We start from the raw sequence: 144,179 nt of genomic DNA on the forward strand, positions 1-144,179 counted from the left end.
AAGATGGGCACGGATGTTAACCCAGGGCCAATCTTCCTCAAGGAAAAAAGGGGAGGATTGGCATCAGATGTTAGCTCAGGGCTACTCCTCCTCACACCAAAAAAAAAAAAGAAAACTATTTTTCAGTGGAAATGGCCAGTCTTAGGAAGCTAAACAATCTTTAAGGTACCTTTCAACTGTTTTAATCTCAATAATTTAGTCAACAAATCTTTCCACAATACCTGCTATATGCCAGGCACTGAACTAAGCACTGAAGATATGGAAGTAAATAAAAGAGAAATGGCTTCTGCATTCAGAGAGCTTATAGTCTATTGGGTAGGTGCAAATGCAATACTCAGGTCATTAATTAAGCCTCTTCTCTAGGCACTTAGCCCCCAAAGTAAGCATTATTATATTCATTTCATAGATGCAGAAACTGAGACTCAGAGAGTTTAAATAAACTTCTCAAGCTTATGTGGTTTGAAGTGGCAAAGTAAGAATACAAATGCAGTTCTGTTGAATTCTGACCACCATGCTCTGTACTGCAAGTGGTGAAATCACACATTCTTGCCTTGTCTCCAAACTCAGCAGAAAACAAGTCAGTCTCTCTTCATTAAGCAGGATGTCAGCTGAAGGTTTTCTGTAGGTACTCTTTATCAATCTGAGGGAGTTCCCTACTATTTATAGTTTACTGAAAATTTATACCAAGCGATGTTGAATTTTGCCAAATGCTTCTTCATCATCTATTAAAATGATCATATGGTTTTTCTAGTGTATTCCGTTAATATGGTGATTTACGTTGATTCATTTCAAATATTAAACTGATCTTACATTCCTAGGATAAATTCTAATTGGCCATGATGTATCTTCCTTTTTATACATTGTTGGATTGCATTTGCTAATATTTTTTATTGATGTATAATTGACATATAACATTAAATTAGTTTCAGGTTTACAATATAATGATTCAATATTTTTATATATTGTGAAACAATCACCACAATAAGTCTAGTTATCATCACCGTATGTAGTTACAAATTTTTTTTCTCGTGATGAGGACTTTTAAGATCTACTCTCTTAGCAACTTTCAAATATGCAATACAGTATTATTAACCAAAGTCACCAGGCTGTACATTACATCTCATGACTTATTTATTTTATAACTGGAATTTTCTCTTTTTTGACCCCCTTCACCCATTTGTTAATATTTTGTTAATGATTTTTATGTCTATAATTGTGAGGGATATTGATCTGTAGTTTTCTTGTAATGTCTTTGAATGTTTTGATATCAAGGTAATGCAGTCATCTTAGAAGAAGTTGGACAATGATCTATTTCTATTTTGTGAAAAAATTTTGTGTAAGGTAAGTATTTTTTCTTCGTTAAATTTTTCATAGACTTTGCCATTGAGACCATTGGGACCTAGAGTTTTCTCAGTGGGATAGTTTTTGATAATGAATTTAATTTCCTTAATAAATAAAATAGGACTATTCAGATTGTTTGGTTTTTCTTAGGTCAATTTTGGTAAGTTGTATCTTCCAAGAAATTTGACCATTTTGTCTAAGTTTTTGAATGTGTTGGCAAAAAAAAAATTGTTCAAGTATTTTCTTATTATCCTTTTAATTTTGGAAGGACCTGTGGTTGATAACCCCTCCTTCCTTCCTGATATTGATGATTTGTGTTCTCTACCTTTGTTTCTTCATCAGTCTAGCTGGAAGTTTGTCAATTTTGTTGATCTCTTCAAAGAACCAGCTTTTCGCTTTGTTAATTTTCTCTATCGTCGGTTCTCTTTCAATGATTTATTCTCTTCTCTAAATGATTTTCTTCCTTCTACATACTTTGTGTTTACTTTGCTCTTCTTTTCCTAATTTCTTAATGTAGGATCTTGGTCCTTGATTTTAAATCTTTCCTCTTTTCTGATATAAGCGTATAAGACTATAGATCCCTCTAAGGATTGCTTTCTGTGCATCCTATAAACTTTGATATACTGCATCCATTGTCATTCAGTTCAAAATATTTTCTAATCTCTTTTGTGATTTTGTCTTTGGCCCATGAGTCATTTAGAAACGTGCTATTTAATTTCCAAGTATTCATGGTTTTCCTAAATATCTTATTATTATTCATTTCTAATTTAATTCTATTATGGTCAGAGAATACACTCTGTATGATTTAAATCCTGTTAAATTTATTGAGACTTGTTTTATGGCCCAGCGTGTGACCTATCTTGGTAAATATACTGTGTGCATTTGTAAAGAATACATATTCTACAGTTGCTGGATGGAATGTTCTTTAAATATCAATTATATCAAAGTGGTCAACAGTGTTGTTCATATATCATGTGGCTTTACTGAAACTGTTTTTTGTCTAATTGTTCTATCAATTGCTAGAAGAGGAGTATTATATGTACAAAAATATAATTGTGGAATTATTTTTTCCTTTCATTCTATCCATTTTTGCTACTTGTATTTTGAACTTCTGTTATTAAAGGCATACATATGTATAATTATGTCTTTCTGTTTAACTGTGCCTTTTATCCTTATGAAATATCTTTATTTCTGGTAATATTGTTGTCTTGAAGTCTATTCTATGTAATATTTAATTCTTCCTATGATTACAACTTGCGTGGTATGTCTTTTTTCCATCCATTTACATTTAATCTTTCTGTGTCGTTATAATTCAAAGTGTGTCTCTTTAGGCAGAATGAACCAGTGTCTTGATTTTTTATCCACTCTATTGATAACTATCTTTTAACTGGAGTGATATTACCATTAACATTTAATGTCATTATTAATATGTTTGGATTTAGTCTACCATTATAGTATTAGTCTTTCTTGGCCTTCTCTATTTTTTTTACACTGCTCCCACTTTCTTGCCTTCTCTTTGATTATCTGAATATATTTAGTATTTTATTTTAATTCTGCTAGCGGCTTTTGGCTGTATTTCTTTTTCTAAGCAGTCACTCAAGGGATTACAAGATACAGACCTAGACTGGGCTCTGAAATCCTCCCCATACTATCTGGCTCACAGGGTCTACTTTTTGTGGTTCTTGGCCAGAAAGACAGGGTTATTATCAGAGATTAAGCCACTAGGGCTGCAGTAGCCATCTTGCCTTTCCATGACGAAGGGTCTGCCCTGAAACCAAACCTAAAGAGAGGAACCCAAAAAGGAAGAGAAATACAAATATGACACTATGTGGTCACTTCTACAAGCTTCAACTCCCCTTAAAACCTGATTCTTTTTGTTTACCTTTCAGATCTCAAGGAGTTGTCTTTTGTATTTTTTCCAGATTATTACATTGTAATCAGTGAGAGCAATGGGGTATAGGAGGTTTATACCACCAGAGCAGCACCAGAATTCTTTCTTTGGTTTTCTATTCTTTCGGTTAACTAAAATACATAATTGATAAATTTTCTTAAGAAAGGTAGAGTAATTATTACTTGTCCGAATTCTTACCTATCTCAGGACGTTTTTGACTTTTGAACACCCATAACGTTTGACAAAGTATAGAATTTTGGGGTAATTTTCCTCCCCCCTTAAAACATTGTCGATATTCTCCATCGTCCTCTGGTGTTAAATATTGTGGGGGAACAATCTGAGGCCTCCCGAATATTTTCATTTTCACAGGTAACTTTCCTTCTCAACTTGGATTCTTACAAAATTTTTGTCTTCCTCTTTTTTTTTTTTTAATTGATGTTTTAATAGTTTTTAACATTGTGAAATTTTGGGTTGTACATTTTGTTTGTCCATCACCATATACACGTCTCCTTTCACCCCTTGTGCCCACCCCCCACCCCCATTGCACCTGGTAACCACAATACAGTTTTCTCTGTCCATGTGTTGGTTTATATTCCACATATAAGTGAGATCATACAGTGTTTGTCTTTCTCTTTTTTGCTTACTTCACTTAATATAATACCCTCCAGGTCCATCCATGTTGTTGCAATGGGATGATTTTGTCTTTTTTCATGGCTGAGTAGTATTCCATTGTATATATATACCACATTTTCTTGATCCAATTGTCAGTCAAGGGACACTTAGGCTGCTTCCACTTCTTGGCTATGGTGAATAATGCTGCAATGAACCTAGGGGTGCATAAGCCTCTTTGGATTGTTGATATCAGGTGCGTTGGATAGATTCCCAGTAGTGGGATGGCTGGATCATAGGGCATCTCTATTTTTAATTCTTTGAGGAATCTCCATACTATTTTCCATAGAGGCTGCACCAGTTTGCATTCCCACCAGCAGTGAATGAGGGTTCCTGTTTCTCCACATCCTCTCCAACACTTGTTGTTTTTTGTCTTGGTGATTATAGCCATTCTAACGGGCGTGAGGTGATATCTTAGTGTTGTTTTGATTTGCATTTCCCTGATGATTAGTGATGTTGAACATCTTTTCAGGTGCCTATTGGCCATCTGTATATCTTCTTTGGAGGAGTGTCTGTTCATTTCCTTTGCCCATTTTTTGATTGGGTTTTTGTTGTTGTTGTTGTTGTTGTTCAGTTGTGTGAGTTCTTTATATATTATGGAAATCAACCCCTTGTCAGATGTATGTTTTGCAAATATTCTCTCCCAGCTGGTGGGTTGTCTGTTTATCTTGATTCTGGTTTCGTTTGTCTTGTAGAAGCTCTTTAATCTGATAAAATCCCACTTGTTTATTTTTTCTTTAGTTTCCCTAGTCTGGGTAGGCATGTCATCCGAAAAGATTCCTTTATGACCAATGTCCAATAGTGCATTGCCTAATTTTCTTCTATGAGTTTTATAGTTTCAGGTCTCACCTTCAGGTCTTTGATCCATTTTGAGTTAATTTTTGTGAATGGTGATAGCAGATGTCCACTTTCATTCTTTTGCATGTGGCTGTCCAGTTTTCCCAACACCATTTATTGAAGAGACTTTCCTTTCTCCATTGTATGTTCTTAGCTCCTTTGTCGAAAATTAGCTGTCCATATATGTGTGGTTTTATTTCTGGGTTTTCAATTCTGTTCCATTGATCTGTGTGTCTGTCTTTGTACCAGTACCATGCTGTTTTGATTACTATTGCTTTGTAGTATGTTTTGAAGTCATGGATTGTGATGCCTCCTGCTTTGTTCTTTTTTCTTAGGATTGCTTAGGTTATTCGTGGTCTTTTGTTGCCCCATATGAATTTTAGTATTCTTTTTTCTATTTCCGTGAAGAATGTCATTGGAATTCTGATTGGGATTGCATTGAATCTGTAGATTGCTTTAGGTAATATAGACATTTTAACTATGTTTATTCTTCCAATCCACATGCATGGGATATTTTTCCATTTCTTTATATCATCATAGATTTCTTTCAATAATGTCTTGTAGTTCTCATTGTATAGGTCTTTCACCTCCTTGGTAAGATTTATTCCTAGGTATTTTATTCTTTTTAATGCAATTGTAAATGGTATTATCTTTTTGAGCTCTCTTTCTGTTAGTTCATTATTAGCATACAGAAATGCAACTGATTTTTGTAGATTGATTTTGTACCCTGCAACTTTGCTGTAGTTGTTGATTATTTCTAATAGTTTCACAACAGATTCTTTAGGGTTTTCTGTATATAAAATCATGTCATCTGCAAATAGTGAGAGTTTAACTTCTTTCTTACCTATTTGGATTCCTTTTATTCCTTTTTCTTGCCTAATTGCTCTGGCCAAAACCTCCAGTACTATGTTGAACAGGAGTGGTGAGAGTGGGCAGCCCTGCCTCATTCCTGTTCTCAGAGAAATGGCTTTCAGTCTTTCCCCGTTGAGTATGATGTTGGCTGTGGGTTTGTCATAAATAGCCTTTATTATGTTCAGGTACTTTCCTTCTATTCCCATTTTGTTGGGAGTTTTTATCATAAATGGATGTTGCATCTTGTCAAATGTCTTCTCTGCGTCTATTGAGATGACCGTGTGGTTTTTATTCTTTGTTTTGTTGATGTGATGTATCACGTTGATTGATTTGTGGATGTTGAACCATCCCTGCGTCCCTGGTATAAATCCCATCTGATCATGGTGTATGATCTTTTTAATGTATTGCTGTTTCGGTTTGCCAATATTTTGTTGAGGACTTTTGCATCTATGTTCATCAGCGTTATTGGCCTGTAATTTTCTTTCTTTGTATTGTCTTTGTCTGGCTTTGGTATCAGGGTGCTGTTGGCCTTGTAGAATGATTTATGTCTTCCTCTTTTGATGTTAAAAATTTTTCCAGGGGGCCAGCTCGTGGCGTAGTGGTTAAGTTCGCATGATCCGCTACAGCGGCCCGTTCACAAGTTCGGATCTCTGGCATGAACCTACACACCGCTCATCAAGCCTGCTGTGATGGTGTCCCATATACAAAGTAGAGGAAGATTGGCACAGATGTTAGCTCAGGGACAAGCTGTCTCACAAAAAAAAAGAAAAAAATTTTTCTAGGATATTCCCAGGTGTTGTCTATCTTGTTAATTTTTCCCAGGACAGAACAGAGCCTTTTCAAATGTTAAACTGAAGCTTTTATTTAGCTCTGGGTTGTTTTTTCCTCACTGTCGGCCAATGCCACGCCCTTATTTTTCTCATTTAATTTAAGACAAAATCTCTAATATTTCTTGCTTTTCTCTCTCATCTTCCTGATCATTTTCTTCTCTTCATCTTTCCCCTCTGTATTCTGGAAGTGTTCCACATTTTTTCTCTATATCATGACAGAATTTCTGCCTTTGACTGTCACACTATAGTAAAACTTGACCGTATTTTGGGTTTCCTTGCATTATTTCCATGTATAAGCCAGCATACTCTGCATTTCTGCCTTCACCTTAACGTCTTTCCTCGTGTACTCACCTTTGTGCTGTGCAAGTTTTACCTTGTTCATCTTTTAGGAGGATAACCAACAACTGCCTTCTACAATGTTGTTCTGGGTTTTTGTGTGAAAAAATCATATTTAGATATTTGCTCTTCTCAGAGTCTTCAGGAAAACCATTCCTTCCCGCCATGTGGCATTATCTTTGCAGAGTATCCATGGAGTTTTTCTGTTTCCTTACTTTGAATATAGAGAGATCTACCTGGAATTTGGCAACAAGATGGAATGCTCTTAGCTCCTTCCACTGTCCTCTCAGGTGCTGGCAGCCTCTTCATCTCAGACCTAGACATGAATGTCAAGTAAACCTGGACACCTGCTAGTTTAATTAGTGAAGTCTAACAGCATTCCTTGAGCATGAGTCTGCTGGCCTGAGACTGGATGTTCTCTGGATCTGACAGCTGGAGATCTCTAATTCTAAGTCAGATGTGTACAGCTTTTGTTTCAGTGAAATACATTACCTGGAGCATTAAACCCTACATGAGCCCTGCTCCCAGAACTCTTCCTGTTTCTGCAACTGCTTGGTGAGTTTCTTCAACGACAAAGAATCCCAGGACGCAATGAACCTCTGCCCATCTTCTACTCCTGCCATGTTTGTTGCTAGGAGTATTAATCTCCCAGTGAATATAGAAAGAAAGATGTTAATGGGGCGAGGGGAGGACAGTAGTCTGGGTTTTGGAGCGAAGTTCACTGTTTTTCAATCAGTGAACCCCTGTGCCCCAGATTTAGGAATGCATCGGTCAAAGCCTTCCTCAATTCTTTGAGGGGCTCTGAACTGTCTATTTATGAAAGGTGGACAAAGAGGTGAATAACCTAAGATGATGCTCCTCGATCGTCCTAAAATGATGCATTCAGAAGAAATTCCACTCCAACTCTGACATCTCTTATCTTCATTTTCCAGGGTGCTTGCTAGTTTTTATCTTTTTCTGCTTTTTAAAGGCTATTTTAATAAGAAATTTGAAGGAAATATATCAGGTCTGGCTGGCTGGTCTGTCACCATAGCAACCCAGAGCCCTCTGTAATTGTCTTCTGAACACACTGCTTATTTGGTAGATTATGTCGATGACTATCTGTGTCATTGGTAAAAATAAAGCTATCAGCGTGACAATTTTCCTAACTCAAAGAGTCTTCCACCCTGGGGCTGGATAAAAGCTCTGATTCTCTGGGAGAGCTGACACTCAGGGCAGAGTGTTTTCTGTGTGCATGTTGTCACTCATGAAGAGCTCCTGTCTCTAGGATTTCCACTTTTCTCTTCCCTTGTAGCTCTATTGACTTTCCCCGGAAAGAGATGTAGACAAATGTATTAGTTCCTTTGGATTTGGATCATATTTGAGACAGAACACTGAAAAATAACACTTAGCAGGAAGCTAAGTTTATCTCTAACACACTATGTTTCCTTTATTCTTCGTTAGTTCCCCACTAACACTGCTTCAGTTGATTAAATACACAAATTTAGTGTACATTTGCTGAGCTTTGATAAGCATACACCTGTGTAACCCATCACTATCCCCACTCTTGACAATCACCACCCTCCAGTTTCTCCCCTACAATTCTCAGGGTGACAGCTATGTAGCAAACAGCAACCAGTCCCAACCAGAGCAGAAGTGCAGAGGGCTCCAAGAGAGAGATAAAGAGACAAAAGTGATAGAATAACTAACGTGTTCGAATAGATTAGAGGAGAGCTACTCTTCTCACAGCATTTGGCAATGAAATAGTGATGCATATATAAGTGACTACCAAACAAAACAAAAAATAGAAGTGACTATTGCTCTCAAAGAAAACAATAACTTGCATGAAATGTACAAGACATAGCTCTGCTAGGAATAATATTTACATACTCATAGTAATATAAACACTGAATATTGATCTCACTTAAATAGATACATTTATTTGGAGGATGAGGAGAAGGGAAATGGATATGTGATTAAGAAAGCCTGTACTAGAAATTCAATAGAGAATATCTAAAACTGAAAAATCAAGAAAGACTTATTTAGAATATTATACAGAAAAGAAAAAGTTGAACGTGATTGTCTTTGGAGAGCTTGAGTTGAGGAGGTAAGAGGCAAGGAAATTCTGTCCTTTGTAGTTTAGTACCTCAATAGAACTTAGTAGAACCAATTGACTTTTTAATCCATGTACCTATAAAATATCATTAAAAATTAAAGTGAAATTTTGGGGGCTGGCCTGGTGGCATAGTGGTTAAGTTCGCACGCTCCACTTTGGTGGCCTAAGGTTCACAGGTTCGGATCCTGAGCACAGACTTACACACTGCTTGTCAAGCCATGCTGTGGCAGGCATCCCACATGTAATGTGGAAGAAGATGGGCACGGATGTTAGCCCAGGGCCAATCTTCCTCAGCCAAAAGAGGAGGATTGGCAACAGGTGGTAGCTCAGGGCTAATCTTCCTCACCAAAAAAAAAAAAAATTAAAGTTTAATTTTAAGCAGCAGAAGAAATAAATACTGTGTGGCAGATTTCCAATTCCATTAATATTATGTGCTAGGTATATGGTGGGGCAGGGAGGACCTCTCACTAAAAAGCAACTAGAAATATTGGTGAAATATACTAACCTTTAAATTCTATACCTGAGTTTAAAGAAAGTAAGAGGAATCCCCCAGGCAAAACCAAAAAGAAACTGAAAAGTAGAAGGTATCTTTGCTCTGGCATCATTTGCCAATTGCAGAAACCAAAGAGCTTAAAATTTAGTGACCCCACACTGACAGGAGACAAGGTGTTGGGACTATACAGGAGTTGGAATGAAACTCCCACATAAAACCAAGACTATCAAAGAGATACTCTCTTGGTGAAAGAGAGTATTAGAAAAGAACAAATCTTTCCAGAAAAGAAAGAGATGACAAGGAACTTACCTGCCTTGGCCTGGGCCCTGAGTGGGAAGAAGAAATGTCTCATCTGAGAATTACAGGCAAAGGCCTACTCTCATACGAGAGAGCGTTCAAATGTACTATGCATTATCTTGGATGTCCAAGTCAAGAAATTATCATAAAAAGTGCTCTTAGATTAAAAACAGCCGTGGGATTCCTGGCAAAAGCCAACCCAAATCTTCTTTGGAGAGACACATACTTAACCCTGGGCTCACGGATTCTGACAGATAAGATTCTGCCTAATATAAACTCAAACATAAAATTAGAAAATAAATTAAAAAGCAACAGGAAAACTCAAACAAATACCAAGCTACCATGAACAAGATCTTCAGAAACAACATATATCAGAATTAGAGCCTCAAAACTTCAGATAATGGAATTACTAGATATAAACAAAATATGAAGTATACTTGAAATTATTAGTTAAAAGAAAGAATGACAAACATGAGATAGGAACAAGGTACTATCACAAATGATAAGGCAAATTTGAAGAATACATGTATAGTACATCTAGATGTCAATGAAATTAAAAACTCAGTGAAGGAGTTCTGTTTTCAATAATAGTGATTTAGATCATCACTCCTACCTGGATTGAAAGAATTATTTTCTGGAATTTAACAATTATTAAAATTGTCTCAAGAAGAGAGAGAAAAAAACAAATGAATTATATTCATGAAGGAAGTTAAAGAAGTTTCCAAAGAACTCTTCTCTTTACGCTCTCCCTAAACAAAGAAACGAAACAACAAAAGTTTCATATATTTTAAATTAGTCAATTTTTCAATAGAAATAGAATAGAAAGAGTGGATATTATTTAAATTTCTTCAGCCCCAGATACAGAAAATACGATTCCAAATTATTTTTTAAGAAGCCAAGATAGTTCTTTCCTCAAATCTTGACAAAGATGCAAAGGAAAAAAGAAAACCATAATCTGATATTATTCAAAATTAATAATAATACTTAAAAATTGTAAATAGATTACAGCATTTGATTTAAAGAACACACCACAACCAAATGCAATTTTCAAGAATTATTCAATAATAGAAAATTGAATGAAATAACTCATTTAAAAGGTCAAAGAAGAAAATCCATTTAATTATTGCAATAAAAATTAAAAGCTTCTGAAATTCAGAGCCCTTTGTAAAGAACAGATGCTCAAATGTAAAGACAAGAAGCATCTTGGAGAGTTTTTTTTTAATTAGAAAAAAATTATATACAACAGAAAAGAAATTAAGATATATGTTAATGTATATTTTGTGATCTGAAGCTGAGTTATAAAGTGTGGAAGGAGATTAAGAGTATTCCTGTGAAAGCAAAGCTGTGACAGACTACAAGAATTTTTATACCCAGTTATAGAAGTTTGTACTGTGTCAGTTTGGTTAAAACTACGTTTCCCAGAATTCTCTTTGCTATATGATTACAGGTTAGATTTGGATAGAAGAGGGATTTGCATGAGGTTTAGAAGTTCGAAAGAGAAGGTCTCTGAAGGCTGTCATTATTGAATGTAGTGACGGGGGAGGGAGGTGGATAACACAGCTTATCCTTGCTCTCTCTGCTCTATCTCTAGCTCTGTTTAACTGATGTCTCTTTTGATCAAGAGCAACCACAGGCTGAACACCAGCTGCTCGATGGAAGACTGGCAGAGGTGGTAGCCACACAGGGGCATAGCTTCCCATGGGCCTCCCCACGGGCTTCCTCTTTGCAATCTCGCTGCAGTGGCTGGGTAGCTTGACATCTCAAATTGGTGACTTCTGAGATTGGTGACAACTTCCTCCTGGACCTTCGCTTCCCAGATCCTCCACAACTGCATAAAGCTTAATTCCTATGCTGAATCCTATATCCCAAACTCACAGTGGTTCCACTTCCTCAATTGAACTCCAAATGACTCAACAGCCAACTGTCATCTGTACATTAAAACAACTAAAAGTTTTTCTCAGACACATAAGAATTCAAAATATAAAGCAGTTATAAGCCTTTACGAAGATGGAGTCTTTGAAAACTGATTAAACGAACAAGATGACTAAGAGAAGAAATTAAAAAGAACTCATGATAAAGAAGTCATGAGCTGAAAGGATAAATGGAGGCTACTGATGTTTTTAAAATGTAAAATTAATACTAGGCAAATGTAGGAAATAAAGATGTAGAACAGAATGCCAATATCATAAAACTCGATCTTGGATTAATAATGCAAATAAATGGAGGCAATTTTGAAGATGGTAAGAGGGAAAATTTCTAGGTGTGCTAATTTCTTCATAGTAAGGAGTTAGTAAATACCATATGAATGGAAAATTTTTTAAAAATGAGGTTTAAGTTTTAAGGATTGTCAAAGTTATGAAGATACCCATGTGGATCACTAAAAACAGACTACAAAACATCCAAATTAATAGAGAAAGAAAAAATTTTCAAAGCAAAACAAAAAAAATGTAGTTCATAAATCAAAAGAAAAAAATGCTTTCAAAAAGAGAAAACAATATTAAATAAAAGCAAAAATAAGAGGGAGAAGATTTATCAATAAAACCAGAGTATGATTCTTTAAAAATAATAATAAAATTGACAAAATTTTTGCCATTCTGATAATAACAACAAAAAAAGGACCATATAGATAAAATTTGAGTTGAAAGAGCAGAGCTACACATAGGAATGGGGTTAGAAATCAGAGATTACTATGAACAGCTTTATTCAATAAGTATTAACATTAGCCAAAATGGTTGATTATACAGGCACATATAAATTCCCAAAATAATCATAAGTAGGAGAAAAAGTTGAATAAATAATATTAAACTACATAGCTTCTCAAAGATGTACCCCTAAAATAACCACTTCACCTGGATGGTGCTATAAATGAGTTGAATCAATCTTTAGAAAAGTCCTATATTATGTCAATTGTTCAAGAGCATAAAAAATTATAGAACTATCTAATCTGTTCTACAACACTAACATAAAATGCTTATTAAAAAAGAAACAGAGAAAGTTGAGAGGAATGAAGGAAGGAAGGAAGGGAGAGAGGGAGAGGGAAAGAGAAGAGGAGATAGAAAGGGAAGGGAAAAGAGAAGAAGAGAACAGAAAGAAGAGAGGAGAAGAGAGGAGAGGAGAGAAGAAGAGAAGAGAAGAGAAGAGAAGAGAAGAGAAGAGAAGAGAAAATGAAACAAAACACCTATAGGTTATCTTCATTTATAAATGCTGAGTTTTGTTGTATAAGGCAGTTAGTTTACTGACAGGTCAGATTTCTTCCTCTGGACAGCTAGGGTAAGTCTAGAGCAGCCTGCACTAGGGCTTATGTAGCTCTGCTCTTAAGTTATGGCCTTTCTGAGATCTCAACTGAATGCCTCCTCTGTTTAGTGAGTCTCCTCCACCCTGGCTGGTTAGAACTCCAATGTTTCCTAGCACTTTGTGATTTCAGAAAACTCCATTTAGCTCACAAACCCATAGTAGCCATTCTCCATCCGTCCTCGTGGGCTCTGTAGACTCGGGTTAATATTCAGCCAAAGGTTCAAGAGATGGCTGAAGATTTCTGAAGAGATCCTTCTCTGTACAACTTCCTTCTCCGTTTCTCTGGTACACAAACTCCAGCCACCTCAGCAGCTCCCTGGTCTCTGGGATCCAGTTTCCTCTGCTACAGGTTGGAAAATTCTCCAATGTAGAAAGTTGGAGTGAATGTGGAATTCACCTCCTGTTTTTCCCTTCTGTTGAGATTACAGCCCTACAGCGCCTACTATTCAATGCTTGGAAATAGTTGCTTCATATATTTTGATCAGTTGCATAGTTGTTTACAGCAGGAGGGTAGTACAATATCTGTTACTGTATCATGGTCAGAAACAGAAGTCCATGCGCCATTTTTTAATTTAAAAAAGTCTTAAACCTTGAATGTAACATAAGAATAGGAAACTGAGAGTGAATAAAAGCAAAGAAATTGCTGAATGTCAAGGCAGATGTTTCTTTATCACAAAAAGTATTCCCTAAAATATTCTCCTAATTTAAAAAAATAAGTAGTCATAAAAAGCTTTACAAGATTGTGGTAGTGGGTTCTTTTTCTTTTTAACTACTTGTTAAAATTTTATACAGCTCCAATCAACATCCTGCTACGAGTGATGAGGACTTTGGACTCGAACAATTTTCCCCACCACTCCTATTCCCAATTGATACATAAGGTATCATTTTAAAGGTTTATGATTTGCCTTCTGTTTGTCTCGCTTTCCTTTTTTTTTTTTCTTTTTGGTGAGGAAGATTAGCCCTGAGCTAACATCTGTTGCCAATCCTCCTCTTTTTACTGAGGAAGATCGGTCCTGGGCTAAAATCCGTGCCCATCTTCCTCTACTTTTTTTTTTTTTATATGTAGGACACTTGCCACAGCATGGCTTGATAAGCGGTGCACAGGTCCACATCCGGGATACAAACCTGCAAACCCCGGGCCGTCAAAGCAGAGCACGAAAATTTAAGCACTACACCACCAAGCCAGCCCCCTCTTTCCAATTCTTATACCCTATGATTTCCTCTTTTTGTCTTGTTTCATTGGTAATGTTACCCTAGCCCCCTGGCCCCATAGACATTAACCACAACCCTTCTCAGAACAAGCCTAACACGTTCTCTTTAGCTTACAGGAAGCCACAAAGAGAGGAAGGAGGAGATGTCTGAGACATATAGTCGAAACCAGGTAAAACCAGTAGAAAGCAACATGGCAGTCTGACTTGACCTGACATAGACCCCACAGCTCATTATACACTCAGTGTAATGCATTATCATATTATGGAACACACTCACCAGTGCCATGACAGTTTACAACTGCCATAGCAATGGCAGGATATAACTACATAAGGAAAGAAAAGAGGTGGCACCCTTGTTCCCCCTGAAAAGCCTGCCCCGTTCCCTGAATACCTATAAATATTCCTCTCCTTCGTTACCTTGACCCCTTAGAACAGCTGCTTAATTGCCCCAACAGCTGAGAAGTTGATTTGTGAACTTAGTTCCCACTTCTCCATTCTTTGGTCATTGAATAAAGCTTGCACTGTTGAACACTCACCTTCAGTTTTGTTTCAAATCCACGACATCAAACAGGAAAGAACCCTCCAAAGAAGGGATGGATTGTGGGCACAAGGTCCACCTATGGGCCCCTCCTGGGAGATCCTCCAAGTATGGGTTGGAGTCTCACCAGAGTGAGGTAAAATTGGTAACAGTAAGACTCTCTAGTAAAATGAGGAAAAGAGGCAGTGATAGTGAGCATCAATATTTTGTTCCTTACTTAGAAATATTTCAAAATTTCATCAAGTATAATGTTTGCTATGGTTATTGATAGTTCCTCCTCATGGGTTAAGAAAGTAGGAATTTTTTTAAATCATAAATGAGTGTTGCATTTCATCAAATGCTTTTCTGCAATTTAGAGATGCTTATACAATTTTTAATATGTTGATATCTTACCTTGATGGATTTCATTGACATCATCCTTGTATTCCAAGGATAAATCCTATTTGAACATGTCATGTCTTTTCATATACAACAAAAGTCAATTTGTTAATAATTTATTTAAGATTTTTGCAATAATTTTATTATATTGTATAGTTCCATTTGTCTTTTTTGTTTTGTTTTGTTTTGTCTTTTGTGAGGAAGATCAGCCCTGAGCTAACATCCATGCTAATCCTCCTCTTTTTGCTGAGGAAGACTGGCTCTGAGCTAACATCTATTGTCAATCCTCCTCCTTTTTTTTTCCCCCAAAGTCCTAGTAGATAGTTGTATGTCATAGTTGCACATCCTTCTAGTTGCTGTATGTGGGACATGGCCTCAGCATGGCCGGAGAAGTAGTGCGTCGGTGTGTGCCTGGGATCCGAACCCGGGCCGCCAGTAGCGGAGCGCGCGCACTTAACCGCTAAGCCACGGGGCCAGCCCCCATTTGTCTTTGATACAAAGTAGCCCTATGAAATAGTTGAGTAATGTTTTTTTTCCCTATCCTCAGAATTAGTTTGGGTAAGATAGGGATTATCTATTCCTTAAAAGTTTGATACAACTTATCTACAAGATTCTGATTGAGTGTCTTTTGAAGAGAACAACTTGATTTCAGATTCAATTTATTTAATGGTTACTGATTCACTCCATTTTTCCTATTTCTTTTTAAGTCAGTTTCACTAAGTGATACTCTAGAAAACTATCTTCATCTAAATTTTCAAATTTAATGACGTTGCATTTTAGTATTTTCTTAGGTTCCTTAGACTTCTATTTTATCTATAGTTATTTCTCATATTTTATTTTTGTGACAGATTGTTTTCCAAAACTGGCCACAGCAATATATTCAGTCTCAAATGCTCTTCCAGAATCTTACTGCTCTCATCAAGTGGTAGAGTGTATTTCCCTTCTCTTTGAACCTGGACAGGACTCTGTGACTGCCTTGATAAAGAGAATATAGTGGAAGTGATGCTACATGGCTTCCAAGGCTGGAGCAAAACATCTTCCAGCAGAGGCCGGAGACACTGTGGAGTAGAGCCAAGCTCTCCCAACTGTGCCCAGTGCATAGTCATGATCCACAGAATCTGTGAGCATGATAAACAGAAAACCCTATGAACTGCAGTGGAGCACTATCGGATAGAGCCCCAGAAGGTGAGAGGAGGGAGCAGAAAGACCGGCAAGTTCCGCTCTGCTGTCCACAGGGTCACTAGGAGCCGGAATCACCTCAACAGCACTAACGACAACAAAAAGGCTATCATTACATGATGGCTTTAGTCTCCCCTTTAATTTTTTTCCCTGAGCTCTTCCAGCTCATTTTTTCTCTCTTTTTAGCAGTTTTTCCTATCTTCTTTGGACCCTTGCTTCTCTAAGCTCCTGGTGCAAAAAGGCCATATTTCCTTTAATTCATCTTCTTTATTTGATTTCAAAGAAAGTATTTGCTCAACATTTTCTTCTGCTTTGTAAAATCACTATTCTGTTATTCCTATTATAGGGAGTTTCTCCATTTTTATCTTTCAATATTTTTATCACAGTTCCCAGCTAGTTTCTTTAAGATTATTGCTCGTCTTCTCGTGGGAGCCAGTCTTTCTTGGACAGGTACTTGCTAAAGAATAGTGTACGGTAACAGACATCAGACTGGGTGAGCTGGTCCAGCGGGCAACTCGGGTTTAGATCTGTCATCTTGAAACATTCTCCCACCAACTCTCTGCTCTGGGGCTTTTCTCCTTTGTCTCAGCTATCAGGAGTCGTACATGGCTCTCAGTGAGACCAATATCACAGATTCTTCACGTGGTGATTTTGTGCTTCCTTCTCTTTAAATGAACTTGCCCTCCAACATTTCTCCTCTACACTGCCACTTAACAGTTGGCTTCTCGTGAGATGGCATGTCTGCTATTCTTCTTTAAGCCTGAAATTTCTTACTACTACTTAGCATCAAAGGGGGCTCGAGGAAATTCTGGCACCATCTACTCCAAGATCAGGGCTTGAAAGTTGGTAATCTTATTATACCACGTATTCGTGGAGAATTCTGTGTACTTCTAGGATCTGCAGAAGCATCTTCATTCATTCAACAAATATTTATTTAGTGGTCACCATTTCCAGGCACTATTATAAGTCTTTGAAATACATCAGCGAACAAAGGAAGCAAAAATCCCTGCCCTTGTAGAATTCATATTATTAAGGGAAAGGAGGAAGGAGCAGCAGACAGTAAACCATAAATGTTATAATTTGGTATAAATTATATAGTATGATAAAAGCTGACAAATGCGTGGAAGGTAGAAAGTGGCAGTCAAGAGTGGTAGGGGATAAACAGGGTGCCATTTAAAATAGAATTATCTAGATCTCATTGCATTTGGCAGCTACTCTTTATAGATTGTGGTTTGGGATTTTCCTCTCCTATAGTCTCTTTGCTGTTTTTCTGTTCTTTCAGAGAGAAAAATAAAGTTGGTTTATCTTGATTCTGCTAATCTTAACTGGAAGTCTTCCACCATCTTCTTTTGCATCAATCTACTGATTTCAGGAATTATGAGTAATTTGTAGTGACACATGCCTTTCTGTTTTTCTACTTTAGCCTCATTCTATGCATATCAGCAGTGGAGACATTCTTAAAATCCAACTGCTCTTTCGTTATCCTGAATCCGGAAACCACATTGTGACTCACATAACGTTGACCAGTCCCCTTGAGCCTCAGTTAATTTATGGCAAATGGTTTGAGTTTTATTGTATGGTTTTCCTTAGAAAAGTACATTCTTACATAATTTGGAGCGAGGGTGGCGGAAGACCCATAAAAAAATGATATGCTTTTCTCCTCTCCTCCTACTTAAGTGTGTAGTAACAATTATAGGGATGCTTATTTTATTAAGATATGCTGACAATATTTCAAGATAAAAGCTACCCTCTTATACGTGTCAGCTGGAGAGTAGATGTCTTTCTCACAGGAAATCCAGACGAGGAGGGGTACTAAGGCAGCATGCATGGGAGACTATAATTTTGATTAATCAGAGTCAGAGTGTCAAAGTAGAGGTTTTCTAGCAGTAGAGTTTGGATGACACCCACCAGGTGAAGGGAACCTGAGAGTGAGGATGTCTCCAGTGCTCTGTGCCAATATCACAAAACAGGAAGAGGATCTTTATTTTCTGGTGGTTTAGCTAGGAAGGTGTGACCAAGGAACTGTTGGGATGATGGTTCAAGATTCCTAGAGAGAACTGGTCTGAAAAACTGGAACTGACCCACAGAGAGAAATAGAATTAAAGATAGAAATATGGAGTTTAGTCAGTGTTTGGGTCTCTGGTTCAGGAACCCAACTGTATCCACTCCTTCAAAGGGATACATGAGCCAATGAATTCTTCTTACTGCCTTAACTAATTGTTTTGAGTTTTGCTTCTGTCACTTATATCTGTGAATCTTGAGAGAGATGAGGGACTTGTCTACACTCGAACTAGAAATTGAAAGGAGGAGCTCTGAAGGCCTATGTATCAGTTAGGATACTGTTTTGTTGCTGGTTTCAGAAAGCCTGATAAACGATAGCTCAAACAAACCAGGAATTTGTCTCACATGACAGGACGTCCAGGATAGGCAGTCCAGGGCAGGTAGGTCTAAGGTCTATACCATCAAGTATCCAGACTTCTTCCAGTTTTCTACCAACCTTAGCAAAGGCTTCTGCATCTCCAGCCTCATGTCCACATTCTAGGTGAAAAGAATGAGGAAGCTGGAAAGGCAGCACCAGCAGGCTCCCATGTACTTCTCATTAGCCGTAACTGAGTCACACAGTCTCCCTGGTGACAAGAGAGTCTGGGAAATTGAGCTTTCAGCTTTCCAGACTGCCTAGTAGAGTAGGGTTGGAAAGGTTGAAACCCAAAGAGATCATGTGGTGGTGGCAGTGAGAAAAAGAGGCAGTAAGAAAGGGAGTCAAAACTCAAGGGACACAGTTTGTTCTCTTTGTCAGTTGTCCTCTCAGCTGAGAGATTCTCTTCTCACCGCCAGCTTTGGAGAATCAGGTACAGATGGGGGGAGCTCTTGCTAAGGGAAGTGATGGTTGCAAATATCATTCATATAATTTTGTTTTTTATTTTTAAAATACAGGAGAAAAGACCCCAAAAAAATAACAAAAAGAGAAGCCACAAAGGAAATGATTGGTAAATTGACTACGTAAAATTTGAGTATATATTTGTATATACATACACATATATATATGCATACACATATATATGTATATAGTTTGTTGTTAGTATATAAAATACAATTGATTTTTGTATGTTGGCTTTGTATCCTGCAACTTCACTGAATTTGCTCATTAGTCCTAACAGTTTTTGGGTGGAGTCTTTAGGGTTTTCTGTATATAAGATCATGACATCTGCAAACAGAGATAATTTTACTTCTTCCTTTCTGATTTGGATACTTTTTACTTCCTTTTTTGTCTAATTTCTCTAGCTAGGACTTCCAGTATTATGTTGACTAGAGTGAGGAGAGTGGGCACCCTTGTCTTCTTCCTAGTCTTCGAGGAGAAGCTCTCAACTTTCACCATTGAGTACGATGTTAGCTGTGGGCTTGTCATGTATGGCCTTTATTACGTTGAGGTTCATTCCTTCTATACCCAATTTGATGAGAGTTTTTATCATGAAAGAAGGTTGCATTTTGTCAAATGATTTTTTTTTGCATCTATTGAGATGACATATGATTTTTTCCTTCATTCTCTTAATGTGTTGTATCACACTTATTGATTTGTACATGTTGAGCTATCCTTGCATCCCAGGGATGAATCCCACTTGATCACAGTATATGATCTTTTTTGCTTTTTGATTGATGTCTTAATAGTTTATAACATTGTGAAATTTTGGTTGTACATTATTGTTTGTCAGTCACCATATAAATGCCTCCCTTCACCCCTTGTGCCCACTCCCCAACCCCCTTGCCCTTGGTAACCACCATACAGTTTTCTCTGTCCGTGTGTTGGTTTATATTCCACATATGAGTGAAATCATGTGGTGTTTGTCTTTATCTTTCTGGCTTATTTTACTTAACATAACACCCTCCAGGTTCATCCATGTTGTTGCAAACGGGATGATTTTGTCTTTTTTATGGCTGAGTAGTATTCCATTGCATATATATACAACATCTTCTTGATCCAATCATCAGTTGAGGGACACTTGGGTTGCTTCCAATTATTGGCTGTGGTGAATAATGCTGCAATGAACATAGGGGTGCATAAGCTTCTTTGGATTCTTGATTTCAGGTTCATTGGATAGATTCCCAGTAGTGGGATAGCTGGCTCATAGGGTATTTCTATTTTTAGTTTTTTGAGGAATCTCCATACTGTTTTCCATAGAAGCTGCACCAGTTTTCACTCCCACCAGCAGTGAATGAGGGATCTCATTTCTCCACAACCTCTCCAATATTTGTTGTTTTTTGTCTCAGTGATTATAGTCATTCTGATGGGAGTAAGGTGATATCTCAGTGTATGATCCTTTTAAGGTGCTGTTGAATTTAGTTTGCTAGCATTTTGTTGAGGATTTTTACATCTATATTCATCAGGGATATTGGCCTGTAGTTCTCTTTTCTTTAGTGTCTTTATCTGGCTACCCTGGTAACAGGGTAATGCTGGGCTTGTAAAATGAGTTTGGAAGTATTTCCTCCTCGTCAGTTTTTTGGAAGAGTTTGAGAAGGATCTTGTTAATTCTTTAAATGTTTGGTAGCATTCATTATTGAAGCCATCTGGTTCTGGGCTGTTGTGTAACTCCCTGACATTAGCACTTTTCATATAACATAAGTGCCTGACATTAAGCTTTTGACTGCTGAGGCATCCACTTCAAAGACATCCATCTCAAATGAACACATTACCAGCTACACACCTAGATAAAGAGCCAGGCTCCTCACCCACAAAGTTCCCCTTTTAGAAAGCCCTAGCTGATCTAGATAACTGACTATTGAGTGACCCCTCGTTTCCCTTCCTGTACTTTAATTCCCACTCTTATATTTTAAATTCCCCAATAAAGACCCAACCTGTGAAACCCTAGGCATCTCACTTTCAACCCCAATGGCAGAACCCTAGGTCCACCCCTCTACCCACGACCTCATGGTTTGGTCCCAGACATACTGTGTGCCCTCCAGGACTTGTGAGTAATAAACTTTGGGGTTTTTTCAAAGTTTCCTAATGTTGCTGAGGTGCGTCTTGCAATCATAATAAGAACCACAAGTGCCAGTCCAGCCACAACGTTGGTTCCGGTCAGGGAAATGTTTATGGGGGCTTGCCAGAAGTAGTATTCACCCAGGTAAGTGCCCCCACTTTCTAGCCAACAGCGTCACTATCAATAGGCTGAGCCTGACACAAAACGTGAACTTTTCTTTGTTGAGACATTTTTGATTACTGATTCAATCTTCTTACTTGTTATTGGTGTGTTCAGATTTTCTATTTCTTCATGCTTCAGTCTTCGTAACTTGTATGTTTCTAGGAATTTATTCATTTCTTCTAGGTTATCCAATTTGTTGTGGTATAATTATTCATAATAATCTCTTATGATCTATTGTATTTCTGTGGTATCAGTTATAAAGTCTTCTTTCATTTCTGATTTGACTCATTTGAATTTCCTCTTTTTTTCTTAGCCTAGGTAAAGGTTTGACAATTTTGTTTATCTTTTTAGAAAACCACTTCCATTGATCTTTTCAATTGTCTTTCTAGTCTCTATTTCATTGATTTCTGCTCTAATCTTTGCTATTTACTTCCTTCTGCTAACTTTGGCCTTAGTTTGTTCTTCTTTTTCTAGTTCCTTGAGGTGCCAAGTTAGGTTGTTTATTTGAGATTTCTTTTTTCTTACTGTATACATTTATCACTATAAACTTCCCTCTTAGAATTGCTTTTACCACATCCCATAAGCTTTGGTATGTTATAATTCCATTTTCATTTGTCTCAAGTTTTTTTTTATTTCCCTTTTGATGTCTTCTTTGATATTTTAATTGTTTTTGAGTGTGTTGCTTAATTTCTACATATTTGTGAATTTTCCAACTTTCCTCCTGTTATTGATTTCTAGTGTCATACCATTGTGTTCAGAAAAGATGCTTGAACACTTCAGCACTTTCAATCTTCTTAAATTTGTTAAGACTTGTTTTGTGACGTAAAATATTATTTATCCTGGAGAATGTTCTGTATGTGCTTGAGAAGAATGTGTATTCTACTACCATTGGATGGAATTTTCGATATATGTCCATTACGTTTGTTTGGTCTAAGGTATAGTTCAATATTTCTGTCTTGATTTTCTATCTGGATGATCAATCCATTGATGAAAGTGGGGTATTGAAGTCCCCTACTATTATTGTATCGCTGGCTATTTCTGCCTTCAGATGTGTTAGTATTTGCTTAATATATTTGGGTGCTCCAATGTTGGGTGCATATATATTTATAATTGTTATATTCTCTTGATGAACTGATCCCCTTATTGTTATATAATGATCTTCTTTGTCTCTTGTTACAGTTTTTTACTTAAAGACAATTTTGTCTGATATAAGTATAGCTATTCCTACTCTCTTTTGGTTTCCCTTTCAACAGAATATCTTTTTCCAACCCTTCACTTTCAGCTTCTGTGTGTCCTTAAAGCTGAAGTGAGTCTCTTATAGGCAGCATATAGTTGGGTCTTGTTTTTTATTTAATCCATTAAGCCACTAGATATCTTTTGATTGGACAATTTAATCCATTTACATTTAAAATAATGACCAACAAGTAATAAGTTACTATTGCCATCTTGTTCATCGTTTTCTGGCTCTTTTGTAGTTTTTTTGTTCTTTTCTTCCTCTCTTGCTGTCTTGCTTTGTGAACTGATGATTTTCTGTAGTGATATGCTTTGATTTCTTTCTCTTTATCTTTTGTGTATCTACTATTGGTTTTTGCTTTATGGTTACCATGAGGTTTACATAAAAGATCTTATACTTACACCAGTCTGTTTCGAGCTGATAACTTAACATCAAACACATTCAAAAACTCTACTCTTTTACTCCCCCCGACACTTAATATTTTAATGTCACAATTTACATATTTTTATATTGTATATCCACTAACAAATTATTGTAACTATAGTTATTTTTAATACTTCTGTATTTTAACCTTCACACTAGAGTTAAGTGATTTACACACACCATTACAGTATTAGAATGTTCTGAGTTTGACTATATACTTACCGTTAACATGAGTTTTATACTTTCATATGTTTTCCTGTTACTAATTAGCATCCTTTCATTTCAGCTTGAAGAACTCCCTTTAGCATTTCTTGTAAGATGGATCTAATGGTGATGAACTCCCTCAGCTTTTGTTGGTCTGGGAAAAGTCTTTATCTCTCCTCTGATTCTGAAGGACAGCTTTGTCCAGTAAAGTATTATTGGTTGGCAGTTTTTCTCTTCAGCACTTTGAATACACCATCCGACTACCTCCTGGCCTGCAAAGTTTCTGCTGAGAAATCTGCTTATAGCCTTATGAGGGTTATTTTTTTGCTGCTTTCAAAATTCTCTTTGATTTTTGACAGTTTTATTATAATGTGTCTCAATGAATTCCTCTTTGGGTTGAATCTGTTGGGGGATTTATGAGCTTTATGTACCTGGATGCCCATATCTCTCCCCAGATTTAAGGAGTCTTAGCCATTATTTCTTTAAATAATCTTTCTGCCCCTTTCTTGCTCCTCCTTCTGAAACTCCCAAAATGTAAATATCGTTTTTCTTATTGGTATCCCATAATTCACATACGCTTGCTTCACTCTTTTTTATTCTTTTTTCTTTTTTCTCATCTGCCTGAATAATTTCAAATGACCTGTCTTCAAGATCACAGATTCTTACTTCTTCTTGATCAAGTCTGCTGTTGATGTTCTCTCTTGCACTGTTTTATTTCATTGATTGTATTATTCAGCTCTAAAATTTCTGTTTGTTCCTTTTTATGAGTTCTATCTCTCTATTGAACTTTTCCTTTTGTTTATGTATTGTTTTCCTGATTTCATTGAGTTGTCTATCTGTATTCTCTTGTCACTTGCTGAGCTCCCTTAATACAATTTTCTTGAATTCTTTTCATGAAATTCATAGATCTCCATTTCTTTGGTGTCAGTTAATGGAAAATTATTGTGTTCCTTTGGTTGTGTCATGTTTCCTTGATTTTTCTTGTTTCTTGCAGCCTTGGTTGATGTCTGCACATTTGTTGACGCAGTCATCTCTTCCAGATATACAAACTCTCTCACCTGCAGGTGGGTGCTAGGGCACCAGCTGAGTGGGGTGTGGTGGTTTCAGATCTTGGGAAAGCCCAATGGCATAGTCTCTGTGCAGCTCTGTCAGCTGAGGTAAGTGTCAGTGAAGATTGCAGGGGTCCTCAACCAAGGCTGCAGGTTCTGTAGCAGCAGTAAAGGCTGCTGGGATCTTCAATGGTGAAGTGCTAAGGACCACTCGATCTCTTTTTCTCCCATGAGGTATGTCATGCCCAAGGGGATTCCTCTTGGTTCTGGGTCCAGCTTGTGGGTGCCCTTGCAGTGGTGGTGGCACTGGGGTCTGATGCATGTGTACTTATGGAGCAATCACAGAGCTGGGGTCTGGAGCACTGGTGCCTACAGAGTGACAGCAGCTCCAGGGTGTGGAGCACTGTTTAGCTTGCAGTGGTGGTGGCTCTAGCACCTCAGGGGTGGGTGCCTGTGGAGCCGGTATCTGGTGCACGGGTGCTCACAGAGTGACAGTGGCTTTGGGGTCCAGGGGGCTGGCTCGCCCACAGCATAGTGACTTGGGTGCTTGAGATGCAGGCAAGCACTAAGCAGCCATGCAGTCAGTTTCTGAATGCAGGTATGCACTAAGAGACAGCAGCTCTAGGGTCTGGGGTGCTGGTTAGCCTGCAGCAGCAGTGGCTCCAGTGCCTGAGACATAGGTGTGCACACAGCAACTGTGAAGCCAGAGTCTGGAGTGTGGGCACATGTAGAGCAGCCGCAGCTCTGGGATCTGAGGTGTGCATGGGATTAGGGGGGTCTGGCAGTCCTAGTCCCAGGCAGCATGACAGCAGCTCCTTCTTGGGGGTGCACTGCAGCTTCTCCCTTTTGGGGGTCCATGGCAGCTATCACTGTTGGTACCTCAGTGGCAAAAGCCGTTGGTGACCTCTGTGGAGCAGACTGCTGGAGTCCATGCCAACAAACATTACAAGGTCCTTTGTTATGAAAGCTGTGGGGAATCTGCAGCTGTCACTGAGGCTGTGAAGTCCTCACTGGCAAAAGCTGCCAGGGTCCTCCGCAGAGCAGGCCACCAGTGAGATGGCAGCAGATGGCACCGCTGCGTGGCTGATCCTGATAGCCTCTGACCTCCGTGTTTGTCTCCAGTTGTCTCCAGATGCCTCAGCTAAGGCAATCTCCCCAGTGATATCTTCTGTGTAGTTATTCTCCATTTTTTGTGTTACTGGAGGTTCTTAACTAAATTCTTCAGCCCTCTTAGGGTTATTTTTGTTCATGGATGGCTGTCTTAACTGTTGGGTTTTTGTGAGGAGACAAAGGCTGATAGGTATCTCCTACTTTGCCATCTTACTAACTGGCAATGATTTTTTGAATATGACACAAAAAGCTCAGGCAACAAAAGCAAAAATAAACAAATGGGACCACATCAAACTAAAAAGCTTCTGCAGAGCAAAATAAATCATCAACAAAATGAAAAGGCAGCCTACAGAATGGGAGGAAATATTTGCAAATCACATATCTGATAAGGGGTTAATATCCAAAATATATAAGGAACTCATACAGCTCAGTAGCAAAAAAAACAAACAAGCAGATTGAAAAATGAGCAAAGGACCTCAATAGGTATTTTTCCGAAGAAGACATAGAGATGGCCAACAAGTACATGAAGAGGTACTGATCATCAAGGAAATGCAAATCAAAACTGCAATGAGATATCACCTCCCAGCTGTTAGGATGGCTGTTATCAAAAAGACAAAGATAAATGTTGGTGAGGATATGGAGAAAAGGGAAGCCTTGTACACAGTTGGAGGGAATGTAAATTGGTATAGCCATTACAGAAAATAGTATGAAGGTTCCTCAAAAAATTAAAAATAGAACTACCATATGGTCCAGCAATCCCACTTCTGGGTGTATCTCCAAAGGAACTGAAATCAATACCTTGAAGAGATATCTGTGCTCTCATGTTCACAGCAGCATTAGTCACAATAGCCAAGATGTGGAAACAACTTAAGCGTCCACTGACAAATGAATGGATAAAGAAATTATGGTATGTATATACAGTGGAATATTATTAAGTCTTAAAAAGGACGGATATCCTGCCATTTGCAACAACATGGATGAACCTGGAGGACATCACACTAGGGAAATAACCCAGACACAGAAACAAAAATACTGCACGATTTCACCTATACGTGGAATCTAAAAAAGCCAAATACTTGGAAACAGAGAGTAGAACAGTGGTTATCAGGGTGAGGGATGTGGGAGAAATGCAGAGATGTTGGTCAAAGGGTACGAAGTTGCAATCATGTAGGATGAATAAGCCTAGAGAGATAATGTGCAGCATGATGACTATAGCTATTAATACTATTTTGTACACTGGAAATTTGCTAAGAAGGTAGATTTCAGATGCTCTCACCACGCACCAGAAAACAGTTAACTATGTGAGCATATGAGAGCAAGGATGTTTTTCTTTATTCTTCACTGACATATCCCAAGCTAAAAGAAGAGTTCTTAGCATATAAGAACTCAATAAGCGCTTAGTAAACATTTTTTTTGAATGAATAGATATTACTTCTGACATCTACCCTTATAAGTTTCTCTCTAAGCCCCTGTCCAGTTCTAAGAGTCAAAACGAAGGTATTTCTAAAGGACCCTGAGATTAAAATGGGACTGAACATTCTGACATCACTCTTTAGTTTCCCCTGAGGAAAGCGATTAATAAATCAAGACCAGGACCTAGTCTGAGTTTTTCTCTTCCTAACAGAAGGAATTCTGATGCAATTGCTGTCTTCTGATGAATAAAAAAATTATGCTTTTAAAATGTGTCTACTCATAAGTGCATAATGAAGAGTCCACTGCCACTTCCAAAGAAGGAGATCAACTTAGGCCAACAGAGAACGTGTTTTTACTTTCCTGAATCCAGGATTGTGTGACGATAACATCAGCTCACATGTCCTGGATTTATGTTTCTAAGAAATTTCTGGATTACTGTGATGCATAAATCATAAACCAACTGCATAAAACATAAATTTACACTTTAATGAATGCATATAAAGTAAATACCTGTGAAAAAACAAGTCCGGTAGATGAATAGAACATTATTAGCACCCATGTTCTGCTTTCCAGTTCCCGGCACCTCCCTCTGCAAAGGCATACGGGGGACCCCAGGAAGCAGTCTCTGAAACAGAGATTAGCACGCAGGATATTTATCAGGGAGTGCCCCTGAGGCCAAAACTTGTGGAAGGGAAGGGAAGAAAGTCGAATTAGGCAGAGAGAGAAGTTGGGCTGTGCTATAGTCTCAACGAAGGCCACAGCCAATCCTACAAGCAGCTCTGATCTGGGGTGGCCCTTTAACAGTTGTCCTAAGTTGTGGCGCTGGGCTTTTGTAACTTGATATTGATCAGTCACTGGATATCTCTGTCTATAGAAGGATGTGAATTTTTCAACTGAGGGAATCAGGTGCTGATTTCAGGTGCCCCAGTTTTGGTATTTACCATAACACCATAATCCCAACAGTGAATCCTTAGCTGTATTAAAAATATACCTTTGGGATTATTCAAAAATTAAAGGAATAATCCACCATGAGATCACAAGATAGCAAAAATTAAACAGAGGAGAAACACTGGGAAAGTGCCCAGTCACTATGAGCTCCACTCAGGAGAGCTGAGGAAAAATCCTTGGATTCATTTGTACACTTTGATAGATGGCTGGGAACCAAGTTCTGAGCCTAGCAATCCTAAGTCCTCCTATTTTCTAAGATCAACAAAATCCCTTATATGGTTAAACTCAAGTTACACAATGGTTAAAACCCTTAAACTTTGCAGATCATGAGATCTGATGTCATGCAAGTCGTGAGATTTGATGTCACTGGACCTTTCGGTGTCTTAATTCCTTCATCAGAATAATTAATATCCTCAAAGCAGTGCCTGGTGATAATTGATGAGCTAACATATCTAAGGGAGAAATTAAAAACACATAAACTTTTTCCACTTAGCTGATGGGGCACTGATGTCCTGGTGTCTGAAACAAATGCAGAACATCTACAAAGCAAAGAGTTTTTCTAGAGCAAGAGATAGGGAAGGAAAGAAAGTGTCAAGCATTGTTGGGGAGACATTTCTAATAGTCTTTGAAAGGAAGCAGAGAGCTAAAAAATCAGAACCAAAAGGAAATGTATCAGACTCTGTGCAGGGCAGGCAATTCCAAGGTGAAAAGGCTCATAGTCTAAGGAGACTAGTGGGCAAATGGCATAAATATAACGGCAAAAGGGCAAAAAGAGAAGTGTGTACAAGGCAGCCTACAGTAGATAAGGATTAATTCTTTCTTGAAAGGGGATAATGAGAGAAGTTTTCACAGAAGCAATGAGAGCTGAGCTGGATTTTGACATAGATAATGGATCTGGTACATAGTAGATGCCTATTAAATATTTCTCAAACAAATGAATTAAAGGTATTACCCACAGAAGTATCACCAAGAGCAAAAGCATGGATGGACAGAATATGTAATTTCCAAGAAACTACAAGTGATTTATTTAGTATTGTTCAAGTGAAAAGTTGGAGGGTCAGAACAACTGCCACCATTAGTGAGGCTAGAGATGGATGCGAAGATCAGATCTCTGAGGCCCTGCATGCCATACTAATGCTTTTGAGTGTGACCTGTTGGATTAAGGAAGCTATAGAAATTTGGAAACAGAATGCAAAAGGACATTCCAAGTAGAAACACAGTGATGGACATGGAGATGCGCCACCCAGGTCCCCGTTCAATGAAGGACTTGTTGCCCCAGCTGCTAGGAGCACTGTTGGTGGATGGCCTTCAGCTATGCCCTTTTGGGGTCTGCCACAGCTGCAGAGCTGCCTCACCCATGGGCATGCCCTTTCCCGGGCAACCCACATCCAGTGGCCAATGGAGGAAGGGGATATAGGCCCAGCCATTTCAGCCCACCCTGGGGCAACTTGGACAAGCCCTTTTAGCTCCAGAGCTCCCTGTGGGCTTGGCCAAGGCTGTCATCAGGATTGCTCTGCATCACAGTTCAACTTCTCTTTCAGTCCATTCCTGCTTCTTCCTCTCCTACACCTAGGACCAGACCAGAACCTCCAGGAGTGAGAGGGGAGCATCCAAGGCAGACAGTAAGGTCAAGCTTATGTCAAGCAGGAAATTCCTTTCTTGTGTCTCAGCCCATCCTCCTTCCCTTGTGGCTCTGACCTTCAGAATTCTCTGGTGGCAGCTAACGTTTTGGAAGGAATGGAATAGAACAAAAGCAGCCGGAGTGTTGGGATCAAAAGGAGTTCAAGGCCAGTTTCTGTTATGTGTCAAGGTCAAGCCACTTCACTTCTCTGAGAATGGGAAGAACAATAGGAAAAGCTGGGAAGAACAATGGCAACATCCGAGATTTAGTGGGGGAGTGGGCAAATACATGAGATAATGTGGGAAAGCGCTTTATAAACCGTGTATACATGAGTGGGGATGAATACCATCTAAAACAATAGGTAATTGTTTGTGTGTCTCGGTCAGATCGTCTCTGTACCTCATGGTTTTTCAAGTAAACTTTCTGCTAGGGTCAGAGGAACTTCACGGAAGGGTTTTATCACCGCCTTATAAATGCAGAGAGAACTGCAGGTGGACCTCATAAGCATTCCAAGGATGGGAACAACCAACACACTTGAACATCACACCTCCCAAAGGTCCTCTTATTACTGAATCTTTGCCTTTGTTCTCAACTCCTAGACATGGGAAGGGCAGGGTGGGAATAAGTGGAAAATAGACAGATCACAGCTCAAATCACATACATCCTCAGGATAGTTAAGCTTGGCCCCTTTACGCCCAGGAAGCTGAGGTTATCCCTAAAAGAGAGAAATGCACGATGAGCAGCTGTGCCAAGCAAGACGGAACATCTGCCATTTCATTCCCAACATGAAAATGCTTTAGCCAAAATCAGTTACAATGTAGTGTGTTAAGGAAGAAAGAAAAAAAGATAGTATTCTGGGCATTAGAAAAAACCTGGATTATGCCAAAATGGTTACCTTTGGGAGAAAAGATTATACATGATCTTTATTTCTTCCATGTGCACTTCTGTGTTTTACAAATTTGCCACCATGAACACATAGTTATCCTTTTGTGATCAAATAAAAATAATTGTCATAAAAATGGAATGGAATTTTAGTGTTTCTATGATCATTTTGTATAAAGCTGGTTCCCATCCCATCTCCAGTGTCATTGGGCTGAGAGGAGGAACAAAAAGGATTCTAGAAATCACACCAGAAACTTACCAGAGAGCAAACGCCCCTCTGGGTCCCTGGGGGGCAACCGCTAGCTGCTTGTGATATGTTATGGACTGAATGTTTGTGTCCCCCCCCACATTCATATGTTGAAGCCCTGATTCCCAACGTGACTGTATTTGGAGATAGAGCCTTTAGGAGGTAATTTACGGTTAATTGAGGCCATAAGGCTGGGGCCCTGATCCAGTGACATTAGTGTCCTCATAAGTAGAGACACAGAGAGCCCGCTAGTGCTTGCACTTCCTCACTTTCTCTCTCCCTCTCCACAGAGGAAAGCCTGTATTAGGACACAGGGAGAAAGCAGCTATCTGCAAGCCAGGAAGAGAGCTCTCACCAGGAATCAAATCGGCCAGCACTTTGATCTTGGACTTCCAGTCTCCAGAACTGTGAGAAACAAATTTCTGTTGGTTAAGCCACCAGTCTGCGGTATTTTGTTATGGCAGCCCAGGCAGACTAATACGGGATCCTCCAGAGGCCCCACGCCAGGCACCCTCGATATCGGCAGCTCTAGAAATCCACACAATGCCCAGTTCTGCCCTGAAGCTGGGCCCAAGTTCAAAGACCTGGAGAACCGAGCTGTGAACCAGAGGAAGATCTCACAAAATCACAAGGATCTTCACTGTCTAAATTGCAAAATGTTTCATCCAAGATGGACCTAGACCCTTCGTTTCATATTTGCATTGACAACATCGGCCTTAATTGTTTAGTCACCAAGTTTTGAAGGACAAGAGTCACTGTAATTGATGACAAAGGATCAGTCCCACAGCAAAGCCGCTGCTGTTTCCTCTCCATCGAGTGCTAGGTCACAAAGGATGGCAGTGAGCAGGTATCACATGTGATCTTACACCAACGAATTCATCAACAATGCCTTTATTTTGACACAAGGTAGTGAGGATGAAATCTCACATTAGATGCCCCTTTTTCCAGACCTCCACTTTGACTAATACTTTCGGGTTCTCTAGTGTTAAAAAAGAAATCAAGTTTCAACTCATTTCCAAAATAGTTTTTACTCACTGCTTACATTGATTTTTCTTTTGTTACACAGCCAAAAAAATTCTGAAGTAATGTTATAGGTCAGGTTCAAGTTTCTTTTTCATTCAGTTCTAAATTATTTAAATAATTTTCAGGAAAGTTTTGGCTACTTTTTTTAACTACTAGAATGCAGTCCTTCTCAAATCAGAAATCATCTGGCCCAAGCCCTCGCGGGCAGGAAAAAATTCAGGGGGTTAGGAGTCCGACCTCTGAGATTGGAGAGTGGGCATCATCCCTCACGAGCTGTGTGGTGCTGTCTCAGGAAAGGTAATCTCGGTTTCATCAGCTATTACAACAGAGGCAGCAATAAGGAGGCTCTGCCTGACTCTATAGGGGTGTTGGGACACAGCGAGCCTCACATTCTTCCTTGGTATCAAACTGGTTGGCATTGCCCCCACAGCTGCCATACCAGAACTGTTGGCAAGCCCGCTCTTCCTTGTTATAGTACCATTTCAGGATGTAATCCTGGCACTCGCCTTCCATTGGATCCACAGAACAAGGACCTGGAAAAAAACATATGCAGAGAGAACTGAATTTCCTGCCCAAGCATGACAGGAAAGGAGCAATGGTTTGGAGCTACAGATCTGGGAATGAATCCCAGCCTCACCACTAACTAGCTGTGTGACCTTGAGCAAGTAACTTAACCTCTCTGAGCCTCAATTTCCTCAACCATAAAAGCAATATTTTTTTAAAAACCTACATCACAAGTTTGTTGTATGGTGTCACATAACATATGTGAAAGGTGGAATACAGTTCTAGCTATATTTTGCACAGTACCTGGCATATGGCGGATATACCACACAATGTATAAATGAGTGAGTAAATGAATGTGACTATAGCTTTCTAATACTGAGAACACTTCACTTGCTTATTATGCTTATTTCCCTCTTTTTTCAAACATCTCAATCCCTTGCCCAACCTCAAACCCATCCAGCCTTCTAAAAGCCTAAGCAAATCCAGCTTGTTTATTATTTACTGTAACCTGACATTGCCCAAGAAGTTAAGATATCCATTAAAAGAAAAACATCTTGTTCCTGGAAAATGAAAAATAGCATTGAGAATCAACAAGTTACAACAGAGCAAGATCTGGGATGCCTTGAATTTTAAATCAGACATTAATTTTCCCAGGTAGGTAACCTCTGATTTCTAGGGAGAACAGATTTCTTCGGGTACACTTTATGTCATAGAAAATATTCTTGTCTCAGGTCAGCCCGACAGCACAGAATAACATTATCCTCCAGGTAGTTTCCCCCGGGCCTTCCAAGCACCCACAAATAAAGAGGACAATGTCTCCAGAAAGCAAGAGTTAAAATTCATGGTCTGTTCCTAGGAAGCTGCCTACTAACCTCTCATTAGTATAATTAGCACAGACTAGTTTGGACCCAAGAGAATGAGATACACTCTTAGCAGGGTGAAGAGTTATCATGGAAATTGTCCTATGCCTTGAACAGGCACATTGAAATTGGCCTGCTGCATGACTGACTCTGGAAGGTGTAAGATAGCAAACGCCCAAGAGATGAAACCACAGCAAATGCTTCTTTCAAAAATGTGTCAGAGTCAACAGAAAAACATTCCAATGGTGAATTTTTGACTGTACTTTGTAGGTTCAACAAGTTGATTTGGGCCTCAGAAATCAGCTGGCACCAACCTCTACCATTACAAACTGATTCCAAACCGACAAGCCAAGGACTTGTTTACTCAGATCATTCAGTTTCCAAGTGACACTTTGTGACTTTTACCTTAAGAAGCTCCCCCCTTGCCTCTAGTCTGGGAGACAATCAGGGGCTGCTTCTCTAGATTATACTTCTAGAGCAGCACTGTCCAGAACTTTCTGCGATGAGGGAAATGTTCCATATCTGCACTGTTCAATACAGTAGCCACTGCCTATGTGGCTTCTGGGAATTTGAAATGTGGCTTTTGCAACCAGGGAACTGAATTTTTAGTTTTATTTAATTTCAAATTATTTAAATTTAAATAGCCAATGTAGATAGTGGTTGGTCAGCACGGCTATAGGTGGGTAAATTCTCAACGCCTTAAAATAATTATCTCCAAGGTATTCTTTGTAACCTAACTCTCAGGAAGCCTCAGAGTCTTAATTTTTCTCTTATCAGTATGATATGGCATTGGGGGGGCCAATAAGTTTTCACCCAAGCAATTATTGCTAGCCCCCAGTTTTATATTTGCATTATTTTTTACCATGAGAATTGACTTTTGCTTTCTTGGAAGAATCCTGCAGCAGCAATCAGTTTTACCAAGCAAGTCCATGGAATCCAGGAATGAAGGAAAGAAAAGGGAGAGAGAAAGAAGAGAGTTGGATAGGAACGAAGGGCAGCTTCAATGAAACTGCAATTTTGCCTAGGCTGGTTCTGTCTCCTGGTATATATGTCTTAAAATGTAGCCCTACTTGGAGGAGAAAATCAAAAAATAGATCTGTGTGCTTTGGAGATAACACTGAAATTGAAAATATACCAAGATCAGCCTGGCTTCTGTGAAGAGAGATGACACTCATTGAATTCTGCACAAGTAGGTGCAATAAAAGGTTGCAGATGCTATGGCAGAATTCGGCTTAAGATACAGGGGGACAAAGGATACCATGAAAATTTAATACCACCCGGGGCCAGAAAGGACCCTAAGGAGAAGTGAAACTTGACCTGAGTAGTAAAAGATGAGTAGATGCCGTCCAGGTGGACACTGTGGAGAGAGAGGATGTAGACGGGCAGGTGAGGGTGAGCAATGGCATAGAGACTTGGAATAAATAACAGGGCATAAGGGGTGACTGCAAATAGCACATACGGTCTACGTAGGGAAGTGGCAGCCCGTAAGGCCCCAGAGGACCACTGCAGGGGTCTAATCACAGAGGCCTGTGTGCCCTACCCCTGCACCTGGACGTCATCTTATAAACAATGCGGAACTATAGAAGAAGAGAAATGACATGACCAGATTTGCATTTTAGAAAAAATTAATTTGGTATTCAGAATGGAATTGGAAGGAGGACAAACTGGAAGAAATGAGAGCATAGAAAGCTCCGCAACTACATTCACATGAAAGCCAAGGTGTTAAGAGGGAAGATGTGGGGAAAGGGGATGGATCTGAGAGATGCTGAGGAGGAAGTCATGCCCAGATCTGGTCCCCAGTGGGAGGTGGGGGTGAGGAGAGGAGAATAACTAGAGTGATGTTTGGGATTTGGCTTTCCATTCCAAAGTGGCATCCAGAGTGGCCTCAGAATGCCCTGGGAGAGGGACTGGCCAGAGCCGAGTTACAGAGTGGGTGGGGAACTTCGGGAACCTTTAGGCCTCGGGTTTTTGTCTGTAAATAGGATTGAATTAGATGACCAGCAAGCTCTCCTCCGTCTCTTTACCTTAACTTTGTGGGAAAAGATGCCTTAGAGCAGTGGTTCTCACTCTCGGCTGCTCATTGGAATCACTGGGTTTAAGTCCTACACCCAGAGATTCTGATTGAATGGGTCTGGGGTGAGGTCTGGGCACAGAGAATTTTTAAAGATTCCCAGGTGATTCTAATTTACAGCCAAGACTGAAAATCCCTGCCTTAGTAAGATTACCTGAGGATACTATATACTGAAAATATGATCATCAACAAGAGAAGTTCTCCTATGCTTAATTTTTAGCCAAAGGAGGTGAAATGTTACTGTCCCTGCTGGAATTGCCTATTCCCATGTCTGCCAGGTTATGTTTTTCCTTTGGACATGCATTTCCTAAGAGGCAGGACATAACACCAGCATCATAACAGCTAAGTTGTATGCTTACTATGTGGGAAACACATGAATTATCAAGTTTTATTCTCGGAACAACACTATGAGGTAGGTATTTGCATTATCCCCACTTTACAGATCAGAAAACCAAGCCACAGAGAGATTAAACAATTTTCCCATGGCCACCCAGCTAGCAGCCCCAGATGGAGAACCCCTTAGGCACATTCAAAACCTCTGGGCAATTATCTCTCATTTAATCTAAGCAGGACTGACCGCATCACTCACTAGAATCTCTTCCAGCTATCTTTTCCCTGCCTTTTAAAAACTTCAGAGTCAAATCCTCCCAAATTTGTTTCCAATGTGTTTAGTGTTTTGTTTAATTTGTTGATCCCATGTAAGAGGTAACAGGGCATTTGCATTACTACATGCTGTAATGCAAAACTGATGTTTTAGATGGATCCAAAATGTTGCTTAAACTTGGTCAGAACTTATGTGGCCACTCATGCAGGAAGGAGCCTCTACAAGCCGGTGCATTTTCCCTCAAGGTCAGGAGTATGTTCCCCACTTCTGCAACAGATCATTGCTTCTTTGCAATGAAGCACAGACACTTCACAGGGTGTGCCTCCACAAAACTCCCAGAAATCGCCTCCACTCAGACCCAGTGTTACAGTCAGATGAAAGTTGCCTTCATATGTTTTCTTAAACTAATTTCTTTAGCTGCATACATGAAATTGTGCATTTGGAATGAAAGTGTATAAAAAGCCAAAATTTGCATGCTAACATAGTGCACAGGAATTTTGTGTGTGTGTGTGTGAGGAAGATCCACCCTGAGCTAACATCCCTCGCCAATCCTCCTCTTTTTGCTGAGGGAGATTGGCCCTGGGCTAACATCTGTGCCCATCTTCCTCTACTTTATATGTGGGATGCCGCCACAGCATGGCTTGATAAGCGGTGTGTAGGTGCACGCCCAGGATCCAAACCTGCGAACCCCAGGCTGCCGATGCAGAGCACATGAACTTAACCACTATACCACCGGGCCAGCCACAGGAATTTTTTCAAATAAAGATTTTAAGAAGTGAATTCAACCTAAAGAGCAAGAAGCAGGTTTGGTTTTACCATAGACAGTGCCTGAATTTCTTTCCTTTCCAGTTTCTTTTTGTTTTGCAGGCATTTCTTCCTCATTTTCTTCAGCAGCATATGCATTCTTTCCATAATTTTCAAGTACTTCTTGCTGAGCTATTGATGGCATCGTGGCTTTTATATTCTCCTCTAGGAAAAAGTCTATGGCTTCAAGTGCTTCCAAGTCATCAGCAGAGCCAGACATGCCAAACCGGCGCTTGGGAACCCTGTACAGAAACAACCCACGTTGAACTGCAGAACCGAACCCCAGGAGCTGGGAGCTCAAGTCCCATTTGGTACCGCTGGGCTCAGTAAGATTTTGGTTTGGGCATTTCCTGATGCTTCGTTGTTGCATTAGCTATTTCCCTAGGTTTGCAGAGGTGTTTGGAGAAACCTCAGAACAATATGTTTAGCATTATCAATTTTACCTCCGGGACATGGGATTAGAGGACGGGGGGATGTGGTGGAATGGAAAATTTTCATTTTTTGCTTTTGTACACTTATGTGCTCTTTGCATTTTTTATATTGGTCCTGTATTACTCTTAATATTAAAAAATAAGAAAAGAAAAATCAAACCATATCAGAGTTGTCAAACACAGGAGCATTTACCCCAGTGGTTTGGGTCAGGTCAAGGGCTGGCATTACCTATGACCTTTCTTTAGGGAGACAGTCTCCTGCAGGGGACAGAGCTGTGAGACAACCTCAGCTCTGCCTTCAGCCTACCTCTTGACAGGCATAATTCCTCGCCGCAGAGTGTTGCCTCGGCTGGAGCCTCCACATTCTTCAATGAGCTCTGGGGGTGGGTACTGGTTTGTTCCACCTAAAAATAAAATTAAAAAAATCAAATAAAACCAAATAAAGCATAAAATAATACAAAACTTAAAAATAAAATACAGACTGGGGCCGGCCTGGTGGCTCAGCAGTTAAGTGCTCATGCTCAGCTTCTGCGGCCTGGGGTTCACCAGTTCGGATCCCAGGTGCGCACAGACACATCGCTTGTTAAGCCATGCTGTGGCGGTGTCCCATATAAAGTAGAGGAAGATGGGCACGGATGTTAGTCCAGGGCCAGTCTTCCTCAGCAAAAAGAGGAGGATTGGCATCAGATGTTAGCTCAGGGAGGGTCTTCCTCACACACACACACACACACACACACACACACACACACAATACATAAATACATAAAATAAAGTAAGATAAAACATAAAAACAAAATATTATCCATTAAGACATAAAATTTGACATAAAATCAAATCAAATAAAGTAAAATATACAATAAAACAAAATAAAACATAAAAACCCAAAAAATTCACTGACAAATCAAAAAGATGTAAAATAAATTCATAATATAAAATAAAATCAAAACATAAAAGAATATAACAAAATATTAAATGCAACCTAACATCATGAAACATAAAAAATAAAGTAAAATGAAATTAAAACAGACTAAAAAGTGATTCCCTCAGCCTGCTTCTCCCTCAATGAACCACTAAGCCATGAGCCATCTATTACAATTCTCTCCTCCACCTTCTACAAAGATAAGGAATCTAAAGTTCAGAGTTTTCAGGCCTCTCTAGGGTCACACAGCTCACTACATAGCAGCAAAGCCAGGATGAGAACAAGTCGTTGATCTTTGTACCGAATTGGAGAGGCACAAATGCTGTTTCAGGACCTCTAAGACGTCCATCAGACTCCCTTTATTCCTTCAGGGATGAAGAGGCAGATGTCCCTCAAGGCTCCCAATGGGATGTCACACCCACTTATAAACTGAGAAACTAACATCTTCTAGCAAGGAGGGCGAGAAGGCCTCACATGTCACAACGAGGCACCCTGCATGCGTTGTTTTGGATTATGCACTGGTGGACAAAGGCCAAGACAAAGTCCTAGACATGTGACCAGGATAATACCCACGCCCCAATCCCAACAATCTCCATTATCACGCTAGGGATACAGATTTGGTATTGGCTGCCCCTGAATTTAGTTCAACTAGTTCTGATTGGAGGTGAAGATACTAGGACAGAGGCAGGGAAGAATTCCAGCCAGGATGCACTGTCACAGTGCCCCTCGGATCTTCTCTGTTGGTTTCATCCACCCAATCTGAGGTGGGAGACCCTGGACTTCCGGCCTGTCTCCCTCACTTCTTGGCAAGTCTCTGAAGACCTCTGAAAATAAATGTCATATATTCTTGTTACTCAAAGTATGGTCTATGGACTGGCAGAATCAGCATCGCTTGGGAGCTTGTTAAAAATGCAGAATCTCAAGCCCCAACTCAGATCTACTGAATCAGAATCCACATTTTAACAAGATCCCCAGGAGATACATGCTCATGTTAAAATTTGAGAAGCACGGTTATATATACCCCCGGATTCTGGAGTCTGGATTCCTGGCTATAGTAATAACAATAACCATGCCCTATATTTGTACAGCACTGGTGCTTTCAAAGCCCCTCCATGCGCATATTTGAATATAGGCTTCACAAAAAAGGAGGAGACTGTAATTCTCATTTTGGTAAATGAGGAAATCAAAGGTTAGGTGGAAACTTGAGGCCTCCCACCCACCAGATGAGAGGTTCCACACAAGAAACCAGCTCTCGACTTGGCAGTGCCAGGACAATGACAGCTCAAGCTTTTCAAGAAAGGGGTGCTCTCTGGGGTCTCCCCAGAGGCTGCGGGGCTGCGCACCTCAGCAAGGGTGAAAGGGCAGTGGGCACCTACTCGCCCAAACGCCAGGCTCTGTAAGTTCCTCTCCCCACCCCACACACCGCATCTCCACTGCTCGGCGACTGCTCACTTTTTAGGAGGTTCAGGAAGGCCCGCGTGAATCCCCGGGCGTAGGCCACCTCGGGATCCGAGATTCCCTCTAGGCGCAGCAGGTGTTGCTCCGTGGGAAGGCTGGCCACGGGGGCCAGCTCGGCCACCTCGCGGGTCCCCACGCCTGGGCCCAAGGCCAGCACAAACAGAGTGATGCCCCCGCACTTGGCCTCCAGGGACAGAGTCCTTAGCTTCTCCTGGTCCCAGCTGCTGGTCTCGCTGGCCACGATGGCAAAGAGGACCCGCGATCTCCTGGGCAGCGGGGCTGCCAAGAGCACCTTCTCCAGCGTCCACTCCAGGGCGTGTCCCAGGGCGGGGGCTCCCTGCAGGGGGCGGCCCAAGGCCTCGCGGACGTGCCTCTGCATCTGCGTCCGGCGGCCGTAGGAGGTCAGGTGGAAGCCTTCGAGCACAGGGGGGCGCTCCGCGCCCGGCAAGAAGCCCGGAGTCGTGTGTATCACCAGGGCTGCGCGCGCCCCGCTGGGGGACGTGCTCGGCTGCGCGGCCACCTCCAGGTCTTCGAGCGCGGAGTCCACTAGACTCAAGGCTGCGCGGTACACGTCGGCGCCGACGCCCTGGGAACCGTCCACCACGAACGCCACGTCCACGTCCACCGCCAGGGGCCCGGCCGTGCCCAGCCGGCACTCCGGGGCTGGTCGGCACTTGTCTGGGGAGGAAGCGAGAGGAGAGGCCAGAGTTAAACCACGCATCCCTTTCCTTTCTATGCAAACACTTTTCCACACACGCAATAAGGAGAGCCGCTGCTGAGCGCTGTCTGCATTGTGTTGACAAGGCAAGCCGATGGGCACTCTATGTGCCCATTTTTCAGAAGAAAGAATTGAGACGATCTGATTGCACACAGTGTTTTTAACCACTAGGCTATATGGCTTCCTAATCTCTAGGTTCACAGACACTTGCCTGGTTCAATCCAGGCTCTGCCTCTTACTGGGTGAGTGACCTTGGGCAAATTAGCCTTCCCTGTGCCTCAGTTTCCTCCTCTGTCAGATGGAGATAATGATAATAATAGTATCTACCTTACCAGGTTGTTTGTGAGGTTTAAATAAAAAATGAGTTAATGTATGTAAGCGCTCGGAACAAGGCCTGGTGCATAGTAAGAGCTCAAGCTCAATCAACAGCAGCCGTGTTTACGCTTCTTCAGGAGAGGGAACTGAGGCCCAGGGAGACCACGTGTCACATGAGATGATGGTTGGGAAAGCAGCTCATCAACTCTACATACTCTATGAATGGCACTGACTGTATTTGACCGGAGCAAGCTCTCAGAGCCAAATCTCATGGCAGTGTTAGATCTTAGCGTTGATCAACTAGAGGGAACAATTAAACCCCCTTTTGATTTCCCCTGTAGAACTCCGTCTGGCCTTGGGTGACATGGGTATGGACAACGAGAGCCCTTCCCATTTGAGCACGCACGGGTTTCAGCACAAAGTTCTGTCTGGCACAGACTGGCGTGGGGTGTGGGATATAGTGGTGGAAGCTGGAGACAGAGACCTTGAATGACTTGCCAATATCCCGCTGGTGGTTAATGGCAGTTCCAGGCCTAGAACCCAGGACTCTTGACTCATAGTTCAGTGGCCTGCCCTTCACACTAAGGAAGGAACACAAGCCCAGCCAGCTACAGGAGCCTGGCAGGATAGGTAAGTAAGCAGAGCAGGCCCAGGGTAAGACGATAGGGAGGGGGAGGGACTGTGGGGCACTAGCAGACACCTGCCCCATCAAAAGCCGGCAGGCACAACTCAGCTCTGGCTGACTGTGGCCACAAAGGAATGCAGCGTCTGCGATTCTCAAGACTATTCTGACTTCTTAAGAAAATCTGGAAATCCGGACTTAATGAGAACTTCACAGATTCCCAGATTGCACATACAAAGCAAACACACATCTGCAGAGCAAATCTGGCCTGTGGCCACCAGTTAATTCATCCTGTTCTAAAGATATCAGTCTGATCAGAAATGCTGTCCAGGCTTACCATAGCAGAGAGTGCAGCGGGCCATGTGTCCCACATCCTGCTGGCTCTCCGTCTCCCAGATGAACAGGTGAAATCTGTTGGTTCCATCCATCTAACCCAAACAGATACATGAGTTTATCATTAGCTGAATTAAATTTCAGGCCATGTTTTTCATGCTTTTTCCAATTCAGATGAGAAAAACATTAATATGAGATTTAAAGAAGAGTATATATAATTATATATGTATATATAATTTGGCATTATGTTTTACAGTTATTTATAGTCATTTAGTTCTTTAGTTCTGATCTGGAGATTGGACTAGCATTGATGTGGGTATATGAGCTGTGGGTCTTCAGACTCCCAATGTGAATAAAACTCCACCAGTGTCATGTTGTGTTGGCTTGAGGGTAAGGGCATTGAGGGTTCAATCATTTATAAATTTCATAAACCTTTATTGATGGTCCACAGTACACACAATGCAGTGTGGTGGGAGTTAAACATGAACAGGCAGACCCTTCAAGGAGGTGGTCATATACCATTAGAATGGGAAGAGGTAGATACTATAAGGGAGGCCCCTCTAGAGTATTCCTGGTGTTCAGAGCTGGGACTTATCAAAACCAGAAAGCAAGAGTAAGGAGGAATCAGGGAAGGCTTTGTAGGGATGGCAAATCTGTTTATCTCCTTCACTGAACCTTTCCAATTATGATTAGTTTAATAACTGATATCAAGGCTTAAAAGCAAAATATTAATAATAACAGTAATAAATCCAGCAAGGTCCATGTGACAACTGGTTAGATAATCAACAAACCCATTCCCTCTTCTTCCTAGAGCCACAAGTAGATTACATTTCCCACTCTCCCTTGCAGTTAATTGGGACCATATGACTGGGGTCTAGCCAGTGGCATGTGGGTGGAAGTGATATGTGCCATTTCCAGTGCCTAAACTAACCCCATTCCTCCCTCAGCCCTCATCTGCCAGCCAGATGTAGAGGATCCAGAAAAAGGTTTTGAGGCCCTAGGGTATGATGTGGCCACTAATAGAAGGAGCCCAGGTCCTGAAATGGCTGCATGCAGCAAAACACTCCTCCCCTCCACACACATACCCAAGGACCCACATTCACTTGTGATAGATGGCCGAAATAACACTTTATTGTGTTAAGCCGCTGAGACTTGGGCATGAATGGCTTCAGAGTTAACCTTCCCTGACTGATACAGGGACTAATATAATTTGCAGGATTTTCACCTATTGATGAAATTAGGAATGCTTTCAGATTATATCTCTCAGGTTGTGAGGTGTGGTTTGCAGAGAGGTGGATATCTAAGCTTAGTCATGTCCATCTCTGTCTGCTCTCTGTCAAAGCACGTAGGACAGGGCCCCATTGAGGGTCAGCTCCTCCTCCTTCATCCCTGTGGCCAGGACTAAGCAGACTCTAGACCCTCCTCTGGTAGCAAGATGCTGGGGCCATGAAAATGTCATGTTAGCCCTCAGGGAGAGAAATAGGCAAGGGTTACTTTGAAAAAGAATTTTCTGTAACATATACTCCTTACAGGGCTCATCACTCTTTCTGTTTGCAACTACAGTACATCCCAAACCTTGTCTCTCAGAGTGAGCTTACTTGAAGGAAAAACTCTTGTGGGGAAAGAAATATAAAGAGTTGAACTTTTGTTTACACTAATGTAACATACACAAAAAACACATGAGAACATTCCTAAGCCTCCTAAGAAGAAAGGCAAAACACATCCACTCTTGTTCTTCACATGGCTAAGGCAACCTTAAATTATGCTTTTTCCTGACTTAGAAATTCAAATCAACCAAGACTAATTAAACAGCTACTCCATGAAAGTCTTAACAAGCCATGTGGAGATGCAAAAACGACACAGCCACAGCTTCAAAGAGCATAAACCTACGCGGAAGGATAGACAAATAATTTTCAAGAAAGAAAGAGGTCCAATAATATGTTTTAGGAACACAGGAAGAAGAGATTCATTTCCAGGGGAAGGGATAGAGGGAACCCGATAAAGAGAATGGCCTCTGGCACTTTTGAGAGAAGGAGTAGGATATGTACCTGGCAAAGAAGCAGGGAAAGCATTACATGTGGAAGAACAGCATGTACAAAGGCCCAGAGGTAGAATTATCTATAGTGCTCTTCTCAATGCACCCCCTCTCCAGAGATTAGAGGGTACTCTCTTCCCATGTGCAGCTACATAGCACATCTGAAACCCTGGAACTCCTTGCCAGCTGGAGGAGTTTGACTTGAAGCATGAGTGCAGATCTACTCCACATGGTCATCAGATCTGAGTATCGACCAAATAAAATGGACCTAATTCATCACCAAGGATTAGAGAGAACAGTGTAGGCACAGATATGACACATTGATAGCTTTACTGGAAATCACATGAGGCGATTTGAAAGGCTTCTGAAATCAGGATCCACGGCAATGTTCCAGGAGATATGGGGAGACTGGGATAAACTTGGGAGCATCAATCTTACCAGAGAGTTGTGGAGAAATGCTAGATTAGTGTACATTCTTTTTAAATCACGGGAAACATGGATGAAGTGTGTTACAAAATGCAGAATTTGCATGAATTTTTAAGGTAATAGGAAAGACTTGAAACAAATTCAAATATTCCCCTAAGTTTGTACGAAGGAATGGTTCATGGGAAAGGTTCTAGGCAGCACTAACGGATTAGGTGTCAGGAATCTGGGTCCTAGTCCTTGATCTGCCATAATTAGCTGAGTGACCTTGGACAAGCCTCTGGCCTCAGTTCCTCAGTGATAGAGTTTTAGGTAGGAGTCAATGCCACTCAGTTTTCTTTCTGTTTCAACACAGCCTGGCCCTGGGTTACTATCTCCTGTATTTGCCTCCTGTTCAGGACACTGTGTTACCCTTTCTACTCTGAACAGCTCAGAGGATGTAACTTTCCATCTGTTGTTCTGCTTATTGGAAAATTACCAAATTCAACTGAATTGGAATAGCTATAAAACTTGCGTCTTTTTTTAAAACTTTTCTTAGGAAGAATAATTTTGTGATCACGCCTAAAATTTTCACTGTTCTTGCAAAAAATACAATTGTGGGAACAAGTACACAAAACCACAGTGGAAGTCCACAGGGAACTATGAATCAGAGTAGATTCATCTGTCCCTGGTTGTTATTAATTAACATTTAATTACTCTGACTGTGGACTTGCCAGCATGGTCCTAGTCACTCAGAAGGTGGACAAGATAGTGCCTGAGAAAGCTCAAGCCGAGAGAGAGTGCGGGAGGGAATCTGGCATGAGCAGAGACCCCCAGGGTTCAATTCAATGCTTCAGCTGCTGTACTAAGCTGCCAGAGGCCAGGGGACAGTGTTCATTCCTGGGACCGAGTTGGCGGAGGCTCTTGGCCGGGACAGATGGGAATAGAGGGGAAGGAAGCAAGTGCTGGGAGGAGGATTTGCCTTGGACAGAGGAAGAGCTCACTGGACCCTAAGGAGGGAGAGTTAGAAACCATCTGGCATCCAGTTGAGGTAAGGGCTTGGGGAACAAGGAGGGAAAACTGAAGAAAGTAGTGAAAGAAGGCAGAAGGAACGAGCAGTCATGCACTCTGCGACTGACCCCAGGAGCTGGAGTCCAGTTTCAGCTGCTGCCAGTTGGCATGGTCCCACCAAGACTGCTGTGAAGCAGCTGACTCCTCCAACTTCCCAGTGAACATGAGGGGTTGGCGCTGGATTGAGGTCCCAGCAACCATTAGGGTCCGGCATTGGACTGAGGTGTCAGGTGGCAGAGTGGGACTTGGGAACCTTACATGTTGGAGTGCAAATTCCAGGACTATGTAGTTTAGAACAAGTTGTTCCATCTCTGACCTTCCCTTCCCTCGTCTGGGAAATGTAGATTATCATTATTAACCTGTAGGACAGTTATAAGGATCAGACCAACACTCCTCAAACTTGAATGTTCATACAAACCATCTGGGGATCTTGTCAAAAATGCAGAGCCTGGCTGATTAGATCAAGGGTGGAGCTTGAAATCTGGCATTTCTCACAAATCTGGGTGATGCCGATGCTGCTGGTCCCAGGACCACATTTTGAGTAGTGAGAAGTTAAGGTGTCAAGCATGAAAAGCACACAGTGTGGTGGTTGGAACTTCATAGGCCCTCACTAAATGGGAGCTATCCGATTTAATAAATAGTTACCAGGCAAAGGGGCACTCTTAAAGACCTCAAGAAGATGGTGATCGTAATGGCCTACATTCAGTATGCACATGGAAAGTGTCACATCTCCCTGTAGGCACTATCTCTTATAATTCTCACAACAAACCTATGAGTTTACCCCCATTTTACAGGTGAATAAATTGAGGCCCCACTGTCAAATAACATGTCCAGATTACATAAGAGACAAAGCCAGAGTTTGAAGCCTCTTTGCCTAATTCCTTCCCTCAGTTGTTGATCCTGGCTTTAGAAGGGTAACAATCTAATGGAAAACAGCAGCCCACAAGGCCTCCGCAGTGGGTTGTCCATGGCCTCTGAAAGGGCCTGTCTGGGCAACCCAACACTTTCTTCAAAGAAAAAGAATGTCCTTCTGCAAGTTTTATGATTTTATACCAAAATTAAAAATTACCCAAAAAATCCCTTTGGCCTTCCTCTTAATGTTTTCATGTGATTTTTTTTTTTTCTTTTTATCTCCATGATAGCCAACATTTCATTCTTTGGAATTTTTTTTTTAAGAGCAATACACAGAAATAGAAATAGGGCCAGTTCATAGATTTATCTTATAGTATTGTCATAAAGATAAAATGAATTAATACATGGAAATAACTTAGAACTTCTAAACTCCCTTCTTTTCGTGTTTTTGACTTCTGAGTTCAAAACCTCATTGCTAATGGGAATTCCAAGCCTTTAGCAAGTTATTTGACTTTTCTTTGTCTCAGTTTTATCAACTGAAAAATGGGCCCATAATAATAGTTATCTCACAGGTTGTTGTAAGGATTAGATGAATCAATAAGGGGGGAGATCTTAGAACAGTGCCTGGATCAATATACTTGACCTACTTTCCTAGGTATTGTTTCAAGGGAAGGTGTGCTAGACTTCTTATAAAGAAAAATGAAACCTGGCACACAAATTGCATTTTCCCTGTAATCCTCTGCTTTTTAACTTTAAAAAATGGGCAAATACATTCACAAAAATTAACTCAAAATGGATCAAAGACCTGAAGGTGAGACCTGTAACTATAAAACTCATAGAAGAAAATATAGGCAACAAAATAAAGGAATCTTTTCGGATGCCATGCCTACCCAGACTAGGGAAACTAAAGAAAAAATAAGCAAGTGGCACTTTACCAGATTAAAGAGCTTCTACAAGACAAATGAAACCAGGATCAAGATGAATAGACAACACACCAGCTGGGAGAAAATATTTGCAAAACATGTATCTGACAAGGGGTTAATCTCCATAATATATAAAGAACTCACACAACTGAACAACAAAAAAACAAACAACCCGATCAAAAAATGGGCAGAGGAAATGAACAGACACTTCTCCAGAAAAGATATACAGATGGCCAATAGGCACATGGAAAGATGTTCAACATCACTAATCATCAGGGAAATGCAAATCAAAACAACACTAAGATATCACCTCACACCCGTTAGAGTGGCTATAATCACCAAGACAAAAAACAACAAATGTTGGAGAGGACGTGGAGAAACAGGAACCCTCATACACAGCTGGTGGGAATGCAAATTGGTGCAGCCTCTATGGAAAATGGTATGGAGATTCCTCAAAGAATTAAAAATAGAAATACCCTATGATCCAGCTATCCCACTACTGGCAATCTATCCAACGAACCTGAAATCAACAATCCAAAGAGGCTTATGCACCCCTATGTTCATTGCAGCATTATTCACTATAGCCAAGAAGTGGAAGCAACCCAAGTGTCCCTCAACTGATGATTGGATCAAGAAAATGTGGTATATATATACAATGGAATACTACTCAGCCACGAAAAAAGACAAAATCATCCCATTTGCAACAACATGGATGGACCTGGAGGGTATTATGTTAAGTGAAATAAGCCAGAAAGAGAAAGACAAACACTGTATGATCTCACTCATATGTGGAATATAAACCAACACACAGACAGAGACAACTGTATTGTGGTTACCAGGGGCAATGGGGGTGGGGGGTGGGCACAAGGGATGAAGGGAGACATATATGGTGATCGACAAACAAAAACGTACAACCAAAAATTTCACAATGTTGTAAACTATTAAGACATCAATTAAAAAAATGGGCAAATAAAGTCTTACATTTTGAGACACAAGGCAATTGGACAGTTCTTAACAATGGGGTTAGGCACAAATAGTCCAAATGCTATAATACTGTTTTAATTAGGGCTGATATGACTCAATGGATGGTGTAAAAAATCTTTTCAATATGCCCCACAGCCCCCGAGCATGTTTAAATGGACTGAGAAGTTAGGGCATCTGTTTATATAATTGTTTCAAATTGAACAACCATTATTTTTCCAGAAGAAGCACATGGGTGTTGTTCTGAAAGTAAAATAACATAGAGGTGAAAGCCAAAAGCCCCACAGATAGTCAAAGAGAGCCCTCAGGCAGGTAATTCAGAAGGATCATTGCAGGGTACTCCCACTCTCCTGACTGGATTCCCCTCAGGACACAGCACAGAATAGGGGAGGCTAAGGGCTGCAATATAGCCAGCTGTGAAGAAATGATTTTCTGAAAGGCCCTGAGGAGAGAGTTGTCGTTTTTACGGTTTTTCTCCTTGCCATTGTCACCAGAAATGAGGTCATTCGTTACATTTGATCTGGCAAGCACCATTTAATATCCTTTCTACATTGTTAAATGTAAGGAACAGAGTCATCTCCCAGCATCCTGGGGCAAGAATATGTCCAAGAAATAGAGAGGAGAGCAGATAGAAACGACAGAACTGAGGTCCAAGTATATTTAAGCTGGTAAGTTCTTTTCACATACCATTACATCCTTTCACTCGGAACCTAAAGCAACTTAGAGAGCAAGAACATCTTGACAAAGGATCATCTCTATGTTAGATCACTGTCTGCCCAGGATCGCCTCTCAGAGAGCAGCACTGATGAGCATTTGGGAAGATGTCATTGTACCCTGAGTATCACTCTCCAAATCTGAGGGAAACGCCCTTTTGAAAATAGATAATTACACCTGGAAGGGAGCCTAGATAACATCTACTTGTGACCCTGTCTCCCTTTTAGAGCTGAGCAAAATGAGACTCAGAAAGATGAAGAGACTTTTGCAAAGACACCTCATTATTCATAAAAGAGCCAAAGACAAAAGCTACATCTCTAATTTAAACTTATTCGTTAATACCCTGCCTTTATTAATCCATTCGGGAAGTTATTGAGAGGTGCCCTCTCACCAACCCATCCCTGTCTGACATCCTGCTAGGCAAGAGGAATGGAACAGTGAACAAGGCACTCACCCACTCCATCTTAACTTTGTTTCTCAAAACCCAAGATATTTAGTGCATCGTTCCCAACTGTTGGCAAGCTGTCGCAATTTTACCTATGGATTCTTAGAAGCATATTCACAGCTGTGTCAACATAATCTCTCACCTACCATTTCTGCTGCACACTCAACCTTAAGGGAAAATTAAATGGTCTAGCACAGCTAAATTAATTAGCTACTAGGTTGAAACATATGACATTTCCATTTTTGCCAGTCAAAAACAGTTGAATATCGGCAATGTCACATGGCTCAACTGAACGTTCATAAGCATCCTGGAATCTCTTAAATAGACAGTGGCCTTTCATTTTGATAAATCATCCCAGATATTCCATGAGAATGTGTTACATGAGTTTCAGTTAGAAAAATCAAGTCTAGAGAAATTGTGATACACACACTCGAATACTTCAGAACAGCAGTAAAAAAGAACAAGTTACCCATGTACACAACGTGGTTGAACAAGAACAGACACTATGTGGAGTGAAAGAAGCCAGACACAAAAGAGTACATGCTATATGATTTAATTTACATGACGGTCCAGGACAGACCAAATGATTTGATCGTGCTAGAAGCCAGAAGAGCAGTTTGGTTTGGGAAGGGACATGAGGAAAGTTTATAGGATGATGAAAGTGCTCAATATCTGGAACCATGTCTTGGTCACAGGGGTTTAAACACATATAAAAATCCACCCAGCTGTACACTTAAAATCAGTGAACTGCCCCCACTTTGTTATATGGGTATGTATTTTGTACCCCAAGTTAAAAAAAAAAAAAAGAAAGAAAATTACATTCAATGGACCATCATGATACAATTTAACATAGTGGTTAAGCATAGGCTCTGAAGGCAGAGACTATCAGTCTGCCACTAACTAAATATTTGACTTTCAATGGTACACTTAACTTTTCTAAACCTCCGTTTTCTTGTCTCTGAAGTGGAGAGTGTCATACAACGACACATACCTCATACAGTCTGGGGATGATTAAATAAGATAATGTTTATGAGGCACATAGCACAGAATAAGTGCTCAAGAATGGCCAGTCAGTACTAGTAGTAGCACTGGTGGTAGAGTCCGTAATGAGACACACAACCCCTCGTGCATACATATAAATTTCTGGGGAACTCTTCCCCTGAACAGCTCATTCCTCACGTGGTCCCCGGTGGAGAGTTAAGAACCAGGTACTAACCCCCGCGCCCCTGCCCCCACCAGCGGTTCCCCCACATACCAGCAGGGCGTCTGGGAGGTTGTGCTCGTCTGTGAAGGTGATGACTGCAGGGATGATGTCCAGCGCACTCAGCTCCAGCGTCGCGGTCCTGATGGAGACAGCATCATAGGCCCAGCCCGCCTGGAAGAACACAGCCACCTTCCTCGTGAGCAGGCCAGAGCGCACACGTTTGAATACATGTCTCGCCACAAACCTCATGGCATCCCCAAGGTTCCTGCTGCCAGATGACCCTTCCAGGGGGATTTTCCTGACTGCCTGCAGGAGCGCAGGCTTCTCCTTATAGTCTGAGAAGCGAATCAGGTAATCTGTTTTGGTGTTATATGAAACGATGGCCACTCGGGCACCCGTTGGGCAGTTACTCTCACTTATTTCCATCTTCATCAACAGAGATAATAAAATGTCTTTCATCCTCTCAAAATCCAACCTGGAGACATCATTTGACATGTCCAAGGCAAAGACCACTTCGGTCGGGAACACTGGGCATTTGGAAACACCTTGACACAGTGGATACACAGATTTAAGACTTTCTGTAATGCCTCTAAACAGGTGAAGATTTGAGTGAATAAGAAGAAATATTACTTACCTGTTGAACAAGCTGGACAGGAAATGATTTTGGAGGGAAAAGAAGACATTGTTAGTTTACATGGGCAGTGCCATGTTTTCCATGTGAGTGCTTCAGTATGAAAAACCACCCCCTCTGAGAAATTTGAGCAGTGGCCTTCTCCAACTCCTGCCTGAGCATGGCAGAGACCTCTGCTCGCTCGCCAATATCCATTCTCCCATTTTCCTGTAGTAATAGAACCCCAATCTCTGGCCGGGCACATGGCTGCCCGGAACAAAGGCTACATTTCTCAGTGGCGCAGCCATCTTACTAAGTTCTGGATAATAGAACAAGAAAAATGGTAGGTACAACTTTGAAAAAGTATCCTTCTCCTTTCCTTTCCTGATGGCTGAAGCTTGACAGACATCTTAGATCATGAGGTGTTCTGGGAAACAGAGCATCCTCACCCCAATGGCAGAGCAAGAAAATATAGAGCCTGCATCCCTGTGTTCACTGTGAAGCTCCATATCAACGCTGGATGGGCTACTTCCCAGTTTTGATTTGAGAAATACGTTTGTGTCATGGCTATTGAGCATTGAGGTCACACAGTGCTGAACATACCCCCAACTAATACACTGAGCTATTCTGAAACTATATATATATATATATACACACACACACACACACACATTTACATACACTTATACACACATATCTAAAACTATGTTTATAATTTACAATATATATTAATTATATACTATATGTGTGTGTACTAAAGTAATATATTTTCATGGAAAATATTAGAAAACAAAAAATTAAAATTACCCTTAATTCATCACATATATGTATGAGTAGGTATATATATAATTTGTTTCATTTTATTTTATAAAACTTGGATCTCAGGATATGTTCTATTCTGCATCTTTTTTCACTTAGTATATGATGAACATCTATTTCTTCTGTCAATAAATTTAGAGCAGCATCATCTAGTCTACTATAGACATCTCATGATTTCTTCTGCCAACACCCCCTTGTGATGAGCATACTTGTACACGTATCTGTGCATTTCTGCCCAATTCTAGACCTCTATAAATCTCTATAATTATGGCCTTTGATATGCATTATCCTTTTTTTGTCATTTAAAAAATACTTTCAGTTTGAGAAGCAAAAAGAGTATCTTGTTTTAAATTGTATTCTTTGACTTCTTGTGAGGTGGAACATTTTTACGCGTTTACTGTTCATTTATGTTCTTTCTTCTCTGAATCCTCGATTCATGTCTTTTGCCCATTTTCAGTCTAAAAGAGTTTTTTACATTTAGGTTTACCAAATGTGAAAATATCTGTGTTTGCTGATGAAAATGATTGAATAGCAACAATTTTATGTTTTTCAACATGATAGAGAAGGAACTTAGGTCCTTTGCTTGGGTCCACTGCTTATGTTGCATATATTTTTTCCCATTTTTCTGTTTGCATCTCACTTCACAGTGCCCTTCAGCGTAAAGGGGGTTTAGTTCTTTATATGATCATCTCTGACACTCTTTTCCTTTGTGGTCAAGAGGATGGTATTATTCTTTATGATTTCTTGGAAAAAGGATTCCGTAATCTCCCTGAACAGCAACTGGATGGGAATGGACGGAATATAGAAGAGTTAGAGTAAGAGAGGCAGATGGTTGTGGAGAAAACCCAAGCTCTCAAACTAAGCACTTGGCCAAGTCAATGTTCTCTCCCTATTGCCAGTAAGTGGAGAAATGTGTATATCATAGGATGCAAATATTCTGGGGTACACTGAAGACAGTAAATAAGTTCTAATCTGGGAATGTGAGAAAACATTACTTAAGATTCAATGATTCATAATTCCATTTTTAAAATATGAATGTAAATAAAATAGGACACATTTCTTATTGAAGGCTCACTATTGATCTCTCTTGTTTAAACAGATGAGACAAAAAGAACAAAGCTTCTCTTTGCCTGTCTTGTGATAAGAAGTACCAAGATACAAACATGCAGGTATGCAATTATCACTGCGTTTCATGAGGCACCATATCATACAGTGGAATTTTTCTTCACCATTGAGATGACATGCCTTTTGATCACTTCATTTCTGAGACCACATTGGGGAAGATTAGTTATCCAAGGGGGGACTCAGCTGAACATATTAATTTGTAAGAGCACTTCATGATGGACAATGGCACCTCCCAAACCTCAGTCAAATCTATGAGTGACTTATGTCCCCAACCCACGATCCATCCCCACTTCATACCACTGGCTGCTTTTGAGCCTTTCCCAAACAACTTACGGCAATTTTCTTTCATGAAATTGATGATTTCACAAGGCTGTCAGAAAGATGGAGAAAGAGAGGAAAAAGGAAAAAGTATTTGATTTGAAGCATATTTTTCCTCATCCTCATGACTTAGAAATGTCATATGGATGTTATCAGAGCCTATCTGAAGCTTTTTAATCTACAACAGAAAACCCCAAAATTGCTACAGCAGATGAAACTTTCCAGCAGTCTTATTTCTGGATCCAGTGGATATTTTAAAACATTTAAAATATTTTATATACAATATAGTGCCCATATTATTAGAGATAGGTAGATAAGAGGAACTCTTTTTTGTTTTTTTTAAATCTTCGTCACAAAGAAATGGAATCAAATCTGATTTTGAAGCAGTTTAAATCCAGGAATCTCAGCACAGAAGGCAGAGAAATGCCTTCAATTCTTGGATCTCTATATTAGCGATTCCTGGAACACTTTTTTAGAATGCCAAGACAGATACTCCGGGCACCTCCCCTAGAATTCTGCTTCATTCCTTTGATCCCTTCCTCCTGTTCTGTTCTTCCCTCGACCACATTACTTCCTGCTCCTCAGTTGCCCCTAGTCACCCCCCTCATAGTATTTTTGTACTTGTGAGATGAAAAGCCACCATAACTTTTGAGATTGTTTTCAAGTGTACAATGAGACACAAAGGGCTGTATTATACCATGTGTTGGCTTATAAATACTTTACAAACAATTTTTGAACTTTACAAAAAGATATATTGTACAGGGGCAGTAGCCTCAAAGTCTTTCCTTTCATGTCAACTAATGTTACTCAGAAACATCCAGATTCCCTCCAGGATTTAAAATATTATTCTACTCTTTTTATTTGATTTGGTTATAACATTCCAGAGCGAAGTCTATAAACTTAGAGTACTAAGAGAATTTGTAAGAGGAGAAATTAAAGACTCTTTACAGATTTCTATTTTGTGAAAATGGAAAGCTGTGTGTTCTGAAAACAGTAAAGTTTAGAACTAAAATCTTCACCTACCGTCATATCTACCAAACCTTTGGGGCCCTTGATGCCCTGGAAAGAACAGAAACAGGTTTAAAATGCAAGATGCTGAGGTCCAACACATTATTCTCCAGAGCTGGCAAGAAATTCTGAGAAAGTTCACCACAATACATAGGCCACCTTCTGCCCTTCGCTCCTGGCCCTGGAGTTCTCTCTGACCCCATAAGGAGGGAGGTCAGAGTGCCTAGGAGGTACAGCCCAAAGCTCAGAGTCCAGGATGCCCAGGAAGCTGGTACATAAAGACTCCTAGAAGACAAGGTCATTTGAGACCAAGCCACAGTTTAGGACCAAATTCAGGAAAAGGCCATTCAAGATCCCAGGACCATCCATAGACAGTTCTAAGGCAGACCCAGTCCTTCCCCTGCTCAGGCCACCCACCACCCCCCTATCTCTGTCCTAGAGACAAATAAGTCTTCCCTGGAACCCTGCAGAATAGAGCTGCCTGACTCCAGCCCCTCTGGGAGCCTAGAGATCTTTGTCTTTGTTTAGACTCTACAAGGTAGTAATTTGTCACCTCGGGCAGGTCACTATAATCTTCTCAGCCTTTGTTCCCTCATCTGTAAAATGGGCATAAGTAGTTCTTCTACTTGTAAGATTTTTGATTCTATGACTTGGTTGCCCCTCTCCAGTAAACCCTAAACTGCAGCAAAACCACCAGGTTCAACCCAGGGCTGACCCACTGTGTCACCCCTCATGCAAAGGCAGCCTAGCCCCCGAAGACGAGGCATGGGGCAAAACAAAAAGAGCCTCAAAGTCTTTCCTCTCATGCCAAATGACCTTCCAGGGAATTTTTAAAAATATATGTGGGCTTGCAACATTGTCAGTTCAGCTAGGATTATAGAAACGTCATGTTTTGTTAGGATTTTCTTCTGGTTTTTCCATAAATGTTGTTGCTGATCTTGTTTATATGGATAAACTCACTCTCCGGTGAGTTTTATGCATGTTTTACGTATTTAGACAGATTTATAAATCTCCAGCCACTCTAATATCTTCCCAACATTCAAGTAAAATATACATATTGAACAAATATACTGTATAAGGACTTGAAGCTGATGTCTTGTAAAGCAAATTGGTCCATTCCCTATATAGTTCCTCTTGTGTGTCCTACATTTTCATTTCTTCTTAGAGATGCCTCTTATCAAATCATTATTCATTTTTACACAAAGGTTGAAAATAAAAGAAAGGAGAATAGTCCATGTTACCCTCGGTCCTGGTGGGCCTTGGTCACCTGGAGTTCCAACAAATCCAGGAAAGCCAGCATTGCCCTAAAAATGACCAAACCAAAGGAATAAGCTTCCCTTCTTCAATACAACTTGATTAAAACCATGAGACCCACTTTGTGATACCAACTTATTATATCCAAGGTCCAATGAGTCTGCTACGGAACAGTTAGTTTATAAACTGATCAGTGGAGTGAGACATGGAGAGGAGAGAGAGAGGCATCTCTTTATCTAAATTTCCTCCTACCTACCTAAACCCGGCCACCTTGTGTACACACACACAAACACACACTTCCAGACTGAGCCTTAAAGGATGACTCAATGCTCAGCTGAGCCTCCAAGTCATGTAATCGAGAGAATGCAGGAAATCTGCATTGAAGGCCCGGCATCAGGAGACGAGAAAATTCCTCCACCACTTTCTGGTCTCCAGTGTCTCGGAAAAGGTATACACTGACCATGGGCTCACTGCTCATCTTAACAGGTATTTGAACTGACACAGCATTATCTGCGTGTAATTGATGCTTTACCTTTTTTATTTGAAACCACAGAGATCAGTTTAGGTGAGCAGGGCAATATTAGCCAGCAGCAAGCCAAGTTAGGCATGGATCAAATTTTTCTTTATGTCCTTGCCAATATGTGAAAATATCAATTATTGAGTGCCTAGAAAATACACATTCTCTTTCCTTTCCTCGTTTCTGCACCGAACACTAGTCCATGTCCTTTCCCCAGAAGGCTTGGCTCTCTACTGTCTATCAGCTAAACACTATCAAGGTTTTAGATACCCACAGGGTTACTCCTTCCAAAAAGAGCTGCCAGTGATTGCAACTCTTCAAGATTGAATCTTCAGAACCTTTAGAAATGTATTTTTAATGGTAGACTCTATAAAGCACAGTAAAAACATGACTCAAAGTCCACCAAGATTGCAGCCACATTCTTGAGAGTCTAGTCCTAAAATAGCTAAGAGAAAGCTAAGGCTTGGAAGAATCTTAAAGAAACATCAATATTTGCTCTGCAGCTAAAATAATACCCTTCCAAATGATATCTAGACCCACCAAAGACAGAAGTGCCCCCAAACTTGCTTTTTAACAGTTTGATATTGCATAACTGAAACTTCGACTTGGATTTTCTGTTGTTATGGTTTGGTGAGCTGCTCCTGCATTCAGAAGATAAAAGAGAGTGGGATTAAGTGGGGAGTGAGGTAGCCCAAGGAAGGTGTGGAATGTGCACTGACTGAGGAGGACATGGGGTCCCTGCTAAGAAGACAATAACCCAATGGAAATACACTCCTCTGAGTAGAGTGGCATGATATGGGCCTCTACGGATCTTGGGAAATTCCTTTGGTTCTTACCCTCTTCCCTCTGATTCCCTTTGCGCCCTTCTCTCCTTGGTGGCCCGGGTCACCATCTTCTCCCTGAACAGAATCAAAAGCAGAACCTTGAGTGTAAAGAAAAATAAGAACAAACAAATGACATGTGCTGCATACCAGTTGCCAGGCCCAGAAAGACATCTTCTTACTTGTGCGCCAGGATAGCCAGGAAATCCAGGTTCACCCTAGTGTCAGAAAGGAGATAAGAGCTTGTTTAACATCATGTGATTAAGTCTTTCTTTGACATTCCTCAGGGAAAAAGAAGAAACTATAATTCTGAGGAAATAGACTTAAAACAGTGCCAGAAAAAACAACTATAGCAACAGTTGTTATCTTGAGCTCCTCCCAAGTGGCCATATTTTATTTCTATAATTCAACGTGAAACAACTTGAAAATGATTTTTACAAATTCTTCCCTGTCCTTGAGATATTGTGTAATGAAACTTCCTTCTGAAGCATTTTCTCTATCAGTTTAAATAACCAGAGATCTGATCCAGTGGAAACCAAGGGAAGGGGCACCAAATTGACTGTTGGGAAGCAGATGCTCATTGTCAGATCAAAGGCATACTACAAAACAATTATTCATTCAACGAATATTCATTTAGCACTATTATGTGCTAGGCACTTCTCTAGACATGAGGAACTCAGTGGTGAACAGCACAAAGACCCTGCTATCGTGGAACTTACCCACTAGTGAGGAAGAGACAGATAAATGTCAGGGAGAGATAAATGCTATTCTAGAAAAGGGATTAAGGGATAAAGAGTCACATGGGTAGGGGTGGGGGTGGGGGTAACTATTTTATATAGAGTGATCAAGCTAAGCCTTTTGGTAAAGGTGGCGGTTGGGCAAATTGGAGAAGCAAGCCAAGCAGATATCTGGGAGAAGGGCATTTCAGGCAGAGGCAAGAGTATGAATGTGCTGTGTTGGAGGAATACTGAAGAAGAATGGAAAGGGGGCAGGGGGGCGGGGGGTGGGTGCTGCGTAGCAGGAGGAGATGAAGTCAGAGAGTTCACAGAGGGGCCAGATTGTGTAGAGTCTTGTAGCCATGTTAACAGTGGGGTTGATTCTGAATGACATAAAAAACAACAGCTGGGCTTTGAGTAAAGGAGTGACATGATCTGACTATGCATTTAAAACATGGCTCTGGCTGCTGCATAGAGAACTAACTAGATGAGCCAATGTTGGAAGCAGAGAGAGCTGTTAGGTGGCTATTGCAGTAATCCAGGTGGAAAATCATGTTGGCTTGGCCCAGAGGGTGGCAGTGGTGGCAGTGAGAGGCGATGAAATGCTGGGTATATTTTGAAGATAGACTCACCGTTATTTGTTGATGGATTAACCATAGGGGGTGAGACAAAGAAATTTATTAAAGATGGTGCAAGTATCCATCTTGAGCAACAGGCAGGATGGAGTCTCCACTCTCTGACAAGGGGAAGGCTGGAGGGGTGGCAAGCTGTCAGGGTAATCAGTTTTGACTGACTGGATGTTTGATGATATTAAAGGATTATTGTTAATTCTTAGGTGTGGTAATGGTATTGTGGTTATATTTTAAAAGAGTCTTTTAGAGATGCAACCTGGAATATTTATGCATGAAATATATGATATCTGAGGTTTGCTCCAAAATAATTGGGGGGTGGGGTGTATAAGTGGGTAGGAATATAAATAAAACAAAACAAAATCGGCTAAGGGTTTTTCATTGTCTGAGCTAGGTGATGGGTACATGGGAGGGAGGTATCATTGTATTAGTCTTGCCACTTGTATATATGTTTGAATTGTTCCATAATATAAGGTTAACAAACAAAAGAAGAAGAAGAAAAAAGCTGTTTGGGGATGCGCCAATTTTAAGTTGCCTATTAGATAACGAAGTGGAAACATATTTGGAGTTTAAGAGATTGGTCCAAGCTGGAGAAATAAACCGGAGATGACAGGAGAGACAGTACTTGATACCACGGGATTGGATAAGGTCACCTGAGGAGTGAGGAAAGAGGGAGAGAAATATGAGGATAGAGCCTGAGTCTTCCAATATTTAGGGGTCAAGAACACTCAGAAGGTCCAGCAAGGGAGACTGAGAAAGCAGCCAGCAAAAACCAGGAAAGTGGGGTGTGCTGAGAGATAAGAGGGGAAAGGTTTCAAAAACAAGCTCATGATCATTTTTGTCAAGTGCTGCTGAGAGATGGAGTACGATGAGGGCAGAGAACTGACTGCTGGATCTAACACCATGGGTCTTACCTTGACTAAAGCAGACGTAGGTGAGTGGGGAGGGCCAAGGGGTGAAGGCTTGACTGTCATCAGTTAGACCCAGAGCAAAGAAAGTGGACTTTCTCAATCTTGGCACTATTAACACTTTGGACCTGATGGTTCTTTGTCGTGAGGGGCTGTCCTGTGTGTTGTGGGATGAAAAGCAGCATCTCTGGTCTCTGCTCACTTCATACCAGTAGCATTCCTTCTCCTAGTTGTGATAACCAAACATCTCCAGACATTGCCAAATGTCCCCTGGAGGGTAAAATCACCCCTGGATGAGAACCACCGGCACAGACCTACTCCTTCAAAGAGTTTTGCCAGAGAGAAGTGGGGCAATGGGACCGTGGGGTTAAGTGAGGGTTTTGTCTTTTGTTTTGGGTTTTTTTTTTTTTCAGATGGGAGATATTCCCACCTCTTTGTATACTGATGGGAATGATCTATGGAGAGGGAAGAGAATTTGATGATGCAGGAGAGAAAGGTGATACCTGCAGTAGCCAGAGCCTTAAGGAAGCAAAAAGGGAATGGAATCCAGTCCATGAGAGGAGAGACTAGTCTCCGATAAGGGCGTGGACTCTCATCCACGGCAGTAGAAGGGAAGGCAAGGTCTGTGAGTAGAGAGCCAGTAAGTTGGCCTAGGTGGTGGTGGGTGTATGTAGATGTTCTCTTCCCACTGCTTCTACTTAATTCATGAAATAGGAAGTGCAATCATCCGCTGATAAGGTAGGGGAGAAAGCAGGTCTTGGAGGTTGAGGGGAGAGGAGAGGGTACGAAATAGTTGACTCAGAGAGGAGGAGAGTGCACAGACTAGGAAAACTTAGTCGGCTGGCCAAGAGGCAGTAAGGGCCATTTAAACAGAGATCATTATGTCTTGCCAGGAAAAATTCATGCAAATGTGGACTGAATCTGTGTGTTCCAGAGTGTTAGCTGTATCACAATAAGCATAGACTGCCTTGAGCTTAGCTCAGGGCTGGTATGTGGCTCAAAACGTGCACATTTGAATTCTACCCGGAATTCCCCTGCTTTGCAAACTGCCCCCTAGAGAAGAAAGACTTCGCTTGCTGGGACGGGGCTCCAGTGGCTACCTTCTACACTCAGCTCTGTCTCTAACTAGCCATGTGATGTAGGCAAGTTACTTCACTTCTCTGAGTCTCAATTTTCTTATCTGTATATCAACAAGGTTGAACTAGATAATCACTGAGGTCTCCCATTATTCCATCATTCCAGCCAGAGATATTTACCAAGAGCTGGCTGTGTTTTGGGCATTTTCTTGCTGAATAAAGTGGTGCCATCTTGCAGCCACAAGGGAAATAAGAATTGCAGAGAAGCCAGCCCAGAGTCCCGTTAAGTAGCTGAGCATCACTACAGAAATCCAGTGATTTCTTTTTTTGTGAGGCAATAACTGTAACTCACAGACTAAAGCGCCCCAAATACCTGTGGCTATTGACATCTGATCTGTTCAACAAGCTTCACACAGCTTCTACGCGTCAAAGCCTCTGTCAGTGACCCAGTAACTACATGTTCAAATACCAGCTTCTTACGGGAGTGGAAATATTCAAATATACTTATTGAGCCCCTACTCTGTGCCAGGCTCTGTTCTAGCAATACAAAAATGAATAAAATGCAATCCTGCTGTCAAGTTCACAAGCTGGGAGGCAGACATATATGCAGGGATAAATTATAATACAACCTAGATGGAAAGAGGCTACTGCAGAAATATGAACAAGATGCTTTAGGCACACAGAATACAGGACAACAAATTCTGTCTGGGGAAGTGCAATAAGGCATGTACAAGGAGAAGTTGATATTTGAGTTGATCTTAGAAAATGAGTAAAAATTGTCCAAAAGAGGGAGATGAGGAAGGACATCCCAAATAGAGGCAAGAGTGTTTGCAAAGGCAAGGAGTTGGGAAAGGGCCTGACATGCTCAGAGCTGGGATGGGAATATCTGGTGTATCTGGAAGAAGAGATAAGGGGTCTGATTTTTAACAAGGGAGTGACAAAAGTCAGCTTTTGGATTTTAAGGAGGGAACTCCAGCAGCTACAACATGTCATAAACAGCATGTAGAAACCATTCCTGGCATACCACTTGCATAACAACTCTTACTTTAGTAAAATAAAATAAAAACCATGTTTTTAGTTCAGAATACTCTGTAAGGTAGCCCTCACCTTTGTTCCTTTTCTTCCCGGATGTCCATATCCATCTGGACCAGAAAGACCCTAAGAAAATAACATACGATAAATTATAGAGTCATCCGGATCAACACTTGGTTGATAATATTATCTGAACTCTTGGGTAAATCAGCAGTGCAAGGAGGTGAGGAAGGCAGGAGAGGCTTGTTGGAGGTTTATCCCACCTTCATAGGATAAACACTAGACAACCTTCATAGGATAAGGAGGGGGTAAATGTTTAAAACTGTGAGAGACAATGATATAAATAAGTTTTTTTGTGTTGTTTTCTTTTTTAATTTTTAACCCCCTCTTCAGCAAGATTCTATACCTCAGCAAGAAGACACCACATTTGTAGGAAACCAAATCACTGTACAAAGTTCCCCTGGGGCTAACCTTGCTTTCCTTGTAGGATAAAGTAACAATGGAAGAAGCTCCAGAATTGGTAAATCTCTAGGAAGAAAGATAGGCTTTTGGGGGAAAAGATTAGGATAGAGGCAATGTAGTTTAGTGACTAAGTGCACAGAATATAAACGCAGACAGACCTGAATTTTTATGCCACTTCCAACACTGGTTGTATGAGTGACCTTGGGCAAGTTACTAACCTCTCTAAGCTTCAGTTTCCTCATCTGTTAAATGGAGATAATAATATCATCTACATAGCACAGTTTTGGGAAAGATTAAGTGAGATTGTGCCTGGAAAGCACTTAGCATGATGTCAGGCACAAAGAAAGTACTTGGTAAGTGGTCGTTATTCTGCTGCTGATAGTGGCAGTAGCAGTGATGATGTTGGCAGAGGAGTAGTCATAGTGGTGGTGGTGGGGGTGGTGGTGGAGGTGTTGGTGGTGGTGGTAGTGGTGACAATGGTCATGGTGATGGTGTTGGTGGTGGTGGCAGAAGTGGAAGTGGTGGTGACGATGATGATAATTATGACAATATTGATGATACTACAGGGGATCTTAGCACCTCTGCATATAGACAGTGAGGTTCATGTGACAAAGAGTGAATTCAGAAACTTTTAGGGGCTTTTTGTGGAAAGGACAAGGACTGCACCTAAATCAAGTAGATCAAGTGAGAAGAAAAATTAAAAATTTTAAGCCACAAAAATTGTTCTTATGATTAAAAATAGAGATGCCCTATGATCCAGCCATCCCACTACTGGGAATCTATCCAACGCACCTGAAATCAACAATCCAAAGAGGCTTATGCACCCCTATGTTCATTGCAGCATTATTCACCATAGCCAAGAAGTGGAAGCAACCTAAGTGTCCTTCAACTGACGATTGGATTAAGAAAATGTGGTGTATATATACAATGGAATACTACTCAGCCATAAAAAAAGACAAAATCGTCCCATTTGCAACAACATGGATGGGCCTGGAGCGTATTATGTTAAGTGAAATAAGCCAGAAAGAGAAAGACAAACACTGTATGATCTCACTCATATGTGGAATATAAACCAACACATGGACAGAAAAACTGGACTGTGGTTACCAGGGGCAGTGGGGGCGGGGGGAGGGGGGTGGGGGGTGAGCACAAGAGGTGAAGGGAGTCATATATATGGTGATGGACAAACAAAAATGTACAACCCAAAATTTCACAATGTTAGAAACCATTAAAACATCAATTAAAAAAATTGAAAAAAAAATTGTTCTTATGGTCTAAGGAGGACAGTTCAAAGTATTAGAAAAGAAAGAAAACTAAGATAAAGAAGATCGCCAAAAATGAATTATTTGGGGGTAAAAAAGGATGCGAATGAGGTTCGTTTGCTGTTATTCCAGCTTCTCTCTGATGAAGGATAAGCAGAGCCTCCAGCATCTGTAACCCCAGAGAATCAAACTATATATTTTGGAAATATCCTCTCTGACATTCCTGAAGTGACTCCTTCAAGAAAGGCATTGTTCTCCAGCTTTGTCTGAACCAGGGAGAGGTCAGTAGGAACAAGCTTTGTGTTATTTTCAATCAGGATATTTTAATAAAGTTAAACAGTGTTAACTTCATCATCTGAATTACGTGTAGACGCAAAACATTATGTGCCCTGTATTCCATTTGATGGCAATCCTATTCTGTTCTTTCCCTCGCCATATTTCACTTTAAGCTTCTGTTTTCTCTCCTTGCTATAAATGCAATGTCCGTGCTGAGTGCAAAACAACTTCAGGTCCCTCCTGGGATGAAAGAATCTCAGAAATACGAGTTGCAGGAAAAACGACATTATTGTATGGTAAAGCTAATTCCAATAAAGTGGGGAACTGAAAATAGTCCCAAAATAGTTAACTTGCCCTCATGATCAGAGCAATGACTAAGGTGAAAATGCAGAGCCCTACCTTTGAAAATGTTATCTGTGAAGTAAACCTTTTATGATCCTCTGACTCCAAAGATTATTTCTGTGCTCTGGATAATTGAACCTACGCCCTTAAAAGTTTGCAACTCTGATCGGCTACCTTATTTGTTTCCATGAAAAATTTTTTCATTGAACATCTCTTTATCTCTAAAAGATGCACATGCTTACAAAATATCTTTGTCAAACAGAAGAGGTTGACCGGCACTTCCCTCTTCAACAACATGTGAGAAGGCAAAATAAATCCCAAGACATCTCTAGATTCTCTTTCTGTGAAGAGTTTGAAAATCTTTGACTATTTAGATTCACAACAGCTGTAGTGATCATATCATATCTGTAACCCCAAGTTTAATTCATTAAGAATATTAGAATTTTATGTGAAACAAGAACAAATAACAAACAAGAAATTCAATCAAGCATCCAGAACAGAGAAACTAGACTTACGGGTTGCCCTCTTGGTCCTTGTTGACCCTGTGAGCCTCTTTCTCCTGCATCACCAAGCTCTCCCTTTTATAATAAGGGATAAAGATTAAATTAATTTTATCCTGTGAGCTCATGCCAGTTTATGTCATTTTCCTCAGATTTTACAGTCAATCTTTTCAAGTCCTGTTGGCATCATCATACAGTCCAAGGTAAATATTTTCCTCTAGATTTTGTTAGATATAGATAACTAACAAATATAGTAAAGATTTTAGTACTGAAAATCAGCAAAACCAGGTATGCAGCACCAGTTACAGCATGTTCTATTATTATGGCTTTTACTAGGTGGTGAGTCCATATATCTATCTATTGATATGTTTTTGTCTACTGATATATACAACCATCTATCTATCCATCTTGCTATATGTCTGTCTCTATGTCTTTCCTTCTCTATCGAGCTATAAGGCAGTGAACAGTCAATAGTATCACCAACCACATCAGAAACTCATGCTAGAAATGATCACATAAGGAGAGATTCGTATAAGAAAACCAAGTTGCAATCAAGGAAAAGTGTGTTCTCTGACATTTACCTTTATTCCTCTTGGTCCAGCTTTTCCTCTTGAACCATTTGGCCCTGGAGGCCCAGGATTCCCCTGCAACAAGACCACAACCAAAATCACCTCAAGGGCCACAAAGTTAACTATCTGACTCTCTTGTTGTTATTGAAATGGTCTGGAACTGATAATATGCTCATGAAGCACCTTTAATGTTTTATACAATTAATTTTATCCTCCAATATACAAAATGCATAATATACACATGTGACCTCTAGGCTGGGGGGTTTGGGTGGGGGAGTAAGGTGTTCTGTGCAAAAGGCCACATCGCCACGCACCAAGAATTGGAGGAATTATCTGGCTACTAGAGGGAAAAACACCACTCAATTAAGTGATTGGGAAGACAAATGCCTGAACTTTTACCCACTCCAAACAGAAAATACTATCAAATGAGAATGAAAATAATACAGTCAGTTATGGGGCTAGTTCTTCCTGACCAAGAGAGAAGGAGGGCAGAACTAAGGCTTAGGCCAGCCTGGAGCTGCTGTTTTCAGTCTCCAGACAGAGACTCTTATCCCTGAATTTATCGTGCTGCTCAGGGTTTTAGGCTATCTCAAATGCCCCTTTACTCAAAAACCACTCCTGATCATCTGTCTAAATCTGGTCTGATCTTTCTATAAAGCACTGGGATATTGGTGGGGAGTAGAACAGACAGTAGAAAGACCCAAGTTGGGGGTTAGTTTGGCCACTTACTATCCAGATGACAAGTCTTTTAATCTCTTTGAGCCTTGGTTTTCTCATCTGTAAAATTGGGATAGTAATGCTTCCTATATGTTCACAGAACTGTTTTTTCTTGCACTAGAGGTAAATATGAGCTTGTGTTACACACTCTTGAGGTGTAAATCCAATCTCACTGATCACTATATTCCCACAATAGACCTAGAGCACAAGGGGGCACATAGCTGGTGATCAATATCTATTGCATCCAATTAGCTATTTGAAGAAAATCCTGATACCCACAGATCCCAGAACAAACAGTGTAGATTTATGCTATTTGTCCAGGAAGACTCGGGTGCATGAACCGGCCATTGTTAATGAGCAGCTGTGTTGTAGCTGTTAGTTTTTCAAACCTACCTGAGCACCTTGTAAGCCTTTTTGTCCAAAAGTTCCTGGTATTCCTTGTCTTCCTCTCAGTCCCTGGTCCAAAGATGAAATGAAAATTCAACCAATTTTTATAGAGATATTTATTTTCCGTGTAACCACAAAATCATCTTGGATGTGGATGGAAGCACAAATTAAGGTGGCCTGACACATCCCTATCTCATGTATCACACTTTAATCAGACAACATCTGCACTCTGAAGCATCCCCAGCACACTCACTCCAAACTCACTCCATCCGAAGCACAGGATGCGAATCCTCAGTATCTGTACTTTTAACCATCTCTCCAGTTGAATATGATGAAAACTAAAGTTTGAGAACGTAGCTTCTATATTTTAATTCACCCAACTCATTTTAAACCCTAAAAGGGGAATGAGAGGAGCTGCTAGGATATTGATCTCCTTTGAAAAATCAACCTTTTCTTTATATATACAAGGGCTAAAGACAAGAGATTGCATTCTGATTTTATCAAGAACCAAAAGTACATTTAAGTGGCCTAATCTCACTGAGCATGTTGCTGGGGAATTGTTCACTTTCTCCCCAGTCTATTTTACTTCACTGATTTTTGACACTTTAATTTTTCTCCAGCTTTTCTGAGAAATGCTTTCCTATTGGAAGCATTGATCATGGCTTCTATACTCTTGGGTGAGGTATTGTAATCATCTGTTTAAATAGACCATTATATCTACATCCCAGCAGGAAGTGAGAATTAAGAGAGGTTTTATTGATTATCTTGCTCATGGTTCACAACACGACTTGCTCCCTTCACACTCAGCTGTGTAATAAAGTGAAAATAAAGGAGAAGGCCAGGACACGACAGTGGCAGGGGGTCCAAATTTGATTCAAGCCAGTGATCAAAAGAAAAGGCAAAAATACATCTCTCAGTTGTTCCCCTCTATGTTCAGATATTATTTTCTATCATAAAATAAATATAATCTCTAATTACGCTTTGATTATCCATTTTTTTCTTTAGTACATTTGTCAAGTTGAAAAACAGCAGAAACCTTCTCTAATTATCATCTGACACTCATAGGATTTTTAAAGTTATAGAGAACGATTCAATGTGCTAGTAAAATTTATTGTTTTAAAGTTCTTCCATTTGAGGATACTTGGAAACAATTTGACTTTTAAAAGAAAGAGGTAGAAAGTATTCCAGAAGGGTTTATAGAATGATATATTTGGGTTATGCCTAGAAGATTCCAAAAGAACTGGTTGGAAGTTTAAATTTCTGGTCATCACTAAATAGTTTATAATGCCCCACTGGACTGAACTCCTTGAGGGCAAGACCCTTGTTTTAATGATCTGGACATCCCAGGCCCATTAGCAAAATGCCCTGTGTATAATAGATAATAAGCACTTTGCTGATTTGTCCTGCCAAATGGAATACAATTTTAATAAATTAAATACTATTTGAGTAATTTGAATACACAGCCTCAGAGGCAGTAATTAGGAGCGTAGATTTTATAACTAGACTGCCTGAGTTTGAGTCCCATCTTCATCACTTACTAGCTGTGTAAGCTTGGCCAATTTACCTAACTTCTCCATCCCCACTCTATTTCTCCCCTGTAAAGTGAGGATAATAACCCCCACCTCATTGAAGGATTAAATGAGATAATACAAGTGGGCTTGTATTATCTCATTTAATAGGGCTGTATCTAAGACATAGTAAGAACTCAATAAACATTAGCTATTGGAGTTTAACCCACCCAGAAAAGAGGCTATACAATTCGCTTTGGGAGGGAAGTATCCAAAGCCATTCTGATATATGTTAAAACCCCATCAAAGAATCTAAGTTAAAATGTCAAACAAATATCCTTTAGCACTAAAAACAAGTTCACTGATACAACCTGTGGGCCCGGATACCCAAGCTCTCCTTGGTAACCCTGTTCACCGGATTCTCCACGCACACCCTGTCAAAATAAATAAAACTTAGTGAGTTCACCAGGCATCTTCCTATTGAAAGCAGCCTTCCCTGCAAGATGACACTTAAAAGCCACAAGAGAAAGACAAAAAAGATTTGATGGTCTGTGCTCAGTCCTCTTAGCATATGGAGTTGGAGAGGAAATCATGGGGAGTCCACTCATGTTGGAAAAATGCAAGACCAGATTCTTATTGTCTTTCCCAGTCTTTGCACATCTCCTTCCCATGTCTCAGCTACTGATGGAAGCAAAAATACTTTGTTTAAACAACCCAAACTCTCATTTTACATAATAACTGGTTCCTAAAACCCTTCCATTCCCTTTTTTTTTTTTTTTGTGAGGAAGATCAGCCCCGAGCTAACATCCATGCTAATCCTCCTCTTTTTGCTGAGGAGGACCAGCCCTGAGCTAACATCCATTGCCAATCCTCCTCCTTTTTTTCCCTTTTTCTTCCCAAGGCCCCAGTAGATAGTTGTGTGTCGTAGCTGCACATCCTTCTAGTTGCTGTATGTGGGACGCGGCCTCAGCGTGGCCAGACAAGCAGTGTGTCGGTGCGTGCCCGGGATCCGAACCCAGGCCGCCAGTATCGGAGCGCGCGCACTTAACCGCTAAGCCACAGGGCCGGCCCCCCCTCCATTCCTTTTAAAGGATATGGGCTAAATGCTCACTGGTGTTAAGGACCCTTATCCCACGTGAGGAAACTTAGAATGTTGAACACAGTAGCAAGCGTGACATTCTGGGACAAAGGTATGTAAAGCACATACAGAAATAGCAGAAAACTGACTTTAAAACGCTAGAGGTTCTTACAGCATTAAGCTAGCTCTCTAGGCAAAGAGTGGGCTGTTAAAATGATGCCTTTGAGAACTGATTTAATTTCTCCCTCAAATTAATATTTTCATTTCTACAGAAAGATACATTTTCCAAGATTGAGGATAATACTCATTTTGTGAATGATTCTACCTTCTTTCTCATGTTACTCACATGTTGACTAGGTTTACTGATTATTCATAGATTTTCAAAGAGAAAAAAATCTTAAATTCAGAATTTACCAACACGTGGATCAATTTCTTGTGCTTCTTAAGTTTTTTAAACTATTCAGATAAATGGGAAGCACTTCTATTAATCATTACTGCTATATTCTTCTGCCCTTCAAGAGTTGATTTTTAAATTTATAAATATGAACCAAGTTTTAAAAGACACGTAGCTAGAAATTTTGAAACAGGTTGTGAAATGTTGCCTAATTTGCACATCACATTAGTGACATTCATAGTAATGCAACATTTCTGAAAACAATGTGGCTCCATATAGCAAAGTTCCCTCTCTTTTATTGTAACTCCATGCCTATACATTTACAGTAAGGAAATCATTTCAGCAAAGCAAAAGTAAGAACAAAACAAAAAACCCGTAGTACAGTTTTTCTTTGCATCACTGACCATGTTATTTTAACAAAATAGAAATTACCGAAAAGCTTAACATAAGAATAGTTTAATAAATCATTGTTCTTCAACAGAGTAAAATATAATGCATTAAAATTATAAAAAGAAGATTTGGAAACATAGAAAAGGAGGATGTAAAATAGTATATACATTACAATAACCCTTTATTATCTATGCAAGTAAAGGAAACACACAGACATGAAAATAATTGCAGAAATGTGGTACGTTTACAGACATTTTTAAAAATTAATGATATTCTTAATTTCATCATAATTAATTAAAGTTTTCTCTTATTGTCAAAATAATTTATGCGTTGATTTGTTTCCCAGTATACAATATTTTCCATAAATAAAATCTTATTTAGAATTCCATTCTATTATGCATCTTACAAAAGCCAAGATACCTAATTTTACAGACAATAATGAGCCATATTTTCCCAAGGTCCACGGGATGCTGTAATTTGGAGTTAGCACCTCTGTAAGCTACATTCTTCAAATAGTACTGGCTGACCTTTAGCAAGATGTAGCCTCAAAAACATAAAGTCTATATGACCAGTGCTCCAACACTGGGTTAACTAGCAAACCATTAACATGTTGGATAAAGCCAGTTCACCCTGGAGTCTGCAAAGAGTTATGATTTTATCTCTTACTTAAAAATCAAAGCTTGATTATGAAAAAGAGCAAACAACTATAGAGACTCATCAAGATTACAATGTATTAAAATGGAGAGGCACCCTATTAAAAACAGCAGTTTGCACACCGGTTTCTCTGTTCCCAAAATGAGAGGTTGCTATCCCAAAATCTGTCCCGATTAGACAACAGTGCAGAGGCCCAGAGAGCAATCAGTCTGGGTTAAAGCAGGAGGACAGATGGCCCAGGAAGGAGGAATCCAAGAAAAATAGCCCTCACATGTTTGAATATATTGGGAGGTTATCAGTTTTGTCAAAGATGATTAACTAGTAACAGGCACCTCGAACACAAAGCAAATGGGAGAAAGAGTGACTCGAGGCAAACAGAAGCTGTATAGCTGTAAAGAATATTTGCCTAGGCAGCATGTGAACGATCAATTGATTTGACCAAAAGTGGAGAAAATAAGTGTGCTGCAAGGATGAGTCGGGAGGAAGTGTGTGGAGAAGAAGATGAACAGGTTAAGAAAAATCTTTATCCCGTATAGTAAAAAATCAATAGAAAAACATCTAAAACTAAAAACCAAGAAATAGCAAAGTAAGCATGTGGTTTAGAAAAATAGCAATAATACCACAAAGAACAGCCCAAAGAGATGAAAGCGAGTGCTGCTGAAGATCTGGGAATCAGGAGCAGGCAGAAAGAACGGGCAGGGAAAAATTTTTCATTATAAGATTGCAAGCGCTATTTGACTTTAAATTTACGCACAAGCTTAGCTCTGATTTAAATTAAATAAAAAAGAAATACATGGGAGATGGAGTGACATAGTGACAAAATAACCAAGACCCAACTGAGCAGAGGACACACTGTTAATGGACATTTAGATGAACTACACATAACATCACAAAAGAATTAAATAATTCAAGAGTAGGAAATTCCTTCCACTGCCTAGAGTCACCTAATTTCTCCTAAACTTAGCCTGGTCAGCTTGTAGTCTATTTCTTTCTGCCTTTTTGGGGATTAAAAACAATAGGATAAAATGATAGTTCAAGACATTATTTATTTCATAATTGCCAAAATTGAATTAATAGCACAAGAAATTATCTAAGAATTTATTTCAAATCCTAACATTTTGTGAGAAATATTTTCTTGGTGCCAACAAAATTTGTTTGGATTTTCTCAATATCCATGCTTTTCCAACATGTTTGGTTTGAAGACATAAGAGATCCATCTTCTTTTGTACCTAGGAGGTCATTGCCCAACATACACACACACACACACACACACACACACACACACACACACTCACCCATGCCCAGGCTCAGAGATGACATAAGTCAATCTCTGATTTCTCCTCCATCCCTAAATCCTGAGAATGCTAGAAAAAATAATTCCAGCAGAGCATGTCCAGACTGTGTTAGAAAGAAGTCTACAAAATAAACTTGACTCTTTTTGTACAAAAATTTCCAAGAGCATCCTGATCTTTGGATTTGAACTCTGTCTCCACCAACTATTAGCTATGTGACCTCTGACCAGCAACTTCACTTTGCTTGACCTATATTTCCTCTCTCATCCATAAAAAGTAACCAGTGATGCTCATAACTCCTGGAGTTTAGAAAGGTTTACATGAGGTGATATAAATAAAGGCCTAGCACAGTGACTGGTGCTAGAAAAATGCTTAGTAAAATATGATTCCTCTGCAGAGATATCCCCCCATTCCACCCTCAAATCATATCATTCCCCCTTTGCAAATAGTAAAAGCTCAATCTTTCTCCTTCATTTAATGACTATGAGGTACCCTTATGTACCCATAAGAAGTCCCACTTCTTTAAATGTAAAAATCATTATTTCAGAGGCAAAAGCCATTCTCTAAGGTATTAGCTTCTTTTCAATCCAAATTAAATACTGTAGCAGGTTGGAGAGGGAGCAGAGAAGAACCCATATAAACTTTCCTTTCTTCATGGAAAAAGTCCCCATGGAAACTTCCAGTGATACGCATGCAACCTCAGGCAGCCCGGCCAGCACTCCCCTTGACCTCAGAGAGAACTATTTAAAGTCGCCACGTATATGGAGCAAGAAACAACTCTTTCCAGAAAACACTGACCTTCAGTCCTGGCTGACCACGTCTTCCTCCCGACCCCTAAGAATAGAAGGGAAGCAGAGACCTTAGAAAAGGAAACAAACCAGTTTTCACCCCAACCCACCTCTCTCTTCCACAAAAGCAGGTGAAATACATCCAATGAGTGGTTATACCTACCTGAGAGCCAACATTTCCCGTTTCCCCCTGAGCTCCACTGAAACTAGATCCTCCCTGAAAAGTAAGAGGTAAAGTTTAGATGTCTACACACTTCTGGATTTGTTCTCTACACATGGGCTATCCAATATAGAAGCCACTAGCCACATGTAGCTATTAAGTTTAAATTAATTTAAATTAAAAATTTAGTTCCTCAGTTATACTAGGCACATTTCAAGTGTTCAATAACTACATGTGGCTAGTGGCTACCATACTGGACAGCACAGATATAGAATATTTCCATGATCTCAGAAAGTTCTATTGGTCAACACCCCTCTAGTAGCAAATGGATTTAATTCAGGTGTTTTAAAATAGCCATGTTGAAGACATCTTTCCCCAAAGATTGTTCGTTTGATGACTCCTCAGGGTTCACCATGCTGGGACAGTAGTCATACATATTCTCCCATAAGCCAATATTTGAAAAATATTGGCACTTCCCTTTCTATGGGCATCATATAGGATACAGAGTGGCCAATAGAAACAGAACATAGAAGACTTTGCCCATGTGGAATGATCAATATATATAGACGGTGATGGAGAGAGAGGTTAAACACAGTCACGATAAGGAAACTGTCCAGTGCTCTCACTTCTTTAAGGTCAGAAGTGGGAAAATGAGTGGTGTCCAGAGAAAGAATGAGTCCATCTTTCAGGAGAAATGGCAACCACCTTGTAGGGAAACCACCAAGGAGGGATATTTTAAATAATTATTCAGTGAAGTCACATACTAACTCAATAAGAACACATAAATTGGGAAAGAATGTGAAATACAGAAACAAAGATGTTTTGTGCAAAGCTACTTTTCCAACTGTTATTTATAACAGATTAAATTCCAAAACAATTTAAATATGAAGGAAGCGTTAATTAACTTATGGTAGAAATGCTTATTGAAATAGTATGCAACAATTAAAAATTGTGTTTATCAAAAGTTTACGAAATAGAAAAAATTGTGCTATAATGTTGTTCTTTTCAAGTATGCTAAACTCTCTGAATGATTAAGTTATGCCAAATATGGAGAAAGATAGAATGATGATTCCTCTTTTTTTCACTTCCATTGTATTAGAACATTTTTTAATAAGCCCATGGGATGCTCATCCGACTTTCTCAGGAAGAGTAACTTTGCCATCGACAAGTTAGGAAGTTCAGTAAACTGATAGTTTTCTTGGTTCCTGGAACTACTGATGATTTTTTCTCTACATTTTACTTTTCTGTATTCCCAAATATCTGTAGTAAGTGTTACTTTTACAATGGGATTTTTTTTAATAAAGTAGGTTGTATGAGGGAGAAAGCTTTAGATAAAGCACTCTCACAATTGGTCTGGATATAATAAAGATTCTTTCTTAAAATGTTTATCATTTTCTCATTTCGATAGTAAACACTTTTTTGCAGCCAGCACAGTAAAGGAATTATTTGGGCAGCTGCTGGACCCGTCAGGTAAAAGATTCTTGGGAAACAAGAAATTTACAATCTCAGAGTATCATTGCCCAGATTACTTAATCATTAGAAAGAGGGAAAAATTATGTTCATGATGGATAAATCAGGTGAACACCATCTTAATCAAGGGACCAAATTAATGTACCAATAATGAGACAGACTGACACAGCGTCCCTCCTGGTGACTGAGAAGGACACAGCATTACTTAATCTCTTGCCAAAAATATTTAACCTGAATCTAGTCATGAGGAAATAATCAAACAAATCTTAATTGGGGGGTGTTTAGCAAAATTATTGGTCTGGAATATCAATGTCACATAAACAAACGAATAATTGAGCAATGATTGTGATCAAAGGATACTACAGAGGCAAGATGGCTAAAAGCACCACATAATCCCTGATGGGATCCTGGAACAACAACAACAAAAATGGCCAGAAAGGGCCTTATTGGGGCAAATGGAGAATTTTGAAGATGGATTGTATATTAAAAAATAATATTGTATCGATATTAAATTTCTTGAGTGGGATGATTATTTTGTGCTTGTATAGGAGAATGTCCTCATTCTTAAAAGATAGCTATTGAATATTTAGAGGCAAAATGTCATGATGCCTTCAATTAGTCCTCAAATTGTTCAGCAAAAAAAAATATATATATATATATTTAAAAACCTATGTATATGTATAGAAAGACATAAAGCAAATATGGCTAAATGATAACAATTGGTGTTCACTGTGCTATTCTTGGCAATTACAACTTTTTCTGTAGACATAAATTGTCCAAAATGAAAAGTTGGGGTACAAAGTAATACAGGTTCATCACAGAATATTTCAACAATTCAGAGAATAAGGTTAAGGAAAAGAAATGCATAATTTCTCGGTGCTTATCCTTCCAAGATACATAGATATAGATACACTCTACCAATTTGGACTCTTGTTGAATATAGTCCCTTATAACCTGGTCTTTCACTTAATATTACACCATGAATGTTTTCTTTATTAAGAAATAGTCTCCTAAATTATTTTTAATGGCTTAATAATATTCTATCTTGAGGATATACCATTGTTTATCTAAACAATCCCTTATCATTGGACATTTAAGCATTGTAATGATTAAAAATCACTACATTAACATCCTTGAAGCTAAATCTTTGTATTGGTCCATGATTAGCTTCTGGATAAATTTCTAGAACTGGAAAGGCTGGATCAAAGGACATACACATCTTAAGCCACGGCAGACACAATTGGTGCCTACACAACACACACTCTCCTTTCTTCCGTGCTAAGAAAAGCTTAGCCTTGTTTGAGGAAACAACATGCCCAGTTCCAAGAGATGACTTATGACAGGTCTAAGCTAATCGTGGCAATCTCACTTGTTTTGTCAGAGACTTGTTTTCTCCGGCTCTCGTAAAATGGGGGAAAGGCAGGTGGGGAGTACAGGACCTAGTTTTGGCCAATGAGCTATAAAGAAAATATTACTGGGAACGCCCTGATGAAAGGAAAGCCCCTTTCCTTCTGGCATTTTACATAAAGGTGAAGACAAAATGCTTGGGCTGCCAAGCCTAAGGACCACATTGAGGATGGCATATGGAAGGAAAGGGGCTGAGTCCCTGATGACATCACTGAGTCTTGATAGCATCATCAAGCGGGTGTCCCAACCCTGGAGTCACCTATGCCTGGATTATCAAACATGTTTATTAGCTAAACACTGCCAGTCAGGCTTTCTGTCACTTGTATATTAAAAAACATAACAAAAACAAAAAAATAGCTGTCCTAACTGATGTATGTTGCCTGATTGCCTTCCAGAAAAATTGTACGGGTTTTTATTCTCCCTGGAAGTATGAAAGCATCACTGGTTTCTCACTCCTTCCCCAATACTAGGAACATAACAAAGTTTCTCTGTTTGGTTTGAAAGATTGCTTCGTCAGGGCACTTTCTCCATCCAAACTGCAGCATGGAATCTGCTTTTTGGTTCAATTCAGAATTAATTCCAAGGAAAGACTGTCCCCTAGAGGGCTATCTTCTAATAGCACTTCACAGGCTAGAATTTCAGCATCCACCAGCTGCAGGCTTATGTAACTGGTGAGAATGACTTCTGTTATCCAAGTCTATTCAAAGAATACTTAGTTAGCACCCTTCTTTGGGCTCAGCATGGGTGTAAAAACCACGGGGAACACAAATGCGATACAACACGGCACTGCCTTGGAGGATTACAATTTCTGTTTCCACACGCTATCCAGAGATCTGATGTTCAAGGTTAACCCTAAGCTAAAGTCAGCGACGGAGACCTCTGAAAGATGAGCATGAGGCTCTCCCCCGGCTGTGGTGCTGTGATGGACTCAGCACCGGACAGTTTGTCTAGAGGCCTGAGTTCCTTCCCAGCAGTAAAACCGTGAGCAAATCGTGGAACCAAAGCTCAGTTTATACACAGATCATCAGCTTTCTGCCCATGACAACCACTAACTCATAGAAACTTGAAATGATTTCTCTAATCTTCCCACCTTACAGATGAGGAAACCACAGCCCAGATGGGGTAAGGGTTGCTGTCCTGCTGTTCTATTAGCTCAATCCCACAGCTGATTTAGCGGCTATTCACAGGGCTATCCCACCTCAGCTCACCAGAAAGAACTCTCTCAATTGAGTTTGTCCAAAACAACTGTCATCAGCAACCAGATGAGGAATTCTTGCAGCAAGTCACGATGGTTATCTCACACAGCTGCATAATAACCATCTTGTTACAAACTGGATTTTATTCAGGACCTGGACATACATAAAATGGATGCTAACTAGCCACAATCCAGGGAAGAGAACCGACGTCCTCAGCTTTTGTCAAAGGATGCAAAATTGGAGCTCAAAGCAAATAAAGGCTCCTCTACAGTTGTAAACATTTTCCTATGCAGACCCCATTCCTGGAAATTGGGAATGATGAGATGTGAGGACTGAGGCACTTGGATTATTTCAGTCATTTTTCAGAGTCATGCATTTTAATATCTAGGACATAAAAATCTGAAAGTGGCTTCCAACAAGTTAGCATCTGTCAAGTTAACAAGTCTTTTTCTTTTTGAGATGTCTTCTGTCATGATGCTTCTAGTCTTCAGAACTAGACAAGGATCTTATCTTTAAAAATGGCTAGCACCTGATTCACATGAATCAACATTGGCAGTGATGGAAAGCAAGCCAGCAGGGTAACGACCCTGAGCATTTTCTAAATCAAGACATTATTATAAAATTGGAGAATTTTAACACTGGAAAGAACTTATGCATCACTGAATCTGATGCTTTCATTTTGGAGATGAAGAAACAAAGGACAAAAGAGGTCAAGTAACTTGTGTTACTGGTATTGTGGGAGAAAAGATTTGTACAAAAAAAAACCCTAGGAGACACGGATGCCAGGACAAAAATATAAGTGGGGATGAGCATTCAGAGCTCCTGCCTCCATGGACAACGAAGGCCCACAGGTTTGCTCTCTGGTTTTCAACGCTGATCCAACCAGAATGCCCACATCTTCTGCACAAGCTGGCATCTGTTCCCAAGCATACCAGTATCCCCAAGCAAACAGAGACGATCTTACCTGATGTCCATGCCTTCCTTTTTCTCCCTTGGGACCTTGGATATAACTATCAATTCCAGGATCCCCCTGAGAAAATAAAAGATTGCTTACCTCAGATGAACAGAAAAGAAGAAAAGAAATGATAGGAAGTATGATTTTTAAAAGAAGAAAGGCAAACTAAAGTGGACCTTTTAATTGTCTGGGCCTGCTCAATAATTCCCAAATACCCAATGCAATTAAAAGTCCAAACTCTTTTAAGAACCTAAATTTTCTGTAGGATGGGTTTCCTCTCAAATCTATTTGCTACAATGCTAAGATAGCCTGAGCAGATGCCTCGTTAATAAATAATTAATGGCTCTCTGCCTTTGTGCCATAAGCAGACAGTTCACATGTCCCTGGATTAAAGCAGCAGAAATCCCTCAACCACCACTCACAGGATCTCCCCTTAACCCAGGGTCTCCATGCTCTCCAGGTTGTCCAGGCTGTCCTGTCAAGCCCTTAAATCACAAAGAAAAAAAAATATATCACTTTTTAAAATCACCTGTTGCCTAAGGAAGAGAACATTAAGAGGAAAAACGAGAATCACATTAAAAGAGCAATTTAGTACTTGAACTTAAAGCATTTGCTGCCAAAGACGTGAAGTTGAGACTAGAAAGAACATACTTTTCATTATAAATCTGTGATATGCTTGGCCCTAGGTGCACATTACTTCATTTAACCCTCACAACTCAGGAATTACCCTATTTGCATACAAAGCACCTGAGGCTCAGAGAAGTTGGACCCAGGTCTCCCTACTACCAAATCCCTTGATCTTTCCACTCCTCCCTGATGCTCCCACATGGAAACACATACAAGAAAAAGAAGGCTTTCTCCATCATGGACATGGGCAGCATTAGCAGACCAAGATCTCAGGGAAAAGAGGAAAAAAGAGAGAAAAATGCTTCCAGAGCTCCTGACTGCTGTGGACAGGGGACCAGAGAGGTGAAGCAACTTGCCGTAAGGCTATGACATGATAAGCAAATGGTTGCTTCCCTTAAAACTTGCCATTAATGGTCAGAGAGAGTCGGAGAGAGCCCCCACCCCAGGAACCCTCCTCAGATGATATGTGCCTGATTCTGGAGGGGATACACCACACTCTGAGAAAGAGTGAAGTGGGACCCCTCTCTGAGATCTGGCTCTCAGACACACAGGGAATAGAATGTTCTCTAGGCCCCAAAAGAAGCCACCTCATAATGTTACCTGAGACTCCCCCTTACCTCTTTCTTGGCCTGATATAACGGTAAAAGGGAGTTAGTTAATTCCAAATCCCAATCCTGCTGCTTAATTTACTAGCTAGGCAAATTTCTTTGAATTCTCACAATTTTCTTATTGTGAAACAGATATACCTATCTTATAGGGCTGTTATAGGGATTGAATGGAATAATAAATTAAAATGGTGAGTATAGAGCCTGGCATATGGTTCCTATTATGATTTGCCCAACTCCTAGTCCCTCCTTTTCTGACCTAGGCACTGGCTTCTACAGTAACCTTCCATACCTGTAGCTCTGAACATGTGTCTTCCTTGCCTAAAAACCTTCAATAGCACCTGATTACTGAGTAGAAAAAACAAACCCCAAACATGGCATTAAATTGACTCCAACTTGCCCTTTCAGACTTTCCTCCCACTCTTTTTACTTTTTATCTCACCCTCCACTCCTGTTGAACTGGAATCCTTGTTTGTCCAAACCCACTCTGAGCTCTTCTAACTCTAAACCTTCCTCTTTTATTTATTTATTTTTTTTTGTGAGGACGATTAGCCATGAGCTAACATCTGTTGTCAATCCTTCTCTTTTTGCTGAGGAAGATTGGTCCTGGGCTAACATCTGTGACCATCTTCCTCTACTTTATATGTTGGATGCCTGCCACAGCATGGCTTGATAAGCAGTGCATAGGTCCGCACCTGGGATACGAACCTGTGAACCCTGGGCTGCCAAAGCGGAGCAGGCAAACTTAACCACTATGCCACCAGCTGAGCCCCTAAACCTTCCCTCTTTTTTAACCTGGAATACCCTGTGTGTGTCTCTCACAGAAGTCTGAGTGAAAAATGTCTTGATTTCCCTGGAATGACAGAGTCTTCTCCACCCTTTGGCACTATTCTCAAATGCCACAGGACCTTAGTATGGAAGGTTTGTCTCTGGTCCCTCCCCCCTCCCTCATCATCTGGTTGTTACTCATCCTTTAAATTTCATCCCATCTCCACTCTCTGGATGAAGCCTTCCTGATTACGCACACTGGATCAGATCCCCCTGTGATTTACCTCTCCTTCATGTACTTATCTCAGTGGTAATCCTACATCTATTTCCATAATTATTTCATTAATGTCTGTCTCTCCCCAAAGGCCAGCTCTAAGATACAGAAACTACATTTGTTTTGCTCCCCATTCTACAGTCATGCCTGGATTACGATAGATGCTCAATAAGTTTTGACAATTGATCAGATGAAAAAACACCACTCTACTTTAGATTTCTCTCCAAGTCAGTGTGCTCCCATTGATTCTTTATTTGCACCATTCTTACAGCTTTTATATCATCCTATCTTGTATTATCATTCTTTCTGTACAAATCTTATCCCCTGCACCAGTTAATAGGCTCTTTGTTGGTCATAACAATGACTTTTTTATCTTTGAACCCTTTTCTGTGTCTAGTAAAATGCCCTACAGATAGGAAGCACTTGATATTGAGTTTAACTAAATTCAAAGGGAAATGAATGCTCTCCAGTCTTGAGGGAAGTGTGGTGTTCTCCACCTTCTCCAAAATCTGATCCACAAACTGCAGGTTGGAAATTAAACCTCAATAAAGAGCCATTTCTTGTGACACCCTGTTTCACTTATCAGGAAATCAATCCACACCTTGGGGTAAAAGCATCATTCTAATTTGATGACGGGTATAAAAAAATATAAGTAAATAAACTTCATCCCCCTTATATAATCCAGTCCATCAACAGAAGCTGATTATAGTACTATGTTGAGACAGATCCTTCAGACTGGATTCCACAATCTGTTAGTAATGTCTGCCACGAGCACAGGAATGGAGAGTTGCAGTACATATGCCAGGTATCTGCCTTCTCTTACACAGAAAGATAATTACCAGCATGAGGCAGTGTATAGTCACTGTCAAGCAGATAGTACAAATAGTGTACACTGGAAGGATATAGAGAAGGAAGAGATCGCTACAGACTGACATGGTCAAGGAGAGCATCATGAGGAGGAAAGTTAGGAGCTGGAAATTGAAGAAAAACTGATATTCAAATAAACACTAAAAATGGAGGCCGGGGAAAGGTATTCCAGGATGTGGTACCTAGCATGAGCCAAGGCACAGAGGAGGGCATGCATAAGGAATCTTATAGGGGACAATGAGTAGTACAATTTGACTGGGAAGGATACTTCTTGCCTGAGATTAGTGAAGGATGTGGTCGAAAGGCCTTGAATGTAACACTAAATCATTGGCGACAAGGAGCCATGAAAAGCTTGTAAGATGGGGAATGAAGATTACTGTTCTAAAGCACAACAGGTTGAGTAACTGGGTTTACATTACTCATTTCACTATCAGCAGAGTCAGCCCTTAAGTAAAGGTTCCAAATAGTCATTTCATATTTATTGCCCTTTTACTTCCAATCTAGTACTTAAGCCACTAGATGATTCTTTCCCAGAGCTTAAAAATGAACTATCAAGGTCACTTTATGCAGTAGAAATATGAGAGAAGAATATCCTCATACTTTACCCGAATTCCTCTATCTCCTTTTTCTCCAGATGACCCTGGGACTCCACGATTACCCTAGAAAAAGAAAATAAATATACAAAGAATCTTTGTTATATTAATCACATCGGAAACTTTTTTCATGTAGTTTCACGTTCTAACCAAGAATAAAAAGTTTCTTTACCATTCTATTTCTGTCTATGTAACAGACTAGATGCCCTGAGCAATCCTTCCTTTGAAAAACAATTCAAAATTCCAGATAACAAACTGAAATATATTTTATATACATTAATGAGCTGATAAAGAAAAAGAGAAATCCTTAGAGTTGAGAATAAGGAGGAAGCAGGAATCCAGGGAAGTGATAGCCATTGGCTGTCCTAAGGACTTCTGATCACTCTGGGTGTGCGTGCTGTGAAAAACCACACGCTGATCATTTATTTTAAAGTGCCAGAAAGCAGTGCCACCAAGTGTGCGGCAGAAGTAAACAACCTCAACTCAGGCCTAAATGACTTCTCACAGATAAAGTTCAATCAGAAATGAGTTTAAATCAAAAGTCACCACATGCACAAGGAAGACACCATGAGGGAGAAGCCAGCAGAAATAATAGACAACAAAATCAGACTTGCAATTGCTATAGATATTGGAATTATATACAGAATATAAAATAAGTATATTTAATACATTTAAATAAGTAAAAGAAGAATGATTGAAAAATAAGCAACTTTAAAAAAATGTCAAGCAGATCTGAGAAAGAATCTAACAGAACTTCTTGAAGTGAAAATTAGAATAATTGAAATTAAAAATCCAGGGGCCAGCCTGGTGGTGTAGCAGTTAAGTTCGTTTGCTCCTCTTCCGTGGCCCGGGGTTCACAGGTTTGGATCCCAGGCATGGACCTATGCACCGCTTATCAAGCCATGCTGTGGCGGCGTCCCACGTAAAGTAGAGGAAGATGGGCACAGATGTTAGCAAAAAGAGGAGGATTGGCAACGGATGTTAGTGCAGGGTTAATCTTCCTCACAAGAAAAAAAAAAATCCAATTGACACGTTAAATAGCATATTAAACACAAGCAAGCTAAAGATTAGTGAACTAGAAACTGAAGAAATTATTCAGAAGGCAGCACAGAAAGACAAAGAAATAGAAAATATGAAAGAGAGTTTAAGAGACATTGAGGATAGAATAAGAAGCTCTCACAAATTTCTAATTATGCTTCCATAACGAGATAATAGAGAAAATGGGAAAGATAAAACTTTCAAAATGATAATTTGCTAAGGATTCTCCAAAACTTATAGAAGGCACAAATGCTCAGATTCAAAAGCCTAACAAGCCCTGAGCAAGATAAATAAAAAGAAATCCAGACCTGGACACATCATATTGAAACTGCAGAAAACTAGAAACAAAGGGAGACTTTTAAAGCAGTCAAATATATTTTTTTAAGATTGTTGACAAACAAACAATAATTAGTGTGATGGATAACTTCTTAACAGCGATAATGAAAAACAAAAGACAATAGAAGCCTGAAGACTATGAAATTACATTTTCAAAGTGCTGAAAGAAAATAAATATTTACCCAAGAACACTTTCAAGAGAAAAGGTAAAATAAAGAGATTTTTAGAGAAACAAAAACCAACAGAGTTTATGAACTTCACTAAAGGAAACTCTAAAAGTTGTACCTTAGGCAAAAGAAACATCGTCTTTTCATATTCTTTTGAAGGCACCAGTGAAAGTAACAAATGTGAGGGAACAGCTAGATAAGCAATGACTAAATAAAACAATAGTAATAACAATGTCTCATTGGTAGAATTTAACAAAAAAATTGAAATAAAATACTGGACAATAATATGTAATATGGGTGCCGGCCTGGTGGCATAGTGGTTAAGTTTGTGTGCTCCACTTTGGCAGCCCAGGGTTCACAGGTTCAGATCCCAGGCAAGGACCTACATACCACTCATCAAGCCATGCTGTGGCAGCATCCCATATACAAAAATAGAGGAAGATTGTCAGAGATGTTAGCTTAGGGACAATCTTCTTCAAGTAAAAAGAAGATTGGGGGCTGGCCTGGTGGCAAAGTGGTTGAGTTCATGTGCTCCGCTTCAGCAGCCCAGGATTTGCAAGTTTGGATCCCAGGCTCAGACCTATGCACCACTCATCAAGCCACGCTGTGGCAGCATCCCACATACAAAATAAAGGAAGATTGGCACAGCTATTAGCTCAAGGCCAATCTGTCTCACCAAAAAAAAAAAAAAAGAGGAAGATTGGCAACGTATGTTAGCTCAGGGCCAATCTCCCTCAACAGAAAAATAAATAAATAATAATAATAATATGTAATACTGGAAGCAGTTGATTAGAGCTAAGTTTCTAGGGTCCTTCTACTTCGGGGATAAGGGAAAATATGTGGATTAACTTGAGACATTGCTGAGTATGCATGTTAAAATTTCTAGACTAATCATGAAAAATATAAATAGAGAGTATAAATGCCAAACTAGTAGAGGGGAGAAACATAGAATGAGAAACTTTCTGTACCTGTTCTCCATCCAAGCCTTCAATACCATCATCACCAGGGTTTCCCTGTGGAGTAAAGGAAGGTGAGAATGTTAGAGACAAGAGGACCAGGTGCACGTGATTATTGCTTTGATGTTAATTTCCTTGCTAATATTTTTTCCAGTTGGTAGAAGAATCTAGACTTTCCAAAACAACATTTATATACTGCATTCAATTATTAAAAAGCAATGATTATTTTCTTCCAGAAATAGGCATTAATGTTATATACTCTTTTTCCTGACAGTTTCAGGTGCTAAAAAACAAGATAAGAAAAAAAGGAAACTCGAATTTTGAATGGATAGAAAGACTTCCTTTTAAACTTTTGCAATGGGAACAGGTAACCTTTTTACAAGACTGAATGAAACGTTTCCCCCCAACACAGGTTGTCTGTGTGTTAAAGATGGTCCCTTTGTCACTGACATTTTTTAATTTAAAAAGACTGGCAAATATGCCTGAATTAATCTGCATAATGGAAACTTGGAAGAGCTCAGATCAAGGAGGAATTAAATGGAAGTGTATCCATAAGTGTGCATTTCAGGAGACTTACAATAAAAAAAAACTCCTTAAGACAAGAATTGGAGGGCCGGCCCCATGGCATAGCAGTTAAGTGCGTGCTTTTCATTGCTGGCAGCCCGGGTTCGGATCCCGGGCACGCACCAACACACCACTTGTCAAGCCATGCTGTGGTGGCGTCCCATATAAATTGGAGGAAGATGGGCACGGATGTTAGCTCAGGGTCAGTCTTCCTCAGCAAAAAGAGGAGGATTGGCATGGATGTTAGCTCACAGCTGATCTTCCTCGCAAAAGAAAGAAAGAAAGAAAGAGTTGCAATCCTCTTGGGTAAAAAAAAAAAGAAAAGAAAAGAATTGAAAAACTGAGGCTAACTAGATAATAAGATTAAAAACTGGCAGTCGCATAGTGACATCTCAACAAATATTCCATGACTTTCAAATTATGGGCCCTTCGTTTAGCCAACTATCTCAAAATGACAGTTAATATATTTACTATAAAGCATCTTTCGGGGAAAAAATAAACCCAGAATTGAGCAAGCGGAATAAAATGCATTTTACATGTGTGGAAGAGTGATTTACTCCTACTGTCCACACGAGGAAATCAAGTTTCAGGCATTTTTTTAACCAAAGTACCACTGAGTTAGTGCATGAAAATAAAGTATAGGAAACTCTCAGACTGAAATCACATGACATATTTGCCACAGGCCATAGGGGATGAATCAGTGGTACCAGGAAATGTGAGTGAAGAAGCTCTATTAGCTCTTGTCTGTCTTGTTCATCATTTTGTAACCACTCCCTAGGATAATGCGGGGAACAGAGTGGGTACCTAATAAATATTTTTTGGATGAATGAATGAGCAAATGGATACTTTGCTTCTGAATCTGAATGTAAAGTCATTCTCTTATTGTGCCAGCTCCTTTACTACCAATCCTGTCCTGGCATCCCTCTACTGTTTGATACCCACCTTGACCAGACACTTCCAATTATACCTTGAATCCAGGACCAACTCTTCCAGACCATCATGGCATAAATATAGTGGCTCAATTATTATAGGGTTAGCAAGGCTTGAAAATGATAATACATATCCCTCCCTTAAACCTGAAATATATGTCTTACAAATAGGTATTCATTAGCATGGCATTTTGGCTGTTAATACCATCTATGTATCCCCTGTCTAAAAGTCTTAAGCCCACTTCACTCAAGCAAAAGAAAAGTGATTGGACTCAGAATTGTGTTTCCCAAAGAAACTGTTCTTCAGTGTAAGAAGAGTAAGGAAGGTCACCTACCTTATCTCCTGAAAATCCTCTTGTTCCCTAAAGTTAGGAAGAAATAAAAATTGAGTTTGAATGAGATGCTTAAACCATTGTTTCATTTAGGAAATAATATGTTCCCTAATTTCAAGAAAATGTAATTATTAGATCAAAATGAAGATTTCTTCCTCAGCGATTATAATGGACATCACAGCACTCTGATTACTACCATTCCCCTTTGCTTGTGACTTGGAGAAAATTGCACCTTGTAACTCCCCACATAGTAGAGATGAGCAAGACACAGCAGTGAGCTGCCACTTATTATTATAACAATCACATTTCTCAAACAAAAATGACAATACGCTGGCTAAAAAGCATGAGAGGGCTTCCAGGAACAACAGGAGAAATTAATTGAAAGAGTACGTTGTTAAAATATACAGAATATGGTCATCATGGTCAGAAAAACTCTCTATAAGACTCTGAGATTGCAGAAAATTTTCTCTGGCCTTATTAAAGGAGATTCTCTAACCCTGGAAGGTTAAGAGACATTTAATGCAACCGCTCAAAAAGGGTGCCCCATCCGTTATCCCTTTAGCCCTTAAAATTTCAGTGTTCTCAACTGTCAGCACTGTGACTCTTGTGGGTTTTTTCTGGTACCTAAGCCTGTCCACATGCAGAACAGGCCAGAAGTGCTGGGGAATTAATGGTCCCTAGGAGCAGCCCTCAACTAATGCCTGATAGGATTTGGTGTATGAATACCCCAGCTCCCTCACCCCTTTAGTGGGACAACATTAAGGTGCGTGTTCAACATTGGCTCCCAGAGTTCCTCAGCAGGATTAGGCTCTGTCTACTCTCGGTGGTAATATAACTGACAATGCGCTCTTTTTAGGCTTCCTTCCCTCCCTAACTTCCCTATTTCCCTTCTAGTGCTTACTGAGATCCCCTCCCAGTAAACTATTTGCACTTGATTCTTTTTCTCAGGCTTTCCATCTGGGAAACCCTCAGTCAGAGGAGGAGCTAAGACACTATAGCTATGTTGAAGAATTAAGATTTTCTTCAAACTCAAGGGATAAAACAGAGATAGGGAAAGAATTCCGCAGCTCAAGGTCTCACTTACCTTAGATCCCTTCACACCCGGGCATCCTCCCTCACCTCGGAGTCCAGAAAGACCTTGGGGGCCTCTTTCTCCCTGTGGAATAAAGATACATGTGGAGATAGTCAAGAAATTATCTCCATCCCCACCCAATCGATTCAAACCAGCAATAATCACCATCACAATGACTAAAATATACATGGTTCTTACAATTACTTCTACTTCCTCAAAGACTTGATCAGATCACCTCAAGGCAATCAGATTGTTCATCCGTCAACTGCCCATATTGATGACCCCAAATCATACAAATCCAAATTATCCATATTTTTGATCAATTCAATCAAGCATCTTGGGCAAAACTTCAACATTCGAACAAAACAGAAGGTGTGTCTGGACACTTCCTTCAGGCGGCTAAAATCAGATGCAGTTTTCCATGTGGTCCCACAAAGAATAAACGACTATTTAACTCTTTTTCTTCTAGGTGAAATCCTGCCCACTCCTAAGGTGTGGATTATATGTCACCTCCTCTTCTGAGAAGCTTTTTCTGTTAACCCCACCCAATTGCCCCTTCAGTTTCCTTGTAGTATTTTGGGGATTATCGTTTATCACATCATATCAAAGTGGGATTTTTTTTTAACATATCAGAATCTCCTGCTCTATTATGAGCTTCTTGAAGACAAGGACAATATCTCATTTATTTATCTTTGTGTTTCCAGCCCTAAGCACAGTGTCTGGCTCACAGTAGACATCCAGCAAGATTTGAAGAATGACTTCCTGAATTATATTAATCCAAAGGTATAACATTGGGATCTAGATATTGGATAAGGAAAGAAATGGTAAATATTATGCCTTTTGCCAAATTGATTAAATATGAATTAGAAAGTACTGCACATTCCATGAGCTTTCATCAAAAAAGGTTCTACAAATGTAATATCTAACTCTGACTTGATGAGGTTGGATAACTTCCCTACGTAAGCTGCCCAGGACATTAAAGGAAACATGGTAAAGCGAGAAGCACTCTGAATCTAGAATGAAAGAACCTGGGTTCAAGTCTTAGTTCTGCTTCCAACTTGTTTTGTGAGCTTGGACAAATACATGATTCTACGAATTACAGTTTCCTCCATTTATAAAATATGGATCTGGATAATACTAATTCTAACCATTCAGAGGATTTTTGTATTGAATGCATGAGACATCGTATTGAAAGTACTTCACAAATTGGACGAATAAGCTATTTTATAGTTAACAGACAGCAAGAGATAATGAGAAAAGCACAGTTTCTGACATCAGACAGACATGGGTTTGGGCACATCTCCAACCCTCTCTATGTGACCTTAGCAAGTTACTTCCTCTCTCTCAGTTTCTACTTCCACATCTGTAAGGTGAGAGTATTAACACATACCAGTAGAGTTGTGACGAAGATTAAATGTGATAACATGTACAAAATGCCTAATGCAGGGCCTAACACACAATAGATGCTAAATAAATGTCTGTTTTCCCCCTTCTTCCAATCTATATGAATTTTTGGGTTCAATGTGTGGTGTTTAAGCTTCATCTGGAAAATTTAATCCTGACATATCTACTGTACTATATAGCACTGTACAGTGTTATCAGTCATGAATAATTAGCTGTTGTCTTTACTAGAAAATAGTTGCTATATACAAAGCAAATGTCCCCGATAAAGCAAGGAGACCAAGAAAAAATTCTTAAAGTTGTATTTTTAACAAACCATTAAAAATAAACTCACTCTTAGGATGGCTATTATTTTTAAAAAATAATAAAAAATAAAACAGAAAATAACAAGTGTTGCTGAGGATGTCAAGAAATTGGAACTCTTACACACTTTCGGTGGAAACCTAAAATAATGTAGCCGCGGTGGAAAACAATAAGGCAGTTCCTCAAAAAATTGAAAAATAGAATTACCATGTGATCCAACAATTCCACTTCTTTGGTATATACCCCAAATAACTGAAAGACAGGTCTCAAAGAGATATTTCACACCCATGTTCATAGCAGCACTACTCACAGCAGTCAAAAGGTGGAAGCAACACAAATGTCCATTGATAGGTGAATGGATAAACAAAACGTGGCATACACCTACAATGGAATCTTATTCAGCCTTAAAAGGGAAGGAGATTCTAACATGCTACAACATAAATGAATCTTGAGGACGTTATGTTAAGTGAAATAAGCCAAAAAGACAAATACCATATGAGTCTACTTAATGAGGTACCTAGAGTAGTCAAAACTATAAAGACAGAAAATAGAATTGTTGTTGCCAGGGGCTGGAGGGAGAGGGGAATGAGGAATTAATGTTTAACGGGTACAGAGTTTCAGTTTTGCAGATAAAAAGAGTTCTGGTGATGGATGGTGGCGATGGTTGCACAACAATGTGAATGTACTTAATAACATTAAACTGTATGCTTGAAAACTCGTACACACTTAAAAACAGTTAAGATGGTAAATTTTATGTTATGTGTATTTTACCACAATTAAAATTTTTTTTTAAATTGTGAAGAAAAAGAAAAAAACTTACTTTGAAGACTTATTCTCAGTTTCTAAAGTTTCAGTTGCTGTACACACATGATCAAGTATGTATTTTCCCAAAATTAGTCTTCAGAAAAAAGAATATTCTTAAATTTGAGCTTCATAAAGCCTTCATAAAGTTGTTCATATTTCAGAGTACTCTCTCCACTACTTAACTTTGAATAGCATAGTATTGACACCCAATCAGTGTTAATTTGAGATATTTATGGAATGCTTTGAGATATTTATGGAATATTTATGGAACCTACCAGATCAACTAAAAAAGAAAAAAAAAAGCAGGTAAATAAATCTAACAGAGATTTATTTATTGTATTTGGGGATGAGACCTCACAATTTCCAGTGTTAGGTGCTATGCAGACAAGACTTTAAAATATCACTTTTATGAAATAGAATTCATGATCACCGTGTGGAGACCATGAAAATATTCCTAGAAGAAAAATGAGGGAATGAGTTTTTGGAGCTGGAAATAAAATTTGCAATGACAGATTTCAAACACTGTCTTAAAAGTGGTTTATATTAAGACAGAAGTGAACACAAAATTCTCTAGAAAACTGGGGGAGATGTTTCCAAGAAGTGGTTCCAGTAATAAAGAAGAAACTGATATAGAAACTACATGGGAATAATTTTTAATAAAATGGTTTGATAAGATATGAGATAAAAAAGCAGAATTTCTAATTTAATGTATCATTTTACCTAACGAAAGACTTTAAAATGTTTATGTGTAACTAAATAAGTTAAATATTATAAGTAGACATTTGTCTAGTTCACCTGCATCCCTAAAAGTTCATTTATTCTAATTGGGCAAAAACATTTTTTAGGATGTTCTTATGAGAAAATTGGAATTACTGTATAATGGGCATATATGTTAAATTGTTTTGAGAACAAAATGTGAGCTTACTGTGTTGCTCATTCAAATATTAAGCTCTATCATGTTTAAAAATCAGCCTCCCATTTGCTCACAGTAGTTGCTTAAAGTTATCAATTATAACCATGACTCAATGGAAAGAACAATATCACCAAAATCTTTTCAAATGCTGGGCTGGTTCAAGTTATTTTATGAGAAATGGGAATAACAATAATAATATTCTATTTTGTAGACGAAATGAGGAAACGTATACAAAACGTTTAGCCCTGTGTCTGGCACATATGAAGCTTTCAACGTATGTTAGCTGTGTTTGTTACTACTGAAGTTACATAACTATTTTTTGTGACCTTAGCCAATCTGACTAATTTAATATATAACTAAGGCTTTGATGTGTAAGCAATGCATACATCATTATTCAAACCACCACTTCATAACAGATAAATTTTAAAAATATATAGAATTCATGAGTTTGGAAGGTTGTATTTTCCAAAGATGGCCACACCAATATCTCCATGCTCTTCTGCTATGTGACTTTGCCACTCCCCCATCAAGAGGAGGAGTCCAACTCCCCCCTCCTCAACCTCACCCCTTGAATCTGGTCTAGATTTAGTGACCTGCTTGTACCCAACAGAATGTGGCAGGCAAGTTACTGCCTGACTTCTGAGGCTCACTCAGAAGCCTTGCAGCTTCAACCATGGTCTCTTGGAATACTCAGTCTCAGGACCGACCCTCCCTATTTGGGTACTCCCTCTTAGACCCAACTGCCATACAATTCCAGCTTGGCCTGTCCTTCCACCATTCCAGCCAAGCACCAGACGCGTGAGAGAGGAAGCCATCTTGCAGTGGGTCCATCTTGGCAGTGGGTCCTCCAGCCCCAAATGGCCTAGTTAGCCCAGCTCAGGCCCCAGACACCTAGCAAAGAGCCCCCTCACTGTTCCCTTTTCAGTTTTCCCACTCGCAGAGTCCGTGAATGTACAGTAGTCCCCCCTTCTCCCTTTCTGTGGTTTCCGTTACCCATGGTCAACTGCAGTCCAAAAATATTAAATGGGAGATTCCAGAAATAAACAATTCATAAGTTTTAAATTGTGGCCCATTCTGAGTAGCGTGATGAAATCTCCCGCTGGCCCACTCCCTCCTACCCCAGACGTGCATCATCCCTTCCTCCAGCGTATCCATGCTGTATAGGATACCCACCCATTTGTCACTTCCTAGCTGGCTGGGTTATCATATGAACTGTCGTGGTATCTCAGTGCTTGTGTTCAAGTAACCCTTATTTTACTTAATAATGGCCCCAATGCGCAAGAGTAGTGATGCTGGCAATTCAGGTATGCCAAAGAGAAGCCATAAAGTGCTTCCTTTAAGTGAAAAGGTGAAAGTTCTCACCTTAATAAGGAAAGAAAAAAATCGTATCCTGAGTTTGCTAAGATCTATGGTAACTTTTATTACCGTATATGGTTATAATTGTTCTATTTTATTATTGATTATTGTTCTTAATCTTTTACTATGCCTAATTTATAAATTAAACTTTATCATAGGTGTGTATGTATAGGAAAAACATAGTATATATAGGGTCCGGCACTATCCTAGGTTTCAGGCATCCATTCGGGGTGTTGGAACGTACCCCCTTCAGATAAGGGGGGAGTATTGTAGCAAAATAATTGTTGTTTTACGCCACTAAGGGTTTTTTGGAGGGAAAGGGGCAGGGAGCAGTACCAAATAACTGGAACAGTGAGTTAGTTATTTATCCTTATACTCTTTCAACTTGAACCTACAAATTATGGGCTCCATTCTGAAATTGTTCCATCCACAGAGAGCTGTCGGCCACTGAGCAGACCAATCTGACCTGCTTTGCTGGGAAACAATATTAAAAGCCATTCAGAGGACAACACATTATGAAGTCACCTTCTCTTGTGAGAAATGAAATAAAAAGAAAATGAGACCCACTAGAGCTGTGCTGGCAGATACAGTAGCCACTAGCCACACGTTGCTCCTCAGCATTTAAAATGTATGTCTTTAGTCCAAATTGAGGTGTGCTGTAAGTGTTAAAAAACACATTGGGTTTCAAAGATAGTATATTAAAAAAAGTAAGATATCTCATCAACTTTTATACTAGTTACATGTTGAAATGATTATATTTTGGATATATGGGGTTAAATAAAATATATTATTAAAATTAACTTCACCTGGTTCTTTTCATTTTAAGATGGCTACTGTGAAATTTTAAATTATATAAAATTATATATGTCACTTGCATTGTATTTCTAGCTCTGTACTAGAGGATCTTCATAAAACTTCTTGGTTTTAGGATGTTAAGACAGCAGAGAAGGGGGAGAAAATCATCTCCTGCCCTAGACAGACACGAGCTTATTTATACTATTTGCCTGAAATTGGTATCAATGATCTTAAGAGGTTGGTCAGACCTTAAGCTATTCTCTTAACTTTGGCCAGGCTCATTGAACCACACACCAAGCAGAAAACTAAAATGACACTTCAAGGACATTTTAAAACATCATAAAAACAGCAAGGAATATTTTCACTACTCCTACACAAAATAGCAAAAATCCACAATTCACATTTCTGAATGTATTTCCAACATCTAAGACTATGTTTACTGAGGTAAAATAAAGAGAGAAAGTTGAGCAATTCTCCCGCCAACATAATGAAAGAAATGGATCGGCTTACATAAGTCTCAGCAGCTGCATTTTTCTCTGACTTCTGCCTATTTTCCAAGTTCATGCAGCTTCAATGTTCAGGATAATAAAACAACGTGCTACTCTAAATGGAGCAATGAGAACATTAATGCTTATATTTACCAGTAGTTTGAAGTTTGGTCCAAGGACCCCTCAGGTCCCCCAAGATCCCTCGGGAGGCGGTGCTCACAAAGTTAAAATGATTTTCCCAATTACACTAAAATGTTATTTCCTTTTTTCACTCTTACTCTCTCCCAAGTATACAGAAGAGTATTAAGAGGCCACATAGCAAGTGATATCACAACAGACTGAATACAGAAGCGGACACATGAATCTAGCTCTCTCCTAATAAGCCAGACGTTAAAGATATTTGAAAACACATAAAACAATGCCACTCTTCTCACTAACATATTTTGTTTTAGAAAATATCCTTATTTTTCACAAAGGAATATGTCATTTATGTTAACTTATAATGGAGTTTTTTGGTGTCATTTTGAAATAAAATAAATAATTTAAAATTCTCTCGGTTTTAATTTCTAATGTGGTAAATATCAATAGATAGAAGCCACATCAGCAAAAGCTCTTCGAGGTCCCCAATCATCTTTGAGAGTGTAAAGGTATCCTGAGACCAAAACGTGTGAGAACCAGTGGTATATACAAACCAACTTTACAATAGACACTTCTGGAAAAGTGCTTTTCTATAATTTAAAAGTAACTGAAAACCATGGGATTTTTAAATCCTTTTGGTATTTATACGATGTAATAAAAACGGTCCCTACCACATTCCAGTCCTCTAGCTAATAATCCTCTCTATATAAACACTTTTCTCCACAATCACATGATAGATAACTTTCCCTTGCCCAGCACATTCCCAGGGAAGTGTCCATGGTTATGGGCAGACCATCAGTGGGTAACTACAGCTCCACCATCTTCTCTCACTCAGGAAGGCATCCGAGTGACCTTGTTATAAGAATGGCCTTGGATTCTTTTCAATGTGTTTTGTTAAACCACTTACAAATGAAGCGATCTCATTTATAGTAACAAATTACCTACAATTTAGCTCATGATTAACAACTACTGTTACATGCGTGCACATTAGACACAGACCACATTTTCAGTTATCTCAAATTCACTGATTAAAACACAAAATGACCCTACTTCGTCCCTGCACGTCTTCTAGAGACTATATCTTTACACCTGACATTTGTTGCAATAAATGGTTATTTTTAGATAGATGGCATACCTACTTTAAACGGCATAGAAGAGAAAAACTTTCATGTCTTAAGCGCAATTAAGTATTGCTCATACTTGACCCATTTTACAATATTCCTTCAAAGAAAAAAATAAGACTCAATACTTACATGCCCACCTTCTTCACCAGGATAACCAGGTAATCCGTCAGAACCCTTCTCTCCCTGAGAAAATAAATCAAAATAAATAATCTCTAAATTCTTCATTTCTCAAATCTGCGTGACATAAAAATTGTTACTAATAGATACCCTTGTCTCACTGCGTTTACATTTTATTGAAATTCTAAGTGTTGGACATGATGTGCAGAGACATATAGAAACAAATATTCTTGGTCTGTGTTCAAGTGAAAACTTGGATACCTGTCTGTCTTCATAGTCTGTACATCAACATATTTTTATTTTTCTAAAATACCTTTTTAAGCCATCTTATTGTGAAAATCCAAGCCAAGTTTCTACTTAATAGTTTAAGGAGAACTGTTAGTACTGTTAAAGAGGCCTTTGATCTCATTTTGCAAAATGTCAGTAAGCAAAGATGTGACCGTCCATGATAAGAAATGGCTGTCTATTTCTGTATGACTCAGCTATTTAGTCTCCTTTTTTAAAAAAAAAAAAAAATACTTCTTCTGAGATACCTAAACACACAAACCATTTCCTCTCAAGGAAATTTGGCTTGCCATTTTATAGCCGGATGTGTTTATTTAGTCTAAAAACTGGTCAATGATATATAGTAGCCATAGTCTATTTGTAATCAACAAAGATATAAAAGGCAATCAACCACTGAATTCTAACAAGCAGAAAGAGCAGGGAAGTCAAAATCTCAGTGTCTTTGAGTTGTCAAAAAAAACATGTCACGAGGTTCCCAAGCTTGATTTTCTGATTCTCCAGTCTGATATTAAAGACCAATATGGGGGGTAGAAATCTAGTGCTAAGTCATAACTACAATTTATTTTTTAAAAAGTAACCATACACTTTATACAGTTCTAAATTAAAGTTGATCTGCAAAGTCAATAAGAGCTCATTCCAACAACCTCATGGAAAACCTGACAAAGAGAGAACATAAAATGACGGGCAAAGCCAATGGATTGGACTCAACTTTACATGTGGATTTGTGATTATACCCCATCATAAAGCTATAGTTCCCGTGAGGATGGAACTCTGTCAGCCTTCTATGTCCGAGGACCATTTCTAACGAGATATTCTCCCTTAAAAGCGTGAAGTAGTAATTTTCCTGTCAGTTAACCCTGGAATTGACAGAGAGATGCAAATTAACCACTTGTGAACCAGTGACTGTGTCTTTCCTCACAATCTAATGCTATAAAATAGAATGTTAGATAGGAAGGAAAGAGGCATTGACTACTGTAAAGAAAGCACATGTTGGACAAGTGAAAATTTTGTAGACAGTGAAAACTTCTGTGCAGTGGTAGAAGATGTGAAAGGATTTTCAAATGAATGTAAGTAGGCAGCATCCAATAGTGGAAAGAACGTGAGATTGGGGTCAAATAAGCATAGGGGCTTAAACCCCAAAATGCCTCTTTGTAACTGTGTGACTTTGGGAAAGTGATGTTCCCTCTCTGATCCTCAATTTCACATCTGTAAAATAACATTTACCTCAAAGGTTTGGTAAGAGGGCAGAATTAGAAAAGGTCTGTTAAAGACATAACACAGGGCCCGCTATGTTGTGGATAATAAAATGTCATCTCTCTCCTTCCCCCAGCCACACCCAAGGAAGTCTCACCTTCCTGCCAGGGCTCCCGCCATCACCTCTGTGCCCATCTTCTCCAAAACACTTTGTATACATATTGCAGCATGTTCTTTCTACAATTGTGTCCTGAAAAACAGAATCCATATCACATATATGTAACCCAGTTTTTTTCACCTGTGTTAACCTACATCATGTTATACACTAAAGAGACAAAATTCCCTCAAGTTTTAAAAATTATTAGAATTAATAGACCTAGTGAAGGATGGTGTTAAAAAAAAATACTTACAAGTTGCTTCACTAAGATGCTTGGAAGAGATTGCAGTTTGACACTCAGGGGTTGGTTATATGCAAATCCTCTGCCAAATTCTAGCTCCTGGAGCTCTTCTAATTTATGCACACCTTCCAGCCCAATAATGAGGAGTCCAGAGAATCCTTTAAATTACCAACAGGTGGGCAATTTACTTGCATGTCTTTTGAATGGTCTGTCTTTTTCTCAGCCTCAGATATTCATCCATCATCCCACCCTTCCCATATCCTTCACCTGTCTTGTCTCAAATTGCATTTTTGTTAAAATCAAAACTAGCTCATGGCAAGCCTTCTTAAAGAATTGGTCTGACATCTTTTAGGCCCACAAGCTAAGCAATTAGGTAGAACCACAAAGGACTCTCATAGCTCTATGATAGCCCCTACTTCTATATCATAGAGGGTTTTCTTCTGTTATTGTATGAAGTTACATCCTTTTAAACCCATTCCTGAAATAGACTTGGTTTACTCTTAGAAATTATGGTAGTCTTTGGGACTGTTCACAAATATTCTGGTTCTTCTACTTAAGGGCACATGGTAGGAATTCACTTCTTTGAGAAAGTTATAAATTCTCATTAAGCTTAAATTCCTTACCTGTAAAAATATTATCTATCTCCTGAAAGTTAAAAGTGTCCATGTGGCTTGCTCTAACCAATGAAATGTGAGCAGAAGTGACTTTCTTCCAGAAGTCACTCCCTGGGAGAAATTTTAAGAGCAATACACAGTTTGCCCCATTTCCTTTCCCCTGCCACAGGAATAGACCCTTCCTTTAACCTGGGTCCTTGAGTGATGAGCATGAGGCAAAGATGAATGGGCATGAGGCATAAAATGAATACATTCTTGCTGGTTTAAGCTATGAGATTTGGAGGTTGTTTGCTATTGCAGCATAACCTAGCCTATCCTACTGATGCAGGCACTGAAAGATCATCTAGATTTGTCCACAGAACACAGAACAAACGGACAAGAATGCTTTTCAAATACGGCTAGAAATCATTGTTTGTAGAATTTCAGAACAAATATTACTGTTAATATTTTGAACGGTAAATTCACACATACATCAGCTTTTTGTTACTGTAAACAAGCTGCTTAACAATCTTGTGTTTAAAAATTATACACATATTCTTAATTATTCTTTAAAATAAATTCCTAGAAGTGGAATTGCCAACCTAGGACACAGGCAAAGTTTGCAGTCCTTTGTCATATACTCCCAAATCTCTTCCAGAAAAGTTGCAACATTTTAAACTTCCAGTGGCAATCTATGAGACAAATTCACTTGGGAGCAAGCTGTCATAAAAAATATTCCATCACATTGTTAACCAATGAAAAACATCGTCCCCAGAAGAATATACTGAACATACTCTACTGAGGAGGGAGAAGGGTGAAGAGTGCTTGAACAAGTCAAGTTGCTGGTTGTTCATCCCAAGTTTGCTTTAGAGCCTTTAGGGGCACACAGTAGGACCAGCCCGAGCAATCATGCACAGTCGTACAGGCAGTGTTGCCCAAGCACACCCAGCTGAGGGAGCCAGCGGGTGCGGAAATCCAGCCAGCACGCCACTCACCGAGCCAGGCTAGGGAGTTGCGCCCACCCAGAGCATTGGGCATCTTTTTCAAATTTCACAAAGATGCCATATAGACTAACAGCCCTTGGAGATGGAGAAGGAGGAAGAAATAGGGAAAAGAGGGAGGAAGGGCAGTGGAAAGAGCAAGGTCCAGTTTTACGATGACTCCAGAGTTTACGAAAAAGAGACATATGGACCCCTAGGTAGCCTAGAAGAGCAAACAACACCCGCTCACCGTGCAGGAAGAGTTGCACCTTCAGCCCTCAAAAGCAGGTGCCAGGCTGGTAATCAGTCAGTCCTGTCTCAGTCAGAGAAACCCTTGGTCAGTGTCAGGGATGTGGGGCCCTGGGGTCTCTCAGCCCTAAAGAGCCCCATGATTTGTTCAAAGAGGGAGACTGGGCATCAGCCTTGTGGACACTGAGCTCCAACCACCTGGGTTAGCATACAGGAGCCTTAATAGGGTCCAGTACCATCTGGAAATCTCAAAGAGTGTCTCAGCCCCTGTGGGAGGAACAAAGCCACACAGGGCAACTCAGTGCACTCACCTTTGCTGCGGAGAAGCTCAGATGCGTCCTTCAGCCTCTCTAAATCATCATCCAATCCATCTGTAAACACTAAAAGGACCTGTTGTTTATGAGAGAGAGGAAGATGGGGGAAGGGGAGAGCGAGAAAGGGATGGCGGAGGGAGGAGTGAGGAAGAGAGAAAGGAAAAGTAGAGGGGAAGGGGAAGGGGAACGGGGAAGATGGATGCTGTAAATTACACATTTCTTAAAAATTCAAGGGTAAGCTTAGCTTTTCTAGTTGTATCCAGCTTTTCACTCTGTTCCTTTTTACCCATTCATTTGTTACTTTATTACACATTAACTTTTACTTCCACCTCCCCCTGCCAAAAAAAAAGTGAGTTTGAACGAGCTTAATGCATTCACTTAAAAATACCTTCCAAAAAGGTACTTTATCTTTATCTTCCAATATTCATCTTTATCAATGCAAAAATACCAAAATTCTAATGCATTCTCCACAATTAAAATGTGTTACCTTTAGTCATAGAAAAATTTAATTTAAAAAGTGAATTATATTAGTCAAAAAATAAATCCAGGGGCTGGCCCAGTGGCTTAGTGGTTAAGTTCACGCATTCCACTTTGGTGGCCCAGGGTTTGTGGGTTCAGATCCTGGGAGCAGACCTACACACTGCTCAAGTCATGCTGCGGAGGCATCCCACATACAAAATTGAGGAAGATTGGCACAGATGTTAGCTCAGCAACAATCTTCCTCAAGCAAAAAGAAGAAGATTGGCAACAGATGTTAGCTCAGGGCCAATCTTTCTCACCAAAAAAAGAAAGAAACCCATTGATTGAAAGAAAAACTAAATGTAAATTTCAAAATTTGGGGTTGTCATTTCCTAATAGACATCACATGAGATCTTTCCAGCTCTGTGGACTTTTGTGGGTGTATAGTTCTGGGGCACCAGGAAGGGAGGAGATGGGCTGCACTAGCTAGCTAATGCTGTCACTAAAGACAGTTCAAGGTGATGACTAGAAAAATAATGGGCCCTACTCTACATGGCAGTGAGTGACCATAGGAGCTAAGGAGTCTTAAAATATCTTACAAGTTGTCTTTGGAATGAATTTATTCAGTGGAAGAATCTGGATCACTAAACTATGGGCAGCTTGAGGGCAGGGACTTTACCCTTTTTTCCATATTGGTGTTATTCAGCACAGAGCCTCTAGGGCTTAGTAAATATTTGCTGATTGAATGAAAACATATCTCTTGTTGGTCTTTACTGGGTTACACTATGTAGGATCTCCAGTGAACAACAGTTTAGTTGGCCTCAGTCACAAAAGCCTTATCCCTCCAACCCCGCCTGATGGCCCTGTGACATGGGTTCTCAGCATTTATTACCTTCACTTTAGCAGAAGAGAGGCGAATAGCATTATCTCCCAGGGACTGCAAAAAATCGACATCCATATGGTTGCTCTTGGCAGCCTGATGAACCAAGAACTTCTGAATGATCTCATCACTGTACTTCTCAAAGCCTGAGTCAAAGATAAGCTGCCCATTGGAGCCAGGAACCAAGTAGCGGAACATTGTGTTGAACTGCCCAGGAACGCTACAGCTGATGTTGGAAAGCAAGGCCAGCTGTTGCATCAGCTCTGGCAGTAAGCCTTGAAGCTTCTGCTGAACTTGCCTTGTGGGAGTGGAGATATCAATTCCTAAGGACAAATCTATGCTGCAGCCTTTGAAGGTGGAGGAGAAGAAAATCAAATTAGTCATCTATGGAGGCATGACTGAGCCTAGAAGATATCAGCCAAGCTGGCCCTGAAAGAAGAGCCCCCAGCCAACCCACAGAAGTGGAAGCTAAATAATGGTTTTGTTACACAGCAAAAACTCACTGATGCAATACATACTGTTGTTACACAGTATATATTCGATGGCTTGTTACACAGCAAAAACTAACTGATGCAATATACACGGTTTCATACCTCTACACCACTGCAGATTCTATTCCCTCCACCTGAAGTGTCCTTTCCCATCTCCTCCTCCCCAATCTGACTAGCTCATACATGTCCTTCAAGGAGCAATTCAAGTAACCCCCTCCCTAAAGCCCTGTCTGACTCACATCCCCAGCTCCTCAAGTTGAGTCATTAAATGCCCCTGCATGTCCATTGTTACTTTATTTGACCTTCTCTCCCACTAAACAAAGATTCCCTCATAGTAGGGACTTTGTCATCTTACTTTTCCCATGCCTAATACAGATGCTCATTAAATGTTTGACAAATGAACAAAGAAGAGAATATAAATGAGCCTTGAGTCTCTTTCAGCACCAGCTGTGCTATTTCCTTCTCTTCCGGAAGTTTCTTTCCTCATTCACCACCCATGCATACACCATGTTTCAGGGAAGCATATTAGAAAAGATCAACACTGATAATCACTCTCAATTTCTGTTTCTTCTGCCTGAAAATTTTTAAGCCCTCATGGAAGGGTGCAGCCAGAATTTGAAGGCCCTTTGATCTTTCAGGCTACACTCACCCTCTGACAGGGGAATAATAAGACCATCCACCAAATTCCACTGAGGAGGCAAAAGTTGATTCTCCATACCTAGATTAGACATTGACATACCTGGATTTGAATCTAGATGAATGACTTAAAATATAACATTAAAATATAACTTATCAACCATAAAAGGGCCACAATTATTAACTACTTCTGGTCAAAAAGCATAGCTTGGGACTGTCCAGGGCAAGCCAGGACACGTGGACATTTTCTCCTTAGAGCAGCACGCATTGGAGTATTTGGCTCAGAATTAATAAAAATAAAACTGTAGATATTGGGGGGAAATTTTGAGGAAAATAAGTAAATACTGGACCCTGCACTAATGAAAAAGGTCATGGATAGTGGCTACAAATTTCTCAGGGACTTGAGATTCAGGGCTGAGCCATGAGTTTTCAATCATTTAAATATTATACTCCATGATAGCTGGCCAGATATGTTTCTGGAATTGCCAAGACAGAAAATGCCTTCCCCCCTCCTTTCATATAAAACATCTTGGTTTTGCTTTGATTTTTTGAATATCTAATTGAAATTCACCAAAAGAAGTTTTCACAGATATAAATCTCACTTCTATATCAGATCTAATTTCAGAAAAAAAGGAATTTCCTTTTTGCAGTATAGTATATAATTCCAACATTTCTAATTTACACATTCCCTAGGAACTTTTTCAGCTGGCTTTATTTTGTAATGAAGGAGCATTTTCTTTCCCTGTTAATGGAGAGGGTTGAACCTTGCCAGATAACCTCTAAAGTCTTTATAATTCAGCCTTATTATTCTAGAATTCTAGAATTAATTAGGTTCCAGCCATTACTGATGGACCCAGTTAATTTTATCAAAAAAGTTAAAAGACAAAGCTAAAGATATATATAAATCCTAATTTACTACATGGTGCAAAATGAATTGAAAAGAGAAGCTGGAATCCTGTATCTCTTCTCCTCCCCAGGATAACACCCAGGTGCATATAAACAAACAAACAAAAAAAAAAACTTTGATTCCTGAAAAATCTGAACTGCTCAGTGCAGTATATCCCATAATCCATGCTTATTTAAAAAATAATTTTACACATGCACTCTTTTCAATTGATTTCTGAATTCACCAAGGACACTGCAAAGTAGTGATATTCTTTAGACAGTATAAACAAAAATATTGATTTAATAGTCTAGAAAATCAGCTCAGGCTTTTGACACTAAATTGCTGGGAAGTTCAAACCCTGCCTCCACTATTTCCCGTATGTGTTTCTTAACCTCTCTCTTGTTTTTCTCATCTGGAAGTTGGGTATCATAATAATAGCATCTGCTTCCCATGGTGTTGATGTAGAAATATTGGGCTTTAGAGGTTCCATTACATATTCATCTATTTGATTCCATACTGTACTATACTCTATTATACCATACGATATTTTACTACACATTACTACACCATATTATGCCATTCTAGGACATTTTATACTATTCTACCCTATACTATATCATACTATCCTATACTATATTATACTCTCTATACTATACTATGCCTCATTATGCCTCTCTATACTATATCACACCATATCATACCATACTACACTACCCTCCTACTCAAAGTGTGCCCTGAGGACCAGCAGGATCAGCATCACCTGGGAGCTTGGTAGAAATGCAGAATCCCACCACAATCTATTGACTCAGAATCTTCATTTTAACAAGCTCTCCAGGTAATTCAAATGCATGTTAAAGTTTCAGAGGCCCTGTCACTTTACTATACCAAAAGGCAATATAGGACAGTATTTACTACACAGACTGTAGAACCAGACTGCCTCAGGTTCAAGCCTCAGCTCTGCTATTTACTTGGGCCAAATAATCTGACTTTGCTGTGCCTTGGTTTCCTCATCTGTAAAACAGTATCTACTTCATAGGGTTATGCGAAGATTAAATGTTTTAATATATGGAAGCCCTTGAAACAACCCTCAGCACAAAAAAGCACTATCTGAAGTTTAGCCATCCTGCTTATAATGTAGTTGTGCTGTAGAATCTCACCCCTTGTGGGTAGGAGGTGGAATCGCCCATGAAGACATTGTCTGGGTCAATTGCCCCCTGAAAGGCAAGACTTGGGAAATGAGCAGAGGAGCAGACCCAGACTGTGAGGAGGAGGAACCCTTGTCTCTGGGCCTTGCTGTTTTGGATAAAAGCTTGAGGAAATAAAACAGGACTGAGGATGACGTCAGCCCTATGGAAGCAGACTGGCAACAAAGTAGAGAGAAGACCTCTGTACAGAGCCACAGAGAAAAGACAGTGTGTTCTATTTCATAAGACAGACTGTCTAACTGATATTACTCTCTGCTTCTTTTTCCCTTGATATGCCCAAATCTTCAGTAAGTTTTGTTTACACATTCCAGTCTGGTTTCATCTATCTACAAAGAAGAAAGTGAGGCCTTTCTAGAGACAGAGTTCTGAGAAGGTTCAGCCCTCCAGAGTCCAGAGTGGTGACAGCCATGGGAATGATTAAAAGAATCCCCAGAGGAGGGAGAACCACCACATCAGGAGTTGAGGTAGGATGTGCTCCCCATAGGATGAACTTCCCTCCCTCCTCCAGCTAGAAGGATCAGTTTTATTTTATTGAGAGAGCCAACAGAGTCCCTGACACCTGTGATGGGCTTGTGGATCAAATAACAAACCCTTTGTCACTCACTTTGTGGAGTGCAGACCCTATAAAGAATTTCCTTCTCCAGGTTCTGCAAGGACTCAAATTTTTCTTCATAGTACACTTTATCTTGGTCGTTAGTAATCTCCAAAAGCTGAGAGTTTTTCGCTTCTCCCACCCCAATGGCAAAAATAATTACATTTCTGTCCCTGAGAGCCTTGGCTGGTATGGCTACATTATCCTGGGCGACCCCGTCGGTGATCACAACCAAATACTGATGAACACTGGGTCTCCCTCCCCTTGAACTGTCGAAAAAAGGCAGAGTGAAATTCAGGGCTTTCCCAGTGTGGGTGCCTTCATTCATCTGCTGAACATTCTCGATGGCTCTGTGAATGTCCACATTTGAGGAGTATTGGTTGAGCCTGAATTCTTCCCGGGCGCTTGAGCTGAACTGCAAAAGGCCAATCTGAATTTCATCAGCACCGATATTTGAATGGTTCACCATCCTCTTCATGAATTCCTTCATCTTTTCAAAGTCTTTCCGGGAGATGGATTCTGAACCATCTATCAGGAAGATGATGTCAGCTTTCCTATTCTTACAGGCTGGGGAGGGGTGGGGGAGCAGAACAGAACATTCACTCAGAGCCTGAAACCAATTAATTACAAGTCCCCAGGGACAGTCTGGGGTGGCATATACACGACATGAAAATATTTTTAAAGGGGATGGAAGAGGAAGTCAATCAAATAAATTTTCTGTGACCCAGCACAAACCAGTCTCAAAATAAGACACAACTGTATGATAAAGACATAAAATTTGACCGGCTTGGTTCATACTAGGTCATGGTCACTCTGTGTCCAATACTCACTTTTGGGCCAATGAATCCACACTGGGAGAATGAAGCCTATTCAAATATATTAGACACATATACTTGGAGAGAAAGATATTGAAGAAAAAAATGCTTACTCTCTGAGGAGCAGATGTCCCGTACCACTTCTTGTTGAATGGTCTTCAAGGAATCAAACTCATGCACGAAAAACATCTTGTCTTTAGCTATCTCCTTAAGCTCAACAGTGTTAGCATCTCTGACTCCAATAGCATAAATGATGACTCCGTCTCCCCTCAGTGCCTCCGCAGCTTCAGCCACCAGGTCCTCAGATTTACCATCAGTGATGACTAAGAGATACCAAGGCACATTGCTGCGAGCAGTGTCTGCAAAGACCTGAGCCATGTTACTCAAGGCCTGACCCGTCATGGTGCCACCTCCCCTCTGCTGGATGCCATCAATGGCTACCTTCAGCCTTGCCACACTGGGATACTGGCTGAGGATAATTTGACTATTAATTCCGTCTGAGTACTGAATGACTCCAAACCGTACTCTGTCAGGCCCCAAATGGAACACCTTTATCACCTCATTCATGAATGCCTTCATTTCAAGAAAATCTTCTTGGTTGATGCTGCCAGATCCATCAATAAGGAAGTAAATATCTGCCTTCTCAATGTGCACACAGCCTAGGCAATAAGAAGAAGCAGCAACCCATTAGAACAGAGTGTGAGATGGCGTGTAGCCAAAGCTATGGATCCTGATCCCCACCCATACTCCCTCAGCACTCATTGGTCCCTTGAGAGCCAATAGCTTTCTACTGAACCTGTAACTCTGCATAAGGATATTCTTTGGCCAGGAGCTAGATCAGCCCATACATTGGGCAGGCCAGAAAGCCTGGGAGTGAATTTGGGAGCAACCACCAACCAATGATTGACAGGGGTTGATGGACAAATACCCCAGCTCCCTTGCCCTTTAGGAGATGAGTTCTACATCGTTTCCCTGAGGCCCCAGCAGAACTGAGCCCCAGGTGCCTACAGCAATAACCTGCTCACTAACTCAGCCTGTACTCGCTGCCTTCCCTTCCTCTCCTGCATCTCCACCCCTCTACCACTGTCTCTGGGGATCACCTCCCAGATAATCACTTGCATCCAAATCCTTGTCTCAGAGTCTGTTTCTGGTCAACCCCACTTAAGACATGAAGTAAATATTACTTGACATTTCTCAAATAGCGAAGTTAAGAATAAGCTAAAAGTAAAATATCAGAGCATATTTGAAGCTATGAATTATCTCAGTGTCCAATATTCCTGCTTCCCATGCAAGTTGCACTTTTTAAATACATGGGCAAAAGAGTGCACTTTCTGAAATTTAATTAATTCAAAACTTGCTGTTTTAAATGAGCCTTACTTAAATGAGTCACTTTGTATTAAGGCCTAGACTCCAAAGGGCAAATGGCTCCACATTTAGATCCTGTCTCTGTCACTTACTAGCAGGCTTGCCCCTTTGCATCTCAATTTCCTAATCTGTCCAACGAGAATCTTAACACCTACTCAGTAAGCTGATTGTGAGGATTAAATAAGGTCATGGAAACACAGCCGAGCTGAGTATTAAAAATTCACCCTTAAGATCACCCAGTGTTCTATTTTTGTCATGTAGCAGATTTCTCAAAAAGAATGAAACATGATTTTCTCCTTGGTTCTTTCAGTAAGGGCAGCCCAGCCTTGTGTTACTAATCTCTGGATTCCCTTGACCCAGGGAAGAATCAAGAGCCTTCTCATGTTTCCTGGCTGAGAGGGAAATGGACTGAGGTGGGCATTGGGCTCCCTTGCTCAGGCCTTCATTTGGAAGGAGCTTGGTACATGCAACATGTGGTACACACTTGTACTTAAAAAAAAAGGATTTGTTGTTTATCTGAATAAAATTCAAATTTAACTGGGCATCCTGTATTTTATCTGGCAACCCTACCCTAGAGGGGCAGGCACTGGAAGGGGGTGTGGAGAGGAGTGCTCTGCCCCTGTGGTAAGTGTTTGTTGAATGCTGGGAGAATGGAGGGGAAATTATAGAAAAAGAAGGCAGAACTTCAGACCTTGCTGGAAGACAGCACCCACTGGTGACAGGTGATGGCTGACCTGAGTCTGAGAAAAGGACCACTGTGCAAGAAGGGGCATCTCTATAGCCCCCACACACAGCAGTGGTCCAAGAGGCTCCACTGAAGCCCAGGGCCTTTGCACCATCCAGAGGAGCCAAGAACCCCAAAGACTGTCTCGCACTACACATTCTTGCTAATCTTGGCAGACGGAAATTTGGTGGGTGGGGGGAGAGAGAGAGAATATTTTTTACAGTCTGGATGCTGCTATGCATCCACATCTATTACATACACAAAGTCCTTAGCAGAGTGTCTGACACATAGCAGATGACCAATAAATGGTAGATATTATAGTCATTATGACCACCCAGGGCACAATTCCATTAAAATTGCCCTAACTTCTATTTATCTCTAAGCTATCCCACCCCCAACCACTCTAGACTTTGGGCTGATTTTCCTGATTCCAGGTTTGTTTTTAGCGGCTATGCAGTCTGGGGAAAAAAATCAACTCTCAACTCTTTAAACTGTTTGTGAATTAGAAGGAGGGAAAAGGAGCCTTTTCTCCTTCTTCCCTACAGAATATAGGCAGGGGATGCACCAGGAAATGAAATTCATACAGGCCAGAGACAAAGACGGAAATTTGTTTAGATATTTTAAATCTCTAGACCTCAGCACAAGTAATCAGGAAATTACAGGATCATTTAATGATTGTCTAAAAAAAAAAGATAGAAAGAAAAAGCGATTTTCCTCTGAAGATATAATCACAGCCTTGAATTTTTAAGTTAATTATCTACATTTCAAGTTGTCATCTTGATTTGAATCTAAGAGATACTAGCATGGGTGGACAAACATAGACGGAGAAGTAAGTAGACAGACACAAAGATATTTATAACAGCCAGTAAGGAGCAAATTTGGGATTTAAAATTCAGGTAGTTTGATTCCAAGGTACTCCAAGGTATACTTAACTGCTATGTTTTTTCTGAGTGTTTTTTTAAACTACATGTATAGGAGGAGCTCTCCTAACTGACCTCTTCTTGAGTGGTTCACCAGATGATTGACATTCTCCCTTCCTTCTGTAACACACAGATGCTCCCACAATACATCAAGTGTTGTGGATACATCAACCTGGAGCAGTTGAACACCACACAGTTCTGCTTCGCTCAGGGAAGAATAAGCCTATCAAGAACAAAGTGGGTCTGTCCCCAGGCTATTTATGGAAGGTTTGTTATTACAATAACACAACAAATCAAATATGGTGCAAATCAATACGACGTGAGTGTGAATAAAAGAGGTTTATTGTCTCTCTGAAAACCAGGTTAACTGCTTAGAAAAGACCCAATAAAGGCAAGTTGTTTTAAAAGAAATTGTTGGTGTACTGGATAGCACTACAAAGATTGAATTTTTGAGATCATGAAAAATCAATGAGGATTTCTATACTTAGATTGTTTCCAAAGTGGCTATGTTCTCTTCTTGCTTTAAAGAAACAGAAACTAGAAATTATAGAAAATACACTATTGGATGACTGATGAAGAAAATACACGGAACTCCAACCAGCAGGGCTTATATTCAAAGAAGCTTTGACCTTACACAAAAGATTGGCAAATTAATGTTCATTTAGTATGTTTTAAGTAAAATTTTCTAATTTTAAGACTATTTATATCTTTTTAGAAATAATATTCTGCTTTAAGTGATTTAAGTTTTGGTCAATCCATACACAGATTCCTAGGGCTTTATTGTAAATATACATACATATATTTTCATCAAACTCTTAAAAGGAATGAGGGGTAAGAAAGGAAAATGGAGGAATGTTCACTTTTTACTTCATATTCTCGGCACTATTTGGAATCAAGGCAAAATAAAGATTTTACAAGTTTGAGTTTCTGTTTTTTTAACGATCTGACTCCAAAAACTTTTCTTGGATGAGAGGTAGAGGAGGTGACTGTATGGAGCAAGCAAAGTAAAGATTTTAAAAAACAATCAAATCCGGAAAAGTTCTTCCTACCTTCTTGTAGGGCATAGTCCATCCTAGGAATGGAAGCCCTTTTGCTCACAATCTCAGGGCAGAGCTGGTTCTTAATCTTGCTTCCCACAACAGAGAGTTGCAAAAAGGATTCCAGGGGGATGACATGCTTCCAAGGAGGATATGATGCTATCTTCTCCAGGTCCTTACTCTCTGAGCCAAGCTGGGTGCCCACTGCATAGATGGTAACCCCTGCCCTGCGGAGGAGAGAAGCCAGTCTGGACACATTGTCTTGGGAGAAGCCATCCGTGATGACCACAGCTATCTGCTGCACGCCTTGCTTGGATCGGCTGCCCCTCTCCTGAATGAAAACCTCATTCTTTAGGAAATCCAAAGCAGCACCAGTCTTGATTCTTCCTCTTCGTCCCTGGTAGGTTAATTTGTCCAAATACTCCAAGATTTCGGCTGAACTCTGAAATGTGTCTAGCGAAAACTCAAGTCGTGGTTCCTCGCTGTAAAAGACCAAGCCAATTCTCACAGCATCAGGACCAATGCTCAGAGAGCTGATGGTGGTCTTTAAGAAATTGACAACTTGGTGGAAATTCGATTGCCTAACCCTGCTAAATTCCTCAATGAGGAATACTAAGTCAGCCGGGATAGCAGTCAGACATGCTATAAACAAACAAAACAGAAAGAAGGGCTTTAGCATGAGAACAGAGTAATAAAGACAACATTCATTTTGTAGATAAAAGCTGTATTATGCTATATTTTTATCTACTGTAATAATATAGTTAGTATTACAAATTGTAATAATATATAGTATACTAACTTATATTAATGCATTTTAGAATTCAGTGGAAGTTTTTATGACCATCATTTGGCGTGATCGTCAAAGAACATCATACCTATCTCAAAATTTTTCACATGAAAGAGTATTCACATCTCTTGCAAAATATGTAAATATATGAATATACACAAGCAACTGCTTTAAGATCATTTTTCAGGGCCAGCCCTGATGGCGTAGTGGTTAAAGTTCCGCACATTCCACTTCAGCGGCCCAGGTTCAGTTCCCAGGCACAAACCACACCACTTGTCTGTCAGTGACCATGCTGTGGTGGTGGCTCACATAAAAAAAAAAAACAAAGAGGAAGATTGGCAACAGATGTTAGCTCAAGGTGACCCTTCCCCCAGGGGAAAAAAAATTATTTTCAATTCATCTAAGTCCATTAGAAGCATTTGAGTCTTGCTTGACTAATTTTTTTCTTCATTTTTCTAGGGTTAGGAAACCCTGCATCTAATTCTCTTTTATGGGCCCAAAAACTCCTTGATTTAATCATTTGTCCTCTTTCTTGGTAAAAACTGGAAATAATAAATTGTGACTATTAATTTGTGTACCTTTCTCTGATAAATTTTATGTCATTTCAACAGAGGCAGCATGAAATGTTGCAAGTTCCTATGAAAACTCTTTGTCCAAAAATTGGGCTGTCCGTTTCATTTTGCTATAAAAGAATCTTCCCTTTAACCTGCCTCAAATGGCATAATGGAGTTATGACTGCATAAACTCTCTTCCAAGAGGAGTCCGGACACCTCCCTCCCAATTTAAGGCAGTGACTGATGTTGGGGAACCCGCTGTGTCACATACCAAAAAGGTCCAAATCTGCTTTGATGTATGAAAAAAGAAATCTCCCCAGCAGAGCGCCAAAATCACATATACCAAAGGTTGAAAGCAGTGTGTAGACAACTGAATATTGTGAAACAGAGTTTAAAGAAGAGAATATAGGGACGACAAAATAATCTTTTGACTTATCTTTGGTCTCTTGGTGTCCTGAAATTTCCTCTTTGGTCCTTTTTTATAAAGAACCAAAACTCAATCCTAGAGTTAAAAAGAGGTTGTTGTCCCTGATTTTCCCAAGTCTAAAACACCTTCTCTAGAAACTCCAAGCATCTTTGACTTCTCCCTTCCTTCATCTACTGGTACCAAGTGCTCTTATTCTCCTTTCAAGTTGTCTTCATGATTCACCCCCTTTCCTCGTTATCAGAGCCACCATTGGGCTAGACCCAGGCATCCTCCCTACGTGGACAGATGACAGCTCAGCCTTAAAGTCCTTCTGAGTCTGAGGTATCATGTGGAATCCAGCCTACCCATTGAAGTCTTCCTTAAAGACCACTCTGATCACATCATTTTCCCTCCTTAAAAACCTACAGTAACTTCCCAGCGCCTTTGGGACCCTGTAATCAGGGTCCATCCCTCCTAATCCAATCTCATCCCTCGCTACTTCTAAACCCTCTCCCCAACCCCAATTGGCTCCGTTTTTTCACTTTCTTCCACATTCATCCAGCCCATTCCCACTTCCACACTCTTACTCATGCTCTTCCCCTTACCAAGAGTACCCCCCCCCGAATATTAAAATCATACTCATTATTGAGGGGCCAACACAATTCCTCCCAGGCCAGGTTCTCCACTGCATCCTCATTTTGTTCTATTTCTAATTAATGTAGTGTCCAGAGGTGTTCCTCAGTTCTTTATTATCTCTGCTTGGATTTTCTTCTTGTCTCACATGTGTTTGTCTTTTCTGACTATACAATTCCAAGGACCCTCAAGATCTAGATGTTGAGAGGTCTGGGCAGAGCTATGATAATTCAGAGAAAGGAGGGATTGGTTACTTCTAGATGTGGGGACCAACTAGAAGCTCCACCAAGCTTCTAGTTGTGGGGATGCAACACTAAGAAGGGAACTTAAGAACTGAAGGATAAAGTTCTGACTGTGGGCATTCCAGGCTGATGGTATAGTGTGTTCAAGGGCAGAGACAGAGGTGGGAAAGTCTGACATATATACAGCAAATTGTGAGTAGTTCAGCTAGGCTAGTACTTAGAGTGTATAAAAGGACTTAGCAGGAGAAAAGACTCGGTGTTTCTTGTTGTTGTTGTTGATGTTGTTGTTGTTGTTGTTGTTGTTGTTGAGGAAGATTCACACTGAGCTAACATCTGCGCCAATCTTACTCTATTTTGTATGTGAGTTGCTGGCACAGCATGGCCAACAACAAGTGGTGTAGGTCCGCGCCCAGGAACCAAACCCGGGCCGCTGAAGTAGAGCTCACTGAACTTAATCACTAGGCCACGGGCCCGCCACAAGACTCAGCAGCTCTTAACCAGTGGTGGTACCCATTCCCAGGGGACATTTGGAAATATATGGTGGTGTTTTGGATTGTCATAAGATTCAGGGACCCTACTGGCAGGGACTATGGATATTAAAACTCCAACAATACACAGGACAAAACTACACTGTGAATTGTCCCATCCAAAATGCTAACTAGCATCTCTCTTGAGTGCTTTGAACACCAACTTAAGGAAGGACTTTATTTAACGTCTGGGGAGAAGCCTGAATGCTCCTTCTCCTGGAAAAGGTATAGAGTAACTTGGATTATGGCTCAGAAGTATTCACTCCCTACACCTTACTTTCATAGTGGAATACACTTTCTTACTCCATTGATGATGACATAGCTATATTACTTGCTTTGGCCAATGGAATGTTAGCAGATGATGAAGCAGAGGTCTGAAAAGTGCTTTTACAGTTGGGTTTTCCCTCTTGTACCTCCGCAATTACCATGAGAAAGATGTGCCCAGACTAGCCTAGTGATCCAAGGAAGAAGAAGAGAGCTACAGAGCAAAGCCAAATGTAGATCAGCCAACCCTCAACCAAATCCTAAATCTGTGAATAAGGCCAGGCAAGATCAGCAATGCCATTCAGTTGAGCCCAACGAAGATCAGCTGATCCCCAGCAGATCTGTGAAAATAAATGATTCTTTTCATCCACTGACTTTTTGGATGGTTTGTTATGCAGCATCATTGTGACCATAGTTAACCAATAGAAGATGTGTGCCTGAGGCAGCCCCATGCCTCCTCCTCTTCCTAATCTACTGGTGCTAATGTCCCAGTACTGAGGAATCCAGAACGCCTCCGTTCTCTGCTCTTTCCCCAGACTTTCCTATTATGCTGAGACCTCTCAGTGACTCACACACCTAGGAACAAAACCTTACCTACTGCAGCCTCCTTCTCAGCCACAGTCCTGAACTCAGGCTGCCCAGTCCCTTGAATCACCACACTCACATTACGCATCATCTGTCTGATTCCGTCTTGTCCTTCCATTTCATATATAAGGGATGGGGTCCCCATCCCCTCCAGTTCTCCCCTGTCAAAGTCCTGTACACCCACAGACACGACTTTCACGCCTTTTTCCCTCAATGTCTGTGCGGCATCCCAGACTTCATCCTCAGATTTGCCTGAAGTAATGACCACTGCATATTGGGGAATTCCCTGGAGAAACCGACTTCCTGCTGCCTCCTGGAAGAAGGTCTGATGAAGGTATCGCAGAGCTTTGCCTGTCATCCTGGAGCCGCCCCGGAGCACAAAGTGTTCGTGGATGTGAGCAATCATCTCCTCCTGGGTCTGGTAGGTATTGAACAAAAACTCAGTGTGACCTTGACCGCCATACTGAGCCAGCCCAATCTGGTACTTATCCCTGCCAACATCCAGCATGCCAACTACTCTGGAGATGAAATTCCCCATCTTCTGGAAACTGGCCCATGATGTGTTCTGTGAGGTGTCGGCAAGAAAGACCACATCTGCGTAGGCCTGGGTGGATTCTGGAATTGAAGAGACAAAGGGGGAGGAAAAGACACAGAGGAGAAAGTAAATCAAAACCAGATATCATAAAAATTGAATACAGGGAGGGTTTTGTGTGGGGAATAGAAGAGGGATAGGTACTCTATTTATGCAGCACTGTACATAATGTACTTCCACCTCCTCCGCATGAGAGTCTGTCACAAGGCTCTCTCCCTCTTACACTCTGCTGCTGCTGTTGTCTGCTTTATTAGACTGAAGCACCTCTCAATTATTCTTCAACCAATGGGGGAGGCAAAGGAAGTTAACGTATACTGAGCTATTGCTTTGTGCTAGAGATTTTTATGCATTTTATCTGATTTAATCCTCATAAATCATGCTACTAAGCAAATATTATTATATTCATTGTGCAGATGAGGAAATTGAAGTGAAGAAGTGAAGCTGCTTCTCAATGCTTATATAACTAAAAAGCGGCAAAGCCAGAATTTTGAAAAAAACATGTCTTCTGGACTCCAAAACTCATGTTGTTTCCTCTGAACAACATGGTAGGATGTTCTTTTCTACCCATGAGAACTTCATTTATCCTTCCATCCCCGGGTCAGATGTTCCTTCCTCTAGGATGTCTCTCCAGGTTCTCCGGTGGTGGTGGACAGCTCCGTCTCCTGCCCTCCCACTACACACAGTGCATCCTGGCCATGTATTATAATTAGGTGTCCTGGCTGGAATGTTCAGTTTTGACACAGCTTCTTACCTTTGATCTTACCCTCCACTGCCGAGCACAGAATCTGAAGAATGCTTCCTGAGAAATCCTGCAGGATGTTGAAGTTTTGGGTGTTGAAAAGAAACTTCTCAAATGGCTTACTGGCTATTTTTTGCAACTCTTGGACATCCTGGACGTTGACCCCGACCACATACACAACAGCTCCATCTTCTTTCAACCTGTCAGCTGCCTCCTGGACTTCATCATTTGACTCCCCGTCTGTCACGAGGATAACTATCTGAGGAACCCTGTCCTTGGCCCGGCTGCCAGCTGCCTCAGTCAAGTAGTTGGTCCTGATAAACTCCAGGGCACTCCCTGTGTTTGTGCCTCCCGTACGGTAGGACAGATTCTGGATCTGCTCCAGGACTACGCTCTTCAGAGGGTACTGGTTCAACTGAAAGGCTGGGTAGATGTTGTCATTATACTGAGCAAGTCCCACTCGGACCTGGTCACTACTGATGTCAAGCCCCAAAACGACAGAGTGAAGAAAGTTTTTCACTTTCTGGAAGTTCTGGGGTCCAATGCTGGTTGAGCTGTCTACCAGGAAGACGATGTCTGCCAGGGCTGCTTCTCTGCAAGCTGCAAGAGAGAGCACAACAGGGATGGGGTCTGCAGCCTTCACTCAAAATGCTTAGAACCAATGGAGCCAAATGGTGTACAGAAAAGGAGAGCGAGGCCAGGCAGCCTGTACTCACTGGTCCTCGGACACCCCAAATGACGGTGTACTCAGAGGAGTGACAACATCCCCTGTGCTCTTCCTTCCCTCCCCTCCACCATCTTCTGAGGCTTCTACCCTGCTCTGCTGATACCTCTAATCTTGAAATCCACTTGGACAATCCCTTGAATCTTATTAAGGAGAAAAACTCTTCTATAAATGTAGTAGCCTGCTGAGAAAGGGGCTGCCCTCTTTCCAGTGGGAATAAACTTCATCTCTAGCAGTGCGCTAGCACCAACACATCAGAAAGCTGGAATGTCTCTCGTGTTCTGTGGTACATCTCATTGTAGCTCTACCACTCAGTGACACTGGGACCTGTTCATCATTTACTTCCTTGAGAGTCAGTTTTCCTTCTCTGCAGCACTGAAATCTTTATACCAGCCCTCATACTCTTAAAATAACAGAGTTGTTTTAAGGATAAAATAAGATAATCTACTGTAGCAGACAATATCAGGACTCTGCCCAGGTCCTTTGGATTTCTTTTTACCATTTCTGCACAGAGATCTTTGGAGGATTTCTCTTCCAATACTGGAGCTGCTTTGCCTATAATATATGAAAGCCTAGTTCCTTGCCTTGGGTCAAGACAACCTGAGGCACAACTTATGCTCCTGAGTTCTCCTGTAGGATCAAGCTAAAACTACTCTCTTGGAACTTCTGCCTGAGATCACACCCTTCCTTACTTTCCCTTACTTTTCTGTCCTGCGTCCTTCACAACCTTACCAACCTCCTTTGGGAGCTCTTCTGTAATGAATAACATGTATTCAAATCCTTGCCTCAGGCTCTGCTCCTGGGGACACCATTCTATTGGAATGGATCTGCTCTAAAAGACCTGGGATCAAGTCCCAGCTGTGCCATCCAGTTATGGTACCTTTGGCCTCAGTTTCCTCACGTGAAAAACACAAATAATAACACTAATGGCCTTACGTATCTATGTAAAAACAAATACTAATTGCCCTATGTATCATACGTATTCCTATGTATCTAACACAAAATTGCCTTATGTATCTATCTATCAGTCAGATGGGCAATGTAAACAAGTTTAGAAAACCATATAACATCAAGCAAATGGTAGTTATTGTTATTATGTATATAAAACCTCTTTGTAAACTTTAAAGCACTATACAAAGTAAAGTATATAATTTGGCTGTACAAATGCAATACTACCACCACACACATGCAGCATCAAGTGGGTCAAAAGTTTTAGCACTTCTTCCAATTCACCTCCTCTGTGTAGAAATACCAAAATAATGAATAAGTAATGAAGGCTCTAGCCTCTCGTGCGTTTTGATGGAACCCACAAGCAATCTTCCCTTTCTCTGCTTTCTTATAGAGTTTAGTAATTACTCTATAAATAATTTTCACCAGTTTATGCCCTATCACCACCAACAGAAGTACAAAGCTGAGGACAGGTATATCATCCCAGGTAATGACCGTAATGCTTATGGGTACCTCTGATGGGCTAAGCACTGTGATAAGCACTTTACTTGCATAATTTTATTTAATGCTTTTAAAAACTCTCTGAGGCAGGTACTATCACCCTAGGAAGAAAATTTAGATTCAGAGAGATGAAGTAACTTGTTCAAGATGAGACAGTTAGAAAGTAAGAGAACTGGGATTTGAATCCAGATTTTTCTTTTCCCTAAATTCATCCTCTTAACCAGTACATTATACCAACACACTGGCAATAAAATAAGCAAGCTTCCTGGAGGATCTATGGCCCCCTCCTCTCCTCTGCCCCCCATCCAGGCAATAGGGGTAAGATAATCTAGGAATAATATCATTCTAGGAACAAGCATATCTTCCTTCAAAAATAGACTTACACTACATCCATATATAGAACCAGCATAAGGCCCACAGGATTCATAAAAAGAGTTGATAAGTTTTTGGTCAATGATTGGAGAGGAGCATAGAGTACAGATGGTTTGGTGAAATTTTAATACTAAAATTAAACACGCACACACGTGGAAAATAAGAAGGATGGTGGGAGGGATGAATAGAGATAAAGCTTTGAGTTCAGTGACTTCTCGTTCAGAAATTAAAAGGGAAAAGCCTTTGTACCTGGAGAGATGTAGTCAACACGTTGCGCTGCCTTTGCCAAAGTGTCACAGAGCTCCTGCTGCAGCTTCTGGACGAGACTGCCCAGACGAGGGAAGTTGGGCACAAAGGAGGTAAACTTCTCCGCAGGACTACTTGCAATCTTCCGCAGCTCTGCCGACGCTGCATTTCTGACGCCAACGGCATAAAGCAGGATGCCTGCGCTCCTAAACGCCTCAGCAGGTGCCCGTACGTGGTCCTCAGGTGGGCCACTGCTGATCACCATGGCAATCTGAGGCACACCCTGGCTTGCCCGGCTCCCTGCTGTCTCCTGGAAGTGGTGATCTAGAAGAAACTGCAGGGCCAGGCCCATCTTGTTGCCCCCAGACTTAAACTGAAGCTTCTGAATGTGTCTCAACACATCACCTTTGCTGTGGTAGGTGGAAAGTAGGAACTCCAAATGGGGCACATCGCTGTACTGGGCCAGCCCCACACGGATGGTCTCTCTGCTGACATTGAAGCTGTTTACCATGGTGTACAAGAAGTTCCTCACACTGCGGGCGTATTGGGGGTTGATGTTGGCATCCACCAGAAACACAACATCTCCCACGGAGGCCTCCCTGCAGACTGGGGAAGAGGGTCAATTTAAGATTGAACATTACAAAATTGACAACTACTGGTTGGCTGGAATCCATCTCTCCCAATTCATTGTCTTTACACCACACAGACCTGCTGCCTAGCTCTCTGATGATAGCCAAGATGCACGCAGCCCAGGCACATCATCATCTTCCTTTGCTCCCTCATGGCCACCAGGTACCCTTGTTCACCTGTCACCCTCTGTTCCATTCTAACAGACATTTGACCCTTTACTTAGATTCCTGACCACGGCCCTCCACTCATTCCTTAAACTTAATAAGAGAAACCAGCTTCTACTAGCAGAGGACGCTGTTGGTACCCCACCTAGATCTCCTTTGCTGGCTAGCGCATCAATTGCTCAGCTGCTTTAAGTGCTATGGTTAACTGCTCCCCTGAGAGACTTTGTCAGGGACCTGCTCCTGGCTGAAGGCAGTGGCCTCATCTGGAGACACCCAGGAAGTTACACCACCACCACTATCCTGGGTGGCAAATGTTTGATCACATGAGGATACAAATGCCTGGCCCCCTTGCCTTAACTGAAACAATTCATGGTGCTCTTTATGTTCCAACGTCTCCCGTGGCTCAGGCCAAGGCTTGATTTTACGTAAGGCTACATCCTTTTTTGGCTTCCTTTCCCCCTACCTTACCTCACTTCTCTTGCAGGTTTGTCCTGAAGAGTACTCCCTCAAAATAACATGTTCACCTAATTCCTGTCCCAGGCTCTGCTTCTAGAGAATCTGACCTAACAGAGCTTTCAAGCTTTGACCTCTGGCACTGCCTGCCTCCCACCGGCGCCTGTTAGTTTGACTCACAGCATTACCATATGTGTGGCTTACCATTGTCCTTTGGCTCCCTGAACTGGAGGTTGCATTGTACAACTACTTCTCCGGAACCTATCTCTAATCCTGGGAACCACAATCCCAACAGTGGCCAGACCAAGTGGTACTCCAGCTGGGCCCACCCTAGTCTTCAGCATGGAAGGGATCAAATACCAGGTGGCTACGGGAATTGAGCAAATAGTTAACCTCTCTGGTTCTCAGATTGCATCTCTCTAGAGTAAGGGGTTGACCAGATGACCTGGCCTCTTCAGACCCAAACTTGGTTTTTCTGTGACAAGAAGTAAAATGTGGATTAAGCACAGATCTTGTGTGGAAAAAGAAGAGGAGATTATGATCTATCTATTATTCATGGGGGGAGACCCCCATACCTCACAATTTGATTATCTGTGATGATGGGAAGAGAATACATAAATTAGTAATGAAAGGAGAAACAAAGGCAGACGCCGGCTAAAGATGGTTTTAGTTTAAAGTGGCTGAAAAGCCAAGGGATAACTATCCCACGCTGGTTAAACATATCTTGCATTTGGTTTTGTGCCAAGAGGATTAAAATACTGGCTGGGGCTGGCCCTGCACAGCTCTGTCTTTACATCTCTACCCTCTCCACTTTGCTCTCCAGGTTCCAGGCTCCTTAGTCCAATTTCTCAAACTCTCCATGCTCCCGCTCTCCGCTGGCCTTTGACATGCTAATCCCTCCACCAAGTTTCTTTTTCTTCTGGTAAATTCCCATAGAATCATGTTCTTTGATCTTGGTTCATAATGTAACATTTATTAGTGTGCTTATTCAATAAATGGCAATCTTCCCCGCTAGGCTGTGAGCTCGACGAAAACAGATACCATATCTTTTGTTTGTTTATCCATCACTTGAGTGTCTAGCATAGAGTAGCCACTCAAAAAATATTTGAGGAAGGAGATACTTGGGAAAGTTAGCAGGAGAGAGGGAGGGGGGAAGGGAGAAGACATCACTTACAAGGATGGAAATATCGACCATTAATGAAACCAAATGAGGGAATCAGCAAAGTTTAGAGCTAGAAATAATCCTGTGAGACTATGCAATGCAGTACTGTAACAACTAGGTACATGTGGCTACTGAGCACTTGAAATGTAGCTAGCACAACTGAGAAACTAAATTTTAAATTTTACTGAATTTCAATTTATAGTCACACATGGCAAGTGGCCACTGTTTAGAACAGTGCAAGTGTAGAATAATGAATCCAATTCATCCATCTTATAGATAAATAAAATAAGACTTAGAAAGGCAAAGTAACTTGTGTAAATCTGTTCAAAGAGCCAGTACAGTAGTCTCCCCATAACTCCCCATAACTCTGGGGGATACATTCCAAGACCCCCAGTGGGTGCCTGAAACTGCAGGTGATACCGAACCCTATATATATTATGTTTTGACCTTGACGTACATACCTATGATAAAACTTAGTTTATAAATTAGGCACAGTGAGAGATTAACAACAATAACTAATAACAAAGTTGGCTTTGGGGCCATTATTAAGTAAAGTAAGGGTTACTTGAACACAAGCTCTGCGATACCTCGACAGTGGATCTGATAACTGAGCCGGCTACTAACTGGCTAATGGGCAGGTAGTGTATACAGTATGGACACACTGGACAAAGGGATGATTCATGTCCCAGGTGGGATGGAGCGGGACAGCTCGAGATTTCATCATGCTACCCGGAACGGCTCTCAACTTAAAACTTATGAATTATTTATTTCTGGAATTTTCCATTTAATATATCCAGACCACAGTTGACCATGGGTAACTGAAACCATGGGAGGCAAAACCGTGGATAAGGGAGGACTACTATATTAGAAACCAGGTCTCCTGACATCCAGTCCACACCTTAGACTGCCATAAAGAAGATTAAATTAAAAGTCCGTGTTAGAGAAACGCAAAGACCATGTGAGAATTTAGACAGAGAAGGGGTAGGGAAGGTTGGTGTTCTCCAGGGACACTAAATCCATTCGTCGTTTCTGGAGTCCTGAGTCCCACCTCAGGGAACTTTGACTGATTTTGGTCAAAAAGCCAAGTGGAGTCATCCTTGTCGAAAAAGCAGATAATAAATGAGCTTAAGGCCCTTTAAGCTTTATTTCCCTTTGGCCCTCCAAAATGCAATCCTGTAGAAAGGAGAGAATTCAGTGAGTGCTCCAGGGATGGCTAACTGTTTGTCCCCTTAACATCTCTTTCAGAAGAGATCAAACACAGACCATGAAGTGTTTCCCTGATCTTTCCTGGAGAATACATTTCAGGCAAATAAGTATTGGTTCCATCCTGTGCAACTTGAGAGATGTATTATATTTTCATACATTGTTACTTTCTTAACCCCTCCACCAGTTCTTTGTCATTTTAGGTGTTTGAAACATGAAAAGACTGACTGTCACAGCTTCGTTCACAGGTGAGGGGAGTCAGAGCCAAAGGGGAAATTTAGACAGCTTCATGTTTTTTTCCCAATGAGTAATAGTCTGTGTAATTATATTTGAATATTTAAACCTCAATATTGCCTCAGTAGGGCTTCAGGCTACTGAAACAATCTTCTCTTGATGAGACTTTCATCTTGAAAAGTCCCAACAATCTGTTAAAATGACTGCAAAAAATTGCAGAGGTGTCATTAGCATTTGGTGAAGCTATCTGTCTTGTGATGACAATTACCCCTCAGAATAGCTCTACCAAAGGAGACAAAGCAAAATGCAGAGTCAACAGAATAGGCCCATGTTTACAAAAGCGTTTGAAAGCCTGGGAATATATTCAGAAGTATAGTATTTTTTAATATTTTTGTTTTGTCATTCGAGGTTAAGCTTTGAAAGAAATTAAGTGCCCACTATACACTAAAAGCTTCCAGATTCTGACTCAGTTCTCCTTAAAAGAATCATTTCTCTTTTGTTAATTATGAAGCTCCTGTAATATTTTCTTTTATGGTTGTCACTACCACTAGGCTCCTAGGCAAAGTCCTCATTTTTGGCTTAAAGAATCTGATGCATTACCAATTTTCTGCGACTTGATGAAGCCAAAACTAGTTGCAAGGAAGAGGAGCCCCCAAAATGTCTTCCAAGTCTCCATTCTAGATATGTACCTAGAAAGAAAAAGAAACCTCGTAATTAAAATTACGTCTTCATACACTTAAAATGAATGCACCCTATCGTATATTCATTATACCTCAATAAAATTGATTTTTAAAAAACACAACTGTCTTTCCCCAGACCAATGAAAGCTTTATGAAAATTAAGGACATGTTGCTACATTATTTTAACACTGCAAGGAAAATGGTCTCGCTGACCTAACTAAGGAAGAATTTTGTAAACACCCACAGTATATACCTCGGGCTTGACTGTTTAAAGCTGTCCAGATATGGCTATAACAGGAGAAAGCATATAGTGCACGGGGTAGAACTTGTTTCACACACTGAACTCATTTGGTGGAACATAAACATTTCTGGATGGTTTTGCTTGTGTTTTTATACAAACGTTGGATGACCTGATAAACATTTGTGGCATGCAGAAATATTCAAATATCGCAGGAGCACATCTGCCTGATAACATCAAGCAAGACTGAAAATATTTTACATGTTCCCAGAAGAAGCAGAACATCATACTTCCCTCCCCTAAATTTAGATCCATTTTCAAAGGCCTCTATAAAAATTATCCCCTTTCTGTTTTTGACTCTGAGAAAGTCCATGTGTTTAAAAATAAGAACATGACAGTCACATTGAATGAGATGTTCTAGTTGGAACAGGGAACATCTCATTTTTACCTTCTTAACCAGCCAACCTCACAGCCATCCTCAGCAGAGTGTGGTGAGGTTAAAAGTAAGGATTCTTGGAGAGAGACTGCCCAGGTTTGAATCCCAGATCCACTACTTAATAGTTGATCTTGGGCAAGGGGCTGCGCTTCACTGTTCTTCAGTTTCCCTATCTGTAAAATGGGGGCAATAATAGCATCTACCTCATAGTCTTGTAATCAGGATTGAGTGACTTCATTATTGTAAAACACTTTACCCCTGCCTGGCACATAGAAAGCTCTCCTTAAGTGCTTGTTAAATAAAATAAGTCTTCATGGAAACCCACCATGTAAAAGTAAAAAAGCATTCCCCTTAATTTGAAACTCAGAAGCTGTAGAGGCAGAGGAACACTAATGTTTTGCATTGTGTATTAATAAAGCAGTCATGGGGCCGGCCCAGTGGTGTAGTGGTTAAGTTCACCTGCTCTGCTTTGGCGGCCTGGCGTTCATGGGTTTGGATCCCAGGCGCAGACTTACACACCATTCATCAAGCCATGCTGTGGCAGGGTCCCACGTACAAAATGGAGGAGGATTGGCATAGATGTTAGCGTCAGAGCCAATCTTCCTCACCAAAATAAATAAATAAATAAATAAATAAATAAATAAATAAATAAATAAATAAATAAATAAAATTCGTTTGTTCTGTATATTTTAATTTATATTTTTTATTTAATTCATTTAGTTTTCACTTTCAATTGATGGCTGCTTTGTAAGTCACTATGGTAATATCTCTATGTTCCTCACCTCAAAGCTGGGAAAGGTCAGCAGATCAGGCCTTCGTCTGCTCACTTTGTTGATGGAAATGAAGAAATTGGGTCCCAGAAAGGTTAAGTACCCTGCCAGAGCTACACAGCCATGCACTGGCAGGTTCTGTCCCAGGTAACCTGACTCCAAGTCCAGTACGTGGCTGGACCTCAAACATCTGCTTCAAACCCTTCAAGGAAAATCTCCAAGTCCAGACTGTCACTCAACCCCCCAGAGTCCACGTCATGTACGATAAAGACCTATAAGCAATTTACTGTGGCGTAAACACGTGAGCTCAAGGCCTAAGTTCCTTTATCCACCAATTAGGTCTTCAAAGAGCACAATTTTATGTCCAAAACACTGTATTTGGTGCTCCAGAGAATGGAATTATAAACCTTGCTTTCATGTTTATAGGACTGAACAATCTATTTGGGAAGAGAAATTTTACATACTGGAAACAATAAGTTTGGTAAACCTTAAAGCACATTCTTTAGGGCCGGCCCCGTGGCTTAGCGGTTAAGTGCCCGCGCTCCTCTACTGGCGGCCCGGGGTTCGCATCCCAGGCGCGCACCGACGTACCGCTTCTCCGGCCATGCTGAGGCCACGTTCCACATACAGCAACTAGAAGGATGTGCAACTATGACATACAACTATCTCCTGGGGCTTTGGAGGGAAAAAAAAAAGGAGGAGGATTGGCAATAGATGTTAGCTCAGAGCCAGTCTTCCGCAGCAAAAAGAGGAGGATTAGCATGGATGTTAGCTCAGGGCTGATCGTCCTCACCAAAAAAAAAAAAAGAGTAACTCGGGGATGTGAGATAACCAGATCTATTTTATTATTTTATATGAACAGAAAATACTGGGAGAAGTCTTGACTTCAAAGGAAGCCCGTAGGCCTTGATTCTGGTTTCAGATTGACCATTTGCTCTGGGAACTACAGCAAGCTGGTTCACCGTTCAAGGTTTATGTGACGACTCTAGAGGGCTTGGCGCTGATTTGGGACACCTACTATATAGCCCACTATATTGCAAAGATTTCTCAGGATATTCATCCAGTGATTTTCCAATAAATAGATGTGATATAATTGGATTTCTCTGTTCCTCGGTTTCTACATCAACCTCCCACTAATGCCTCCTCAAGGAGGCATATAAATAATTTGAGGGAAGATACTTTAAGACTGTAAATATCCTATTCCTCAATAAATTTTCATCTAATGGCAAACAAATGAATGCATGAATCTTAAAGAATAAACTGTTCTAATGTATTAAGGACAGTATGAGGGTAAAGAGCTTGAGAGTTTGAAAGTACCGGGAAGAATGTTCCAAAATAAATTTATACATTATTATTATGATTATTAATATTACCATTGTTACAATAAAATACTGTACGTCAATTTTTTAAACTCTTGGGTTAATAAAGTTAGATGAAATATAAAACCTGCAAGTAGCGTATCTACATTTTCCTATTTCATTATGTCCTGATTGTTAGCATTAATGCAATTAGTCATAAGAAATGAGAAGTATTTTTAGTTAGTTATAAATAAAGCACTAGAGTTGTTTAAAGAAATCTAGTGGAAAAGTCAAAAGTTTATAAACATTTTACAGCTGTGCCTATGTGTGTGTTATACCAATGAAGAGAAAAAAGTCTGTAGGATTTAACATCTACATTATATCTACTATTTCATGAAGATGTTTATATCTAATTTAAGCTGCCAAAGAGGTTTAGCAAACATAGGGCTGGCTCGTCACGGAGGCCAAAAATTAAGCCATTGAATGAAATGTAATTACGTAGGGATACTATAGGATGTCAATTCTTTCTGGAAATAATTCTAATGGGTTTGGGGTAGAGAGAGACTTCTCTCAAAGTATGCTTCTCAAATAGTTAACTCACTAAGATAATCAATTTTTTAAGATTAAATCGTTCAATTAAAGCAATTACTTTGCAATCAATACAGTAATAATTGATTCAGGGAAGAATCATCAAAAGATGCTAAAACCATTGTGTAAAAGTGTGTTGGGGAACAAGATTTTAACATAGTTTCAAAGTATCCCCTGACAAATTATTTAGAAATTATAAAGGGCAAAAAAATACCTTTACAAAGGAGAAACATGGTGGACACAACCAAGTGATCAAAATTAACATCAACAATAATAATAGGATAACAATAGGATAAATCAACATCACATCCCTCCTGATGTTATGCATGAGAAAACTCCACATCACTTACACGGTAGCCCTCCTCAAAATCCATGGCCTAAATCTAATAATGAGGAAACGATTATATAGTCCAAAACTTGGGGACAGTCTAAAAAACAACTGGCTTTGGCTCCTCAAAAATATTAATGTCATGAAAGACAAAGAAAAGCCAAAGAACCAACTGAGGTTAAAAGAGTTTAAAGAGGGGTCAGCCCTGTGGTATAGCGGTTAAGTTTGTGAGTTCTGCTGCAGCAGCCCGGGGTTCGCCGGTTCGGATCCTGGGCGTGGACATACGCACCGCTCATCAAGCCGTGCTGAAGTGGTGGCCCACACAGAGCAACTAGAAGGATGTACAACTATGACACACAAGTATCTACTGGGGCTTTGGGGAGAAAAAAGGAAAAAAGGAGGAAGATTGGCAACAGATGTTAGCTCAGGGCCAATCTTCCTCAAAAAAAAAAACAGTCTAAAGAGACATGACAGCTAAAGGCAAGCATGATTGTGGATTGGAAAGAGTTGCTGTAAAAGGACATTTGGTGGGATGATCGGTAAAATTTTAACATGAACTGAGTATTATATAATAATTCTGTATTGATGTCATATTTCCTGATTTTGATCATTGTGTTGTAGTCATGTAAGAGAATGTCTCTGATATTAAGAAATACACATGATACATTACAGGGCAGTGAGTCTTGAGGTTAGCAACTTACTCTCCAACGTTCAGCAGAATTATAATAATTCGTAGAGAGAAAGAGGTAAAGCATTGCAATGCTCTTGCAACTTTTTTATTGAGTGTTTACTGTTTGCCAGACAATATGTCAGGAAATAAAAATAACAGAATAAAGAAATCCTCAGAGGACTTGGAACTCTAGTGGAGAGAGAGATGGGTAAATTGCAATATCATAGGGTGAGTAAAACTATATAGAAATCTACACAAGGCGCTGAGGAACACAGTGCATGAGCACCTTCTTGGGTGAAGGCATCACAGAGCAGATGACACTGGAGTTGAGACTTGAAGGATGAGTGGAAATCTGCAAGTGAGCAAGTGGAGAAAGGGAGTTCCAGGCAGAAGGACAGCATGTGCAAGGACACAAGAGAGGTATCAGACACCCCAAGTAGAGCTCATCCAAGGCCTCGGGTGCTAAGGTTTTAGAGTAGAGGGGACTTGGTTAAGCCTTCACTGGAGCTCATGCACCTGTGTTATACAAGCTCTTAAGGCGTAAGTCTAATGGAGACCTTTGGTTTCTTGAAATGCCTGTACTGGGTAGGTGGGATAGAAGAGAGAGGGCCCGCCCTGTGGCTTAGCCGTTAAGCGCACGCGCTCCGCTACTGGCAGCCCGGGTTCGGATCAGGGCGCGCACTGACGCACCGCTTCTCTGGCCATGCTGAGGCCACATCCCACATACAGCAACTAGAAGGATGTGCAACTATGGCATACAACTATCTACTGGGGCTTTGGGGAAATAAAAAAAGGAGAAGGATTGGCAATAGATGTTAGCTCAGAGCTGGTCTTCCTCAGCAAAAAGAGGAAGATTAGCACGGATGTTAGCTCAGGGCTGATCTTCCCAGGAAAAAAAAAAAAAAGAAGAAGAGAAGATCTTGGCAGAGTTTCTCAGTCTTCAACCATAAGCCACTTTAACTTCATTTAATTAAGTCAACAGTGTTTTATATCCCAGTCTCCTTCAAGTTTTCTCTTCTCCCTCTGTGGATCCCTCAACTACAAAATGAAAAGATGCCATCTCTAATGTTCTATGCCAGTGGCTCTTAAACTTGAGCATAGCATCAGAATCAGGCAGAGGATCTTTTAAAACCCAGCTTCCTGGACCCCACCTCCAGAGTCTCTGATTCAGTAGATCTGAGGTGGGATCTGAGAATTTGCATGCAGAGCTGGTCCAAGGGACCACACTTTGAAAACCATTCTTCTATGCATTTAACAGAATGGTTCTCACCCAGGCAGATGTCTCACCGCTTACCTTCAACAGCATCTCTAGCTCCACATGCAAAAAATCAAGTGTCTATTATCAACTAAGTGGGGAAAGGGAAGAGATAATCAATTAAAAATTCTTTCTTTATGTAGACATGACTGAGAGGTAAGCAGAAGTTTCAAAATATTCGGATGAAAGACCCAATGCCAATGTGTAAAATTAATTTAACACATTTTTTCAATTTGCTTTCTAATTATACTTTATTCTCTGAAATCCAGAGCTATGTTCTCTTTTTTTTTTTTTTTTTTTTTTTTCTGGTCACTTAGGATTATTTTAAGCACTGTATTTTTGGCTTTCTTACAAGATGATCTCGTAGTATACCACATCTGGGCAACAGGAAGCTCCAGAAGGCAAACAATTGGGGGACATAATCAGATTCTTCTGTACACATCACGTTAGAATCCACACAGCATGTTTGACAGTTAAGAAAAACTAAAGGTTAGCCTTAACCTATTGCATAAACATTAGCATTTGCTCTCTGTGCCCATTCACACATCTTGTGATGGCTTAGATATATACACAACTTTGTTGTAAAATATTTGAGGGGGGCTGTGTCAAACATTTCAATGACAATTAATGCGTTATTAGGCTCAGAAAAAAAATAACAAAATGCAGAATATTGGAGCATTCCTCCAGGAGGGATAAGGGTTACAATGTCAGAGTTCAGCAGAGCACTGTGCAAAGCAATAAATGGGTGCTGATGGCCATGATACTCCCATCAGCGGTGGTAATCACAAGATTAGCACACAATTAATTTGTGAAGTTTAAAATTTGGAACTGAACAAAATCTCAGCTGTTGGGCAGTTTTTAACTATCCTAGCCCCTCTTCATATGCTGACTGTTATGAGAGGTTCCGGGATTTGATCGGAGACGTAAAAGACACTTTCCACTCCAAACAAATGGACTGAAGGTATATTTTATTATATAGAGGATAGTAAAGGCGATAGTCTGCAAACAGATCTGAATAGGTCAAATATTAAGAGGGAAAAAACATCAGCCCGACTGGAAAGGGAAAACACCCACATCGGCTGAAGAAAAATGACACAAATCAACTGGAAAGAGAAACACCAGGTTGACCGAAAAGAGAACACATCAAATCAATTACTTCATATCAAATCAATTACTTCACATCAAATCAGTTACTCATAACATCCACGCCCCACTGCCGGGAGAGCCCTGTCAATCGACGCGGCTGGGCAAGGATAACACATCCTGGGCAAAGTGTCCTTTCCACAGGTGGAACTCTCACTAGGGCTCAGTTTCCAGCAGTTTTTATACCACCAGTAATTTTCAGAGTAAGCAATTACAGAGTTTGCAGAGCAAGCATTTAGTGTTTCCATGCACAAATGGTTGTCAGTGGCGTACGTGCTCTGAGCCCCCTGGCTAACGTCCCAGCCCAGTAGTTGTGTACGGGCATTGTTCTCTTTGGTTATCGGCTCAGCCCGGCACAGATGGCCGGTCCATTCCAGGCTACGACGCTCCAAGAGCCTTGAAATGTTACAACTTGCAACTCTCTCCGTGGGAGAAAGGCCAGTTCCTGGGAAAAGGCCAGTTCCCACCACGCAGAAAGCAGCTTTTATATTTCTTTTTTGTGCTGGTGGCTATAGGTCAATGGAGCTGCCAAACATGGCTGTACTCATGTCAAGACACTGACTCATCTGGTTTCCTGTAACACTTGGTTCATACCTCAATTACACCATTTGTCATATTGCATGGTCATGGTCTGCTTAATTGTTTATCTCCCTCTCTGGGCTGTGAACACACAGAGGGCGGAGCCTCAGTCTGAGAAATTTTTGTAGCGCTGGATACATTGAAGCCAACTAATAAATCTTTTTCTCTTATGATCATTATGTAAATGATTGAACAAACTGCTGAATGATTTAATCCAAAGAAAAGAAGAATATTTACTCAAACTCTTGCTACGCGTGTGTAGCTTATAAACTCCCTCGTCCCAGCAATTCACGAGCTTGGTCTCACCAGAGAAATGGGAATATCTACTCTATCTTTCTGAGGTGTTTCATTGAGGAAGGATGTCTACAATCTACTAAGCAGATCAGGCCTCTCCAAAGACCCTGGGCAGGTCAGGGCACTCTGCCACTCCCTACTTCCTGTCACCAGGAAACAGAAACAGCAGGTCATGATAGAGAATAAGGGCGAGATTTGATGGCCCTCTGCAATCGTCTAGACTGGCATCATATAAAAAGTCCTTTATTTCTTTTATGTCCTTTAAGAAGAAGGTTGCTCCAAAAACTGGAGACAAAGTGCAGTAAAAATTGCACGGAACTTGACTTTGAATTTTCTGGTTCAAGTGTCAGCCCTGCCACATTCTTGTGATGTGGCTTCTTGGAAGTCTCTTGAACTCTCTAAGCCTCAGCTCTGTCAGCATAATACAGAGGCAATGATACATTGCCATCACCACGTGGCAGGGTTATCATGGGGACAGCAAGAGCTAGTGGTGGAGGAAGGACTTTGTAAAAAGCTACACAATTTGAGAGGTTACCATCACTTTTGTCAAGCAACAATCTATGGAACAATATCCCCCAAATTTAGTCCTTTCTCATTGACAGAACCAAACCTCAGCATTTTCTATTCCAAGAGAAGTGTTTTGCTTAAATCAAAGAGCTGTGACTACATGTTTGCTGTGTTATATCTAGGAAATAACCAGGCTTTGATGAAAGTGAGATTTTGGGTTGTAACAGACTTTTTACAGCAGTGAGAGAAGACTTCCTAAATCGAAGGAGTAGGGTACTAGGAGTGACACCAAGCTGGTGGCAGTGTGGTCACCTGGATGAGATAAGCTCTTTTAAACTAGCTGTCTACGTTCTTTGAGCTGAACTTTCACTTTGGTCTCCAGGACTTCAGCTTAAAATAACTAAGTGCCATTGAACTAGTCTCTATATCTTTTTTGAATATCTTAAATAGTGTATGATAAATTTTTTAAAGACAAATTGAAAAAATGCTCTCTAACTGCAGCAACACAAACCTGTCCAGCCCTCAGAGAGATAAAGATGTTTCTTTACAGATTGGAGGATTTATTGACCAGGCCACAAAACTTTCTGAAGGCTACGTAATTATAAGACGGTGTGTTTTGCCAAGCTCATCCAGATCACCAATTCAGAAGATGTTACTTATTCCTTCCCTCTGTCTAGAACGCTGCACACCACTCCTCGGCCCCAACACACATGCACGTGTGCGCACACTCACACACACACGCCTGACAGGCTCCTCTTCATCTTTCAAAACCCAGCTCAGATGCCGCCTCCCTAGGCCACGCCTGACGGTGAATGGCTCCCTGTTCTGTTCTTCCTTTGAACCTTGTACACTTATTTCAGTGAAAAACTGGGATTTGTGATGACTATGTCTTCATCATTTACATTTGCTCAGCACCTAGAACAGTTCCCTTCTTTGTTCTTTCCTTTCTTCTCTCCCTCCCTCCCTTCATTTTTCCCAGTTCAGGGCAACTGCCATCTTGTCCTAGCACAGACCAGAAACAACGGAGGTACCAGTAACTCCTCTCTCACTCACACACACCCTACATCCAACCCGTCAGGAAATCCTGTTGGCTCCACCTTTAAAGCCCTTTATCCAGAAACTGATCCTCTCTCAGCACGTCTACTGCAAAAAGCCTGGTTCAAGCCACCATCATCTCTCTTTTTTGATTACTGCAACAACCTCCATGGGTCTCCCTGCTTCTAACCTTTCTTTCTGATGTCTGTGCTCAACACATATCCAGGGAAATACTTTAAAACCTAAGTCACCTCTGCTCAAACCTTCCACTGGCTCCCTGTTTCACTCAGAGTGAAAAGACGATGTAAGCTACAAGGCCCTATGAGATCTGGCCCTGTTTTCTCTCTGACTCATCTCTCATCCCCACTTATTATATTCTGATCACTTAGGCCAACTGGCTGTTCTTCAAATAAGCCAGTTACACTCCCTGTTTAGGGTCTTTGCACATGCTCTTTCCTCCACGTAGAACGCTCTTCCCCATATACTCACATATATGCACATGGCTAATTCCCTCTCCCCCTCGAGTCTTTGCTCAAATGTCACCTTCTCAGTAAGGTCCACCCTAGCCATTCTACTTAAAATGGCTACCCATTTGCATTCTCCCAGCACACCCAAATCCTACCCTGCTCTGCTTTTCCTCTTTTCCCATAGCTCTTATCACCTTCTAACATGCTATGTAATATTCATCATGGTTTTTATTAATTATCTGTTGTCATACCCCCACCTTCAGCTAGAATATAAGCACTACAAGGAATCTTTCCATTTCCATGATGCATCCCCAATGCCTGGCACATAGTAGGTGTTCAACAAATATTTGCTGCATTAATTCATTTGCTCAGGAAAAAGAAATGACTCTTGGGAAGATTGGTGCCCCCTAGGCCATTATTTTTTAGAAAATGGAGAACTCAAAGCCAACTGGGTTCACTTTTATATTTTAATTATAATTATATTTTTAATCAATTCTTATTAAAAATATCATCATAACAAACAGCATAAAAGTAAACATTTGGCAAATTTATAGAATGAGTAAAACCAGATCATGGGTATAGTATTTGAAGGTGACTTGGTTTAAGATCTCTAAGAAATCTAAAATGGAACCAGTCTGTGACTGCATCCCATGCCCAAGGAGGCAGGGGAAAGATGCAACCAGAATTTTGAATCTCTTAAAACTCACAGCCACTTGGGGCCAGCCTGGTTGCACAGTGGTTAAGTGCACGCACTCTGCTTCAGCAGCCTGGGGTTTGCTGGTTTGGATCCCAGGCAAGGACCTATGCACTGCTCATCAAGCCACGCTGTGTCAGCATCCCACATACAAAATTGAGGAAGATTGGCACAGATGTTAGCTCAGAGACAATCTTCCTCAAGCAAAAAGAGGAAGATTGGCAACAGATGTTAGCTCAGGGCAATCTTCGTCACCAAAAAAAAATTTTTTAAATCCTCACAGCCATATATGCTGCATACAAGAGACACACTTCAGACCTAAAGACACTCACAAACTGAAAGTGAAGGGATGGAAAAAGATACTCCGCGCAAATAGCAATGTAAAGAAAGCTGGGGTAGCAGTACGCATATCAGACAAAATAGACTTTAAAACAAAAACTGTAAAAAGAGACAAAGAAGGGCATTACATAATGATCAAGGGAACAATCCAACAAGAGGATATAACACTTGTAAATATCTATGCACCCAATGTAGGTGCACCTAAATATATAAAGCAATTATTAACAGACATAAAAACAGAAATAGACAGTAACGCAATAATAGTAGGGGACTTTAACACTCCACTTACACCAATGGATAGATCATCCAAACAGAAGATCAATAAGGAAACATTGGCCTTAAACAACACACTAGAACAGATGGACCTAGTAGATATATACAGAGCATTCCATCCAAAAACCGAAGAATACACGTTCTTTTCAAATGCACATGGAACATTCTCCAGGATTGATCATATATTAGGCCACAAAACAAGTCTCCATAAATTTAAGAAGATTGAAATAATACCAAGCATCTTTTCTGACCACAACGGTATGAAACTAGAAATCAACTATAGGAAGAAAATCAGAAAAGCCACAAATACGTGGAGATTAAACAAAATGCTACTGAATAACAACTGGGTTAACGAAGAAATCAAAGAAGAAATCAAAAAATACCTGGAGACAAATGAAAATGAAAATACGACATGCCAGAATTTATGGGATACAGCAAAAGCGGTTCTAAGAGGGAAGTTTATAGTGATACAGGCCTATCTCAACAAACAAGAAAAATCTCAAATAAACAATCTAACAATGCACCTAAAGGATCTGGAAAAAGAAGAACAAACAAAGCCCAAAATCAGTAGAAGAAGGGAAATAATAAAAATCAGAGCAGAAATAAATGAAATAGAGACCAAAAAAACAATAGAAAAAATTAATAAAACCAAGAGCTGGTTCTTTGAAAAGATCAACAAAATTGACAAATCTTTAGCTAGACTCACCAAGAAAAAAAGAGAGAAGGCACAAATAAGTAAAATCAGAAATGAAAGAGGAGAGGTTAAAACAGACACCTCAGAGATACAAAAGATTATAAGAGAATACTATGAAAAGCTATATGCCAACAAATTCGACAATCTGGAAGAAATGTATAAATTCTTAGAATCATACAACCTTCCAAAACTGGATCAAGAAGAAGTAGAGAATTTGAATAGACCAATCACCAGTAAGGAGATTGAAACAGTAATCACAAACCTCCCCAAAAATAAAAGTCCAGGACCAGACGGCTTCCCTGGGGAATTCTACCAAACATTCAAAGAAGATTAATACCTATCCTTCTCAAACTCTTCCAAAAAATTGAGGAGGGGGGGAAGCTCCCTAACTCGTTCTACGAAGCTGACGTTACCCTGATACCAAAACCAGACAAGGACAACACAAAAAAAAAGAAAATTACAGGCCAATATCACTGATGAACATCGATGCAAAAATCCTCAACAAAATACTAGCAAATCGCATACAACAATATATTAAAAAGATTATACACCATGATCAAGTGGGATTTATTCCAGGGATGCAGGGATGGTTCAACATTCGCAAATCAATCAACGTAATACACCACATTAATAAAATGAAGAATAAAAATCACATGATCATCTCAATAGATGCAGAGAAAGCATTTGACAAGATACAGCATCCATTTATGATAAAAACTCTGAATAAAATGGGGATAGAAGGAAAGTATCTCAACATAATAAAGACCATATATGAGAAACCCACAGCTAATATCATCCTCAATGGTGAAAAACTGAAAGCCATCCCTCTAAGAAGAGGAACCAGACAAGGATGCCCACTCTCACCACTCCTATTTAACATAGTACTGGAAGTCCTAGCCAGAGCAAGCAGGCAAGAGAAAGAAATAAAAGGGATCCAAATTGGAAAGGAAGAAGTGAAACTGTCACTATTTGCAGATGACATGATTTTATACATAGAAAACCCTAAAGAATCCACCAGAAAACTTTTAGAAGTAATAAACGAATATGGTAAATTTGCAGGATACAAAATCAACATGCAAAAATCAGTTGCATTTCTGTACACTAACAACGAAGTAGCAGAAAGAGAAATTAAGAATACCATCCCATTTACAATTGCAACAAAAAGAATAAAATACCTAGGAATAAACTTAACCAAAGAGGTGAAAGAGCTGTACACCAAAAACTATAAAACATTTCTGAAAGAAATTGAAGAAGACACAAAGAAATGGAAAGATATTCTGTGCTCTTGGATTGGAAGAATTAACATAGTTAAGATGTCCATGCTTCCTAAAGCCATCTATAGATTCAATGCAATCCCTATCAAAGTTCCAACAACATTTTTCACAGAAATAGAACAAAGAATCTCAAAATGTATATTGAACAACAAAAGACCCCAAATAGCTAAAGGAATCCTGAGAAAAAAGAACAAAGCTGGAGGTATCACAGTCCCTGATTTCAAAATATACTACAAAGCTATAGTAACCAAAACAGCATGGTACTGCACAAAAACAGACACACAGATCAATGGAATAGAATCGAAAGCCCAGAAATAAACCCACACATCTATGGACAGCTAATCTTTGACAAAGGAGCCAAGAACATACAATGGGGAAAAGAAAGTCTCTTCAACAAATGGTGTTGGGAAAACTGGATAGCCATATGCAAAAAAATGAAAGTAGACCCTTACCTTACACCATACACAAAAATTAACTCCAAATGGATTAAAGACTTGAATGTAAGACCTGAAACTGTGAAACTTCTAGAAGAAAACATAGGCAGTACGCTCTTCGACATCGGTCTTAGCAACATCTTTTCAAACACCACGTCTGACCGGGCAAGAGAAACAATAGAAAAAATAAACAAATGGGACTACATCAAACTGAAAAGCTTCTGCACAGCAAAGGAAACCATCGACAAAACGAAAAGGCAACCTAACAATTGGGAGAAGATATTTGCAAACCATACTTCTGATAAGGGCTTAATCTCCAAAATATATAAAGAACTCACGCAACTCACCAACAAAAAAACTAACAACCCAATTAAAAAATGGGCAAAAGACCTGAACAGACATTTCTCCAAAGAAGATATACAGATGGCCAACAGACACATGAAAAGATGTTCAAAATCACCTACTATCAGGGAAATGCAAATCAAAACTACAATGAGATATCACCTCACGCCCTATAATTAGGGCTATAATTAACGAGACAGGAAACAACATGTGTTGGAGAGGATGTGGAGAGAAGGGAACTCTCATACACTGCTGGTGGGAGTGCAAACTGGTGCAGCCACTATGGAAAACAGTATGGAGATTCTTCAAAAAATCAAGGATAGAACTACCATATGATCCAGCTATTCCACTGTTGGGTATTTATCCAAAGAACTTGAAAACACCAATTTGTAAAGGTACATGCACCCCTGTGTTCATTGCAGCGTTATTCACAATAGCCCAAGACTTGGAAGCAACCTAAGTGCCCATCAAGGGACGAATGGATAAAGAAGCTGTGGTATATATACACAATGGAATACTACTCAGCCATAAGAAACGATGAAATCCAGGCATTTGTGACAACATGGATGGACATTGAGGGTATAATGCAAAGTGAAATAAGTCAGAGGGAGAAGGTCAAATACCGTATGATTTCCTTCATTAAGTAGTAGATAATAACAACAATAAACAAACACATAGGGACAGAGATTGGATTGGTGGTTACCAGAGGGGAAGGGGGGAGGGAGGAGGGTGAAAGGGATAATTCGGTACATGTGTGTGGTGATGGGTTGTAATTAGTATTTTGGTGTTGAACATGATGTAATCTATGCAGAAATAGAAGTACAATGATGTACACCTGAAATTTTTACAATGTCATAAACCAATGTTACTGCAATAAACAAAAAATTTAAAAAAAAAATCCTCATAGCCACAAAAATTCACTTAGATAGTGAGTTGCTCAAACATAAGATACAAGATTAGGTTGGAATGTTTGGGCAAAACAACTTCCTGCATGATTTTTAAAAGGAGTCATTGCATTTTTAGGATCAGGATATTTTAGGCCAAAATATCAGGTAGACAATATTCATCATTTCACTTACTAGTAACTCTGTAATGTGCCATACTTGCTGTTTTCGCAAAAATGTACACAGGGCTCCGTCACTCTTTGTTAAAGCAGAATAAAAGCATCCACAGACCTTTCAAAGCCCATTCCTATGAGTCAGAAATTACCAGACAGGATTCTGTGATGGCAGACTCAATTCAAAGACCTGTGGGCTACACACCCAGGGACTGAAATTAAAAAAGAGTTCTTCTGTATTTTTTATTCGCTGGCCTTAGCCTCTGAAGATCAATACAAAAGAGAAAAAAAGTGTAATCGATTTTTCTCTTGTAGAACCTGTGGAATAATTCTCAGCCAATATTTGATCCTTTCACCCTACAGCTTAATAGTCGTCACCATCCTTATTCTTGTTCAGTGAGTTTAAATGTAGAAATATCAGCCCCAGTTATCTAAAAATTGCACACAAAATCTAATCCTGATCAATTTCACATTAACTTTTCTTGAAGTGCTTTATAAAGATATCATTTTCTTGAACTCTCATAAATGATATGCATGCTGAAGTATTTAGGGAGAAGCATACTGATGTCTATAATTTACTTAAAATGAATTAAAAAATAAGATGGATTAATGGATGAATAGAGGGATGGATATGTGATAAAACAGCTATATTAAAATGCTAATGGTGAATCTAGGTGGGGAGCATACATGTATTTTCTGTGAATTCTTTAAATTTTGATGTATGTTTGAAATTTTTCATAAAAAATTTAAATAATCACTTAAACTATTTATTAAAATTGTGCATGGTAGTCAGATGGAAAGGGAAATGATGGTCAAATTATATGAATCTTGGCAAGCTAGACAAAAGAAAACAATTCCTATTTCCAACTCAAAATTGCCCCCAAAATTGCCCATGGAAAATGTCTGAGAAGGAGAGTCATTTTGTACCTGAGATTTATATCTCTACTAAGCCTGTTTATTCATTAAATCTTTAGTGTTTTCTTCTTCCTTTGGTCTTACCATCCTAACACTAGTCTTCATTTTTAACATCTTCCAAAGATTTGCGTCAATGAAATAACTTGCATGAGTCCCCATAAGTCACGTTCCCCTTTCCATGCAGTCGGTAAATTTCAAGTGCAATCGCAAAATATTTCACATCTTCCTGCTCAATAAAAGTTCAGAGAGCTACAGATCTCTGTTTATCATTGTTTTCATTTTAGATGTCACTCTTTCTCTGTATATCTAATAGATATTCTTTGGGGGTTTTTTCTCTGCATTTTTATCCCTGTTTCAACTTCTCTCCATCTCTTTGTTATTCGAGGTCTCTCTTTTAGTCTCTGTCTCTTTCACCTGTGTCTATCTGTCTCTATGTCTCTGCCTCTCTCTGTCTGGAAATGAAAAAGAAGTGGTGTATTTGCAAAAATAAATGGAAACCAACTAGAGTTCCCACCTATAAAACCAGCCCTGGGAAAAGGAATTTCCTCCTACCTGGCAAAACTTTTCAGGCTGGTCCTTTCAATTTCTTCTTCTTGTCTTCATCCCTTAAGAAACTGTTTGAACATCAGGAATTCCCTAGAGTACAGGAAGGCTCAAGGGCACAGCGACACATCAGCGTTTCTGGCTATTTTTTAAACACTTTCCTGGGGGAAAGGAAGGGGGGGAAAGGGGAGGAGCAAGGACTGTGTTTATGGTGACTGACACATGGTTTGTGCTCATGCATGCTTTATTGCCATTAAATAAAAATAGTCCTTCATTCCGTAAACACTGGTCTTAAAAATGAATACAAAAACTTACCAGGAAGAACATTCTCAAAAAATAGTAGCAATAATAATAATAAAGTAATATAAATGAAACTAGCCTTTTTCAATTTTGTTTAAAATTTCCTAAAAGAAAAGTTCATCATAATTATTTCTATTTCAATGATTTAGTCTTCACCTTAAGTCTCTAGACTGTAAGCTCCTTGAGAGCAGGGACTGAGAATCATTCTCTTTGTGTCACTCATATTCCCTGAGTATCCCCTAGCGAAGAGTCTTGCACATATTAGGTCTCAAAACAGTATGTACAATGGATGGTGAATAGATATTTGGATGGATGGATGGATATTTAGATGGATAGATGGATAAATTAATGCATTGAACAATGACAAACACTCTCTGCATTGATAACTTTTAGCAGGCAGGATAAAGCTCGAGTGTCTGTACTCATCTTGGGTGCTCTAAACTAGCCCACACCAACCAGATCAGGGATCAGGATGGAGTCAAAGGAAATAAATAAGTATTTATATATGTGCATACATGAATTAGGGTAAGAGTTAATTAAGCTGCTATAACAAGAGACCTAACAATAGTATGGCCTAAAGAACAATGAAGATCATTTCTCTCTCACATAGTTCAGTCCAAGGTGGGTTTTCCAGGTCACCAAGAGGCTTTCCTCCACAGTCATTCAGGGACCAGGCTAATAAGCAACATGTGCATCTGTGGTTTCTGCCAGGACCACCAGGGTAGCCACTGGGAAGGGTGAAAGAGTTAAACCTAAACAAGTGAGGCAGAAGTCACTCACATTCCCTCCACTCACATCCCGTTTGTCAGAGCTTAGTCACACAGCCACATCCAGCAGCAGGGAGGAGTTGAGATTTGATTTCCAACTAAGCAGCTCCGTGCCCAGCTCAACTCTGTTACCATGGAAGAAGGAGAAGGACGGATGAGGAGGAGGGGGTGGTCAGCTACCATCTCCGTCATGTTTTGTATACACGTCTATCACCGTTATCTCAATATCTGAAGACCCATACTTAGGATGGAGTGTTGTTTAGTTTCCAGTATAAGTATTCAAGGAAATGGGTCAAATGAAGTTTCCTGAAACAAACTGTCCATAGAAGGACACTATATCATTAACAGAGTTGAGTTCAAGCCTCTCTGTGTTTTTCCAGGACTGTCAAATTTGACATAAAACCTAGACAGCCTCCTACACAGAGGATAACTTCCAAAATAACAGGCTAGTTCACTCTTCATCAATTGTCCCTTAGTTATTCATGATGTGGGACAACAGAGGCAAAGCTTTGTTCTACTTACAAATAGAGTCTTTTACATATAGTGCTCACCACACATTATGATTCTCTCAGGGAAAGAATCAAGCATGTAAAATTTATAAACATGTAAAATTCTTCAGCCAGTTAAGCTCAGATATTTAACGCCAACCAGTGCTTTCAGTCTTCCATTCCCTCCTGCTCAGGAAACCATGTTCTCCCCTTTGACTCACTCACCCAACAGCATCCCCCTCCTCTGGTCTCCCTTTCATTCCCCAAGGCAGTAGCTTAGATATCAAGTTGACTTTAGGTTCAAGGTCTTGAACTCTAACACTGACCCTGGTTAAGTAGTAAGGTCCTTAATTCTTCCATTACTTCAGAGCATTCACCACTTTTCTCTACTCTGTATCCTCACCTTGATCCTCAAGCCATCTTCCCACTTCTCCTTGTGTGCCATTCCCCCACAAGAGAGAAGCTTGCTATCTTAGTTTGGGTTCCCCCAAAAGTAGATCTTGAGACAAGGACTTGAGAGTAGGCAATTTATTTGGAAAGCAATCCTAGGAAGCAAGAGAGGGAATACAGAAAGTAAGACCTGAAGCAATAAAAGCCAAAAAATGTGCCTTGATGATTGCATTACCTCTGTAGGCAACTGGGGTTCCATCCCGCTGGGGACCCTCTGAGAAACTCAGAATGACCCTCAGAACCGTTCCAGTGAGAGACTGTTGGGATTTAGTCACCCAGTGCCACCCCTCAGTGGTTAAAGATTTCCCCTAGGGGTCGACCCTTCCAAGCTGCCCTGTGAGCAGGCTGAGTAAATTCCCTTAGCAACGGAGAAAGCCCTCGGCAGAGAACCTGTAGGCCTCTGCGGTGGGAGGCTGTGCGCATGCTCAGGAACTGGGCGCCGGCTGCAGGTGAGCTCAGAAACGCACAGAGTGGATCTAGGGCACGGAATCAACAGCGTCTGCTGCACTTGCCAACTCGTCAAAACGACATCTCTTCACCTTAAAACATCAGACTCCCCCTCCCCCGACTATTCTCACCATGGGTCGGACCAAATTCCTCAGGTTGGAGTTCACAACTCCTTCCTCTTCGTTCTGGCAAACGTTTGTGCCAAAATCCACTATTGCCCTCATCGTGGAGTACTGGGTTTGTTTCCTTCCACGATGCTTCCCTCACTAAATTGTGAGCTGCGCAAAGATAGAAATTCTATCTCCTTTGCAATGATTGTCACTCAGTAGGGTCTCAACAAATATTTGCAGAGTGAATAAATGGCAAATAATCTCCTCAATAAAATACCTAAGGCAAAAGACCTTCTCCAACGTCTCCTTGTAGCTGACATGACATTTCCACCTTAACTCACTCCATGTTTGATACAAAAGCCATGCTCTTATTTCAAGACAGACCCTGATCAAGTGTGTATCTGATGAGTGGAGGAGGAGGAATCTCGTCTGTAAAGCTGTGGGGAAAAAATGCTTTTGTTAACTAACAAAAGGACATGAGAAAATGTGTTCTCTAAAATCACAGACAGCTTGAAATCACATTCAGTGAGCATGAAACACTTCATTCTTGCCTGGAGGATCTAAGTCATTTTAACACAGAAAAACAGCCTCAATTCCCAACCCAGGTGCAGAGCTTCAGATAAGGGTTCTGCACACAACATTCCACATTTATCTTAACTTTGTAGTTTCCAAGGAAACGGGATCCTGAGTTCTCATCTGAGCCCAGGACTGATGTCAACCCTGTTATACACAGCCGTGCTTTGCTTTGAGCAAGCACAATACTGCTTTATTGAAATTTTACAAAACCCCACCCTTTGCCCCAATACTACAGCAAGCCTGTGTCTTCCTTTGTCTGGTGAGATGTCCGGTCATCCCTCTGGTGTGTGGTCCCCTTGCTCAGCAAGTTAACCTAACTTTGTTGGTGTGTCCTTGGTGGTCTTTATCAGATGGACTTTATCACCTCTAGCCAATTTGTTTGCAGCACAGATGAACTTATCAAGGTTGCTAGTCACTGCCATGAAGAGCTCTTAGAGAGAGACACTGAGAAGACTGGGCAGGTAAACTTCAGTCAGGAGCTAACTCACAACTTTTTGAAAGACGTAGGGGCTTTGAGAGTATAGTGGACTTTTAAGAAGGGCAAATTTATATGGTAGACCTGAATAGAGGAGAAGGGGTAAAGAAAGCCACCATGACAAGGTGAAACAGTCATTTACTCTTTGCCTCCCTGGAACCGTAAGCACCCTGCTGATGAGAAGCTTCCATTTCACCCTGGGCTCCAGCGGGAGCTGCAGTCCCCACACCACGATTGGTCCAGGAATCAGCCTGTGATCCAAGCCTGGCCAATCAAAGTCCTTCCTTAGATTTTGTTCCTAACATCTCTGGTTATGAAGTTTTAAAGATATAACACCAAGTTTGCCTGTTGCCATGGTTTCAGCTTTGTGGGGCAGCCAGCCTGACCCCAAAACAGAGGGGTTTTGGGAAGCAGAGATGAAATTGTGAGGACATTCAAGTGCCTGGCTTCCCACTTTTTCTTTTTTTTTTGGTGAAAGTCAGTACATTACCTTATTTGCTTAAGCTAGCTCAATTTGAGTTTTGGTCATTTGTAACTCAGAATAATCATTATGACTTTCAGGTAGACACAATTTAAAACTTTTTCCAGGGTCCTATAGTATACTTCCTTACTTGAGTTTTATTCCATCTCTACAGATGCAAGCCTGCACTTCTTTTTGTCAGACAATGAACACCATATAATTCAACATCTTTTCCCATTTTCTTTGGCTACTAGGAATCCTAGAGCCAAATACAACAGCCAGCTGCAGGAAATGTTTGTACGTTCACAGAATTTAGCCCTGGAAAGGATCTTATGGATCATCTGGTCAAACCTCATCATTTTGCAGGAAAACTTGAGGTCCAAAAGGGGATGCAATTTTCCCAAAGGACACAAAAGTAATTAGCAGTCATTTTCTTGGGTAACTGATCATATCTATTCACCCTACTTCTTTATATTCTCTGTTCTTTTATCTAAAAAATGCCTTGAATAAGAGTGTCTCCATTTTCATCTTCACTGATGGGAAGGCAAATGGCAGAGGGTGAAGGGATGATCCCAGGAAAGTAGGGAGGGAAAGGGGCAGAGATAATGGGATTTAACCAAGGAATTAATACTATTCAGATCCTAAAAATGCTGAGAAGTTTACACAAGAGATGGAGTTCACAGTGATTTCAGAAAGGAAGGGATTATTGAGGAGACAGGGACAGGGAGCTTTAAGGCTGGCAAGAGAAGACTGGGTGCTAAACTCAGGAATTCCTAAAATATGTTACAGTTACATTGCTCTAAAACCTTAAAGACATTTGCTTATACCTAGTAGAATGAATTAGGTAACACTAGTCACAAATTTGTAACTTAGTGTATTTAATCCAATCTGTATAAAAACCAGGCTGCGGCAGAATCTCAGTGATAAGCCACCCCTCACAAGCCCTTCTTGGGTGAGAGATAGCAAGAGAGGAATTGATTCAACAAATGTAGTCTGTGATTCAGAATATCTTTATGGGGTCTTTGGGAGATAAGATGCTAGCAGTCATGAAAAAGAGGGATTATTGTCAGCTCATAAGCCAATATGAGACCCTATCAGAAGAACATATGCTTATTAGTGGACAAACTGTCTTCCATTGGTAACATCAGCCTCATCTCTCTCTCAAATTCCCCTTGATCTGGAAGCTGGAAGAGATATGTAGGACTACAGTCTTGTTCCCCACCCACATCCCCTGAAAACACAGAGACATAAAGGCCTTCCTCATTTTGGCCCAGAGAGGAAGGCATCAAGGATTTTTAAACTATCTACTTCCACTGTCATCCCCAAACTGGATCCCCAGAGAGATGAAGAGCCTCAGTTATCACCAACAAATGCTGGCTGAGTATTCACAGCAGGAGCAGCACTTCTCTGGGCTCTTGGAATCCAAGACTAATCCCAAAAGCTATGCTGCTTGGAGAGACAAGATTTCTGCACCCATGACAAAGAGCAGACAAGAAAGGATTGAGAAACCAAATATAAACAAAAAAAATAGCTAGCTTTGCACAGTCAAAGCTTGGGCTTTTTGGTCATTCATATGACATTTTCATTTTCAAAACTGTACCCAGAATGTTCAGTAATTCTGTTATATAACTTCATCTGGCTGCAGGGAAACAGGTCCAAATCCATTATGGGAGAAAGAAAATTTGCTTTGTGTCTTGACCTGCTAAAGTCACGTATTTAACATTTACTTGGATAGAACTTGTGCAAGGAGGAATAACATTCTTCCCTCCAAAAAAACGCTCAATTTTCATACAATGACTAGTTAATTGCAACCAGTTCATAGTCAGGGGATCAATGATCCCAAGATTGGCCATAAATTCAACCTCCAGTGACAAAAGTAGTTTACAACTTCGAGTGATAAGCACTGCTCTCTATAATAAATATTCTAACAAATGCAGTTCCTTATAACACAAACTAATGGTCTTAAGGTACTAGTCAATTGTCTTTCCAAGGTTTATATTAAGTAAACTCTTGACTATTACAGGAAACTCTGCCTTTCTAGAAAACTGACTTAGCCCAAAAATCAACTTTATGATGACAAGATACAGGTTAAAAATGAAGTTTAACCCAATGTTTCTTGCAACTGGTTTATAAATATTTTCTAATCTTCCTGATCTATGTAAAGGAGTACTTTGTCTTCTCAAAAGCACTTGCATTGACAACCTACTATCCTTTCAAATTTACTGCTATGGAAATTATAAAACTTAATTTTAATCAAGACTGATTCAAAAACATCGTGGCTTGTAATTTAATTCCTACATAGGCCAGATAGAGCACAGTGCATTTTCCCATATCCTGGATGTGACGTGGTTGGTCAATTCTTTAAAACACCTCCCCACAGTATGGTGTGTGGGTTTTAGTTATCATCTATGCCCTAGGAAAAGTGGATTGCCCTAATCTGGATGGTCAAGCAGCATTTAGTCGAAAGGCCACACACCAGAGGTGGCTACTGCCAGTGCTTCAATCATCTTTATGCCCAACCAACACCAGGTGTTTTGTTAGTTAGCATAATGACCATTGGAAATGGATTTTCTTTGGTGAAATCCATGATGTTCTAGATACGTGGATTTGGCAGAAATACTAGAGGTGCTCTCCATCATTGCAGAGAGTATGAGAATTTAACAAGCCCAGCATACTTTGGGTATGTTCCCTGAGACTTGATTCCCAAAGGTTCTGGGTGCAGCCCCAATTTTAAAGGATTCTTGGTCCCCTCACTCACCTAAATGGTGAGCCAAATCCTGCCCCTAGAACATGGTCACATTGGCCTCTGGAGAGCCGTTCTTTCATGCAAGGTGCTTTCAAGAGCTTCTACGAAACAAAGAACCAGCACTTTCTCCATCTTGCCAAACAGGTGGCCTGTAAACTAACTCTAATCCTAACCCCGCTCTGCCTGTTTGTGCCTGCTTAAATATAAAAATGCCTAATTGGATAAATTCAACATGAAACTTGCTCTCTTCTAACATGATAGCAAAGACCTAGATCTAGACTTATAGCCCTAGCTTCTGACGGTTGGACGCTATGGATATTAACCAAAAATGAAAATAAAATAAAAACAAAGAGCCTAATAATTGTGAACAACCACATCAACTTAGGTCGGGTTGTAACTGAGGCATCTTCCTTTTTTGTTTTGTTGATTGATTTTTCTCTGCTTAGTTATAACAGGAATTTAAAGAGCTTATAATGGGAAGTTACCTCAAATAATAAACACAGAACAAAAAGAGAGAGACCAAGTGCTAAAAAGACAAGAAAGGAGGAAAATAAATTGAATACTGCTGGCTGAGGAAAGGAACAGCAATTGAGCATAGAACTTAGCTTTGAGCTTCCTAACAGGGCAAGAGTTATGTGACCGACCAGAATGGTGTCTTAAAACAATCCTGGTTCACCCTAGTGGGACCGCACCCAAAGAAAATGACACTTGACAGCTTCATTGTGTTCATGACCTTCATCCGGAACTGCTCGTCTCAACTGTTCTAGAGCTCTGTCTCTCCGTCTGCTCCTAATGAAGTTAAATCTTATCGCTTTGACTGGTTTCCTGTTTATTCCCTCAGCTTCCTCCTCAGACCTAAAAATGCCCAGTATGCTTTGCGAAGGCATAATTTGAAGGTTATCACGATTCTTATATGAATAGATAATAAGCACATTCCAAGTTTTATTCAATTCTTTAATGCAGGAACTAGCAGAAAGACAAAGCCAATTCCATGAGAATATGAGAAAATTGGCTTATATGGTCAGTGGGAAAAAGGAATGCTGAAATAGATGTGCTAAGTCAGATACAGTGCTGATTAATGGCCTACAAGACAATAAAAACTTAATCTTCAGGGTTATCTCTCTACTGGACAAGAAAAAAAAGTCCCTTCTCAGTTTGATACAAATTAATCTCCAACTTTTCAGAACTGTAAAACAAATGAGATCTAATCAAATTTTGAATAGCAAGTCAGAGTTATATTCCCTGAGATTCAGATGACCCTGAGGCAGGCTTATTACAAAATGCTCTAGCGTGGCATTAAAAGGTCCAGCAATCATCTTTTTACTTTATTCCCAAGTTATAGATAGTTTTCCTGAACACTTTCTTTTTTCCTAACCTCAATCAACAAGAAATCCCCTTTCCCTCTAACTGCACTGCTATGAATAAACCCCAGAAACAACCCCACATGGGGCCAGCCCAGTGGCGTAGTGGTTAAGTTCGCGTGCTCTGCTTCAGCAGCCTGGATTTCACAGG

At 40.2% G+C, this 144,179-nt stretch overlaps 1 protein-coding gene across 1 annotated transcript; it reads right to left on the reverse strand.

The window, feature by feature from the left end:
• Positions 1-36,300: 36,300 nt before the first annotated feature.
• LOC131413005 (collagen alpha-4(VI) chain-like) lies at positions 36,301-119,671 on the reverse strand. Its single transcript, XM_058553342.1, has 36 exons — positions 119,596-119,671; positions 115,153-115,755; positions 112,371-112,958; positions 111,037-111,642; positions 107,042-107,671; positions 103,097-103,642; positions 102,181-102,735; positions 98,371-98,705; positions 97,017-97,095; positions 94,896-95,041; positions 94,643-94,735; positions 93,019-93,072; positions 85,580-85,651; positions 84,499-84,525; positions 82,683-82,727; positions 80,186-80,239; positions 76,862-76,924; positions 76,449-76,514; positions 71,415-71,468; positions 71,262-71,297; positions 67,027-67,089; positions 65,154-65,216; positions 64,056-64,118; positions 63,490-63,552; positions 60,708-60,758; positions 56,454-56,489; positions 56,287-56,349; positions 54,921-54,983; positions 53,695-53,730; positions 52,687-52,723; positions 50,434-50,445; positions 49,851-50,344; positions 41,177-41,267; positions 39,179-39,862; positions 37,115-37,211; positions 36,301-36,618 (listed from the first exon to the last, which is right to left on the reverse strand). The coding sequence occupies exons 1-36, from the start codon at positions 119,669-119,671 to the stop codon at positions 36,354-36,356; spliced, it is 6,909 nt and encodes a 2,302-aa protein (XP_058409325.1). The 3' UTR covers positions 36,301-36,353.
• Positions 119,672-144,179: the final 24,508 nt, after the last annotated feature.

This window comes from Diceros bicornis, chromosome 2, assembly GCF_020826845.1.
Source record: "Diceros bicornis minor isolate mBicDic1 chromosome 2, mDicBic1.mat.cur, whole genome shotgun sequence".
Lineage (NCBI taxonomy): Eukaryota > Metazoa > Chordata > Mammalia > Perissodactyla > Rhinocerotidae > Diceros > Diceros bicornis.

Excerpts from the sequence above, each read along its gene's own strand:
- LOC131413005 (XM_058553342.1), bottom strand. The coding sequence starts at position 119,671 with ATGGAGACTTGGAAGACATTTTGGGGGCTCCTCTTCCTTGCAACTAGT. Across the intron at positions 84,526-85,579 it reads CGGGTGTGAAGGGATCTAAG|GGAACAAGAGGATTTTCAGG; the intron begins GTAAGTGAGACC and ends TCCTAACTTTAG. Across the intron at positions 52,724-53,694 it reads AAGGTTTGGTAGATATGACG|CCTTGTGAAATCATCAATTT; the intron begins GTAGGTGAAGAT and ends TCTTTCTGACAG.